This window comes from Stenella coeruleoalba (genome assembly GCF_951394435.1).
Source record: "Stenella coeruleoalba genome assembly, chromosome: 2".
NCBI lineage: Eukaryota > Metazoa > Chordata > Mammalia > Artiodactyla > Delphinidae > Stenella > Stenella coeruleoalba.
In genome coordinates this window covers 28,363,409-28,507,587 of record NC_137147.1, presented here as the reverse complement: position 1 = coordinate 28,507,587, position 144,179 = coordinate 28,363,409, and the positions used below count along the sequence as shown (strand labels likewise).

At 42.4% G+C, this 144,179-nt stretch overlaps 6 protein-coding genes across 15 annotated transcripts in view; 4 read left to right on the top strand and 2 right to left on the bottom strand.

The window, feature by feature from the left end:
- The window catches only part of NUMB (NUMB endocytic adaptor protein), a 176,915-nt gene extending 165,897 nt beyond the window's left edge, over nucleotides 1-11,018 (bottom strand). For 7 of the 8 annotated variants that reach the window (XM_079906221.1, XM_079906226.1, XM_079906224.1 and 4 more), the window contains exon 1: nucleotides 10,927-11,018. The gene's annotated coding sequence lies outside the window, so the exon portion shown is untranslated. Of the gene's footprint in view, nucleotides 1-7,295; nucleotides 7,472-10,926 lie in introns of all 8 variants that reach the window. The other variant, XM_079906222.1, reaches the window with a different exon arrangement.
- A 21,596-nt stretch (nucleotides 11,019-32,614) lies between these two features.
- Nucleotides 32,615-107,649, bottom strand: HEATR4 (HEAT repeat containing 4; the record flags this gene model as incomplete). Of its 2 annotated transcripts, none has more annotated exons than XM_079914658.1 (17): nucleotides 107,530-107,649; nucleotides 66,734-67,683; nucleotides 65,600-65,790; nucleotides 64,435-64,575; nucleotides 62,714-62,917; nucleotides 61,224-61,367; nucleotides 57,204-57,383; nucleotides 56,168-56,328; nucleotides 55,433-55,537; nucleotides 53,246-53,364; nucleotides 52,351-52,531; nucleotides 51,716-51,785; nucleotides 50,660-50,849; nucleotides 49,900-49,978; nucleotides 48,397-48,556; nucleotides 46,924-46,982; nucleotides 32,615-32,773 (listed from the first exon to the last, which is right to left on the bottom strand). In XM_079914658.1, the coding sequence occupies exons 2-17, from the start codon at nucleotides 67,612-67,614 to the stop codon at nucleotides 32,615-32,617; spliced, it is 3,024 nt and encodes a 1,007-aa protein (XP_079770784.1). In that variant the 5' UTR covers nucleotides 67,615-67,683; nucleotides 107,530-107,649. The 2 variants fall into 2 exon arrangements, with proteins under 2 accessions (XP_079770784.1, XP_079770785.1); XM_079914659.1 differs by lacking the exon at nucleotides 107,530-107,649 and adding an exon at nucleotides 76,914-76,926.
- Nucleotides 44,705-47,725, top strand: RIOX1 (ribosomal oxygenase 1). Its single transcript, XM_079914660.1, has 2 exons — nucleotides 44,705-47,207; nucleotides 47,681-47,725. The coding sequence occupies exon 1, from the start codon at nucleotides 44,832-44,834 to the stop codon at nucleotides 46,803-46,805; it is 1,974 nt and encodes a 657-aa protein (XP_079770786.1). The 5' UTR covers nucleotides 44,705-44,831; the 3' UTR covers nucleotides 46,806-47,207; nucleotides 47,681-47,725.
- On the top strand, nucleotides 75,772-88,292 carry LOC307182930 (acyl-coenzyme A thioesterase 1). The gene is made up of 3 exons (XM_079914661.1): nucleotides 75,772-78,230; nucleotides 82,861-83,063; nucleotides 85,539-88,292. The coding sequence occupies exons 1-3, from the start codon at nucleotides 77,645-77,647 to the stop codon at nucleotides 86,142-86,144; spliced, it is 1,395 nt and encodes a 464-aa protein (XP_079770787.1). The 5' UTR covers nucleotides 75,772-77,644; the 3' UTR covers nucleotides 86,145-88,292.
- On the top strand, nucleotides 107,056-111,197 carry ACOT4 (acyl-CoA thioesterase 4). The gene is made up of 3 exons (XM_079914662.1): nucleotides 107,056-108,021; nucleotides 108,885-109,087; nucleotides 109,864-111,197. The coding sequence occupies exons 1-3, from the start codon at nucleotides 107,565-107,567 to the stop codon at nucleotides 110,452-110,454; spliced, it is 1,251 nt and encodes a 416-aa protein (XP_079770788.1). The 5' UTR covers nucleotides 107,056-107,564; the 3' UTR covers nucleotides 110,455-111,197.
- A 10,788-nt stretch (nucleotides 111,198-121,985) lies between these two features.
- LOC307181043 (acyl-coenzyme A thioesterase 6-like) lies at nucleotides 121,986-133,907 on the top strand. 2 transcript variants are annotated; one of them, XM_079911814.1, is made up of 4 exons: nucleotides 121,986-125,472; nucleotides 127,437-127,639; nucleotides 129,462-130,035; nucleotides 132,522-133,907. In XM_079911814.1, exons 1-4 carry the CDS (start codon nucleotides 124,887-124,889, stop codon nucleotides 132,593-132,595), a joined length of 1,437 nt encoding a protein of 478 aa, XP_079767940.1. In that variant the 5' UTR covers nucleotides 121,986-124,886; the 3' UTR covers nucleotides 132,596-133,907. The 2 variants fall into 2 exon arrangements, with proteins under 2 accessions (XP_079767940.1, XP_079767941.1); XM_079911815.1 differs by lacking the exon at nucleotides 132,522-133,907 and having other exon boundaries at nucleotides 129,914-130,027.
- The last annotated feature ends 10,272 nt before the right edge of the window (nucleotides 133,908-144,179 follow it).

Here is a 144,179-nt window from a genome sequence, read left to right as displayed (position 1 = left end):
CAAAAATTCAAAAAGCAGCTCTACAACACACAGTCTGAAGTCTTCCTTTTGAATCATTTACTTATCAAACAAAGTTCTCACAAATATTAATCAACAGCAAATGTTTACTTAACTCCAAGAAACCATTATGAATTATCACTATGATATGGAACTTCTGAAAAATCTTAATACTTGAAATATTTTTCATTTTACTTTTAATTACAAATTAATCTCTGATCTTACAAATCAGATAAGTCTAGATCCATTATATAGTAATAAAACACACTGAACTTTCTGTTAAAGTATTTACTATCAATCTGCAAATTTGCCTTTGTAAAAGATTTTAACCAAAAAAAAAAAAAAATCAGTAAGTGCTCAACATCTTTAGTCACCTGGAAATTGCAAATTAAAACCATTCTAAGATATCACTTTACACCCATTAGAATGGCTAAAAGTCAAAAAGACTAACAACCCAAGTGGTGGCAAAGACATGGAGCAACTGGAGAACCATTCAGCAATTGCTTATAAAGTTAAACATATATCTGCCCTGTGACCCAACAATTCCACTCCTAGGTATTCGACCAAGAGAAATGAAACATATGTTTAAAAGACTTGTACAAGAATGCTTACAGCAGTCTTATTCGTAACAGGCAAAAAAAACAAAAACAAAAAAAACAGAAATAATGCAAATGTCTATCAACAGGAGAATGGAAAAACAAAGTGTATTATATTTATAAAATGGAATACTATGCCACCTAGGAAGTTATCTGGTGTTTACAAAAATGTTTTGAATTTACTATTCAGTGAAGAAGTCTTATTTTTATTTTCTTCAAATTCTCTCTCATTTTAAAATGCATTTTAAACAATCCCTAGTTGAAGATAATTTTTATTCTGAAAATAACCTTATTTTTTGTTTGTTTAGTAACTAACTTGAGTTTTCTTGCCACAATATAAACTTTTGAGAAATGTTTTAATTGGTGCTTTTAAGAGGCAAATAAATCCCAGGGTTTTATTAAATGATTCTCCCACAGAAACTCTTAAATGTATTTGCACATACATATTTTTCTTATGCATTCCTGGTGCATGTTCATCCTGAGTAGAGTGCTCTCTCCAGAAATTACCCACGTATAGAAATAAGACTGGCTTAAAATGGCTACTGTGATGGAAATGGTGTCTTAGGGAGATACAACTTGGACTTGAGGTAAATTAAATAGTTAACAAACTGTGGTTTAGAGAATGCTTTAATGGCATTTTATTTTAAAGGCCATACCATTGCTGTAATTTTCTATTGGTTATGGTTTCCTTAGTAATAAAAGTGTACAAAACAAAATGAATCTCAAAAACATGTTAAACAAAAGAAGTCAGATAAAAAGAGTACATATGGGGTTTTGGTTTGTTTTTTGGTTTTGGGGGGGTTTTTTGGCCGCACCACGCGGCATGCAGGATCTTAGTTCCCTGATCCTCGAACCATGCCCCCTGCATTGAGAGTGCAGAGTCTCAACCACTGGACCACGAGGGAAGTCCCAAGAGTACATATGGTATTACTGCAAATATATGAAATTCAAAAACAACAGTAACTTAACTTAAAGGAAATACTTAAAGGTTAAAGATCACATTTAAAATATCTGGCTAGTGATCGAATAAATTCAAATTTAAGAAATCAGTTACTATTTTCTCTTTATGTTAACATTTTAAATATTTAAAATACTTTAAAAGGTATATATCTCAATCTTATGTATCGCTAATGGGAATGTAAATTGGTCCTACCACCTTTCTGGAGAGCAACTGTGCAACGTTTTGCTCTCTTCAAAGCCCTAAGAAATGTATACCTTGACTTGATAGTTCCATTTACAGGAATCTATCTTAAAAATACAGAAATGTGGGACTTCCCTGGTGGCGCAGTGGTTAAGAAGCCGCCTGACAATGCAGGGTACACGGGTTCGAGCTCTGACCTGGGAAGATCCCACATGCCGCAGAGCAACTAAGCCTGTGAGCCACAACTACTGAGCCTGCGCTCTAGAGCCCAAGAGCCATAACTACTGAAGCGTGCGCCTAGAGCCCGTGCTCCACAACAAAGAAAAGCCAGTGCACCGCAGTGAAGAAAAGCCCCCGCTCTCCGCAACTAGAGAAAGCCCGCGGGCAGCAACGAAGACCCAACGCAACCATAAATAAATAAATTTATTTTTTAAAGAACACAGAAATGTGGACAAAGATCTGGGTTTCGCATATTCACTAAAGTTTTGTTTATAATAACTGGAAATTAACAATCTAAATGTGAACACTATGGACACTGGTTGTATAAATGATGTATCCATTATTGGAACATTCTTCAGCTCTTTTAAACTGTTTTCAAATAACTGTAATGATATTAAAATGTATGTTAATAAAATGTATGTTAATAAAAGTGTCTGGATTTTATTGTAAGAACACAAGTGATACCCCTCACTAACTAGGTCTACTGGAGGGGGAAAAAAAGACCAAAAGAGTAAGAACATTCATTAAAGAAACACACCATTAGTATTATATTATTTCAGATACAAACAGCCAACTCAGCAAATGAAGTCAAAGTCCTTCAGGGTATGCTAACAAATCTATAACAAGAAAAACTCACAGAATTCAATGCAGTGCAAATATATATCAATCATATTTAATTTGAACTGGGGAAAATAATTAGATAATTTAGTGATTTTCTACAGGACTGAGCTCAGCTCTTTTACAAAGCAACAAAAGAAGGGAAAGGCACAGCAAGAAGTCAAGCCAGCAATCTGATTTCCCAGGAAATTAGCTCTTTCTTGGCAAAGTACTGGCCTCATATTCTAAAGAAGCAGAATTCTACAGAGATGAGACACAAAAAATTCAAATACTCCGTAAAAGATGTATACTTTTGCCTTTGCTTGTAAGACCTCCAAAAGAGAATAATTAATGCCTCTTAAAATAGGAAAAAAGTTAAAAGCCCAATTTAGAGTTAAATGTTCTATAAATAATGTTTCTTTCAAAATGCTAAGTAATCTCACAAGTTGTAAAATAACTGTATTTTTATTTTTTTTTAAATGAAAGGAAAATACCATGCTATTTCTAACCTTCAACTAGGATTACAAGGAAAAGGAAACTTTGATATTATTGATATTAATTCTGGATTTTAAATTTACCAAGGTTAACAAAAATACTTATAATTTCTCTATAATGTTTTCAATCGTCACTATAAAACATTTCCTTCAATCTCCAACTTAAAATAAAAAAGCCTTAGTATTTGATCTTCCTTCAGAAAAAGACTATCTGTTAATAGTCCAAAAGAAGAGTCTTCTTAAGATAAAAAGGTAATAGGATAGGTGAGTTAAAGAAGGAAAAGGGGGGAGGGGTAGGAAAAGGGGCCATAATAGAAGCTTTTCTTCTTTTAAGCCACATGTTTAAAAATCTGACCCTGATTTCCATTAAATGGTCCAGCACTGAAGCTTCTGCAGAACTATGGGACATGGTCGCCCAGTAGGCAGAAAAATGGCAGCTGAACTTCATATAGTATTCAAGTATAAAGTAATGTAATGATGAAATTAGACAACCATATATTTAAATCAGAGGGTTCATTTATAACCCATTCTTGCAACTCTAAACTGTTTCCCTCAGCATCATGACCCCAACTGCCACACTAGACCAAAAGGCCAACAAAATGCTACTTCAAAGAATCAGTAACAAAGCAGAAAATTTTATTAAACTTTTCTAACAAGCCAATAAACAAAAAGTAATGGTCTCAACAAATGGTGCTGAGACAACTGGATAACCATATGTAAAAGAATTACGTTGGGCCCCTTCTCCATACCATACACAAAAATTAACCCAAAATAGATCAAAGAACTAAACATAAGAACTAAAATTTGTATAAACTCTTAGAAGAAAACATAGGCATAAATATTCATGACCCTGGATTAGGCGATTGTTTCTTAGATATTATACCAAAAGCACAAACATAGCGCTATATCAAAATGAAAAAGTTTTATGCTTCAAAAAAAGTTTCGTGCATCAAGAATGTGAAAATAGGGGCTTCCCTGATGGCGCAGTGGTTAAGAATCCGCCTGCCAGTGCAGGGAACACAGGTTCGAACCCTGGTCCAGGAAGATCCCACATGCCGCGGAGCAACTAAGCCCGTGCGCCACAACTACTGAGCCTGCAAGCCACGTGCCACAACTACTAAAGCCCGCACACCTAGAGCCCGTGCTCCGCAACAAGAGAAGCCACCGTAATGAGAAGCCCGCGCACAGCAACAAAGAGCAGCCCCAGCTCGCCGCAACTAGAGAAAGCCTGCATGCAGCAACGAAGACCCAACGCAGCCAAAGATAAATTAATTAATTAACTTTAAAAAAGAAAGGAAGAAAGTGGAAATACAAGCCACATACTGGGAGAAAATATTTGCAAATCATACATCTGACAAGGGACTTGTATCCAGAACATATAAAGGTTTTTCACAACTCATAACTCAATAATAAAAGATGACCCCGTTTTTAAATGAAGACCCAACGCAGCCAAAAATAAATTAATTTAAAAATAAATAAATAAAGTCAATTCCAGTTTTTCTAACTGCCACATTGCTTATAATCACAGTATCTGGGATATTAGCCCTTCCTAGAAAGAGAAGTCTAATATTGTTATAATTACTAATAAAAAAAATTAACATCATCATGTGTTGAGTGCCCACTATAAGCAAGGTACTACATAAAATGCTTTTCATTTAATTATCAGCTTAGTTAAGGAGGATAAGCTCTATTTTATAGATGACAAAACTGAGGCTACAAGAGATTTAATAAACTGCCCAATTAGTCAATTAGTAAATGACAGATCCAGGATTCAAAAACATGGTCATACAATGATAAAACTTGGATTTTCCTTCCATTCTATCATTCTTACTCAGAACACAAATGATGCTTTTTTCAATTTCATAATATGCTATTACAAATATACTTCTGTGATCATCAGGCTATTCTATGACTCCATGAGATTCTAGGTTGAAAAAAAAGTTTATCTTGATGAAATAATCCTGGGAGCTAAAATTCCTGATAACAAAGTCAGCTATATTAAAAATAACTAGGTAAATAAACCCTTATAAATTATGCAAAGCAGTACCACATGACACAATTGAAAGGTACCCATGGAGTACTTGTGCACAGCTGACCAGGACAAAAGCATCACTTTTACTTTTCTAAGGTCAAAGGAAGTCAATCTTAAAGATATAAATTTTGCTTTTTTCTGTGTTCCTGACTTCCCTGACTTTGCCTTTATTCAGGAGCCAAGCAGTGTTCTACGGCTTTAAATCCCTCTTCCTCCCCAACTAAACTGGAAAAAAACTGGATAATAATCATTTTCCTAATTAACTATATCCACCTTAATATAAACAAGTTACCACAATTAATATTTTGCTATCTAATCAGAGAACTCAAGACTTTGATCCTGAAGGTAAGGTATCAGCAAGCAAGTAGGGAGAAACAGTTTCGGTAGAGAGGGAAAGGGAAGTCACTGAACATTAATTATTAAGCAGCCCCTTGGTTAATCCATTTAAGATGACTGGGAGTCTCTTCCTACTGCCTAATCCCAGACTCCATTAGAAAGGACAACTGGGAAGACTTGGCCTAGTTACAATTGTTGGGCACCTATTCCCAAGAACTGGAGAAGCAGAGACAAGTGTCCAGCCTTCTAAATCCACATGGTCCTGCAAAGCCTCCCATCCTAGGACTAGCAATTCTCAGTGTATTCATTTGTATTCTGACACGCTTTCCTGAGAGGAACACAACAAAGAAAGAGTTCTAACAAGCACAGCGAAAAATATGTCCGTGCGAGAATGTTGCAAATAGGATCATCCTCCTTTACATATGTCACTCCAGGAAAACTGCCAAGAAAGGCTCACTCCTCTAGACATACTTCCTGCAGATCCTCCGACTCCTCCTCAAACATATCAGTATTCTCCTCATTCTCCCTTAGTCTCAATCCTTTTGCCCCAAGATTTACAAGTGCATATTTTATATTCTCAAAAATATATGGCAATAGGATAATGACATCCTATTTATCATTACCTGTGTCTCATATCTGAACAAACGTCCTAAAGCCTTATATAGAATTTCCATCTTTAATAATGAGATTTCCAATACATTATATTACTGAATATAAATTTTCTTTGCAAATAAATTTTTCTTTCTTTCCAAAAAATTGTATTTCTTTGCAAATAAAGGATTTATCATAATGTCAAGATAAAAAATAATATAGCAAAAAAAATTTAAGAAGTACAATTGTTTCCTTTCTCCCTAGCCCCACCAAGGAAACATATATCAGAGTTCAGAAACTGGCAAAATTAAAGATCCATTCCATAGAAATCAAAATTTATTAAACACAATACATGTATTTTGGCAAGTCCAAAATAAAACGTAGCTTTCGGGGCCTCCCTGGTGGCACAGTGGTTGAGAATCCGCCTGCTAATGCAGGGGACACGGGTTCGAGCCCTGGTCTGGGAGGATCCCACATGCCGTGGACCAACTGGGCCCGTGAGCCACAACTACTGAGCCTGCGGGTCTGGAGCCTGTGCTCCACAACAAGAGACCGTGACAGTGAGAGGCCCGTGCACCACGATGAAGAGTGGCCCCTGCTCGCTGCAACTGGAGAAAGCCCTTGCACAGAAACGAAGACCCAACACAGCCAAAAATAAATAAATAAATTTATTTTAAAAAAAAAAACAGTAGCTTTCCAAGTACTCTATTAAAAGACTTTTTTTAAGGTAATAAGTTTACCAAGGGACCTTTTCTGATAAAAGGAATTCTCCCAGCAAACTAAAAACCAGATGTTGGGGTTCTGTACTTTCACAGAACTAGATTTTCAGGCAGCACATTTGCATTAGGATTTATTGTATGAGTAGTTGAAGAGAAAGAAGCAGAGAAAGCAGATCAGAAGCGATGTGTAAAAGACAAAACTTTATTGAAATAGAAAATAAACTTAATGAACTAGTGTTAATTGAACTTCTACTTTTAAAAACCATTTACCTGAATAATCTTTGAAACTGGAAAATGAGCCTCACTAAATTGTACCATCAGGAGCAGTTTCTCTGGAATTTAAAAACCACCATTTTTTCAACTACAAATTAACAAATCTCACTGTAAAAACGATTGAGCAATCAGAGATATTCCTAGATAAGTATGATTAAATTATGGGTGAATAATAAGTCAACTGAATAAAGTCCATTCATTAAAAAGCAAGTAAGTAATCAAACTAGTTAATGTCCACAATTATGACGAATGAATTTTATATTTTTCCCACACTCGATTACTAAGATTTTACATTCTTACATCAGTTAGTAAAAGAACTGAATGATCGGGCTTCCCTGGTGGCGCAGTGGTTGAGAGTCCGCCTGCCGATGCAGGGGACACGGGTTCGTGCCCCAGTCCGGGAAGATCCCACATGCCGCAGAGCAGCTAGGCCTGTGAGCCATGGCCGCTGAGCCTGCGCGTCTGGAGCCTGTGCTCTGCAACGGGAGAGGCCACAACAGTGAGAGGCCCACGTACCGCAAAAAAAAAAAAAAAAAAAGAACTGAATGATCTATACAAAACTGCCCATCAATTGTACAATGACTTAACCATTTTGGTGGTAGGGATACTACATTTAACTCAAAGCAAGTAATTCAAAAGCTTTAATCCTTGGAACCTCTGTCACAAAAAATTAGTAAATTTGTTTTATGAAAAGACTGCTTATGTTTTTCAACTCAAAAATGAAATAATTACATGTTTCATAGTCTTCCAAACAAAAATTAAAATTTTGTAAAAATATAATAAAAACATGAAATAGAACTAAAAATTATTTTTGAGAGAAAAAAATCTAAAAATCCTGATGCAAAGCTACTCCAAAAGTTTCTTCACAATTTCATAAAACATTAATGAAAGGGTTATAAATCCCCTAGATTAAAGATTTTAAAGAGAGCTATAAGAATCTCTTTCAGTTTTCAATACTGTTTTCTCTGTCCTTACATCCATTAAAACAAACATGAATCAACTCTTTCTAAATATAAACCATCTAGTCTTACAGAAGAAAAATCAAACGAAGAACAGCACAAAACATACATATATATTCTTAATATAGCTTAAAATAAGTATATAGATTACATTTGGGTCCCTCAAACAAGTTAAATTTACAACTCTATGCCAGATCCAGATCATTCTGAAGGGAGAAAACCATCAAAACAAAAGCTCCTGCTTAATAAACTATTTACTTTGTAGTTAAAACTCTATCCCAGGTGCATCTGAGCATTATTACTATGTCTTCTCTCTTCAAAAACCTAGAAATCTAAAATACACAAGTATATCTGGTTCCCTTAAAAATGCTTTTATATTATATATTTTGTATTAAGGCCATGAAAACTTCAGAATTCCTTACTCTCTAAAAAGGAAACACCCTTTTGCTTTTCTCTTTTGAAATGTGTCTTATTTGGTTTTTGCTTACTTTCTATACAGGAACTGATCTCAAACCAGTCTATTTGTGTTGGTTGTTTACTGTCAACACGTCTGTGTATACTTAGGTTTTATACAGACAGTGCTTTACAGTACACTGGCAAAAAAGAAAAGGTAAACAAGAGGGCATGAGTGAAACAAAAGTGGACCACATCTGAGAAACACCACTCAATTTCACCTCTCTACCTCAAATTCCCTTTAGTCCTCCTGTTAAAGATTCTCAGTATTTAAAAAGAAGCGCAACACAATGTATGATAAGGCAAACACAGGAGAAACCAATTCAGAAACTGAAGAAATTTAATAGAATGTATCACCACCTGATAAAATTACCACAAAAAGAAAAATAAATAAGCAATAAACCCAGTCGCTGGATGTCCCTACTGAAGGGCTGCTTTTGCTGCACTGCATGGCTCAAAACAGTTTTACAAACTCTTTTTAATGCAAGAAATACATTTTACATTGTGACCTAGTACACACATGTATGAGCAAAATTTCCCAAAACAATATTTTTCCTTGCCACGTGCAATGGTAGTCAATTCTGTTCTATTCTATTTTTAATCAATTTAACCCACTAAATTGATTTTATAAATTACTAATAAATCATGATCCACAGTTTGAAAAACACAGGCTTAAAATACGGCATCCCTTATACATTATTAGGATCTTTGTTTTGCAATTTGCTTCTACCTGTCTCTAGCAGGGTAGACAAGTATTTTAAGGTTGCTACATTATTACTGTTTTCAATAAAGCAAGTGGTTCCCCTGACCAACATAAGCCATCACCTGAGATAAATGCAAACTCTCAGGCCCCATCCCAGACCTACTGAATCAGAAACTCTGGGTGGAGCCAGCAGCCTACGTTTTATCAAGCCGTCCAGGTGATTCTGGTTTAAGTTAAAGTTTGAGAACAACGCATTAAAGAATTCAGGACTTTCTTTATCCTCTACACATTTAATAATCCAGTACAGTGCTTACTTTGTGCCAGTCACTATTCTAAAAGTTCCACAGATATTAACTCATGTGAAAAAGCAACCCTAAGAAGTAGGAAGTATTGTTATCCTTATTACACAGATGAAACTTCCAAACAGAGAGAGGTTAAGTTGTCAAAGCTAAGTGGTAGAACTAGAATTCAAATTTATTTCTAATTTGGCGAAAGTTAAGCCTGTTCTCTTCATGCCTCTCTTCTTTCTAAGTTCCCGGTCGCACTCCTTTAGTTCAGCTATCCCCTTTTCCCCTTTTAAATTCCCCATATTGTCAATGTCCTTATTTTCTAACATTATTGCTCGCGTCCTAAAACAAATTTCTTTTCTAAAGCATTGGAATGTAAGTCACAACTCTGCTTTTAGAACCCTTTCTCTGGTCCTAGATGGCATCTTAGTATTATGAAGCTGAAGGTTCTACTATTTCTGAAGTCCTTAGAACCTATTAAGGGTCCCATGTTAATTTCTCATATCTACTGTTCCGGCCAGTTTCCACAAGACCTCTAGTCTCTTCCCGAGCAACTTTCTCGCTCCCTCCTACTACACCCTACCTCCCACTCCCTTCCTACAAGGAAACAACTTCTCCCGCCCACCGCCGTGTCATTTTGCTTGACTTATCCCCAACTGAGAGAACTTCCATTCCTCAGCCAAACCCCTCACCACAGTCTCAAACCCGAGCTACCCCTCCAAAACTTTTTTCAAAACCCTGGTTTCCTGGGGACCCTCAGACCTAGGGGTTCCCAGGCCAGTCTTGAATTTCCCATCCCAGACCAGCGGTGGGGGGCAGGGCGCTCCCGTTCCTCCCCAAGCTATTCAAGGTCTCCACGGGTCCGACACTCCAAAGCTCCCCAAGAACCCCAGGAGCGCTCCTCTCTCGGATGGCCGCCTTTCTCAGGAGGATCCTCAGGTGCCTTCCCTGCCTTTCCTCGACGCCCTCGCTGAGACCCCGGCCGCCCTCGGCCTCCCTTCTCCCTCGGACCCGGGCCACTCCCAGTCTCCCGGCCCCCCAGCTTTCTCCTCTCGGGCCGCTCCCAGGCTTCCCGGGTTCCCCTTCCTCCTCGCACCCAAGCTGTCCTGTCCGAGTCACCTGGCCCGCGGACCAGGTCGTAACCGGTCACCCCGGGTCACCCCTTTCTCTGGGACCCCAGACACCCCCGTCTCCCCAAGGACCTACCCCTCACACACCGGACGCCGGGCAGTGCCCCAGACCCGCGCAGCTAAGCGTCCCAAGGGACCTCCCGGCCTGACCCGCTTGGGTCTGGCCCCAGCCTACCTTGCCACCACGAACTCCGCCGCCAGGAGCCGGGCTGCTCTCCCACCAGCCCAGTCAGCGCGAACTCGCCGCCGCCGCCGCCGCCCCCGCCCCGGCCCCGACCGGGGCCCGACCCGGCCCGCAGTCCAGGCCCCCTTCCGCTGGCTTCCGCCTCAGGAGCGCCGAGCTGGAGTTTCCGCCCCGCGACTGCCCCCAGACCTCAGGTCCGCGTTACCAGTACTCACCTGCCGCTGCCCGCGGTCAACTCCAGTGCCACTGCCTCTACCTCGGGCGCCAGTAGCCACCTAGCGCCACCACCTCCCCCATGACAACAGGCCCACCCCGCTTCACACTTCCTATCTCTCCATTGGGTAGTGGGGTGGCAGCTCTCTGCTCTTATTGGTTTAGTTTACCCGTCCGTCAAAGCTTCCTTCCCACCCCTTTTCCTGACCCGGTATTACCCCCCCCTCCCGGACCTGGAGCGTCCTAGACCAAGCTTTAGTTGTAATTGGTTGATGGTTGGGCAGTTCAAAGTTCTGATAGGCTGACGAAAGTGTCTGTTAAGTCAATTGGCAAAGTATGTGACGGCCATGGTTGGTTCTAGCTTGGGCACAGTTTGGTTGCGCAGTAGAAAGCAAGGGGCAGACGCTCACGTTCGAGGGGAAGGGTTAACTCTTTGTGGTACAGTGGACTCTGGAAACTCGTCCCTTTCTCCAACTTCCTCCCTATAAGGAGAAGCTTATCACTAATAGCTTACCCAGAGGGTAGTACTTACAAAACAGCAACATCAGAGGTTGTGTTTAAAAATCATTTACAACCCCTTGAGAGAAAAGCAGTATACAGATTAAAATTTCCCCTTCTTGAGGTCCTAAGATGCCCAGTTTCCTTGACGTTCTTTCCAGAAGTCTCCATGCTAAAGGGCAAAGCACAACCGTTTATTTTGCAGAGGTCAGTCCACTTTGGTTGCAGTTAATAAATTGAAGTGGCGTGTTGAGGGTTCTCCAGCTTCCAGACTCACCCCTGGCTGGCTTCTGCGAAGTGACCAGGCAACCAACAGCAAGTTTGGACTAAATGGGCCATATTTTACCCTTGTGATGCTCTGGACAAGAGAATTCGGCTCCCGCAACTTGATTTTTATGCTCAGCAGTTCTTAAATAGCCCTACTAGTTGTGTGTCAGATACTTAAAAACTTGTCTTTTTTTCTAAACCTCTCCTCTTCCTAAGCAGTCTAAATTAGGACCATTGAAAGACTGCAGTTCCTTTCGCATATTGGCACAATGCACGAGAATAAATGATTGCATTTTTACTCATTTGGGTACAAATCACAGTAGACACTTTTGAGAAATTTGGTGTTGCTATAAAAACTCTTGCGCTCCTAGAAATATATCCATCATTAGTTTTTTGCATTTCTTTTTCATTTCCACCCCTTTTCCTGCTCCTAAATAGCAAAATGCTGGCCTAATTATTCTTTCAATTTCTGAATCAGATTTAAATGTACCTTCCTCACAACTCCACCTAGCATACACAAACCTGTGGGTCATGAAACATACACTCAGGAATGGACTGGGACAGGTCAAGGGTAATTCCCTCTTAAGCATCCCTTTAGTGGTTGGGGACTTTCTGTGGCACCAAGAATCTGGACTTTGCCCCTTTCTTATTCCCACTAACTCTTTGTTCCATATCTCTTCTATTTACCCTTATATCCTGTTCCAGCAAGCTACAAGGAGTTTAAAACTGCATGGTTCATTATCCAAAAAAACATTGTCTATTTTCTAACATATATTTTTAGTCAGGTTTAAATAAACTACATACCTCTATCACCAAACTAAGCGGAAATTATTCCTCCAGCAACTCTACATAACAATAAGGTGTCTTTTCCCAGTTATTTTCCGGAACTTTCCTCCCCCTTCTCTCATTCTCACCTTCCAATTTAGAAATAACCTCCCCTTCAATTCAATGACTCATAAAAAGCCTGTAAAAGGAAAGTGGAAAAGCCAAAATAACTTCAGAGTTGTCTGAATCATTCAATTGAAGGAAAGATCAGACATTGACCATGATAAGACGGAATCCAAGACAAAAGGCAAGGCTGAACTAACATCCCATAACAAAAGAAGTAACGTGTAAATGTGAAGACGCTCCAATGAGAAGGAGGTAGCAGTAAGTCCTTTACCCAGCTTTTTAGTATATTACCAGCAGCTCTCTTCTCTCTAGTCTTGGCAGTGTGTCCTACCTACCAATTTTAGAGCAAGTTAGAAGGCAATTAATGTCCTGGAAGATAGGAAACAATAACGTCATAGGAGGACATGTCCATTATTATGGTACTTTGGGTAATAATGGCTCTTGCACAGTCATAGTCACTATGTGCCATAGAGAACATAGAATTAGGCCAGCCTCACTAAGAGGACTTGTCATCTAAGTTCAGGAACTGAACAGAATTACTATCACAAAACCAGGAAAATTGCCACAAAGGTCAGCTATTCCTTCTATTTCGTTTTATTTATTTATTCATTTTATTTTTTGGCCACACCACACGGCACGTGGGATCTTAGTTCCCTGACCAGGGATCGAACCTGTGCCCCCTGCAGTAGAAGAGCAGAGTCTTTTCTTTTTTTTTAATGTTTTATTTATTGCTGTAATACAAGTGCCTAGAACAAGTGCCTGGCATAGAGAAGATGCCATTAATGGCTTTGGGGATTTCTGTTCTCTCCTTTTCTTGGGGACTTAAGTAGTGGGTGAGGGGTGCATAGTCCCTGGTACCGTCTGCTCACACTGACACCCACAGCGATGGCAGTCACTTGGACTGGGCTTTGAACATCAGCCAGGCAGGGTGCTGCAGAGGTGTCCCTAGATCCCAGCTGTATGACTCCTTCAGGTATGGAGGGCCCCTCTGTGACTTCCCCGCTACTCTCGGGGACACAGAAGTCATTTGGTTGCTCCCATGCATGACAGGGTACAGCAACTCTTCAAGGCTGTCCATCTGCCCAGGTGCTTGCTGAGACTCTCCTTACTGGGCTCATTTTTTTTTTTTTAACATCTTTATTGGAGTATAATTGCTTTACAATGGTGTGTTAGTTTCTGCTTTATAACAAAGTGAACCAACTATACATATACATATAACCCTATATCTCCTCCCTCTTGTGTCTCCCTCCCACCCTCCCTATCCCACGCCTCTAGGTGGTCACAAAGCACCGAGCTGGTCTCCCTGTGCTATGCGGCTGCTTCCCACTAGCCAACTATTTTACATTTGGTAGTGTATATATGTCCATGCCACTCTCCCACTTCGTCCCAACTTACCCTTCCCACTCCCCATGTCCTCAAGTCCATTCTCTATGTCTGCGTCTTTATTTCTGTCCTGCCCCTAGGTTCTTCAGAACCTTTTTTTTTTTTAGATTCCAAATATATGTGTTAGCATACAGTATTTGTTTTTCTCTTTCTGACTTACTTCACTCTGTATGACAGACTCTAGGTCCATCCACCTCACTACAAATAACTCAATTTCATTTCTTTTTTTGGCTGAGTAATATTCCATTGTATGTACGTGCCACATCTGGAAGAGCAGAGTCTTAACCAGTGGACCGCCAGGGAAGTCCCCCTCCTATTTCATACACTAAAAGAAAAAAAGCATTTATAAATATTTTTGCTCACACATACATATACACTCCTACCCTCCCATTCCTTGTGAAAATCAGTTAAGAAGAAAAATGGGGACTTCCCTGGTGGTGCAGTGGTTAAGAGTCCGTCTAGTCCGTCTGCCAATGCAGGGGACACGGGTTCCGACCTTGGTCTGGGAAGATCCCACATGCCGTGGAGCAACTAAACCCGTGCACCACAACTACTGAGCCTGCGCTCTAGAGCCCGTGAGCCACAACTGCTGAGCCCGCGTGCCACAACTACTGAAGGCTGCACGCCTAGAGCCTGTGCTCTGCAACAAGAGAAGCCACCACCATGAGAAGCCCACGCACCGCAACAAAGGGTACGCCACAACTAGAGAGAGCCCATGCGCAGCAGTGACGACCCAACACAGCCAAGAATAAATAAATTTTCAAAAAGAAAAGAAAAATGTAATATAAACACGTGCAATGCAGTAAGAAGAGAGAAAACCTTAAAGAAGGAAGGTTTTAAGGAACATTCTTTGATCCCACAGAAGGCTATTGTGTTATCGAAGCCCATGCAGTACTGGAAAAGTTAATGCTTGAACCCTACATTTTAATTTTGTTTTGATTTTGTGTGCACAAAGTAACCTTGTAAAGTAATTACTCCATCCATCTTCTCTTTTCTTTCCTGTGTTATGTGCTTCTCCATCACTCTCAAGGGCCCCTCTTAAAAAGCAAGAGCCCTGGGGTCAGGGAGTCTGCAGCTTTGCGTCGCACGGCTGGCTGTGGAGGTGGTGCAGATGGTATCTGTGCAAAACCACTTGAGCAAGACCAGGACGACAGGTATATTACAGGCAAAAATAACCTTTATAAATCCTGATGAAGTGGAAAATGATGGACTCAGAGTGATGCCCCAATATCTGAGTGGTATGGTTTGCCTTGGGCTCTAGTGTGTGCTGGTGCTTTTTGCTCTCTTTTCTTTGCTACTCCTCTCTTTTCATCATATCACTTTTCAAGGGAGCAGAATCTAAGTCTCTTTTCATTTCTGTTTTAGTCCAGGGGTCAGTCTCACTATGGAAAAGCTCCTTTTGGGGGTTTTTGTTTGTTCGGTTTTGGATTTTTTTCTCCGTGATTTCTACACACAATTCCAAATGGATTAGAGAAACAAACAACTGGTGGAGAAGAAAATCACTCAGATAAGCGGACAAGGGCCAGAGCTGCCTGCTGCTAGAAGTTAGGGGCAAAGCCATGATATTTGATAAGCGATGGTTCCCTGAGTTTGGGACCCCTGAAGGTGGAGGTTGACAGGGATGAAGGCATCGGAGAGAAGGGAGGAAAGAGAGAGAAAGAGAGACAGAGACAGAGGAAATGAGAACTGAGAAAGAGAAAGAAAAAGAGAGAGAGGGCCCATAGAGAAGAGGGTAATGAAATCGAGAAAGAGTCAAGAGGCCACAATCAGAGTGCTGAGCCAGCTTAGAGTCCTACCCCCACCTCCGCAGCTATGGACTTTACACCAGGTTGCACAATTGCACCAACCAAGCGCAGCCTCTGCCACTGGTTGAAAGGAGAATGGGGCCAGAAGGCTACCCTATGGGATCATCGTTCTCCTGCCACCTGGAAATCGCCAGGTGCTGCTTCAGCACCAGGGCAAAGCTGACAAGGAAGGATAGATCCCTGCAGCCAGCCATCAAGTGCATCTTCATTTGATTTCATAAAGGTGACCAGTGGCATGAAGCTCTGGATAAACAAAGGGAAATTTTCTGGAAGAAGATGTTTTTGCCATCCCAAACTGGGGAGCTTCCAACAAAAGGACGTGCCAAGCTGCTTTCCATGCTCGAACAAAGCACTGTGGTTTCAAAGTTCAAGGCTCTGTTCCATGGAGGGAAGAAGAAAAAAAAAAAAAGTCAGTGGAAGAGGGTGTTCCCTCAGGCAGAACCATTTGCTTTCCAATTCCAGGGCTCATGTGATTTTTAAATAGCACACCATACCTTCTCATAACTCAATGCATGAATTTTCATCCTCAAGAAAAGTGTGTGTACCCCTCTACCCACCTTGCATAGCATAGGTAAGATGGCTTGAGTGCTTGTAAAATGGATGGGCTGCAGCTCTTAGCTCTGCCATTGTGCTATTGAATGGAACCCCTGGTTACTATCACCAGATCTATGGGTGGACCAGCCATTCTTCTGCAGCAGGGAGTGGGCCGCTCAAAGAACTTTTAAACTTTTGTCCATCCCAGTTTTACACACACACAAAGAGTTTCCTGGAAACATGGCTACACTCCAAGGATTTCAGAGAGTAGAATACCTTCTAGAGCTCCAGTTTCCTAATCACTTGGAATCTCATAAGAAAGTAGACTTGACCTCAGACTCTTGAACCTAAACGTGTTCAGATCCTGGCTCTGCCATTCGTAGCTGTGTGACTTTGGGAAAGTTGATTCATCTACCTAAATTTCAGTTCCTTCATCCACAAAATGGGATATGTATTAGTTATCTCTTGCTGCACAACAAATTACGCAAAAACTTAGTAGCTTAAAACTGCAATTATTATCTCTGTTTCTGTGGTTCAGAAATCCTGATGCAGCTTAACTGGGTTCTCTGGCTCTGGGGGTCTCACAAGGCTGCAGTCATCTCAAGGCTCAATTGGGGGACTTCCCTTGTGGTCCAGTGGTTAAGACTCCAGGCTCTGAATGCAGGAGGCCCAGGTTCAATCCCTGGTCTGGGAACTAGATCCCTCACGCCGCAACTAAAGATCCTGCATGTCACAACGAAGATCCCCCACGCGGCAACGAAGATCCTGAGTGCTGCAACTAAGACCCGGCACAGCCAAATATATAAATTAATTTTTTTAAAAAAAAGGCTCAATTAGGATGAATCTGCATCCTAGCTCAGTCATATCATTGTTGGCAGGGTTCCTTAGCTCACAGGCTTTAGGCTAAGGCCTTAGGTCCTCATGAGCTGTTAGCTCAGGACTTCCCTCAGTGCCTTGCCTTGTGGATCTCTCCATAGAGCACCTCAAAACATGGCAGCTTACTTCATCAGAGCAAGCCAGCAAGAGGGCAAGAGAGAGGGCCAGTAAGAATGAGACTGCTAAAGAGACGCAAGTCATAGTCTTTTGTAATCTAATCACAGAAGTGACATCCCAAAATTCTTGCCACATTCTATTAGTTAAAAGCAAGTCATTAGGTCCAGCCCACACTCAAGGAAAGGGGATTACACAAGGATGTACATACCAGAAGAGGGATCATTGGAGTCACTTTAGAAGCAGACTACCTTAGTATAATAATAATAATAATAATAATACCTACTTGTAGGTTTTGTTTAAACATTAAGGGAGAGAATATGTTCAATTCAGGGCCTGGCATATATTATGTACCTGGTGTATACAATAACTATTATTACTATTAATGTTATTATTGAGTATATAATGATTGGTTTTCTCTCCCTTCTAGCTACTAGGAGGAAACTTTTATGAGCAATAAATGAGATAATCTACATAATTCAGGAAGGACCTGACGCATAGTAAGCGCTCAGTAACCATTAATTATTATTAATGTTATATGAGTGTATGCTATCTGGTTGCCCCTCCAAGCTACTGGAAAGATATGCTATGATTACGGTAACTTCCAGAGTGGTCTAATTTTCAAATGTTTTGCCTCATTTATCCATGTGTACCCTATACTTGCCAGAACACAATTCTAGATTTGGGGCTCATAAAATATGACCAACAAAGCCATGATCCCGTCTAATTTCCTGCCTGCGCTATACTAAGAAAGGCATGCTCAAAACAAGCAAGGTGGGCTAAGCATGGCAGCGCCTTCCAGTATGCAGAAATCTGAGCCTGGATCCATTAAAGTTCCAGAGAGAGGGGAGTGTGCCCAGAATGAGCAAGGACTTGGCTGTGTGACTTTTGTCCCTTTCAAAAGAAGCTGGTCACTGTGTAGTCTGCTGTCAGTCGTTAACTGAGGATGAGAGAAAGGGGGATTCTACCCAGGCTCCGTGGATGGAGTAAGGACACCCAAGAGGTGGATTGCACACCTGGATTGGGAGAAGTCAGAATCAAGAGACTGAAGAAAGAGAAATTTTGCAATTAGAAAGTTGGAAGAAGAGAGTCCAGTTTGCAACATGAACGAAAGATCACTACAAGGTTAGAGTGACCCAGCAGGGCTGCGTTGAGTGGATTCCTTGTAAGGGAGGAGGATATTGAGGTCTGGCTAGTGGCCAGAGAAAATGAGGAACTATAATCAAGGAAACCCCGTTATTTTGGCTTTGAGTCATTTCTCAGGGCTCACCCATGATTATTATATAGAAAAATGGCAGAGAAATACCCCTAAAGTATAAATGATTTTTAAACCGAAAACACTGTAGAAGAACAAAGGTCCAAGTGCATAGCTCACCTCATCTTATCTTTTCAGGCTAGGAGTAGGTACTCAAATATTCTCTCCCTCCCTCCCTCCCTCCCTCTCTTTATATTTGTACATGTTCTTTCCTTTTGTCTGTGTTCCAGGCAGAAGAAGAAACTATCCTCACAAGGAAATGCCCTAGGATCTTTTCAACTGGAGCTGTTTCCTGATCCAGAGCCTCCGTCTCCAACAGTTTCTTCTGTGGTGCTAGACCATTAGAGCTCAATAAATAACAGGTAATAACAGTTACACCTCTGCCTCCAAATCAAGTCACCTGTGCAGCTGTGATTTAAACAGGCCCCTTGATTTTCTGAGATGCACCAGCTCTGGTCCCTTCTCCTCTGGGCGTGTTCCCAGGTGTTTCCAGGTTTGTGCACAGAAAGGCTCAAAGCAGAAGTTGCTGGGAAAGTTCCGTGAGGTTAAAGGAGAGGTGTATAGCAACATCAAGTTCCTCTTCCTGTTACTCTTGTCTCTTCTTCTTCTAACTCTATGTTTCCTCTGTGTTTGAGAAAGGGGAGAATAATAAATAAGGCTCAGTACCACTCAGCAGCCAGAGAAGATCTCTGTCTGCTTTTTTGCAGGATGGCCAGTTTTAGAAGGGAAAGGGGCTGAGGAGATGAGGACTTGCCCCCAGGAAGTCTGCCTACACAATAGAGATGGTGTGTTTATTTATTCAGCCTTTTCCTACAGGCAGCCAGAGCAACAGCCATTTCATTTTGTCCTCAGGAAGTGTATTTAGTGGTAGGCTTTCTTTCTTTTCCTGTTAGTTTCCTGCAAAAGGACACCAGTGTCTTCTCAGAGCAGCAGCTGATAAGAAGGATTTTGTTGCTCAAGTGAAGGCAGACAAACATATTTCCTGAGGCAGACCCAGCACATCCCAAGGGCACGGAGAACTGAGCCTGGGTGTGGAAATAGAAGAACCTGATTTTCACACCTATTTCCCTCGTGCCATCTTCCTCCCTAAAATAGTCTCTCTAGTGGGATACAATAATTACATCTTCCACTTGTGTAGAATTTCACACTTCCCCAAGGTCTCGTCACACTGTACAGAAGCAGACTCCAAGGCACTGTATTTGAAGGAGCCTGGGAGTTACTTTGGAGGGTTGATATAAGGAGGCAGCTTTGGGTTTAACTCTATGTTCTGGGGAAATTATACCAATAGTATAGGGTTACCCTAAGTTAGATTCCATTTACTAGCTGCTTCTCATCTTACAGATCTCACCTTCAAAGTCACTACTACAGTGGGGCCTGCTGACACCTCCTCTCCCAGCCACCACTGGGTTGGATGCCCCTCTTATACACACTGCACTTCCGTGTGGAATACACACACCCCATGTGTAAACTTGCGTAGTGCCTATCTCCCCTGCAGCATTGTGATACCAGGAAACTCATCCATCCTGCTCACAGCTCCTAGCACAAGGCCTGACCCAAACTAGCTCACTAAATGTTTAGTGAATGAATGAGTCAGGAGTTGTCTCTAGGGGCAGCCTTCCCACTCTACACCATCATTTATTTTGGGGTGGTGCTATGGGAGTTATGAAAAAGGCATGTGCTAATTATCATATAATGATCACTAGTGGTTACATTAATTAGTTGGTAAAAGCACAGTGGGGGGATATGACTAAATAAAGCCTTCTACCAGTGTGCATAGGGCCTTCCCTGCATTATGAATTGGAAATCTCATTGCCTGTCTCTGTTGGACTCCCATAGAGAGACAGGGTCATTCCTTCAGTCGCCAAAAGTGGGGAGAGGGAGAACTCGGTTTCCTCCGACTCAGTGAAACTGTTCTGGTCTGAAAATTAAATTAAAATGCTGGGCTGGTGGTGGCCCTCTGCTACTTCCCTCTCAGGCTCTGGGATGGATTTCCCCATCAAGGGTCTGCACTGAGTCATTCCTGCTCCAGATAAGAAACAAAAAAATTCAACTCCCTCAGGATGAGTGATGCAAGCAAAGACTCAACCTGCTAATCCTCCCGTTGGGGGTCATTGTTCATGGCCTTGGCCTCCTCCTTGGGAACAAGAGGATAAACTGAGAGAAAAGACAAAACTCTTCCTTCCCATTCCTTCCTAGCTCAAAAGCTCTTGGTCTGTGGTTTCCTCTTCTTCTGCAGAGGGGAAGTGAGGATGGACATAGAGAAGAAGGAAGGATACACCACAGGACACAGCACTCTGATGGCCCTGAGATGGTGGGGGAGTTGTGAATTGGGATGAAGGATGACAAGACATGAAGAATCCCTAGGGATCCTTCAACAGGATCCTTCAAACAACCAAGGCACAGCCCACTTGCCAGGACACAGGGAATCAGAAATGCAGTCAGTGGGAAGTGATGACAGCAAAGAAGCAGGCAGATCTGACACACAGGCCCTACTAAGAACTATGCCCCATGGGAGCACAAATTGCTGCAGATTGGGTGGTAAAGAGAGGGAGTGAGCGTTGAGTGTGAGGTCTTGGATCAGGAGGCCCACACTCTATTTCCTGCTCAGCCATCAGTTGATGGAAGGACCCCATGCAAAAGATGATTGTCAGAGATGTGGCTTAATCAGCTACCCAAGGAATGGGCAGATGTTTGTGAAATGCTTTGAAATCTCTAGATGAAAAGACATGCCAGGAAAAGTTGTTATTATTTTGATTGTTGATTCATAAAGGACCCGGAGCATCTTTGAGCTCCTGTATTGGAATCAGAGGCCACAGTATTTTCATCTTGGGTGGACCAGTCCCTGGAGATCTGTTTTCTAATAACCTCAGTTGAGAACATGTTCATTGCCGATGTCTGTAAGGAATACAACCAAAAATCCCCATCATTGGAGTATTACAAATTTCCAACCAAGCACCAGTAAGTTTTCTGTGCAACAGATCCTGGCCAGGCCTAATTTGTGTGGAGGGATGTATAGGCTGTGACCTGGTAACACTTCTCCCTCTCTCTCTCCCTCCTAAGCCCTCCCTCCTATCCTCTTTTTTACATGTGTGTAAGGCTACTTAGGAACTTTGACTTATCAAAGGATATTTGGAGACTCCAAAATGATCACCCCAATTGTGGCTCTCCATCTCCCACCACTTAGCCCTTTTATTTTTAAGGAAGTGGTTAAACCAGACCCTTTTTCATTCTATTTGGCAGGTATGTGACCCTGGTATTCTACTTCTCTATTCACTCCCTTGTATACTTTGTTATAAATGCTCCTGCCCCACTACCCCTCCTGGTCTCTGTTCCACAGACCAACCAGATTGTCATTCCAAAGTGATATGTTAGTCATTGAGTTCTTAAGTGAAAGTACATTCCCCTTCTTGGCGTCTCCAAAGCTAACAGGCTGACTAGACTCATAACAGGACTTTAACCTGAGCCTGTAACAAGTACTTACCTGTCCTGAATGACCTAAGCAGTAACAATCTCAGGTCACAATCATCACAGGAACAGATATTATTTTTCTGCTGTTGCACAAAGTGGACAAAGGTTGTCGAACTGATGCAGAATGGATCACCTAATAAAGCCAGAGCTGCTTGTAAACCAAGAAAAAGCTCAAGAATGGGCACGTGACTGCTAGGCATGCTTTAGGGGGAGAGCGGAGCTAACTCTATAGTATCACAAACAGCATGGGGAAGATCAGCAGGAACTCTGCTCTCAAATCCCCGAATCCTAGGATTATAACATCATTGACAAACTTCCAGTAGAGTTAAGATGAGGACTGGTAAAAAAAAAAAGAATACTTTAAGGTGTAGGTAATAAATGCATGGAGCTCATTATCCAGGGAGGGAATATAGTCAGAATACAGAAATGATTAGAGCAAATTTATGAACTGCAGAGTCATACACAAATGAACCAGTCATTTTTCAACCCCAGTCCTACTGCAGAGTCCCAGATCCCTTTCCTAGTTCCAGGGGTTCCACTTCATTAGGTTGGAGTAGGGTCCAGAGATCTGTACTTCATTTTTGCAAAGCTCCACCAAGTGATTCTGATTCATAACCAGGTTTAAGAACCACTACTTGAATAACCTTTCGTCCAAGGTAAGAGAATATTAAATGGACTATAGGTCTGTCTCAACCTGGTAATCCTTATGGTCCTAACTGTCAAACTGCTTGGTTAGTGAATGCCAACTCAGAGACATAACAGCTGGTATCTTTGTGATACGGACCAAACTCCAGAGTAGCCATTAGACCCTGGATCCAGTGATCAAATGTAGTAATATAATTCTCCGGCCCCTGGCTCATTTAGAACCTTCTGCAAGATCTGTGAGACTTTCCCACCTCAGGGATGAATCAACTGGAGCTTTTTAGAACAACCTTTGGAAGGAAATATTCAAATCTGCTTACCAGAATACAGTGCAGACTTCTTTAAACATTTCCCTTGTGACTCTTCATGTGCAGTGCTTAGAATACTAGGCATTCACTCATTCAGTAAATATCCATTGACTAAAAATTAGACACATACTCTATGCTAATAGTTTGCTGCTGAGGGTGTAAATAAGCAAATAAGACAGTGGTAAAACAGATGTGGTCCCTAGCCTCATAAGTAACTAATAGGCTCTCAAATTCTTTTTGTTTTTTTATAATGGCTGGGTACCGTGGAACTGCCATCCCAGGAAATTCTATGAGGGCCATTCTACCCTCTTAGGGACATAGCATTTGAGTTCTAGATGTAGCTCGCCTGAGGCCAAGAACAACTGTAAAATGAGATGCCCCCCCCTTTTTTTCCCCCAAATGTACCTACAAGTAAAGGATAAAATGAGCTTCCAGAGGATAAGAACTATACTTTGTTCACCTTTGGATCCGCAATTCCATGTAGAGTACCTTGTGCATAGTAAGGTTCAGTGTTTTTGAATGAGTGAATGAATGAATGAGGCTTGAATCTAAGTTCTGCTGCTTACTGTGCATCCTGTACAAGTCACGGAATCTTTCTGACCCTCTGCTTCCTCACGATAGAGGCAATAACTATCTTGCCTACTTGTCATACGATTAGAAATCACATGGTCACTAGCACTATAGCTGGCATAAGGCAGGCAGGTACTCAACAAATGGTTGTAGGGATGGTACATGGTTGTTACTGTGAGAACAGGTAAACAGAAGCTTCCAGGAACCAACTTGCATGGTCAGACTGACACCTGGTGGTGCAATCTTAGAACCTATGCCAAAAGTATAGTCAATTGCTGGATTGAAATTTAAGTTAGGGAGTAACCAGGAACTAGTAAGATGGGCTTTACCCAAGTAACAATTTTTTTTTTTTACACAAGTAATATTATTTAATCCTCACCAGTGATTTTCAATCCTGACTGTATATTAGAATAATCTACAGAGCTTTTATAATCTACTGCTATCTGGATCTCACCCTCAGAGATTTTGACTTAATTTGTAGAACAGGCTGCCACATTTTTTTTTAATTAAAAAAATTTATTTTGATGTGGACCATTTTAAAAATCTTTATTGAATTTGTTTCTCTCTCTCTTTTTTTTTTTTTTTTGGCTGTGTTAGGTCTTCGTTGCTGTGCGTGGGCTTTCTCTAGTTGTGGTGCGCGGGTTTCTCATTGTCGTGGCTTCTCTTGTTGTGGAGCACGGGCTCTGGGCGTGCAGGCTTCAGTAGTTGTGGCATGTGGGTTCAGTAGCTGTGGCTTGTGGGCTCTAGAGCTCAGGCTCAGTAGTTGTGGTGCACGGGCTTAGTTGCTCCATGGCATGTGGAATCTTCCCAGACCAGGGCTCGAACCCATGTCCCCTGCATTGGCAGGTGGATTCTTAACCACTGCGCCACCAGAGAAGCCCACTTCTGTCTTATGTTTTGGGGTTTTTTTTGGCTGTGAGGCATGTGAGATCTTAGATCCCCAACCATGGATCAAACCTGCACCCTCTGCATTGGAAGGTGAAATCTCAACCACTGGACCACCAGGGAAGTCCCAGGCTGCCACATTTTTAAAAGCAATGTCAATGTGCAACCAGGTTGAGAACCACTGCAAAAGACCCGTGAGATAATTATCATTCTTCCCATTTTACAAATGATGAAAGTAAAACTCAGAATGATAAAGTACTTTTCACAGAGTCACATAGTTATTCGTAGCAGAAGGGAGTTCGAACACGACTCTACCATTCTTCTCTATATCACATTTTCTTTTTTTTTTTTAACATCTTTATTGGAGTATAATTGCTTTACAATGGTGTGTAGCTTCTGCTTTAAAACAAAGTGAATCAACTATACATATACATATATCCCCATATCCCCTCCCTCTTGCGTCTCCCTCCCACCCTCCCTATCCCACCCCTCTAGGTGGTCACAAAGCAGCAAGCTGATCTCCCTGTGCTATGTGGCTGCTTCCCACTAGCTATCTATTTTACATTTGGTAGTGTATATATGTCCGTGCCACTCTCCCACTTTGTCCCAGCTTACCCTTCCCCCTCCCCGTGTCCTCAAGTCTATTCTCTAGTAGGTCTGCGTCTTTATTCCCGACTTGCCCCTAGGTTCTTCATGACCATTTTTTTGTTTTGTTTTTTAGATTCCATGTATATGTGTCAGCATACAGTATTTGTTTTTCTCTTTCTGACTTACTTCACTGTGCGTGACAGACTCTAGGTCCATCCACCTCACTACAGATAACTCAATTTCGTTTCTTTTTATGGCTGAGTAATATTCCATTGTACATATGTTCCACATCTTCTTTATCCATTCATCTGTTGATGGACACTTAGGTTGCTTCCATGTCCTGGCCATTGTAAATAGAGCTGCAGTGAACATTGTGGTACATGACTCTTTTTGAATTATGGTTTTCTCAGGGTATATGCCCAGTAGTGCGATTGCTGGGTCATATGGTAGTTCTATTTTTAGTTTTTTAAGGAACGTCCATACTGTTCTCCATAGTGGCTGTATCAATTTACATTCCCACCAACAGTGCAAGAGGGTTCCCTTTTCTCCACACCCTCTCCAGCATTTATTGTTTCTAGATTTTTTGATGATGGCCATTCTGACCGGTGTGAGATGATATCGCATTGTAGTTTTGATTTGCATTTCTCTAATGATGAATGATGTTGAGCATTCTTTCATGTGTTTGTTGGCAATCTGTATATCTTCTTTGGAGAAATGTCTATTTAGGTCTTCTGCCCATTTTTGGATTGGGTTGTTTGTTTTTTTGTTATTGAGCTGCATGAGCTGCTTGTAAATTTTGGAGATAATTCCTTTGTCAGTTGCTTCATTTGCAAATATTTTTTCCCATTCTGAGGGTTGTCTTTTCGTCTTGTTTATGGTTTCCTTTGCTATGCAAAAGCTTTGAAGTTTCATTAGGTCCCATTTGTTTATTTTTGTTTTTATTTCCATTTCTCTAGGAGGTGGGTCAAAAAGGATCTTGCTGTGATTTATGTCATAGCATGTTCTGCCTATGTTTTCCTCTAAGAGTTTTATAGTGCCCGGTCTTACATTTAGATCTCGAATCCATTTTGAGTTTATTCTTGTGTGTGGTGTCAGGGAGTGTTCTAATTTCATTCTTTTACATGTAGCAGTCCAGTTTTCCCAGCACCACTTATTGACGAGGCTGTCTTTTCTCCACTGTATATTCTTGCCCCCTTTATCAAAGGTATGGTACCACGCTGTCTTGGTAGAGGCTTTTGGAAGTCTGATGTGCTCCACTTAGCTTCTGCCTGTGAAAGTCTCAAACTCAGAGGCACTGGAAAATTCCATGACCCTATGGGGTGAAGTACCCCAAACAGCATTTTGGTGTTGAGAGGGTAAAATGGCCTAATGAAGGCACTGACTTCCTGAATTCTCTCTATAGAATCCCTCTTCCCAGAGCTTTAAACTCTACTGCTCTGTTGATGGACAAATGAGCAATTTAAATTTGTTTGACTCTGAATTGAATAGTTACAAGATATATTTAGAGCTTTTTTTTTTTCTTTTCTGAGATCTGGGATATGTTAGAGAACTAAAACAGATTAATTATCCATTACTGAGTTCCAGGAAACAGCCTCCCATACAACTAGTGCGCACTTATATGTTTGTCCAAAAACAGTTGAGGTGACAGGTATCAGCAGATAAAGAAGAATGAAAGGGCTAAATCCTAACATCTGAGACTGTGTCCTAAACTGGCCTCCCAAAGAGATTCTCAGAGGACAGATGATCTTGAAAGGTATGGGAAGCACAAGCGCCTTCCAAACCTACCCTGTAGGAAGTGCCAGCTCAGCCCAGGCATGGAAAATGAATGGGGCCTCACTGGGTCACTGAGGAAGCCTGCAGCATCTTATACAGATGGGTGAGATCCAGGCCACTGCCTAGCTCAATTACTTGCTAGGACGATTCCTCTGAATTTTTGAGGAATTTTTCTTTGGTTGGTGCTGGGCAGCACATGGGAACAGGCTGAGGGTGCTGAGGTTCAGCCAGGTGAGCAATAGCCTAGAAACTCACCCTCTGAAAAGCCTACATCAGGGGTCACAAACTCTCAGCCCAAGGGCAAAATCTGGCTCCCAGATGTGTTTTGCACAGTGTTAGTTTTCAGTGTTTTTAATATTTTTAAAGTAATTGCCAATGTTTTACAGTGGACAAGTTTCATGTAAAAATCTAGATTTTTTTGCATGAGTTATAATGTAGAAAACCTTGACTATCCTGGTCACTGCTATATCCCAGAACCTAGAACAGTTCCTGGAATGTAATAACTCTTTAATAAATATTTTTTGAATCAATGTTTTTTTAAAAAAAACAAAACCCAGTCCTATGAAGTAGGAATTATTGTCACCATTTTACAGTGAATGAAAGAAATCTCAGGGCTTCCCTGGTGGCAGAGTGGTTAATAATCCGCCTGCCAATTCAGGGGACAAGGGTTCGAGCCCTGGTCCAGGAAGATCCCACATGCCGTGGAGTAACTAAGCCCGTGTGCCACAACTACTGAGCCTGCACTCTAGAGCCTGCAAGCCACAACTACTGAGCCCATGTGCTACAACTACTGAAGCCCGTGCACCTAGAGCCCGTGCTCCACAACAAGAGAAGATACTACAATGAGAAGCCCACGCACCACAACGAAGAGTAGCCCTCACTTGCTGCAACTAGAGAAAGCCAGCATGCAACAACGAATACCCAATGCAGCCAAAAATAAATTAAAAAAATAAATTTATTTTAAAAAATAATAAATCTCAGAGAATTTAAGTCACTCACCAAAGGTCACATAATTAATAAGCAGCAAAATATTTGGACTCAGGCATGTTGACTTCCAAAGCCAGTGTTCTGTTCACTACTCCACATTGCACAGCATCCTACACTTGTGGGCCTTTCACAGTCACAAAAGCCTTTCGATTTAGATTTTTTAAAAACAGCCGAATTGAGGTACAATTAACATACTATACAATTCACCCATTTAAAGTGTATGATGCAATGTTTTTTCATTTTATTCACAAGGTTGAACAATCATCACCACAGTCTAATTTTAGAACATATCTGTTCCCCCAAAAGAAACCCCATTAACAGTCAATTCCTATTCCCCTCTCCAACTCTCCCTCCCCCATTCCCACCTCTCCCAGCCCTAAGCAATCACTAATCTACTTTCTGTTTATATAAATTTGATATTCTGTAATCTTCTGCAAAGGAGGCAAGAATATACAAGGAGAAAAGAGAGTCTCTTTAGCAAATGGTGTTGGAAAAGCTGGACAGCTACATGTAAAAGAATGAAATTAGAACACTCCCTCACACCATATACAAAAATAAAATGGTTAAAATACCTAAATATAAGACATAACACCATAAACTCCTAGAAGAGAACATAGGCAAAACATTCTTTGACCTAAATCGTAGCAATATTTTTTTGGACCTGTCTCTTAAGGCAAAGGAAACAAAAGCAAAAATAAACAAATGGGACCTAATCAAACTTATAAGCTTTTGCATAGCAAAGGAAACTATCAACAAAATTAAAAGACAACCTATGGACTGGGAGAAAATATTTGCACATGATGCAATTGACAAGAGGTTAATATCCAAAATGTACAAACAGCTTATGCAACTCAATATCAAAAAAAAAAAAACCCAACCCAGTCAAAAAATGGGCAGAAGACCTAAACAGACATTTCTCCAAAGAAGACATTCAGATGGCCACAGGCACATGAAAAAATGCTCCACACCACTAATTATTAGAGAAATGCAAATCAAAACCACAATTGGGCACTACCTCATACCGATCAGAATGGCTATCGTCCAAAAGTCTATATAAAGATGTTAAAAAAAGAAAAAAGTCTATAAAAAAATGCTGGAGAGGCTGTGGAGAAAAGGAACCCTCCTACACTATTGATGGGAGTGTAAATTGGTGAAGCCACTATGGAGAACAGTATGCAGGTTCCTCAAAAAACTAAAAATAGAGCTACCATATATCCAGCAATTCCACTCCTGGGCATATATCTGGAAAAGTTGAAAACTCCAATTTGAAAAGACACATGCACTCCAATGTTCATAGCAGCACTATTTACAATAGCCGAGACATGAAAATAACCCAAGTGCGCATCAACAGACGATTGGTTTAAGAAGGAATAGACAAATTAAAAAATTTGTCCAGTCTGGAAATTTCATATAAATGAAATCATACAATATGTGATCTTTGGTAACTGGCTTCCTTCACTTAGCATAGTGTTTACAAGGTTCAGCCACGCTGTAGCATTTATCAGTACTTCAGTATATTGATTTATAATGTGTTAGTTTCATGTATACAGCAAAGTGATTCAGTTATACATTCTTTTTCAGATTCTTTTCCATTATAGGTTATTACAAGATATTGAATATAGTTCCCTGTGCTATACAGTAGGTCTTTGTTGTTTATCTATTTTGTATATGGTAGTGTGTATCTGCTAATCCCAAACTCCTAATTTATTCCTCCCTACCCCTTTTCCCCTTTGGTTACCATAAGTTTGTTTTCAATGTCTGTGAGTCTCTTTCTATTTTGTAAATAAGTTCATTTGTATCATTTTTTTAGATTCCACATATAAGTGATATCATATAATATTTGTCTTTCTCTGTCTGACTTACTTCACTTAGTATGATAATCTCTAGGTCCACCCATGTTGCTGCAAATGGCATTATTTCATTCTTTTTTATGGCTGAGTAGTATTTCCATTGTATATGTGGGTATACATTTATATGTGTGTATATGTATATATATATATATATATATATATAAAATCACATTTTCTTTATCCTTTCATCTGTCGATGGACTAGTACTTCATTACTTTTTATTGACAAATAATATTTTATTGTATGGATACACCAAAGTTTATTTATCCATCCATCAGTTGATGGACTTTGGGTTGTTTCCACTTCTTGGCTATTATGAATAATATTGCTATGAACATTCATGTTAATTTAGATTTTTGACATTGTTTCCAAAGTTAGTCATTGTAATTTTTTGTGTTAAAAGCAATAATTTAAGTGGATACATTAAAAACCTACTGTATTTTTAGAAATTTCATTTTGGCACTTCATTTTTAAAAATATAGCTGAAGTCTCAAAAAAGTCAGAGTATCCAGCTCACTCTTGACCTCTGAGAGGCACTGATGCTGCTGCCTCCAACAAATGAGCCCCTTTTATCCAGTAAGAAAACAAACTCCTCAGAGTCAGAAAAACTGTCTTACACTTCCTGGCACAGCCATGATGCCTAAGTATAATACATGCATTTGGTAACTATTTGTTGACAGTATAGCTCTTCCAGAAAGGATACGATGGAGTGGGAGGATTAAGTGATAACCAATGGGAGGTTGTGGGATGGGAGAGAACAAATTCTAAAGAACAAACTCTAACGCAGGTGTTTTCCTTCGACCCACCGCCCTCCCTTTGCTGTTAGTCTGGTCCGGAAGATTTCTGTTGATGTAGTTCACTAAGGGATGCTAACTTAGATGGAATATGTAAACTAATAAGGACATGAATCTTAGCTGAAAAATGGAAAATTTCTCTAGATCTCGACAAAGAGAAGGTCAGCATAGTGTTTCTCCCACAAATTGGGCCAAACAGAAGCTTCCTTTTAAAGTAGGATAGGCAGCAATCCCTTGTCTAATCAACCTGTGGAGTTAGCGAATGTCTGTGGCAGAAGAAAGGAGACAAAAAATGGAAAGAGCAATGGAAAGGAGACAGCCAAAACATTCTGTGTGGGAAAACTCTCCTACAACTGCCTCAGTCTGGAAGGACAGGCAAGGATCTCTGGAATATTTTGTCATTATAACAGTTTATTAATATGAATAGATACAGCTAGAAAGCACAAGGGCAAGGAGAATGGATGACCTGCTTCTTTATTGTGAAGCAACAAGTGAACCGATTTGGAAACACAAGAGGAAAATGGAGATGTCGTGGAGCCCTGCCGAGTTCCATCCTCCAGCTTTTCTCGTGTCCTTCCCCCCACCTGGAAGATCTTCCCTCCTCCCCTCACTCTATCTAAGGCTCGTGCTATCCCTGAGACCCATGACTACTCCAGCGCCCTTCTCCCCTGGACTCCTACAACACATCTTCTGTGTACCCCACAATTCCTACTAGATTAAGCATACTGTCTTTCAAAGGTTCTTATATGTGTGTTTTATAGAACCCTTTGTACACTCCTCAAAGACAAGGGCCATTTCTGCTGCTTCTGCTACATCTCCCAGAGTACCGAAGGCCTAATAGACCCTCTGTTTGGCCTTGCTGACTGACTGAAGGGTTCCGTTCAGGCTTCTTGTTCCTGCCAGTGATGCAGAGAGCACAATAAAGTCCTTTCATTATGAAATGACAAAGTCAAAGATAGAAGGGCTGAGAAAGTACTCACACAGAATTATTTATTGTCTCAAATGTCTCATGGCAGCCAGATCTCAGAATCTTCAGACTTGATAGATGTGGAAATAATTTTGATGTATGTGATGGTGCTTTTTGGATTAGTATTTAACTTGAAGTGTGTAAATTAATAAATAAAAACATGGGTTACATGAGTCAGGAAAAGGGAAGATTTTCTTTTACATACTTAACTGATATCCCCCCAAAGTTCTTTTTTCCCCCATGTTCAATAGCTGCTAGGTGTTCATAGTGGAAATTATTGCTTTTTATATTTCTGATCGTAACAGTGCAACCAGAAGAGAGGATCTGATTAGGGGGAGAAAAATGGAGAGAGAAATTAATATTGGCTTTATTTTAATCACTGAATGTCCCAAAGCTATTTAGGGTGTAAACAGCAATCAATATTTAGGAAAGAAAGCTGGATGAGTTCTGCTACTATGAGTTCTGAATCTTTCCTCTTCCATGGCAATTTTTTGGATATTGTGTGCTCTTACGGGATCCCAGCTTAGGATACAGATACCGTTTGTAACTCTCCCATGATGCCTTAATCTTTTAAGCATCAAGTACATTAAGGAGGCTCATGAGAATTGCTAATCAGCCTTGTGAAACTGCAGCAATGCTTCCTAGGGATCTAAAAGTGTTCACACCCACCCACACAGTACAAGGTGGAAAATATTGTACTAGCTCTGTTTTCTTGTAACAGTCCAGTGACATGGCTTCCTTATTGCCTTCTGGGCTGCAATTAAAGAACTTGCTCTAAAACAAGACTAGACTTGTAGATAGAAAACATCACTTAAGATTTTCTTTCCTAGATTAATGGGATTCTAGTTTGGGTTTCAAAGGGCTCTTTGTATAGCTTACAAAAGATTCTGGGTCTTTGAATATTTCTATTCTAGTAAAATTTGGAGTTCTGACCTATATTTAATATAGGACTTTTCTGGGTTATGGAAAAATATGGACTGTCACCTAATGTGTTGTCAATTTTCTTTAACCCTCTGTAAATGGTGCACATTAAAGAGCCAGGTTTACTGTTAAACAGATTTTTCTTTATAAACATAATGACAAAGAGATACACAACATCAGTTAAAGAGAAGAATGTGACTAGGTCCACTGCTGCCTGTGTCTTGGAGAAAGAGAAGGGCTCATCCCAGAAATAATTACCTTTCCTTCTAGGGGAAGAGGACACGACCCTGGAAAAAACTTGAGTTTTTACTTAGCTAGAGATCTTGGTTGTCAGATCCAAATGGTCCCATCGCAATTCTTTTTTCCCGGGCAGTGCGTAGATCTTTGACAAGTGATGAATGACCTCTGCTTCTTGTGCTTAGGCCCGGGACTGGACTCTGTGACCAGGGATTTGGTGTGCGGGGCCTCACAGGCTGCAGAGAGATATTAACATGTGAGCGCATGTGCAAAATGTGGTCTCATGTGACAGATCCAAAGAGAAAGCCTCTTCAGCCATGGTTTTATCAGAATAGCTCTGTGAACTACCATAATAAATGAAAGAATAGAATCTATGAGTCCAAGACCTGCCTGTTTTGATTGCAGTCAGCAGCCTAATGTGGAGAATATGCCTGAATTTCCCACCCAAGGCTTGGACCTCCACACGGTGATCTTTGGGGTTAGCCTGTGTTTTCTATGTCTTTATTAATATGTAGTCGTAGCAGCAGCTATGGGAACTGTAGTAGCAATGACTAAAGAGCTTTATTCTTCATGTGTGCTAAGGTGGATTCACTCAGGGTGAACAGCCCCTGGGGACACAGCGCTGCTCTATTTTCACCTTATAAACCAAAGTAGTGATGGCCGTAGTTGAGTTTGTACCTAGGTTAAAGCATTCCCAGGAATCTAGGCTGTTCTAATGTTAATCTAGGTTTCTGTATTACTCTATGAAATAGTAAGAGAGTTATCTATCTCATTCCCAAATGTATTCTTAGCTTAGGGCCAAAGTACAAATGGAATTCCATTTACTAAACGTCTAAATATTTAAATGTTATAAATCAAGCTAGTAGGGATTTCCCTGGTGGTCCAGTGGCTAAGACTCCCACCCACTGCAGGGCTCCCGGTTTGATCCCTGGTCAGGGAACTAGATCCCGCATGCTGCAACTAAAAGATCCCGCGTGCCGCAGGATCTTCTAAGACTGGGCGCGGCCAAATAAATAAATAAATATTTTTTAAAAATCAAGCTAACAAACGGTTTTGTTTTGTTTTTTTTTGTGGTACGCGGGCCTCTCACTGTCGTGGCCTCTCCCGTTGCGGAGCATAGGCTCCGGACTCGCAGGCCCAGCGGCCATGGCTCACGGGCCTAGCCGCTCCGCGGCATGTGGGATCTTCCCGGACCAAGGCACTGAACCCGTGTCCCCTGCATCGCAGGCGGACTCTCAACCACTGCACCACCAGGGAAGCCCCAAACTTTTTAAAAATATATATATATATTTATTGACTTGGCCGCACCGCGTCTTAGTTGTGGCATGCGGGATCTATTTCCCTGACCAGGGATCGAACCCGGGCTTCCTGCATTGGGAGCACGGAGTCGTAACCACTGGACCACCAGGGAAGTCCCCAAACTGTCAACTAAAATACATACTATCACCTACATTGACAAAAAGACCAGGTTTGAATTTGGAATTTTTGCAGTCTTTGGAGCTCCTTACCAGAATGTGGTGGTGCAGGAAAACTGCATTATAAATAAATGCACCATGTTTTTCTTTTGTGATAGGATCAAGTAAAATAGAATACATCAGAATTGTGTATTTGCAGGGAGCAAACCTCTAGTGGTACTACAAATGGTGAATTTTTTTAAATTTTAATTTAATTAATTTATTTTTTGGCCATGCTGTGAAGCATGCAGGATCTTAGTTCCCCAACAAGCGATGAAACCTGTGCCTCCTGCAGTGGAAGCATGGAGTCTTAACCCCTGGACCGCCAGGGAAGTCCCTTGTGTATGTATATATCTTCCTCCTTCATTAAATAAATAGGAAAAATTTTATTATGATGTCTAATGAATTTAATGGGATTATTTCTGATTTTTTATATTGGGTCGGCCAAAAAGTTCATTCGGGTTTTTCCCATAAGATGGTACAAAAACCCGAACGAACTTTTTGGCCAACCCATACTTGACTATTCTTTAATTAATCTCAAAAGCCTAACCCCAAAGTTTGATATATGCCCACTTACATATATGCAGAGAGAACACCATGCCTTGTATAATATTTCTTATTTCACAAATAACTTACAATTTTAGCTACATATTATATTGTATTTTTGCTATTTAAGGAAAAAGAACCAACACATTATTTATTATCTTGTTTTTCATTACTTAAAAAATTGAATAAATCAATTGTGACGGGTCATATCATTTTAACTTTTAATTTGTAAGTCTCACCTGCACATGAATGTTTGTAGCAACTTTATTCATAATCATTAAAAACCAGAATCAACCTTCAGTAGGTGAAATGAAAAACAAAGTGTGGTATATCCATACAATGAAATATTGTTCACAGACAAGAAATAAGCTCTCAAGCCACAAGACTTGGGTGAACCTCCTTGAACATGTATCGCTAAGTGAAACAAGTTAGCCTGAAAAGGCTACATATGTATGATTTTAATTATATGACATTCTAGAAAAGGCAGAACTACAGAGATAATAAGAAGATCACTGATTGTCAGTTGTTTGCGGGGAGGAAGAGAGGATGGAAAAGAGGAAGCACAGAAGATTTATAGTGTGGTTAAACTATTCTGCATGATACTGAAATGGTGGATACATGGCATTATGCATTTGTGAAAACCCGTAGAACTATACAGCACAAGAATGAAACTTAATGAATACAAATTAAAAAGAAAATCATTTAGGAGGTCAGGGAATCCCAGGAAAAACCCAGACTATGACAAGAGAATATAACCGTAACCTCAATTTAAATACATATTTTTGTTACAGACAGTGTTATGATGATGAAAAATATTTTCAAGCATAAACATATAGTATATTAGAATAAAATTCTGTCTGGAAGTTATTTCAAAATGGAAATGTAAGCTTAAAAAAAGACATTAAATTTTCAACTTCAAAGAAGAGCTTGTTTATTTTATAATTTTTTTAAATGGATGATGGTAGGTATCGAACTGTTATAGATTTAGTTGGATGTTTAAAGTGATGTAACGGTTTTTTGTGGGTTTTTTTTGCGGTATGCGGGCCTCTCACTGCTGTGGCTTCTCCCGTCGCGGAGCACAGGCTCCGGACGCGCAGGCTCAGCGGCCATGGCTCATGGGTCCAGCCGCTCTGCGGCATGTGGGATCTTCCCGGACCGGGGCACGAACCCGTGTCCCCTGCATCGGCAGGCGGACTCTCAACCACTGCGCCACAAGGGAAGCCTGATGTAACAGTTTTAATTTAAAATATCAATATATATAAATGCTGGACTATGTAGATGTTAGAAATTAGATGCTTTGTGTCTATTTAAACTTAAAAAAAATGTTTGATGCCAATGAAAAAAGGTGAAGAGGTGACGTAGCTTTTCACAATTCTTTTAGAGGGTCCACGAGCAAAAGAGTTGGAAGTTCAACATCCTAGACAGCATCTTACATGATGTTCTGCAGGACTTGGCAGACTTCTGTGAAGGGCCAAATATTAATAGTATATATTTTAGGCTTTGTGGGCCTGATGGCCTGTGTCAAAACTGCTCAGCTCTGCTATTGTAGTATGAGAGTAGCCACAGACAGTTTGTAATGAATGAGTGTGGTTGTATTCCAATAAAATTTATCTGTGGGCACTGAAATTTGAGTTTTGTACACATTTTATTTCAGAAAATATTATTCTTCTTTTGATTTTTTTCAACCATTTAAAAATATGAAAATCATTCTTAGTCCACAGGGTGTGTAAAAACAGAAGTCAGGCCAGATTTGACCTGAGAGTTATAATTTGTTGATCCCTAATTTACAGTAATTTGGTAAAATAGTTTTACAAATTAGTGAGTCAGTAGTCTCAAAGTTAGACTGTAATCTGTCTCACATTTGCCAAAGCAAAGTCCTATATCCTTGAGGTCTTAAGCAAAATTATTCACAAATGTATAAAGTTAAACATGAAAGTTCTTCTATTGCCAATAATGCCATTCCCCAGAGGCAACCTCTGACTTCAAATATTCAACTGTGCAGTCACACACACAAATACAACATATGTGGTTTTAAAGAAACTATATATAAATGTATATGGATTTTTTAAAAAAGGGACAACATATATGTTGTGCTGCAATTTGATTTTTCAGTTTACAATATATTTTCAACATCTTTCCTAGTCATTATTTTTAACAAGAATTCTTGAAACTTAGTCGACATTTGAGTCATTTCCAATTTTGAAATGATAAGCAATGAGCATCTGTATATATCTCTGTCTCTATCTCTATATCTATATATGTTTGTACACATGGATGAATATTTCTGTAGGATAGATTCCTAGAAGCAGTATTACTGGATCAAAGATATCCACATTTTTATGTTGATGGGGTCATCCAAAAGTTTATCCTAGGGTTTCTCAACCTTGGTACATTTAGGGCCGGATAATTCTTTGTTGTGGGGCTGTACTGCACATTGCAGGATGTTTAGCAGCATCTCTGGCCTCTACGCATTAGATGCCAGTAGCATCTCCCCTGTTGTGACAATCAAAACTGTCTCTCGATATTGCCAAATGTCCCCTGGAAGGGAGGGGGTGCAAAATCATCTTGGGCTGAGAACCACTACCCTGGACACTTGTTTTTCTTTTTTCTTTAATTTCTTTTTCTCCCTATCCCCCTTTCAACAACTTATCATGTTATCCTTCCTTTAAAAAGGAAAAGTGCTTAAAGGAATTTGTGACTTAGTGTATATCACCCCTCTGTTATGGGATAAATTGTGTCTCCCAAAATTCATGTGTTGAAGTTCTAACCCCCAGTACCTCAGAATGTGACTGTATTTGAAGATAGGGTCTTTAAAGAGGTTATTAAGTTAAAATGAGATTGTAAAAATGGACCCTAATCTAATATGACTGATGTTCTTATAAAAAGGAGAAATTTTAACACAGAATTGTACAGAGGGAAGACCATATAAAGATTGGGAGAAGGCAGTCATCCACAAGCTAAGGAGAGAGGCCCCAGAAAACAGCCCTGCCAACACCTTGATCTTGGACTTCTAGCCTCCAGAAATTGTTTTCTGAAAATAAACTTCTGTTGTTAAAGTCAGCCAGTCTGTGGTACTTTGTTATGGCAGCCCTGGCAAATTATTACACCTTCCCAGTGTATTTGAATTTTAAATAAAGAATGAATGAAAAAGGCAATGACTTATCCAAAGGTATAACTATCTAACAATGGGATTTGGTGGGGGAGATAACTTTTCTGAGAGGATTCAGATCATTCTATGTAGATTTAAACATGGGATTGGCTCTATTCAACCTCTTTTCTACAGCAGCTTCTCTGATGAACAATTAGTAACTTCTGTAATCTCAATGTCAAATTTCTTTCATTAAACAAAGATAATATCAATTCAAAAAAATAAGAGCAAGGCAAGCAATGATTAGAGATCAGAAGAAATGAAATGAATTAGGGAGAGTGAAGTTTGTTGTTTAAAAAAACACTATATATGTTTTTCTTTTTTTTTTTTTTGGCCGTGCCCCACAGCTTGCGGGTTCTGAGTTCCCCAACCAGGGATGGAACCCTTGCCCCTGCAGTGGAAGCACAGAGTCCTAACCACTGGACTGCTAGGGAATTCCAAAAAAAACACTATATTTTTAATTGCACAAATGATATGTACAATGGAGAAAACCCAGACCAGGCAAATATGCAAAGAAGAAGAAAATAAAAATCACCTGGAATCCCACCATCCAAAGACGATCACTGTTAAATATTGTGGCATAAAGACTCCCAAACTTTTTTCAGTAGTACGTATATATGGATGGATGTATAGATAGATAGAAATACACATACATATCGACACACACATATATATCTCCCAAATGGGATCCTACCATAATACTTATTTTGTCTGCTTTTTTTCTTATTCAATGATATATTGAGAACATTATTCCATGTCAGTAAATATATTTCTTTTTCTTTTTCTTTCTTTTTTTTTGGCTGTGTTGGGTCTTCGTTGCTGTGCACGGGCTTTCTCTAGTTGCAGTGAGGAGCAGGGGCTACTCTTCGATGCAGTGCGCAGGCTTCTCCTTGTGGTGGCTTCTCTTGTGGAGCACGGGCTCTAGGTGCGCAGGCTCAGTAGTTGTGGCTTGCGGGCTCTAGAGCGCTGGCTCAGTAGTTGTGGCGCTCGGGCTTAGTTGCCCTGTGGCATGTGGGATCTTCCTGGATAAGGGATCGAACCTGTGTCCCCTGCATTGGCAGGCGGATTCTTAACCACTGCGCCGCCAGGGAAGTCCCAGTAAATATATTTCTGAAAATGGTTATTAATAGCTGCTTTTGTTGAACTAAGTAGAGCCACAGGAAAATGATGAAATTAAAAGTAAGTCAGTCTCCAAAAGGTGTCTCCCAGTCACAAGGGAAACTAGAAGACAGATAGCAACAACATTCTTTACTTGAGGAAATCACAAAATGTTGAAGAAAGAAAAGGATGAGGTCACAGGAAAGACTAAGAGGAGGAGATATTGTACAGGATGTGGAAAAGACAAATTTACAGCTCTCGTCTAGCTAAGCCCAGTGTTTCCCAGCTTTGCCAGCAGAGAAGCATAGCTCATCCCCCCAGTTCACTACAGGATGTGTCCACTGTCTATTGAAAACCGCTCCCTTTGAAAAAGCAATGAAACCTCCCAGTGCCATCCTTGACCTGCCCTCTGCAATATTTCCCTGGGGAATCTGATATCAGGGTCTGGCCAGCACACACAGCCTGTATGTCAATTAGGAAGAGGGCTCCCCCTCTGCTGGCCCTTCCTCCAGACACTGCAGCCCTAGAGTAGGGCACAGGACTTTCGAGGATAACATCGGTTGGTTTCACACCCTACTCTGGCCCTTGGCCAGGTAACTTTGCGCAGAGCGATACCTCACACGATGGCCTTGTCTGAAACGGTCCCACTCACCCATTTAAACTTCCACAGGGCACAGGCAAAAATAGTCTTAATCTTCCCATCCCATGCTGTCATCCTGGCCAATTCAAGAACTTCTCTGACTCCCCCACTCCTAGTTTCTCTGAACTAGGCCAGAGGCACAAAAGCCATCATACAGGTCCTTGCTCCATAATAATAAATTATAGCTACAATTTTTTAAGTGTTTAGATCTGTACCAGATCCTGTGCTAAATGCCTTGCATGCATTATTTTATGCTCACAATAAAACATTATTTTCTCCATACATCTATGAAGAAGTATGTTCAATGACTACTCCTACTTTACAGATGAGATTACCGAGATCTGAGAGAGTAACTTGACTGAGCTAATGCCACAGATAATGAGTAGCAGGGACTCAATTCTGGTTGGTCTGCTTCCCACAAACATTTCCTGTGCATCTTCTCTGTGAAGAGCAGTGTGCTAAAAGCAAGAGAAAGAGGCATAAGGAAGTCCTTTGCTCGAAGGAGTTTACAGTTTAGGAAGTTTAAGAAGGAATCTGATATATGATACACCAATACATGCACAATGTGCTAAAGCAATGTGAAAGGGCCAAAGTTCTCCTGTGACTAGGGAGATGGGAGAGCCTTTGGGGAGGAGATGGAATGTGAAATGGGCTTTAATAAGGGTACTTATTTTTATTTAAGATTTTTTTGATGTGGACCTTTTTTTTTTTTTTTTCCTCCGTACGCGGGCCTCTCACTGTTGTGGCCTCTCCCGTTGCAGAGCACAGGCTCTGGACGCACAGGCTCAGCGGCCATGGCTCATGGGCCCAGCCGCTCTGCGGCATGTGGGATCTTCCCGGACTGGGGCACGAACCCGTGTCCCCTGCATCGGCAGGCGGACTCTCAAGCACTGCGCCACCAGGGAAGCCCCATTTTTTTTTTTTAATCACAAACATTTATTACTTTCCCCAAAGCAGTTTGAAAAACATTTGGGAGGCAATGTAGAAGGCCCACTAGGTAGAATTAAAAGGCTTCTTTCTTTCCTTTTTTTTTTGAAATATAGTTGATTTAAAACGTTGTGCTAGTTTCTGGCGTACAGCAAAGTGATTCTGATATATACATATTCTTTTTCAGATTCTTTTCCATTATAGGTTATCACAGGTATTGAATATAATTCCCTGTGCTAAACAGTAGCACTTTGGTGTTTATCTATTTTATATACAGTAATGTGTATATTAATCTTTTTTTTTTTTTTTTGCAGTATGCAGGCCTCTCACCGTTGTAGCCTCTCCCGTTGCGGAGCACAGGCTCCAGACGCCCAGGCTCAGCGGCCATGGCTCACGGGCCCAGCCGCTCCACGGCATGTGGGATCCTCCCAGACCGGGGCATGAACCCACGTCCCCCGCACCGGCAGGCAGACCCCCAACCACTATGCCACCAGGGAAGCCCCTGTATATTAATCTTAATCTTAATCTCAAGATCCTAATTTATCCCTCTTCTCCCCTTTCCCCTTTGGTAACCATGTTTGTTTTCTATGTCTGTGAGTCTATTTCTGTTTTGTAAATAAGTTCCTTTGTATCATTTTTTTTAGATTCCACATAAAAGTGATATATGATCTTTGTCTGACTTACTTCACTTAGTATGATAATCTCTAGGTCCATCCATGTTGCTCCAAATGGCATAATTTCATTCTTTTTTATGGTATATATATATATATATATATACACCACATATTCTTTATCCATTCGTTTTTGGACACTTAGGTTGCTTCCATGTCTTGGCTATTGTAAATAGTGCTGCTATGAACATTGGGGTGAATGTGTCTTTTCGAAATAGAGTTTTTGTCTTTTCTGGATATATGCCCAGGAGTGGGATTCCTGGATCATATGGTAGCTCTATTTTTAGTTTTTTAAGGACCCTCCATACTGTTCTCCATAGTGGCTGCACCAACTTATAGTCCCTCCTACAGTGTAGGAGGGTTCCCTTTTCTCCACACCCTCTCCAGCATTTATTATTCGTAGACTTTTTGATGATGGCCATTCTGACTGGTGTGAGGTGATACCTCATTGCAGTTTTGATTTGCATTTCTCTAATAATTAGAGATGTTGAACACCTGTTCATGTGCCTTTTGGCCATCTGTATGTCTTCTTTGGAGAAATATCTATTTAGGTATTCTGCCCATTTTTTTTTAAAGATTTATTTATTTTTATTTATTTATTTTGGCTGCGCTGGGTCTTAGCTGCAGCACACGGGATCTTCGTTGCAGCATGTAGGATCTTTTAGTTGCAGCATGTGGACTTCTTAGTTGTGGCATGCATGTGGGATCTAGTTCCCCGACCAGCGATCGAACCCAGGCCCCCTGCATTGGAGTGCTGAGTCTTACCCACTGGATGACTAAGGAAGTCCCTCTGCCCATTTTTTGATTGGGTTTTTTGTTTTTCTAATATTTAGCTGTATGAGCTGTTTGTATATTTTGGAAATTAAGCCCTTGTTGGTCACATTACAAATATTTTCTCTCATTACGTAGGTTGTCTTTTTGTTTTGTTTATGGTCTCCTTTGCTGTGCAAAAGCTTGTACGTTTGATGAGGTCAAAAGGCTTCTTTCTTGAACTGAAGTTTCTCTCCTATTCTTGATCAAGTCTCTTGTTCTGAGTTCCAGAGAATATGGCAGGGGAAACCAGCAACATTGTTTCTCATCAAGGCCCAGTATAAACCCACATGTTGAGCTGCCTGTAGAGTTTGCAATTTCTTTTTTTTTTTTCTCTTAATCATTATTAGAGTATAGTTGCTTTACAGTGTTGTGTTAGTTTTTACTGCACAGCAAAGTGAATCACCTATATGTATACATATATCCCCTCTTTTTTGGATTTCCTTCCACTTTAGGTCACCACAGAGCATTGAGTAGAGTTCCCTGTGCTATACAGTAGGTTCTCATTAGTTACCTAATTTATACATAGTATCAATAGTGTATATATGTCAATCCCAATCTCCCAGTTCATCCCAACCCCCCCCATTGCCCCCTTGGTATCCATAGGTTTGTTCTCTATGCCTGTGTCTCTATTTCTGCTTTGTAAACAAGATCGTCTATACCAATTTTTTCAGATTCCACATATATGTGTTAATATACGATATTTGAGTGTTCCCTGGGAAGGCAAAATTGCCCCCACTTGAGGACCACTGTAATAGACCATGTGAGAAATTAAAAGTGTAGATGTGACACCTGGGTAGGGGTAAAATCGAAATGCTTTCTCAAGGGTTTGGATAGGAATGTGAGGAAGAAGATTGAGAGATCAAACAGAAACACAGAAAAGGCCCTAGAGGCCATGTAGTCTAACCTGCTCATAATTGCTTGCAAGGTTGTAAACTCTTTGGGAGGAAGTTTGGTAAAACCTATAATAATCACAAAAATTATCTTGCCCTATAATAATCACAAAAATTAAATTGACCCAGCAATTCCATTCCTGGTAATCTATCATAAATGTTTCAAATGAAGACAAGTAATCTTTATGTATAAAGCAACAATAGTTACATGGGGACAGTGACCATGTTCTCAACAATTGCACCCTCATGCCTACCACAGTGCCTGTTAATGAGAGGCCCAGATTTAAGAAGTCGATTTAAGGTTCAGAGGAGGTGAGTTTGAAGATTCTGGAGAGAGAAGTTGTAGCTAATAAAACAAAATCCCAGAGTGGGTGTGAAGGGCAGTTATCAAGAATACAGAATGGCCCCGGGGGCTTACCTGGTGGCGCAGTGGTTGAGAGTCCGCCTGCTGTTGCAGGGGACACGGGTTCGTGCCCCTGTCCAGGAGGATCCCACATTCCGCGGAGTGGCTGGGCCCGTGAGCCATGGCCGCTGAGCCTGCGCGTCCGGAGCCTGTGCTCCGCAACGGAAGGGGCCACAACAGTGAGAGGCCCTCTTACCGCAAAAAAAAAAAAAAAAAAAAAAAAAGAATGGCCCCGATTCCCCTGAGGAGGCGCAGGTCGGCCCCCTCCCCACCCCTGCCGCCCGAGTGAACTGGATTGACGAGGGACCAAAGTTCCCCTGGACCAAGACGCTGCGCGCAGCTCTTCCTAAACAGCATGGGCAGCTTGGAGAGAACACGTGGGACTCAGAGTTGGTCTCCCGCAGCAGCTCGGGGACACAGGAAATTTTTTGGATGGACGCTCAACAGCCACCAAAAACAGTGAGGATATCGCTCACCTCTGCATCTCCGGTGTCTAGAAGAGCGCCTGGCATATGGTCACCTCTCAAGACCTTCTGAAGTAGGATAACACTAGACGTGGACTCTAATCGTAGGCAGCCTGTATATATAGTGACGCTCCTCTGAGTCACTTTGACTGGAGAAACTTGGGTCACTTGGTTAAGCACAAGCCAATCATTGTGGCCAGGCCTTCCACAGTGTGGGAGCATTCACTGTGTTCTGCAGCACTTCTGGAGACCAAGTGAAGTCCCAGCACAGGATGAGGCAGTTCTTCAAAGGAAATTCAGTGTCTTTCGTCGCGGGGGCGGGGGTGGATGGCCGGGATGCATGCTGGGCAGGTAGAGTGAGCATATGTTCACTGAATATGGAATTATTAAGTCAGAAAATATTCCTTTCCAGTTTAATTAAGAAGTAGCCTTGGAGATGAACTTCAAGTTTGAGCTGGATTAAACTAGCAAAGATGAAGGGAAGAAAAAGGAAAGTGTGCATTTCCTTGCAGGTTGATCGTGTCCTCTGAAACGTGTCCCATGAAGGCAGGTGATAGTCTGTTTCGTTGTCTTGTCTATGATTGTTACTCCGATGCCATCGCAATGTCTGTCACTTACTAGTCAGTAAACATTTGTTAAATTAAAAAAATAAAATAAAAAAAGAATAAAAGTAGAAAAGTCTGTAGCTTCATTTTCAGAGAGAGAGCAATGACTGAAAATTTGTAATGGAGAGGGGAGGAAGGGAAGTTAGGCGGAGGAATTTAGGGCTTCAATCAGTCTGTAAAGAGACCCAGGTGGATCGAAATTTGAACCTAGAACTTTGCCTGAGGGCATTCCTTGAAACCAAGAATTGTCCGCTTTCTCATGCAAAGCTGCTGGGGAACGTGTTTTTCAGAAACGGGGACCTCCCGAGGAACACTGCAATTTGCAGACACTAGAAGGAAAAAGTTCAGTAGCTAACTTTCTTTCTCCTGGAGTCCTTGGCAACTTGATTTGTAAACTGCCCCCTAAATATGGAATTCGTGTTAATTTGGCAGGGACTCCGCCGCTCTAGCGGGAAGCCATGCATTGAATTAACAGTTTCTAAAGGGGCCAGCCGGAGGCGCTGGCGGAAGAATGGTGGGCGGGGACAACCCAGAGGCGGCTGGAGGCCCACCCCTTTCCCAGAGTACACTGCGAAAGCCGACTGCCTGAGCCGGTTTCTCGCCATCTCCCGCTGGGCTCGGGAGAGGGTAGGACCATGGACGGGCTCCGGGCTAGCGCTGGGCTGCCGAGGCGCGGGCGGTTGAGGCGCCGGCGCCAGCCACAGCCACATAGCGGGTCGGTCCTGGCCCTGCCCCTGAGGCCCAGGAAGATCCGAAGGCAGCTGAGGAGAAGTGTCGCCTCCCGGATGGCCGCGCTGAGGGCCCAGGCGCTGCCGAGCGAGGACTCGGAGGACTCGAGGGTGGAGTCGATGGTCGACGATCGCAGGGACCCGCTGGCTGGAGGGGCGGCGGCCCTCTCGGATGTGACCCGGCGGGAGCCGTACGGCCACCTCGGGCCCGCGGAGCTGTTAGAGGCCTCGCCCGCGTCCCGATCCCTGCAGACTCCCCGCGCCCTGGTGGAGGCGCAGACCCCATCGGCGCGCTTGGTGGAGGCGCAGACCCCGCCGGCGCGCCTGGTGGAGGCATCCGCCCTGCCGGCACGCCTGGTGCAGGCCTCGGGCCCCCCGCCGCGCTTGGTGGAGACCTCGGCCGTGCTGTGCTCTGCCCAGCACTTGGCGGCCGCCCCGCCGTCCGTGGCTCCAGCGACGCTGTCGGGGCCGCAGGGGGAAAGCGCGGGTGGGGAGCTGCCCTGGGACTCCCCGCTGCAGCGCGTCTTGGCTGAGCTGAACCGCATCCCCAGCAGCCGGCGGCGGGCGGCGCGCCTCTTCGAGTGGCTCATCGCGCCCATGCCGCCCGACCATTTCTACCGGCGCCTATGGGAGCGCGAGGCTGTGCTGGTGCGGCGGCAGGACCACACCTACTACCAGGGTCTTTTCTCTACCGCCGATCTGGACTCAATGCTGCGCGACGAGGAGGTGCAGTTTGGGCAGCACCTGGACGCCGCGCGCTACATCAGTGGGCGGCGCGAGACCCTGAACCCACCCGGCCGCGCCCTGCCCGCCGCCGCGTGGTCCCTGTACAGGGCCGGCTGCTCCCTGCGCCTCCTCTGTCCGCAGGCTTTCTCCACCACCGTGTGGCAGTTTTTGGCTGTGCTCCAGGAGCAGTTTGGAAGCATGGCAGGCTCCAACGTTTACCTCACGCCCCCCAACTCGCAGGGCTTTGCCCCCCACTACGACGATATCGAGGCTTTTGTGCTGCAGCTGGAAGGTAGGAAACTCTGGCGGGTCTACCGACCGCGGGTTCCGACCGAGGAACTAGCCCTGACATCCAGCCCCAACTTCAGTCAGGACGACCTAGGAGAGCCGGTGCTGCAGACGGTGCTGGAACCTGGAGATTTGCTCTATTTTCCCAGAGGCTTCATTCACCAAGCCGAATGCCAGGATGGAGTGCACTCTCTGCACCTGACCTTGTCCACATACCAGCGCAATACCTGGGGCGACTTCCTGGAGGCCGTACTGCCTCTGGCAGTGCAGGCTGCAATGGAGGAAAATGTGGAGTTTCGTAGGGGACTGCCCCGAGACTTTATGGATTACATGGGGGCCCAGCATTCGGAGTCTAAGGATCCGCGAAGAACTGCTTTCATGGAGAAAGTGCGGGTCTTGGTTGCCCGCTTGGGACACTTTGCCCCTGTCGATGCTGTGGCTGACCAGAGAGCCAAAGACTTCATCCACGATTCTCTGCCCCCAGTGTTGACTGAGAGGGAGAGGGCACTAAGCGTTTATGGGCTCCCAATTCGGTGGGAGGCTGGGGAACCCGTAAACGTGGGGGCCCAATTGACAACAGAAACAGAAGTGCACATGCTTCAGGATGGTATAGCTCGGCTGGTGGGTGAGGGAGGCCATTTGTTTCTCTATTATACAGTGGAAAACTCCCGAGTTTATCATCTGGAAGAGCCCAAGTGCTTGGAGATATACCCCCAGCAAGCTGATGCCATGGAACTCCTGCTCCGCTCCTACCCAGAGTTTGTGAGGGTAGCGGACTTGCCGTGCGACAGTGTGGAGGACCAGCTTTCCCTGGCGACCATGTTATATGACAAGGGGCTGCTGCTCACCAAGATGCCTCTAACCTGAACTAGTTACTCCTTGATTGCCAGAAACAAGACAGTAGTGATTCTCTCCTACCACCACCACTTTTTTTGGGAGGAAAATTCGTTCTTACCTTAATAACCATGACTGTGCTTACATTTACCTTTATGACTGCTTCAATGTCACACAACTCAGACGGTCTTCTAGGAAACACCACCTCATCTAGGCACAAAAGTAAAAGCAGAAGTTGGAGGTGGAAGAAGGAGCTTGTTCTGAAGTAACCCTGATTCCTGATCGTTTGAGAGTACCAACTTCATCATCACCCTCAGGCTTCCGTGTACTGTGTGGCATTTGCTGTGTTACTCTGCTTGAGACATTAGAAGTTTTTATTTGGAATTTGCATCCTTCGTTTGAGTTCTCTTTCATCAGTTTGGGGGGAGGGTTGGGGTCAGTATCCTGTTTGTTACTGTGAGTCTGTGTGAAAGTTAGAAAAGTTATTAAAATGCCAGAGAATGTTTTCCTTTTTCTAGGGCTAGATTCTTATGTGGCATGGTCTGAAGAAACGTGGGAGGAGGGAGGTCGATAGGGAAAATCAACAGCTGAGGTGAAAGGTAACTTGGGACGGCTGTAGGATTGGGGCCAATTCTGCAACTTTGGGGGTAATTGATTCATTTTAATCATGTTACTCGAACCCCAAACAGCACAATCCTATTAGAAAAGTTTTGAGTATATTATGTTTTTAGAAGTGTATTAGGGTTTTGCTCAGTGCTTGCTTGCATCAGTGGCTGGCACTGCTCCCAAAGAGACAGAATGTCACCTAGTTGTGCTGTCATAGGCCTCAGTCAGCCAACTTGTAGCAAGCTGGCCATGAGGGAAGGCTGGTGTTCAAGTTACTTTCCACTCTCATTTTTTTCTGGCAGTTGGAAGAAACTTCCCCAAATCTGGCAAGTGAATATTCTCATGGTTGGTGGAAAAGAGCCTGGTGTACCAGAGAGAGCACTGGACTTGGAAGCAGAAGACCTGGGTTTGGGGTGGTGGCTGGTGGGCAGCTGGCTGAATGACCTGAGGCTGCTGCTGCGCCTGGGCACACTGATTTTGTAAGTATGTTTTGGTACAGCTTGATGTCTACACCTCATCATTTAGGTTGTATCTGGAACTTTTAAGATCCTTTCACCGTAACTGATAGGTTGAGTTATGTAAAGCTGAGAACTTTATGAAATCGTTTTTTTTTTAAAGTTGGCAAAAGCGTAGATGTACGTATAATCTCACTTTCCAGAGGTAATATTACTATTCAAGGTTAAGCTTCAAGGATTTTTCTGAGTGCTTAACCAGACGTACACACGGCAGTTTTTTGTTTTGTTTTTCTAAGGCGTCCGTTTTTTGACCTAACTTTCAAATTGGTTCAGATAGAATTACATCATTCTTTTTTTAAGGGGCAGATAGCAAATCAGAGCCTGGGGGAGGGGGACAAGGAAACGATAACAGAAGGACTGAGAGGATGGTGGCCAAGAAGAAAAGAAAGTGTCCTTTCCTGGCTCTCATCCTACAGGGCTCACAACTAAGTCCCCAAACATCCAGTCATGAAAAAGGCTTGTTAAAGGAGTCAAGGCATAGGACTCACCCCTAGAAAACTTACCCTGAAAAGTTTCTTGGAGAAAAGTATGGAATTTCAGTGGTTTTTGCCCTTGTTTGGGTTGCATGTAAACACGTTTTGCTTCCTCCTTCACTTTTCCTATGACTGTCTCAATCTTGAATATTTTCTGTATCAACAGTTCCTTTTGGCTTAGTGTTTGAATCTGAATCAGAACAAATGTTGAAAAAAACAACTATACTAGGCTGTAAATCATCAAAAAGCGTTAATAAAGTAGCATTGCATCATGCTTATTAGTATTAGGTGGTATGTAAATGCCTGAGAACATTGTTCTCTGGTGATATTGGTTGGACATTTTTCACATCTGTTATTGAAAAATTTACTTTAGCTTTTTGGACATGATGAAAGGAATCTGCTAAGAAATGCTTGCTTGACGTGAAATTGGTTTTGTGAATCATATGAAGAATCTTTTGCCTTTCTTTTTTTTTTTTTTTTTTTTTTTTTGCGGTACGCGGGCCTCTCACCACCGTGGCCCCTCCCGCTGCAGAGCAACAGGCTCCGGACGTGCAGGCTCAGCGGCCATGGCGCACGGGCGCAGCCGCTCCGCGGCATGTGGGACCCCCCCCAGACCGGGGCACGAACCCGTGTCCCCTGCATCGGCAGGCGGACCCCCAACTACTGCGCCACCAGGGAAGCCCTCTTTTGCCTTTTTAAAGTCCTTTTCCCTCGATTTTTCATCTCCTCTAACAGCTTTGAAAAATTAGAACCACCTGTTCAGCTAGAGTTCCTTTGGTGAAAGAGCCCAGATTAGAAATTAAGGAAAGTTTAGAAGGAAAAAGAAAATCTAGGGACCTCCCTGGTGGCGCAGTGGTTAAGAATCCACCTGCCAATGCAGGGGACATGGGTTTGAGACCTGGTCCGGGAAGATCCCACATGCCACGGAGCAACTAAGCCCGTGCGCCACAACTACTGAGCCTGTGCTCTAGAGCCGGCGAGCCACAACTACGGAAGCCCGTGTGCCTAGAGCCCATGCTCCTCAACAAGAGAAGCCACCGCAGTGAGAAGCCCGTGCGCCGCAACGAAGAGTAGCCCCCACTTGCAGCAACTACAGAAAGCCTTGCGCAGCAACGAAGAACTAACACAGCCCCAAAAAATTAATTAATTTAAAAAAAAAATCTAGGGGGCCTATTCCAGTCCCTCATTCCTTCTTTATGCCTATCTGCAAAAAAGAAAGAACTTGAGTTTAGAGGATGGTGGGGGAAAAAAGGGAAGGAAAGGAAACAATATTTCAGAAACAGCTGATTTTGAGGGCTACTTGACAGGCCTAAGGGGATTTTTGCTTTGTTTTACTTTTTACTAGTAGGATTTTATAATCCTATCTTGCACAGATGTATTTTGTATCTTCAAGTGAGATATTGTATCTGGGGCTGTAGAAAGTATTTCTGTGTTGGGGAAGAGGGTACGTACATGCTTAGGGGGAAAAAGGGGTCTGAGGAACCCTTGAGAGCCCTGAATTTTTTCTTGAAAACATAGCTTGTACTTATCTACCCTGTTCTTGATCTTCTGAAGCATTTCTTGGTTTCCTTCATTTTCTAAGTTGAGTATCTTCATTGCATGGTGAATTTCTCTGAAAGGTAAGAAGGACTTCTTAGGCTGTTCTTCCTATCCTTAAAGCATGGAGGTGGAAAATACAGGACTTGGAATCAGACAAGAATCCTAAGTTCCAATCCTAACTGCAGTTTTGCTGAGCTTTATTTGCAAAAATTGTATGATGCTTAGCTTGTAGGGGTGTTCTGTAGTTTTTGAGATGATATACTTGAAGGTACTAGTAGATATTATTTATTGAACACCTTTATGACAGGTACTAACATGTTATCTCATTACTCATCACCACAGACCCATAAGGCAGAGTGCCGTCTGCGTTTGATACATGAAAAAATGGGCTCAGAGAATTTAAGTAACTTACCCAGACTCACAGAGCTAGCACATGTCTGAGCTGGGGTTCAAATCCTGGTCTTTTTGACGCTAAAGCCTATCGTCACTAAGTAGGCACTTGATAAATGTTAGTTGAATAAAAAAACCCACCTGGGATGATGAACAAGTATGTAAACTACATGAGCTTGACTTTTAATCTAATTCAGGCCAGTTTTTCTGTTACCCACTTGCTCAGTAGATGAATGGCCCAGGTGAGCCTGTGCTTTTTACAGCCATTAAGCAGCCTGGAAAGGCAGGCACATACTCTGTTAACAAGGTTGGGAGAGTTGGCAGTAAAAGAGGTCACGGCAGGAACCAGAGGGTTAGTGCTTACTTTAGAACAGCATCATGGTTCTCTAGGAGCAGCATGTCTAGGAAGGTGTCCCTGACTCGGTCTCCTTGAAGTTTGAGGGCTAGGATGCTACGGCAAGCCTCTAGTCGTACACCTGGTGATTCTTCATAGTGTATAGCCCAGAGCAGGGAGTCTATCAGTTGGGGATTCACGTGGCCAATTTGTCCCAAAGCTGCAGAGATTAGAGGGCAGCGTGTTCCACTGTCACTTAAGATTGAGCTTGCTATATCCTAGCATCCAGAAATGGCCTTATTAATAAATAATAATAATAAGGTATAGGCAACCACTTGCAATTATTTAATTTGCAATTAAATATTGCAAATACTAAACTAAGTATTTTGTCTTTACCTTCCCTTTTAGATGACAATTACCATTAGAATTTTAGGAATGGGTTAGAATAGGACATTATCCCCAGAGAATTCCCAGAAAGGGGGGGGGGTATTCCACGCCATCCTTGTCCATTAGGATGTGAGAATATACTAATTTACCTATTTATCTAGGAATGAGATATGGGATAGATAACTCAGAAGACCAACCTAGTCAAGGCAGGGTAATGGGGAAAGAAGGCACAATTACTTCACAGCTTAACCCAGGGCAGATTCTTAAAGGGACCTGCCAGACTGTCAGAGAGAAACAATGCCAAAAATCCCTAAAAAGAAACTCTAGGAAATTTGAGGGCAGGATTTTAGGTTTGTAGCAGTCTTGAATCTGGTCTGACTTTTACAGAGTCCTATGGTTGAAACCTCCAGAGAAAGCAAGTATATCCAACAGTGGATACCTACTTGGAACTCATACCTAACTCTGTTGGCAGGGATTGTCCTTTCAGCCCTTTGCCTTAAAGCGTTTGACATAGACCTAGACGCCTTAACTAAAAATTAAAAAGAACAAGAAAATAATCTTTAATTTCTCAGGCAAGGAACTTCTGAGAAGCTGTGATTATCCCCTCCCTTACGCTCTACTCTCTTCCTAAAGAGGTTCTGGGGATCATCTATACTAAAATACGGGAAGGTTGAGGAGCTGGGGCCACTCCTGTAATACCTCGAATGGCAAAGGCCTTGATTTTCCAGCAGGGATCTCTCTGTGTGAGATTCAGAAGGCATTCAAGGACCTGGGATGGATAAAAGGCAGTGCTGAGTGGAGAGAATCAGAGCAAGAATGAACCAGAGACAGGGACCCCTCTTGTCTAAATGTGCTTTAACTGGAAAAGTGGCCCTCTATCAAATCTAGTGAAAAAATGAGCTGGAGCCAGAAGTACTGGCTTAGGCGCAGAGTGCTCTTATCTCCTGTCTGTAGATTGATTTTCCCAGCTCACAGATCTATGGCCATATAGGCTTCTTTTGAATACCTCCATCAGGTTTTCCACTAATAACTAGGGATTATAACTCGATTCACTGGAGTCGATCCCTAAGCCTATCAGCACCCATGTAATGAGAAGCTAGTTAACTGAGGTGAGAACAGGATTCAGGGGTGTGCTCTAAAGTGAAGTCTAGGCTGGCTTGGAGCTAAGTGTGGTCCAAACTGTTGGTGTGGCCTATATATCTCCTCACCTTCCTGGTTCTGATCTCTCATTCTGTGTCCCCACAGAATGGTGAGTATGCTATGTACGAATGAAGCACAGGGTAATGCCCTCTTGGGTTGATCAGGTAAGATGGGTACATGCCTCCTTGACTCACCATATTATCGTGGATCTGCAGGGCACCAGCAGCCAAACAAGCTGCCTGCCGAACTGCCGTGAAGTCATCAGAGAAGCAGTTCAGAAAGCTTGGGAGAAGCTTGGCGGTCATGAGCTTGAGCCCACGAATCAGGGAGAGGGCTTCCACACGCTCCTGGGAGTTTCCTTGGCCCAGCTTGACTCTGTAAGGCACAGGTGCTTTTATTTTCCCTCCTTAAACTTTTGGTCCCTCTCCCTACGCCCACCCCCAGTGCCCTCAGGATAAAATCCAACTTCTGTAGGCTCTCCATTATCCATTCCCACCCTTTCCTACTTAGCCTTATGCACATTAATTTAAGTTTCACCAGGTAGAGAGACCTCAACTGTTTTATTTACTTGAATCCCTATTACCTAGAGTATGCTAGGCGCTAAACTATGTTGAATGACTGAATAAAGGAAACTTTAAACATGGATCTCTTGCTACAGTCAAGTTCTCTTCCCCACTGCCCTCACATGTGCCATGTTCATTTCTGTATTTGGCTCCCAGTGTGGAAGGTCTTACCTTCTCTCTGCCTACGTAGTCTTACCCATCCTTCATGAAACTTGACTTTGCTAGGCATTTGTGTATCTTGCCTGTATAATCAGAATCATGGCATACATCTGAACTCTCAAACATCTAAAACAGTGCCTAACACCTAGTGGGCATTCAGTTAATGATTCTTCCCTTAGCTACATTGTTAGTGTCTGTAGGGGCTGTTAATGTTTTATTTTATTAAAAACAAAAAAATTCTGCAATGGGATCTATACAGTGCTGAGCAGACAGAGCAGCTTAACAAATGCTGGCTGGCTGGAGCCCAGGCTCCCTGGACACTTTTAAGAATAAAAAAGCTTCTTTCTCCATGTTGACAAGGTCTTACCTGATTGTGTCATGCACCTCTTTCCCAAGGCTCATTTGCCCCAGAGCTTGGGCAGCTGCTTGTCTCACTTTCTTATTCCAGTCACCCAACATCAGCTGGATCAACTTATGTTTCACATCCTACACAGAGGTGTAATAATTAGCTACCATTTATTACCAAGTCAATTTTGTACTTGGCACTGTGCTAATAAGTATTTCTACCTGTCGCGTAATCCTCCCAAACAATCCCATAAGGCAGATATTACCATTTATAGGTGACAGAATGGAGGCTTAGATTTCTTGCCCAAGGTTAACCTGCTGAGCGCTGGAGCCAGGACTCAGACCCAGGCCTGTTTTTGAAGCTTATGCTTTATTTATTCATAAATTTATTTTATTTATTTATTTGTTTATTTATGGCTGTGCTGGGTCTTCGTAGCTGCATGCGGGCTTCAGTAGTTGTGGCTCATGGGCTCTAGAGTGCAGGCTCAGTAGTTGTGGTGCACAGGCTTAGTTGCTCCGCAGCATGTGCGATATTCCCAGACCAGGAACTCGAACCCATGTCCCCTGCATTGGCAGGTGGATTCTTACCCACTGCGCCACCAGGGAAGCCCGAAGCTCACGCTTTAAACTACTGTATTATATCTGTATTTGAGACTCTTAAAATTTGAAAGTGATACATCAGTAGGGTGACCAACTCATTCCAATTTGCCTGGGACTTTTCCTGGGTTTAGTACTGAAAGTCCTATGTACTGGACAAGCTAGGACAGTTGGCCACCCTATGTGTTAGTACATCTCTCAAAGGGAAAGGGACGAAGATTACTAGTTGGTGATTATGTAATGTGCCCAAAGCTATTCTCCCTGCCTGAAACATCTCGCTTTTCCACCCCTATCTGATACCTGATGTTTTCCTGTTCTTTTAGGATTGAACTCAAAAAGCATCTCCTCAGTGAACTCTCCTCTGCCTTCTGTAAGCAATAGGAAATCCCCATAATACTTTACAGCTACTTCTGTTATCTTTGCATCCCCAGTGGTAGCATGCTGCCCAGCATGTAGGATGTGGTCAGAAACTGCTTGCTTACTGAATGAGTGAAAGGACTGATGGACATATTGCTTAACCCCAGCAGTCTGATGTGAAGTTCTCATCTTTACCCCGTCCCCTGCTTGCTCTGCATGGCTTTTTACTTTCAGTTGGCCATCCTGAGTAACAAGTGCTGAGGAGGTGAATGTGCAAATTAATCAGATGTTGTTAAAATGGTGTTGTTAAATTCAGGTTCTGATTGAATTGACCAGAGGTGAGATTTTTCACTTCCAGCAAACTCCCGGGTGATACCTATGCTGCTGGTCCAAGACTTTAGCAGCAGGGTACTACTATGGCAGTCGAGGCAGAATTAACCCAGACTAGAATTATACTGATTACACTGAATTGGCCAGGTTTTGTGCTTCCCACATCAAAATGTGAGGGTCAAGATGGAGGGTGCTCTCTTCTCGTGGGAATGGCAGTGTTCTGGGCCATTTTGGAGTTACTTAGTGTTATAAGGAAAAGATAGTGGCACATAGGAAGAAGGGAAAAATCCCATTTGGACAGCTGAAGTTGATTTTAAAATAATGGCAAGAAGGAGGTCAGGTGAAAGCCTAAATGATGGTCAGGGTTTCCCGTGCCTGGAAGTCTTTTTTTCAGTTCTGTCCCAAGTCTTGCTCAGCTGACCCACACTCCTTCCTTCACAGAACTTTAACTGACAGGTTCAGCCCACACTAATCTCTCTCTGAAAAGTTTTGAGTACATTACATTTATCACTTGTTCTTGAATCATTTGTGTATGTTAGTCTTGTTACTCTAACTCTAATGTCAGGTTTTTGAAAGTAGGGACAGTATTGACTGATACTTATAAAAGTACCTTGATGTGGAGGCAATGTCAAATTACTATAAAAGTTTCTAAACTTTTCACTTTTTTTTTTCTTGCTTACTTCATTGTAGGTAGGTTACAAACAGTTTGTGGACTGCCACCAGGCTGAGAAGCAGTGTCTTAAGTAATAGAACGATATGCTGGCATTTGAAGAGAATTCTGGGTTAGGAGTAAGAGGTAGCAGTATGGGAACAGAGATCTGTGTGGCAAGAATGGGATACTAGATAGCAGCAAAAAGTGGAAGAGCTCCCTAGCTCAGTTTTGCTTAGACTTTCTGTCCTGGAAACACAGGAAGAGAAGGCTTACCACATTGACATTTCCACCAATCTGGGAGAGAGCTCGGCAGGCTACAATCCGGTCTTCCCATTGATGGCTATTCAGCTCCACGGCAAGCATGGTATGTATCAGGGTCTGAGGAAATGGAAGACGTGTATGGATATCCAAGATCACTTTTAGAGATGATGGGGCCTTGAAGAAGTTATATCCTAACCTGGCATCCAGCATAGTTAATGTCACAAACACATGAGATGCCCGTTGCTAGCAAAGGAGAGTGGGTTTACAATGGGGCACTCTTCCATCCAAGCCAACTGATTTCTGGGGAACAATATACAGATTTAGTAATCTGAACAGAAAATTCCTAGGACCTTCTCTTCTTAATTTAACTATCTTTCCCCCTAAAATGATTTGTATATGCCTCAATCTGTGAGTTTCACATTTCTACTGGAAGTAAACAGAATTGTAGGTCTGTGTAGTTTTCAGTGGTAAACTTCTAGCAGAAGCAAATTCTGCATATCACAACTTTCCTTGCCTACACAGTTAGAAGCCATCTGCAGCCTACTTTTCTCACCTTTCTCAGCTAGCTGTTGTCACTCTTCCTTGTATACACGCCGGTTCACCCACACTTAGTCCGGTTTTACCTGTGCTTGAGATGATCCCTATCCAACCACCTGCATTTTCAGTTCCTTACATGCACCGACCTCAAAGACCCAATTGTTCCCCCCAAACTCGGTTTCTTTCTCTGACCCCGTAATGGACACATACTGTCTTTGCACTTAGATGGCTCAAGAGCATACAAGACTGTTGCTCAGTGTCCTCATTCTTCTTGTTAAACAGCTGATGGAGGATCCTCGTAATCACGGGGTAAGTGGCAGCACCTTCCAGAGCCAGGCACTGAGCTGCAGCCCAGCTGTCCACGCTATTACCTGCCACAGTGGGGTGAAAAAGGAGTCCAGAATGGCGATCTCTTCTCCCCATAGAGAGAGCAGCCTTTGGGTTGGTACACAAGGCTGCTACCTGCCTGATATCTCACTTCCCTCTGCCCCCTGTCTCAAAATTCAATCCCTTATTTAAATCATATTTAAATGGATTGTATCAAGGTTCTAAATATAGACTGAAAATCTTAACCTGCAAAGTCAAATCCTAATATGTTTTTGTTAGGTAACAGCAGGAAGGCACTTCCGGCCTGGGTGAGAGATACAGTTGTCCCTCTCACTAGAGATTGGGAAGTCTGGAGTGGAGGCTTTCTTAAGACAGATGAATTAAATCGTTGAGTATCTCCGTGCCGAAGGCCAAACTGGTCAGCCAGTTGTCCTCCACCCCTGCCGCCACGCAAGGAGCAGGTACATCTTTCAGACAGAGCATTTGGGCACCTTGGGCCTATCATCTGACAGAACCTTTCTGCTTGTATTACTCCAGCAATGCTTGTGGACAATGCCTGTAAGTTCAAGATGCCTGGAAGCAAGATGTGTTCAAGTAGTGATTTAAAAAATTTTTAGAACGTATTCTTTAATATTACATTATCTTTTCAATTGAAAATCTGGTTTATGAAAGGGGACATGGTTTCTGTTCAAATGCACTTATGAAACGTTTAGCCCAGGTACCACTAGGTGGCAGTGTACCTATTTTGTAAAGTACCTGGGAAGAACAAATCTCTGAGTATCTAAATGGAAGCCCAGACCCAATACAGTAGACATCATAGAGCATGATGGTGGAGAGGAAAGGATTAGGAAAAGCTGATGGTGAGGTGTCCTCTCTTTACCCCATATTTCCAGGTCAAAAGTAACAAGGAGTTACTCACCCTTCAAAAGGGCAGTCTGCATGATTTCCCGGGCAAGAAGATTATCTGACTGCATGGCATATTGGCATACTGCTGCTGCCATCCGCACACTGGCGTTCTTGTCACAAAGAGCAGCCTTTAGGGGGGCCTGTAGAACCTCTGGCAAGTCCTGGATAGGTGGAGCTTTGACGGTTTCCTTGTCTGTAATCAAAAGAAAGCCAGTAAGAGGGTGCTAGCTAGCCCCTTTGCTTTCCTCTGAAACAGAACTTTTTCCTGTAGTCACATGGTGGCCAACCTCAGTCTCAGTTGCACATGCTTACTGCTTCTTAATATAATTAGAGTTTAGCTGAGCCCCTACAATGGGCAGGATTTTAAGGCTGACTTTTGTGCTGGGTATTCCTCTTCCGAATCCTTTATCATCTGGCCTCTAAAGAGCTATATTCAAGCCAAAGGAGAATGTTTCCAGCTAGGCTATGGTGACCATCACCATTAGTTTTAGTGATGAAAATCAACCTATTTAAATATTTTTGTATTTTTAATAATAATAGCAAATATATTTAGGTAGTGCTTTGCTGCTTATATGGTGTTTCATATTCATTATCTCATTCAGTCTTCTAACCCTCATTGAAGTAGGCAAGGCAGGTATGACTGCAGAGCTCACCTGAAATATGTGTATTGCAGGAGTCCTTTCAGGTTTAACTACACAGTCTCACAAGACTATCATAGGCCACGCATGGCACTAATCTTTGGAAGGAAATAGGATGGAAGCATAGTTTGCCAACAGGACAGCATCAGGCGTTCCTTTTGGCAAGAGTTCTTGAGGTGGTTTGTCTAGCATTCCATGGAGCCTTCTGGGGACAGTTCAGGAGCATGGAATCGATCCCCAGGTATGTGTCTTATGTTCCACCAGAGTTATTATCTCTTTTATAGAACAACTCCATAGATATAATTCCAAGGTCCTCAAAGGGCATGCTTTGACAAGTTACAGCATTCATGGGAGCCCAAAGGATGGTGCCTCCTTCAGGCGTGTATATTTCACTTACAGTTCTTCCCAGTCCAGATGTAATTTATCAGTCAGGGTTCATTTTTATCATAAGCAATGTTGCCTGCAAAGATAGTTCCTATCCTTATCAGGTTATCGGGACAACAGGTAGGCATTTAACTAAAGCTCATTTCTCAAGTAAGAGGGGAAAGTGTTTTGTTAACCTTTTGTCCACAACTAGTTTCATTTTATAGATAAGGAATTTGAAGTTCAGAGAGGTTAACTGCCCTCCCAAGATGTGGCAGAGCTACTTCTATAGCTAAGGTTTTAGAATTTCTGATCTGTCCTTTTTGCTACTACTGTGGGCCACTGTGCCATCTGTTAAGAATGGGCTAGGTGGAAATATGTGCATTTCAGGGGAACAGACAGAAGTCAATTATTTCAAGAAATAATGAGTAAGATAATTTTCTTTGGGAAGTTGTGGGGAGGAAACAAGACAAATCAAAATCTAGACACCCAGGAAAGGGATCACATGAAAGGGAAAGACAAAGGTATTCTCTAATGTATGTGGAAGATTTGGGGATAAGATAATATCTCTTGCCACCTATTGAAGGTTTTCTCTATGTGCCAGGCACTAACGTACATCATCCCATTTAATACCCAAGGAAATAAGCGTTTAAAATAAAGGATGTGTACATGTGGAAGCATATTAGCAGGGACATCAAACCAAGTCTGGGTGGTGGGGCAGGGAAGACTCCTCAGAGGAAGTGATACCTTAGCTGAAAATTGAAGGGCATGTATAGAAGTTAATCAGGTAAAGAGGGAGAGGTAGAGTTTCCCAGCAGAGGGAGCAGCAAATTTGAAAACCTGGAGTTAAAATGCCCATATCTGGAACTCAGAAGACAGGAAATAAGTGAAATGAAACTTTAAAAACCTGACAACTTTGTAGAGATAAAATTAGTTCCCACCTCTAAGAAGTTCCTTGTTTGGTAGAGATGGCAGAAAAGTAAACAGACAATTATGACAGAATGATAAATGTTAGGGCAGAATAATATCAGGATGCTACCAGACTTCCCTGGTGGCGCAGTGGTTAAGAATCTGCCTGCCAGTGCAGGAGACACAGGTTCAATCCCTTGTTCGGGAAGATCCCACATGCCATGGAGCAACTAAGCCCCTGTGCCACAACTACTGAGCCCACGTGCTGCAACTACTGAAGCCTGTGTGCTGCAACTACTGAAGCCCATGTGTCTAGAGCCCATGCTCCACAAGAGGAGCCACCGCAATGAGAAGCCTGCACACCGCAACAAAGAGTAGCCCCCGCTTGCTGCATCTAGAGAAAGACCTCACGCAGCAACGAAGACCCAGCGCAGCCAAAAATTAAAAATAAATAAAAAATTTAAAAAGATGCTACCATCAGCAGAGAAGGAAGAAGTATCAGCCCAGGCTTCTCACAAAAGGTGGTATCTGAGAGGGTACTTGGGGGTTAGTAAGTCAGTTGGTTTTATGTCCTTTCAGCAGCATTTTATAGTTTCTGTCATCTGGGTCCTGTGTCTTGTTAAGCCAGCTCCTTGGTAGATTACAGTTCTGGCTCTTGTAGATGGGAAATTTTCCTTTTAAACTGCTTATTGCTAGCAAAGAAAAAACTATTGACATTTCTTTTTCAAAAGATTACAGACCATTGGGGAAAATGGCCAAGTCCTTAATTCATTTTAAAAGGCTAGTAAAAACTAAAACTTGATAAAGATAGTATAAATAAACACAAAACTACCGATTTCACTTATAAATGTAGTAAAATATTCTAAAATATTAACAAATCAAACCCAGTGGAGTGAAAGAAAGATCCATTAGGATTTTTTCCAAGAGTTTAACAACAGAATTCATTATATCCACAAATTAAAGGAGAAGAAACTAGAAAATGGCTGGTAAAATTCAACACTCATTTTTGTAATAAATAGAAAAGCTCACATGTATGTTGGCATATGTTTGTAAAAGCATAGGGAAAATGGTGGAATGCCAAACTAAACATTGGTTACCCTGGGGAATGGCATGGGGGTGGGATTGGGACTGGGAAGTGAGTTGGGGGAAGGTAATCACCTCTTTTTTTAAAAATTTTTTTGTCTGCACTGGGTCTTTGCTGCGTGCGGGCTTTCTCTAGTTGTGGTGAGCGGGGGCTACTCTTTGTTGCAGTGCGCGGGCTTCTCACTGCGGTGGCTTCTCTTGTTGTGGAGCAGGGGCTCTAGGCACACGGGCTTCCGTAGTTGCGTGGGCTCGGTAATTGTGGCTTGTGGACTCTAGCGCGCAGGCTCAGTATTTTTGGTGCAGGGGCTTAGTTCCTCTGTGGCATGTGGGATCTTCCTGGACCACGGATCTAACCCGTGTCTCCTGCATTGGCAGGCAGATTCTTAACCACTGAGCCACCAGGGAAGTCCCACCTCTTTTTATACTCCTCTGTGTTGACTGATAATGACACTTTATATTGCTTTCATAATAAAAAAAATGTTTAGGAAGCAGAATCTGTAGAATTTATTGGTCGATCGGTTGTGGGAAGAGGAAAGATTTTATCCAGGATGACTCCCAGGGTCCTAGCTCAGAAACTGCATGGATTGTGGGGATGCCGATTGCGATGTGGAATGTGGGGAGGGGTCTGTGGAGAGGGTGATGAGTTCAGTATGGGACATGTTGAGTTTGAGATGTGCTGTCAAAAGAAGCGCTAAAGTGGAGTCGGGAGAAAAGTGTGTGCATTCACACACACATACACATACTTTTTGGGTATTATGAATGGGATCTCTCAAGGTAGAACAATGTGAACTTACTTGTAAGCTACTGATCATCAAAGGGTGATGAAATTCATGCAAAAAGCACTAGACTAGGAGTCAGGAATTTTAAATTCATCTCTATTGCTGATAAGAGATGGGTCTTGGTTTTTCAGGCCAGTCTCTGGGTCTTGGTTTCCATTTTGTGAAATGATCTCAGATAAGCTTCAGGGTCTCCGCCAGTTCAAAATTTCTATGGCTCTGCGAATTGCTTATATTCTCAAGCAGTCCAGTTCTGGCTCTCACCTGAGTCCCCCTGGCTGATGGCAGTACGGGGCCGTTCTAAAGCAGCTGTGGCACAAGTGATGATGGCTTGGATGCGGACGTCATCATGGATGTCCACCAAGCTCTGCAGCAGGCCCTCTATTGTCTTATGGTGCCACTCGATGACTACCATGAGGAGGAAAATTAGAAGAGAACCACCTGGTTAGGGCTAGATATTGTGCTGCAGGCAGGTGACAAGAAGTCCCCTTCCCCTAGGACAATTCAAGCAAAACAGTTCAGAAGAATAAAGGGCTCCAGAGATGGAGTCCTGTCCTGAGGGAAGTTATTTCTCTGATGATCCATGTACCCTCTTAGGTAGTTCCCAAACAAAACTCCTAATCCCATCCTATATTCTTTTTTTTTTTTTTGGCTTAAATAACTCTTTATTGTTATCACCTGGTAAATAGTTAGGTACAATAAAACATAGAGGTTAAGGAGACTTAGTCATCAGACATACCTGGTTTGGAATCGCAATTACTAGCTATGTGACCTTGGACAAATTACTTAACCTCACTGGGCTTGAGATTTCTCATTTGTAAGATGAGAATAATGCTGGAACCCATTGTATTGAGTTACGTTGAGTGTTAAATGAGTTAACTGGACAAAGTGTTTAGCAAAATGCCTGCAAGATAATAAGGGCTCACATGTTAATGGTTGTGGTTATCATTAGGTTTCCTTGACTTCTAGGGCTCTTCCATCTGGCTTTCAAGGGCTTCTTCCTTTTATTGCTAACTGCTCTCTTTATAGCTTTGGAGCTTTTATTTCAGTGCTCCCACCACCTGTAGGTGCTCCCCACTGGTAGCTTTTACTCAGAATCTCTTTTTCAACTCTTTTTTTGTTTACCTGAACCAGTTTATGTGATGAATCACCTCTCTTTTTCCTGCACTAACTAAACTAGTTTTTCATGTTCTGAAAGCCAGCAGCCCTTGAGTCCTCAAATCTTGCAGCTTTCAACACTCCTTGCTGGGCCCTTCCTCTGTCCCAGGCACTCAGCGTTCTATTCCCATATCACTGAAGGCAAAGTAAATATATGATAATCCCAAATTTACAAATGAATTTTGGAAAAGGGTTGTATATACCACGGCCAACTGAAGTTTCTTTTGATCACTGCATTTCCATTGCTTGGGCAGCACATTTCACCCTTTCTTTCACGCATCACTTATTGAGTGTAAAGTTTCAGAGGTCAGTAAGATAGGGTCTCGGCCTGTGAAGAGTTCTCAGCATAGTGAGTTTCCACAAATTACTGATGTAAAACCTGCCCGTGCAAAAAGTATCTAGATAAATGCAGCTGTCATTGTGTGAAAAGCTCTTTTCTAGTCTAACCTTGATGAGGCAACCAGATTTTTATGTCTCACAAGAGAGGGATGGATTTTCAAAGACTGAGAAACACTAGTCCAAGGTGAGAACCTCCTCCTTCACAAATAACATGCTGATATGTCAGGACCCCCGCCCGCCCCACCCCCTTCACTCACTTAGAGCCCAGGCCATCTTCCATTCCTGCAGCATCCTCCGCAGGACCACCAGTTCCCAAGTCACATTCTCCTTCAGTGACTCTGCCTGCTTCTTCAGTCTCCTGGTCTTCGTGGGCATGTCCTCCTCACCCACCTGCAGCAGCAGATCCTTGGCCGGTATGGGCAGAGCTGTCCAGCGCCTGGCTCCTTTCACAGGCCTGCAAGCTGTGCGGGGCAGCAGTATGAGGTATTCTGCCCACTGCCCTAAGCGTGTGTTCCCAGCCAGCATCACATTCCTATTCCTGGCTAGCACTAAGGCAAAACAAAACTGTCAAGAGCCAACTTTCCTGTGATTATGTAGGAAACTGAGTACAAGTCCCATAGGGAGTTATGACAAGTCCTGACTACAAACATGATAAAGCCATGATGATGGAGCAGAGAAATTTGGGGAAGAAAAGTTGAGATACATATAAGCCTTTTTATAAGTTTAATAAATCTTTAGGAATATAAATATGTTTATATGTAACAACGTTTGCTCATAAAATTCAATACTCGATATATTGCCATTTAAAGTAGAATGTAATTGGCCATTAATTCCTAATTTATTGTTTTCTTTTTAATGTTTTTAATTTGGGAGGAGGAATGGTGCTATAAGCTGCTAAGTGTTTACGAGTGCCTTGCTATAGGAATGATTAGTGTCTCAGTTTTAATGAGGCAGCTGAAGCCCTGGGAGGTGACTTGCTAAGACCCAACCCAAGGCTTTGCTACATGCTTTCTTCACTGCTTTATAATCGTAGCCCTCAACAAAGGAGGAGGCTGTGTGAGTTTGGTGGAAGCTGCCCACATCTGCCATCATTAGCACCTCCTCTGCTCTAGTGGCTATTGCCTCTAGAGCCAGGCAGCACTAGAGACAGGTTTGGGGCTGGTAGGAAAAAGAATGGTTCACTACTGCTGCTAGTTTCTGCACACCAGTGGGCCCATCTGAACGGTGACACTGCAAAAAAAAGAGTCATGGGGAATGGAGACGTAGTCTCTGGAGGATGGGCACTTTTTTTTTTTTGCGGTACGCGGGCCTCTCACTGTTGTGGCCTCTCCTGTTGCAGAGCACAGGCTCCGGACGCGCAGGCTCAGCGGCCATGGCTCACGGGCCCAGCCGCTCCGCAGCATGTGGGATCTTCCCGGACCGGGGCACGAACCCGTGTCCTCTGCATCGGCAGGCGGACTCTCAACCACTGTGCCACCAGGGAAGCCCGAGGATGGGCACTTTTTGTTTCATAAGTTTATTTCTTGGTTAACTCCTTTCCCTCTACCTTACCTAACTTACAGAATGAAGGATGATGTACTCATGAAACAGAAATTTGAAACACAGGTTGATTCTAGGGCCTGAAGCAGGTATGGGCCTGAGAATGGAGTGGGAGGGTAGAGCCAGCCCAAGGAAAAAGGGCAGAGTGCTAGATCAGGGGTTTGATGTACTTCATTTGGAAGCATTAAGGTGAGATCTGTCTTATTAGGAATTACTGGCCCTAAACCACTTGGTTACAACTAAGTTCCATCTCATTTCAGCTGTATGGGCCACAAAGGCTTTTCCTGTTACAATTAGTATTTTATAATTTTATGAGATGATTTTTAGTTAGTAGGAAGGGACTCACCTAGATGCTGGTGGTGTCCCAGCCTATGAAACAGGGACCTTAAAGAACTAACCCTACATCCACCTTTACCCCCATTATCAGCTTCATGCTTACATGATTCAGGAACTGGCTGGGAAGTCCACCTTTCTGGGGTTTCAGGGAAGACCTTAGATAGCTGCTTGCTGTATCGATTGAGGTTTTCCAGGAAAATTTGGTCTCTCTTTGCACCAATCTGGTGGATGATCTGGACTTTATCTGTGAACAGATAAATAATGAGTCCCTAGAACCCGCCTCCTTCCTCTCTTCCTGGGTTTTTGGTCACCAGGATCAACCGAGTTTCCTTTTGCCCTACTCTAAGCCTCTAGGACTCATGACTACCATGCTCTGGGGGCATCCCTTGAAGGTGACTGTTGCTTGGAAGTATGACCTGGTGGCCTCATAAAAGCCTGGAAGCCAAGTCAGAACCTAACTTACAGGCATTGTCCGCTATGAAAAGCTAGATACTAATGAAGGGTTACCTAATTCATCTCTTATCAGTCATAAATACCTTTGTCTGAATAATTTTGTTAAACATTTTAAGAAGACTTTCAGTTGAAAGCAGTTTCGGAACAAGATGAGGGTAGGGAAGAATAAACAGCTTGGAACGTGCAATCCTAGATTGTGTATCCTGGAAGCCCAGGCATCTAAAGGGTAGCAGGATGGAAGGGGAAGGTAGTAGACATTCATGGGTATTGGGCAAGAAGCACTATATTTCTTGTCTACTTAAAGTGCATTTTTGTTAATATTGTTTTACAAATAAGGTATGTAAGGCTTGGACAGCTTATATAATTTGCTGAAGGTTAGTAGGAAGGGGCTAAGCCAGGATTTAAGCTCAGATCTCCAGAGCCTGTGGTTGTTTTTTCCAACATAGCACCTCATTGGGGGAATTATCTCAGTGAGAGAAGGGAGAACAGAGAAGAGGTAGGTTGTTCCCAAAGCTGAATCTTGCTTACTTTGCAATCCTACCTCCACTACCTCTTTAGTAAACATAAAGGGATAGAGAGAGGGGAAAGAGGAAGAAGAGTTTCCTTCCTATCAGATACCTACCCCCTGTCCCCGGCCTCCACCCCACAAACCCAAAAAAAACCTCATGTGCTAGTAACCAGGAAGTGTCAACATGAACACTTGGTTCATCCAGGGCCTCTCATCCACACCCATGACTGTGTTATCCCCCAGCTACCTTCCACCTCCCTGCTCCATGTCCCCCTAGGCCCCCACTACAGGGCCCAAGCTCCATTACCAAAGTAAATCTCCTGTTCAAAGGTGTTGTCTGTGGAGTAAGCAAACTTTCCAGCTCGGGGATTCACCTGTCGGAAGTGGCTCTGCCTTGGGGGCTGGTAGATGCTCCCCTTTCCATCGATGTCCTCAGCAGTCTTACTGATGCCAGGTGTGATTTCAACTGTCTGCACTTGCGGCAAGTAATTGGGCAATCTTGGAATGAGTGACATGGGGAGAAAAGGGGGGACGGGTAGCTTTAAAACTGGTGCCCTTAGAGGGTGCATGGACTTGGGGAAGGGAACCCACCTCCTACATTACCTCACTTCACCTATTATGTGTGTGGTTGTTTAGTGGACAGACTGTAAGCTCTTTAAAGGATAGGTCCGTGTCGGTTTCATTTACATTGTATTCCCAGCACTTTGCAGAGTGCCTGGAAAGTGGTGGCAATGCAATTTATATTTGTCCAATAGATGAATAAATAAATGTTTCCACTTATCTTTAGTTCACTTTTAGGAATCAGGGATGTTATAGCTCCAGTCTTCCTTAGAGTTATAAATGAAAAGGAAGCAATGTGAGAAACGTGCAGTTATCCTCTTCTCTAAGCTTGTTTAGTTCTCCATCCTGCGCCAGTCAGTTTTCGAGTCAGTTGACACACTGGCTCCTTATTCAGACTGAGGCAGGACCAAACCTCATGAGGTCTCTGCCTTCCTCACTCCCACCATGGATTCGTTTCTAGGAGCACCTGGATAGTACCTGGAACAGCAGAATGGCTCAGTCTGCTGGGAAAGGCTGAGAACCCATTCCTTTAAAGGCAGTGGTTCTCAGCTGGGAGCAGCTTTGTCCCTCAAAGGGACATGCGTCAGTGTCTGGAGACATCTTTGGTTGTCACACCTGGAGAGTGCTACTGGCATGCAGTAGGCTGCTGCTAAACATCCTGCAGTGCACAGGACCAGCCCCACAACAAAGAATTATCCAACCTCAGGAGTGCCGAGGTTGCGAAACCTTACTTTGTGGAAATCTTAGCAGGTTGGTGGTGGAAAACACAAGAGGTTAATGTGACAGTGTGTTCTGAAATAAGGAGTGTGAGGCCACCCAGGAGTCCTTGAAGGGGACCCAGGGATTCTCAAAGGCGCGCCCGAGGCCCCAGCCAGTCTACCTATAATAGACAGGAAGCAGCAGCTCTGGCTTCTTTTCCTCCTGGGTGGGCAGAACGACACTTCGATCCTCAAATTCTGCTGTCTCTTCTTCCTCCAGCTGTTTCAAGAGCTCCAGGTCGCTGGAGGAAGTGAGCTCATCCCGGATGTGGCTCCAGTCGTACTGCTGGTGCAAGAAGCTCTGCCACTTACTGGGGGACACCCCAGGCCTCAGAGGACTCTTGTTCTGGATCCATCGGGCAGTGCGCTTGTTAAGCTTTTCCAGCACGACAGCCTGCCATGCTCTGGCCTCCTTCTCAGAAGGGGGAAGCCAGGTTTCCCTCTCCTCCAGGTAGACATCTGGAGAAAGTGACAGATCCAGCACGTCTAGCTCCCTGCTTGGATGAAGATGGAGAGGACCAGATGCTTCCTGGACTGCGCTTGCTGGCTTTGATTTCTTCAGCTTCTTAAGATTGGCAGAGCTTTCCGTCTTCATAGCCTGGGAGGTGACCCTTGTTGAGGGACCTGAAAAATCCAGGAACTTGAAGCTGACGGGCTTCTCAGCTCGGGGCTTCCTGACTTGGGGAGGCTGGATGATGCCGTCTGCATCGTAGAGATGGTCAAAGCTGTTTTGGCTGTAAGGAATGCTGGCCAGCCCTCGCTGCTGCACCACCTCCCGAGAAAAGGTGAGGTTTGCAGCTGCCTGTTTCAAATATTGGTTCTTGAGGTTTGCACAGTGCTGCGGGCTGGAGTGGAAGACTGGAGGCACACTGGAAACGGAGGCGCACTCCTCCTTGTTTCTTGGTTTTAAGTAGGAGAAAATCATGCCCCATCCCAGCCGTGGGGGGAGTGACTGACGGAAATGCTGGGAGAGAAAGGTCTTTCCCTTCTCGGTCTTAGTCATTGTTTCCCAGCAAATGCTTCCTTCCACACTGCCTGGTCCAGAGGAGGACCTGGAGGCATGACCAGGCACCTGTTAAGGGGATGGGAAGAACTGGTGAGAGCTCTAGGTCAGTAGAAATTGGTAGCCCATAGCAGTCAGTAAGAAAAGAACTTGGAGAACAGGTAGGGGAGGGGGGAAGCCATGGGAATTAGAAAGACAAAAGAAAGAAATGCTGCAACATTTGAAATGGTCCTTGTTCAGACCTTTGCTTCCAGTTCTCACGTTTGTCCCAAAGCTCAGACCCTCATCTCCTTATGAGGGATTACTGCTTTTCAGCAGTATCCCAGGTTTCCAGTTTTTCCCCAAAAGTTGCTTCCTCCCTGTTCAAAGAACTTACAGCGTAAAGTTCAGACAACTCAGCCTGGCATTCAGGGTTCTCCCTGAGTATGACCCCAGTTTATGACCTTGTCCTGACATGTAACCTCTCCTCTCGACTCTCCTAGCTCTTCTCCGAGTGTTCTTCCCTCCACAAGTAGCTCTTCCTTCTGTGCCATGTGAAGCCTTTCTTCCATACTTGACACAAATTCTGTCCATTCTTCCAGGCCCAGCTCAATTCCTGCCTACTCCGTAACTCTTTCTTGACCTATCCAGGCCTCCCTGTCATACACAGATTTACAAATCACTCCTAGTCCATTCCAGTTATTTTAACTTTTAACCCTGTGACACCTCACATCGTTAAATATTTGGCTCCTTAACTGCACCGTAAGGACCACGTCTCCAGTCTGTTGTCCTTCAGAGTCACCCAGTACTTTTCCATATTGTTACATAGTCTTCATTGTTAAAATGTTTTACAGCTACAGAATATTTTATCAAATAGGTAAATCACCTTAGCTCTTAATTATCAGGCAAGTTGTTTCCAGGTTTTAGCTAGCATGGAAAACACTGTAGAGAACAATTGCCCAGAGTTAGTGCTTTTTAAAAATTTTTCCTTCTGAAGCACTTCCTTGGCCTAATAATAATAATTGACAATTATGGGTTCTTTGCTAAGGGCTTTACACTGGGGTGATATTATGGTCTTTATTGCCTGTGGGAAGAAGCTGAGGCTCAGAGAGGTAGGTAAATTACTTCAGATCACATAGGCCATAAGTAGCAGAGTCAGGCTTCAAAGTCAGCTGCCAGATTCCACCCCAGAGCACTTAACTTCTGTGCCACACCGGCTTTGGCTCCATACCACTCATTTTGTTGGCCTTGCCATTCCCAGGGGCAGGTGACACTGCCCCCCAACCTCTGCCCCAAGCATGAAGGTGAGACCATTATTCTGTTATGCTTAGTGCCAACTCCTGCCTTTCCTGCCCTGTGCACAGGGTACCCCTTAGCCTGGATCTGACTCTTCTCTCTCTCTTTCACAACACCCAGCACAGTACCTTCTCTTTTTAGGGCTTGATTTATTCCATTGTCTTCTGTGTATTAAATCTGTCCTCTTGGTGTGTCTTTTTGTTAAGGGTCAGCTTTTACCTAGATGTCACTAGGCCAGAATTAATGACCTAACTCACATTAAGTCACACATGATTAATGTGATGTCCCTCCAGGAATTTTTGCACATAAGGTTAAATTTAGTCGTTCCATCTCTTCACAGTCACGAAGGCAACATGGCCACCGGGCACTGAGTATTTTAAAAGTCAGCCTAAAAAAATTAGGGCAAGGCTAGAGGGTGGTCACAAGGTGCTGTTTTTCTTTAAACAGTGTCTACTCTCACTGGTTGAAAATGAACTGCGAGATGAACACAATATTAGTGTTCTCCTGCCTTGTGTATTGCCTAATAGAACATCTTATTCTTAACATATCAGTGTGTCAGTATCTTGCTCCTAAGTCAGGGGGCATTTTGAGCCTAAACACTTGAAAAACAGAATGAGGACTGGTTTCACCCTAAGATGACTACCTATATGGAATGATTTGGGATGTCCCCAGATATATGCCCTTTAGCCTGTGACATACAGAATCTTTGGTTACAATGCTGTCATCACAGAAAGAATACCATGTTATCATTATCAGTTATTATAAATTCTCAAGGAATAGTTATCATCATCTAAGATAATGGCTTGTTGAAAAAGGATGAACACATGATAGATATGTTTTTGTAAAGGAATTGGGACAGGACAAAATGTTCTAAGGTTTGGTCAAAAGAGGTCTGTCCTGGACGGACTTAGAGTCAGAAGACAAGTGTCAGGCCAGGTTCTGCACTTCCCAGCCATGTTTAAACGATTTAATATCCCTGGTTTGCCTTAGTTTGCCAATCTGAAAATAGAGTCTGATACCTGTTCTAATTTAGTGTTGATATGAAGCTCAAAATTAGGGAACATGTATGAAAGTTCTCTGCAAGCTGCAAAGTATTACATAACTGTGAGGAATTGTTATTGATTTAGAGCCTGGAGTATTGTCCTTAGAAGGCAAGTCTCTGGGGCCCCACAGGTAGATGCACTGGGCACTTAGGGGAAAGTTTAGGAATACTGGGGCCCTAGGCAATTAAGAGAGGGAAGAAAAGACCTACAAACAGAGTTTGGAAGCTCCATATTATCCAAACTTAAGTATTACTTGGACTAACATCGAGGCAGGGTTCCCTCCCAACAAATAGCCCTTAAGAACCAAAAGCAGAGTGGCAGGTTCCGGGTGCTTTTGTGCACTGACAGCATAAGAAATTGAATAAATTGCATCCTACAGTTATTCAAAGCTGGCATAACTGCAGATCAGGCCCTGTAATCTGGTAAGCAGCAACCACCAGATTATCTCTTGCATTTCTAGGAACTTGGCTAGACAGGCAGGAGTGGGGCTCGAAGGTTTATGCCACATGTGTCCAGTTAACACCTGATATAAAAATCCAGACTCAAAATGGATGCTATCTCAGAGGTTCCAAATTTAGTTCCACTCTTCTGTTCACTTCCCAGTCCCCGACCCTCACCCCCTGGTCTGTTGCCTTTATTCTGCAGAAATAGTTGAAGTGGGCTAAATAATGCATGCTGAAAGGAGAAATATCTTGTTTCTTTCCTTCTGTTACTAAAGCAGTGGAAACTGCCACAGAAGGAAAGGCTATAAACCTTAGCACAGTATCTTGAGAGGTGGTTTTTTTAAAAAAAAATTATTTATTTATTTAATTTATTTGGGCTGCGCCGGGTCTTAGTTGCGCCACGCAGGGTCTTCATCACAGCATGTGGGATCTTCTTAGTTGCAGCACTCGGGGTTTTAGTTGCGGCACATGGACTTCTTAGTTGCGGCATGCGGGATCTAGTTCCCTGACCAGGGATGGAACCCGGGCCCCCTGCATTGGGAGTGTGGAGTCTTATCCATTGGACCACCAGGGAAGTCCCATCTTCTGAGAGTTTTAGACAAGTAATACACTCTGATCTACACCCACAGATTCTGAAGTTCTGAGGAAGGGCCCAAGAGGGGACAGTCAGCTTCTGTGACAGTGCTTGTTAGATACAGTTAAAGGACCTTCTGCATCAAGATCACCTGAGCAGTTTGTTAAAATGCAGATTCTTGTGTCCCACACTCTAGAATATTGATTCAGTGGGCTGCAAGTGAAGCCTAGAGATCTGCATTTTAACAAGCTCTCAGAGGTTTTTATACACATTAAATTTAGAGAAACCATAGCTCCAAAATGTATCTGTCAGATTTGTGAAGGAAGTTTGGTTAGTGGGGAGAGTGGGATCAGGGAACATAGCCTTTTAACCTGGCTTATTTCAAATACCCTCTCTCTGCTGCCTTTTTTTTTTAAGTTAAGTATTTTTAAAATTAATTAATTTATTTTTTGGCTGTGTTGGGTCTTCGTTGCTGCCCATGGGCTTTCTCTAGTTGCGGCAAGCAGGGGCTACTCTTTGTTGCGGTGTACAGGCTTCTCGTTGCGGTGGCTTCTCTTGTTGCGGAGCATGAGCTCTAGGTGCGCAGTCTTCAGTAGTTGTGGCATGTGGGCTTCAGTAGTTGTAGTGCGCAGGCTCAGTATTTGTGACTCATGGGCTCTAGAGCGCAGGCTCAGAGGCTACTTCAGTAGTTGTGGTGCGTGGGCTTAGTTGCTCTGCGGCATGTGGGATCCTCCCAGACCAGGGCTCGAACCCATGTGCCCTGCATTGGCAGGTGGATTCTTAACCAGTGTGCCACCAGGGAGGTCCCTGCTCCTCTTTCTTTTTTTTTTTTTTTTAACATCTTTATTGGGGTATAATTGCTTTACAATGGTGTGTTAGTTTCTGCTTTATAACAAAGTGAATCAGTTATACATATACATATGTTCCCGTATGTCTTCCCTCTTGCGTCTCCCTCCCTCCCATCCTCCCTATCCCACCCCTCCAGGCTGTCACAAAGCACCGAGCCAATATCCCTGTGCCATGAGGCTGCTTCCCACTAGCTATCTACCTTACGTTTGTTAGTGTGTATATGCCCATGACTCTCTCTCGCCCTGTCACAGCTCACCCTTCCCCCTCCCCATATCCTCAAGTCCGTTCTCCAGTAGGTCTGCGTCTTTATTCCTGTCTTACCCCTAGGTTCTTCATGACATTTTTTTTCCTTAAATTTCATATATATGTGTTAGCATACAGTATTTGTCTTTGTCTTTCTGACTTACTTCACTCTGTATGACAGACTCTAGGTCTATCCACCTCATTACAAATAGCTCAATTTCATTTCTTTTTATGGCTGAGTAATATTCCATTGTATATATGTGCCACATCTTCTTTATCCATTCCCTGCTGCCTCTTTCTTAACAGAAAGTTCCCTTCATTTTTTCCCCCTCTACTTTCTTTTTTCTTTCTTTCTTTCTTTTTTTTTTTTTTGGCATGCCGAGTGGCTTGGGGGATTTTAGTTCCCCTACCAGGGACTGAACCTGGGCCAGAGCAGTGAAAGTCCTAACCACTGGACTGCCAGGGAATTCCCTCCCCTCTACTTTCTAATTCCCATTATTTGCCATGCACTCATACAGGTACACTGCTGTCTCATGAGATTACTCTGGAAATGCTGCCATAAAGATAATCTGTTAAAACTCTTTTATATTAGGTTTCAAAACCAAGGTCTGGAGAGCAGACGTGACTAAGATCACAGTACTGCTTAGTACCTGAAGCAACACACTGATACTTTGACACTTAATCCAAAATATTTTCAACTACTTCTGTCTGTCTCTTATCATTCATCTGATGCTAATAAGCTCCTTTCACATACTGATGAAGCAGCAGTGTTTTGAAATTACCTTCAAAGTGGCTTCCCACACACAGTCTTCAAAGGGAAGCAAGTTTCTTCCATCTTAAACCTTCCTTAGTTTTAGGTTCCAAAGTTGCTTATATTGGTTACTAGGCAACCACCTCTTTAGAATTCCATGAGTCTACTCACAGAACCTATGGGTTCAATCAGGGGTATCTTCAGCTATTTATTAAATTTCCTTCTTTGTAAATTGAACTTTGGGAAGTTGCATTGTATTTACTGATTGGTGGCAAAATGGATTTCTTGGTCATCCTTTGAAAAATAAACCTCTAGGTCTATGCAGCTCAATGTCCCCGCCCCACCATTTGTTCATAAGTCCTACTGAGAAAGAGACAGAGCAAGGGAACACATGAACACCCAGCTCTGGCATGCTTCAGACCACCAGGTTGATAGAACAAACGGTAAAGCAGAATGAGTGTCTTTGGGACCTTTCCCATTCCCCTTTCATCTCTGCCCCTGCTTAATCTCCTTCCTTCACACAGTTCAGTTCCATCTCCCCTGCTTCCCAAATTCTGGCTAGGTTGTCAGCCAATAACACTATTTTTTTCACAAGGGGACTCTTCAAGTCCTATATTTTTAATAATAAAATTCCAGGCCTACAGAATACTGGTCTTCAGGCTTCCCCTTGTGAAGAGAACTAATTTGTCCTGACAGTAAAGAAGATCTCTGGCCATAATGTTCTGTCTGTCTCGTTGATCTGGGGCTGTGCTATTCAGGTGGTTACCATCTCTTGCTGACCAACCTGAACACTAACTTTAGTACCAGGGCTCAGTTTGTGCTCAGACTCTGGGTCCCTCACAAAAGAGTGAAAGGACATGTTCTCTGAAATGAAATGAATGAAAGAATTAAAAAATTAAATATTAAAACACTGGTTAAGGGCTTCCCTGGTGGCGCAGTGGTTGGGAGTCCGCCTGCCGATGCAGGGGACAGGGGTTCGTGCCCCGGTACGGGAGGATCCCACATGCCGCGGAGCGGCTGGGCCGGTGAGCCATGGCCGCTGAGCCTGCGCGTCCGGAGCCTGTGCTCCGCAATGGGAGAGGCCACAGCAGCGAGAGGCCCGCGTAACGCAAAAAAAACAAAAAAAAAAAACACTGGTTAAGGTTCCTCAAGAAATTAAAATTAACATGTGATCCAGCAATTCCATTTCTGGGTATATACCCAAAGAATTGAAAGCAGAGGCTCATACAGATGTTTGTACGCCCATGCTCATAGCATATTCACAACAGCCAAAAGGTGGAAGCAACCTAAATGTCCATCGATGGATGAATGGATAAACAGAATGTGGTATATACATACAATAGAATATTATTCAGCTTTAAAAAGGAATAAAATGCCGGTACATGCTACATATATGGGTGAACCTGGAAGATATTATGCAAAGTGAAATAAGCCAGACGCAAAAGGACAAATACTGTATGATTCCACTGATCTAAGGTACTTAGAATAGTCAAATAATAGCTACAGAAAGTGGAATTATGATGTCCAAGGGGCTGTGGTGGAGAGGGAGGAATGAGGAGTTGTTTAATAGGTACAGAATTTCAGTTTGGGTGATGAAAAAGGAGATAGGGTTAAAGGTTGCACAACAATGTGAATGTACTTAAGTAACTATGCATTTTAAAATGGTAAATTTTATCTTTGTATATTACCACAGTTTAAAAAAACCAACCCTGTTTAATTATAAAAGCCATGTGTTTTTTGGTGATAGAAATTCTGCACAAAGAAGAAAATTAAAACTACTCATGATACCCCAAAGCCTAAGAGACAACAGTTTAGGGTAGCTTTCTACTAGTCTTTTTTTTTTTTTAATGTTTATATATATATATATATATATACACATATATATATATAAAGTTCTACAAACTGTTCTCTACCTGCTTTCAGTGTCATGAAAATTTCCTCATCATATTCTGCTATATCATTTTTAATGGCTACATCTCTTCTGTTGTATTACTGCATTACAATCAAATTGACTAAACCAAATTTATCTTGCTAGTTTCTTTTTCCTCTGTTAAAACAACGATATGGTAAACATTGTTATAGCCAAATATTTACACACATTTATGAATGTTTATTTAGGCAAAGTTTCTAGAGTGGAATTGTGAGTCAAAGAGAATGCATCTTTTAAATATTTTTAACCAGGTTGCTCTGAAAAGCTCATACCAGTGTGTACATCCACCAACAGTATATGAATGTCTGTTTCCCAAATCTTCTCAACTAGGACATCATCATGTGAGAAACAAAGCATAATGGTTCAGAGCACAGGCTCTGGAATTGGATTGCAAAGGTATAAATCCCAGCATTTCCACTTTCTAGCTGTGTGATCTTCTGCAAATCAATTCACCTCTCTGGGCCTTAATTTTCTCATAAGGTTCTTGTAAGGATTAAGAGTTAGCTATTATTATTTACCATCTTTAGTTTGAGTCTCATGCACAAAATACACTGTGAAGTATCCCACAGCACCAGTACAAAAGTAATTAGAGCTAAAGGGAGTTGCATGATTAATGACCAGCAGGACAGGAGAACATTTGAAACTAGGTAAAAAGTCTTGTCTGGGAAGCTCATGGGGGTGGCCTTATTAGGAGCAGAGGCAAACACAGGTTTTGTGGGTTTGAAGCTTATACAATTTGCAGGTTTCTCTAATAGAAAGGATATGAATTCATGAATGTAAAATCAAGTACAAGGCCTTGGAAGGGGCCTGCAGTTAAGTTTGATGAAAAATTCACCACTGGATGGAACCCATAGCTTATGAAATAGTGGGAAAAGGTGAGCAGTCCAGGGCGAGAGAGAGATAACGTTTGCCTAAATGGAGCAATATAAGAGTCCAGATAACAAAATAACAACTTTTACCTCATTTGGCTGTTTTTACACCCATAAGGAATGAAAGTGAGGTCACACAGCTAGTAAGACGCCAGGCCCCTTAGTTGTGGAATGGTGTGGAAAAATAATAATAATAGACAAATAACATACAAGCAAAACACCATGGTGCACATTTTATTTTTATTTTCTTTTTTTTTTTGGCCGTGCCGCACAGCATGGAGAACTTCCCCTAACAGGGATCGAACTCATGCTCCCTGTATTGGAAGGGCAGTGTCTTAGCCACTGGACCGCCAGGGAGGTCTTTCTTTTTTTTTTTTTTTTTTATGGTGCACATTTTAAAAGAAAAGACATGATTATTAGCTGGTGTGAATTACTCAACAAAGTGACAAAACTCAATTCCAGTCCACTCCTCTGGCAATTAATGTTACCGAACATAAGTCCATGTGCCTGACGCACAGTGAGGCCAAACAATACCAAAACGTTAGAGTTTGGAACAGAGAAAGGTTTATTGCAGGGCCATGCAAAGAGATTGGTGGCTCATGCCTTAAAAACCCCAAACTCCCCTAAAGCTTTCAGCAAAGCCCTTTTATAGGAAAGGTGGAGGGGGCGTGGTTAGTTGTTGCAAACTTCTTGATGTTAGATCCTTTTTTAAAAAAAAAAATTATGTATTTATTTAGTCGGCACCAGGTCCTGGTTGCAGCATGCTTGCAGGATCTAGTTCCCCGACCCCCTGCATTGGGAGCGGGGAGTCTTACCCACTGGACCACCAGGGATGTCCCAGATCCTTTGTTCTTGAGGTCAGGTCAGGTCAAGGTCAGGTAACGATGTTCTCATAAATCTCCACCAAACAAATGTTATTCTCTGTTCCGGCCTGAAAGGGCAAGGTCCCAAGGCACAACTTTCACCCTCAGGGCCGGGTCCCCACACCCTGCCCAGCCGTCATCACTGAGAGAGCAAGGCGTCCAGAACCCAACTGGCCCTCAGGCTCTTCAGGCCGCCCAAAAGGCGGAGGTCAGGTCCCACAGACTGCGACCCAGGCAGACTACCGCTGCCATTAGGTCGCAGAGACGGGCATGGGGGAGAGGTTCACCACTTTCTCAAGGCCTGGGCCCCGCCAGTGGGCAGCCTTGGCAAGGGCTCTGAAGTCCTACAGGACACAGCCCCCAGCATGTCCTGGGGCTCCCCAGCGCACCTGCTGGCAGGAGGCTGCGGAGGGCCTGGAGGGCCCCAGGGAGAAGGCCGTGGTCTGATCCACCTCTTACCTCACTCTCCGCTGGAGGACCACCGCCGGTCGGACAGTTGGCGGAGAAGGACCGCTAATCGCCTCTCTAACCTTCCCGCTTTCGGGTTCTCACGGTAACCGGTCGCCCAGAGTAACTGCGTGCAGCAAATGCTGCGCGCCAAGGGCTGCTCGCTGCCCCGCTCCACCACAGGATCTCGGGCAGGCTCAGGGGCTCGGTCCCGCCGAGGGGCCGGCGCTGCCTCAGCTGCCGTCGGCCTTATCAGCTGCGCTGGGGGCGGGGCCAGAGACCGGGGTCGCCCCGGTCGGCCCGGGGCCCGCGTCGGAGCCAATCGGGCGGATGGCTGCAGGAGGCAGCGGCGGCCGCACGCTCCTACATCATAGAGGCCCGGGGTCCGGCCGGCGCGCCCTACCCTATTACATTAATTTTGGAGACCGGACACTTTGTTAAGTGCCAGGTTCCTTCAGGGGCAGCCCGGTCCAGCCCACGCTGCACGAACCAAAGAACTTCTGAGAGGCAAAACTAGGAAAATTCTTCCCAACATAAAGTTCCTGTGTGTCTGCTTTCGCTCTTGCTTTTAAAGGTCGGCCACTGATCGGCAGGACTTCGCGGCCCTCCAAAGAGTTATAGCAGGCTGCTCGGCCCCATGAGGCCTTAGGCTGCAGGTAGGCAGCCTGTCGCTAGAGGGACTCTAGTTTCTAACCTTCTTCACAGCCCTCTGAAGTTGACCTGAGATCTGAAAAAGGCGCAAAATGGTGGTCTCATTTCCGGCTCTCCTGCGACCCTTCCGACTCTGTCGATGGGACCCGACACCCTGGGCGCGGTTGGCAGGGCCTACAAAGCTCAGGACCGGTGACCCAAACTCTTGGGCCCCTGCCAGGATGGCGGTGACAGTGACGCTGGAGCCCGCGGGCCGCTGCCGCTGGGACGAGCCCGTGCGCATCGCTGTGCGCGGCCTGGCCCCGGGACAGCCGGTCACGCTGCGCGCGTCCCTGCGCGACGAGAAGGACGAGCTCTTCCGAGCCCACGCGCGCTACTGCGCCGACGCCCACGGCCAGCTGGACCTCGAGCGCGCGCCCGCGCTGGGCGGCAGCTTCACGGGCCTCGAGCCCATGGGGCTCCTCTGGGCTCTGGAGCCCGAGAAGCCCTTGCTGCGGCTGGTGAAGCGGGACGTACAGACGCCCTTCGCCGTGGAGCTGGAGGTGCTCGATGGCCACGACCCGGAGGCCGGAGGGCTCCTGGGCCGGGCGGTGCACGAGCGCGACTTCCTGGCGCCGGGGGTGCGGCGCGAGCCCGTGCGCTCGGGCCGGGTGCGCGCCACGCTCTTCTTGCCGCCGGGTAAGCCCCCTGCTTCCCTAACTGTTTATCTTGTCTGTGAGAGAGAAAGGTAGTAAGTAGGTAGCTCCCAACATTCCGAAGGTCTGTGGGGCCTGAAAATTTCGAGTAGACAAGAATGGAACGTAAGGCTGGCTGGGGAGGTGGCTCTGCTGCTCCAAGACAGAGGTCAGAACGAAGACATCGCAAGGAAAGGGTAAAGACAGTTGTAATTAAAAAAAAAAAAAGTATAAGGAGTTTGCAGTTTTTAAAGTTTTCTTTCTAAAGTTTCTCAGTTTTACAACTTTGCTTCTAACTCCCAGAGTATATTAAGATTTAAGAAAATTACCATGAAGGAAGAAGGCCTCTTGCTATCCACTGGAAATCTTCTGAATTATTGGTTAATTTTACCATTACATAAAAAGCAACAGGCCAATGAAAAAGTTAAAAGATGCTTGTCCTGATTAGGATCAGGGAAATGCAAAGTAAAACTAAACACTACACTCAACACCCTCAAAATTTAGAAGTCTAACATTACCAGTTTTTGACCAGTATGTGGAGGAAAAGGAACTCCCATACACTGCTAAAAGGAACACAGAATCTTCCTGCCAATTCAGGGGACACGGGTTCAAGCCCTGGTCCGGGAAGATCCCACATGCCGCAGAGCAACTAACCCAGTGCACCACAACTACTGAGCCTGCGCTCTAGAGCCCGTGAGCCACAACTACTGAAGCCCGCGCTCCACAACAAGAGAAGCCACCACATTGAGAAGCCCACTGCGAAGAGTAGCCCCTGCTCACCGCAACTAGAGAAAGCCTGCCAGCAGCAACAAAGACCCAACGCAGCCAAAAATAAAATAAATAATTGTTTTTAAAAAAGGAACACAATTATTCATCTACTCTGGAAAAAATTGCTTTTACTTAGAAAGTTGACTGTCATTCTACTCCTGGTGCACCAATAGGTATTTATGTTTGTAAGAGCAAAAACAACTGGAAACAGCCTAAATGTCCATCAGCAATAAAACTGATGAATAAATTGAGGTATATTTATAGCACAAAAGTGATTGAAATATAGTCACAAGAATCAAGGGACTTCCCTGATGGTCCAGTGGTCAAGAATCCACCTTCCAATGCAGGGGACACGGGTTCGATCCCTGGTGAGGGAACTAAGATCCCACATGCCGCAGGGCAACTAAGCCCGCGTGCCACAGCAACTAAGACCCCACACAGCCCAAAATAAATATTTTTTAAAAACCAAGAATCAAAATGGATGAACCTCAAAAACAGTGTTGATGGAAACATCAAGTCCCCAAAGAACACATTCAGTATCATTACATTCAGATAAAATTCAAAAATTAGGCGAAATAAACAAAATGCCATTTAAGGAATACTTACAAGTAGTAAGACTGTAAAGAAAATCAAGAGATTGATAAAATTCAGAATAGTGGAAAGTGAGGGAAGGGGAACAGGTACTGACAGGGCTTTGATGGTTAGTAATGAATTATTAAAGTTCTGAGTATAAAGTACTTGCCTTATAAATTGTCCTTAAAATTTGCACATTAAATACAAACTTCTAATGTAAATAGTGAAAATGTGACATAACTAGACTTATACACAGTAGGTAGCTTTTTTTTTTTTTTTTTTTTTTTTGCGGTACACGGGCCTCTCACTGTTGTGGCCTCTCCTGTTGCGGAGCACAGGCTCCGGACGCACAGGCTCAGCGGCCATGGCTCACAGGCCAAGCCGCTCCGCGGCATGTGGGATCCTCCCGGACCGGGGCACGAACCCATGTCCCCTGCATCGGCAGGCGGACTCTCAACCACTGCGCCACTAGGGAAGCCCATAGGTAGCTGTCTGAGTCTAGCATAATGTATTTGAGATTCATTCCTGTTGCTCCATATATTGGTAGTTCCTTCTTTTTGTGTCTTAGAAGTTTCCCATTAGATGGATGCTGCACAGTTTGTTTATTCTTTCTCCAGTTGGAGGACATTTGGGTTTCAAGTCTTTGGAGATTAAGAATAAAGTCACTGGAAACGCTTGCATCCAAGTTTTTGTGTGAACACAAGTTTTCATTTTTCTTGGGTAAATACCAGGGAGTGAGATTGCTGGGTCATAACCTAAGTGTATGTTTAACTTTATAAGAAATTGTAAGCTGTTTTCCAAAGTGATTGTATCATTTTGCACCCCCACTGTTGCCCTTAAATATAAAAGTTAGTTACTTGACTAACAAAAATGGGTTAATTTGGGAATAGCAGAGAATTGCAAATTGGAACAAGCAAGCTACGGCTAAAACCATAGGTAAGTGCAACAAAGCAAGGAGAAGAACGCTATTTTATAGAGAAAAAGGAGGAAGCTGGGAGGAGTTGTTTTGAACAAAAGTCCATCAGAAAAAAGAGAGTTTGGGATAATGGTGATTTTTTTACTGTTGAGTTGTTGGGGTAGTCAGTTTCTTGGAGGGGAGGCCATTTACATCTTTTGCTGTTGGGGCCTGTAGTTGATGATTCTTTCCTGTTGATGTAATTGACAATTCTTCCTATAATTGACATGGAGTGGTACTGCAGCAAAGCTCCCCAATTCTGTCCTCCTTACTCCGTTGTAGTGAGGTTTCCCTTTATTAGTTTTCACATTTCTCCCTTTTAATCACGATCTTTCTCCAAAACCATCGATGATCAGGAGTCAGTGGAGTGGCTTTTTGTCCTTCTGTGTCAGGAAGGACCTTTCCTGGGTGTCATGTCCCTTGTTAGAGGGAAACTGCACAGAGTGGAAACCTAGTGAGGTCACATTTGAGTAACAAGGAGGGGTAGGAGGGAGAACTTTCAGGAACTTTCCATCTATAGTCCATATTTCTCAAGACCCTAAGAACTAGAGATCATCTCTTTTGGTATATATCATTTTTACAGAGGTTTGACAGGAAACAAGTATAGAATCAAAAGTAACATGACAATTCCAAATTGTATGATGATTCTAAACCAGGATCCTAGGCCTGAAGATAGCCAACTGAACAAATATTTATTGGCACTTACTCTGATTTCGGGGAGAAAAGTTCTCCCTACTGAGGTGAACCCAGAGCCATGGATGCCTCCTGGAAGTCCCCGTTTAAAGCAGCCAGGAGAGCAAAATAGACTAGCAAATACAAGGGCATCGTCAATCTAAAACAGTTAACCAAGTGCATTCAGGAAGGTACAGTGCAGGCATAAATAAACATGAGGCAACAGCTAATGAACTCTTCATGAAGATAGCAAAACTTCGAAGACATTTTAAAACAGTATTCTTACCTTAAAAGAACTGTTTGTAACCAAATGTGTTATTACTGGCATAGCATGTGAGGTTGCAAGTTCAGTTACCCTGAATCTGGATAAGAATCCAGAGTCAGTTAACAGTCCAGATGAAAAGACGAATGTGAATCCTGAACTTTCTAACAGTACTGGCCCTGATGTCTTAGCAAAGCTGTCTGGTCAGATGTCGTGCGCTTCAATTCTGGGAAATCTTTACTTTCAGGTCATCCTATGATGTGAGGTCCAGTGAGGGTCTGGTGCTTTTTTTCAGATGTGTCATGTAAGTGAAGAGTCTGTTCCCTGGAGTTTGGCAGCACAAGGGTTGTTTAGCAGTAATTGAAAGTAATTGAAAGGGGCCTTCCCAGTGGGGTTAAAAAAAGTCTTTCTGGAGGTGTCTTTTTCAAGAGGAAATCTCCAGGATACAAGGTATGATGCTTAAGGTCTTCATCTCCTGGGATTGCTCTGTGACAATATTGCTCTACCAAAGCATGATTATTTTTAATGGAAGCAACTAGGTCTTTACAGTATGAAATATACCTCCTTCTATCAGCTGTGAATCAAAAGAGGCAGGGGCCAGGTGCATTAGATGTCTTGTGACTATCTCAAAGGGTGAGAGTTTATGAGTTCCAGAGGGGGTGGATCTGAGATTTAGAAGGACCAACGGCAATGCTTTTGGCCAAGGTATTTGGAGGGTTTGTATGAATTTTGCCAATTTAGTCTTTTTTTTTAAAAAAAATTATTTATTTATTGGCTGTGTCGGATCTTAGTTGCGGCACTTGGGATCTTTGTTGCGGCATGCAGACTTCTTAGTTGCAGCATGTGGACTGTTAGCTGCGGCATGCATTCGGGATCTAGTTCCCTGACCAGGGATTGAATCCCGGCCCCCTGCATTGGGAACACAGAGTCTTACCCACTGGGCCACCAGGGAAGTCCTGCCAATTGAGTCTTTGTTGTTGTTGTTTTGGCTGCACTGGGTGTTCATTGCAGGCTCTAGGGCACAGGCTCAGTAGTTGTGGTGCACGGGCTTAGTTGCTCTGCGGCACGTGGGATCTTCCTGGACCAGGGCTTGAACCCATGTCCCCTGCATTGGCAGGTAGATTCTTAACCACTGCGCCACCAGGGAAGTCCCTTTAAATTATTTTTAACCACAAAAATAGTACATGTTCTTTGTAAAAATCTGTGGGGCTTTGAGGCCCCAGGTATAGCAGGGAATGTGGGTTTAGCCTATGCCACAGTCTGGATCTTTGAAGACCAGAGCCGTTCAGCATTTCTGATTGTCAACAGAAAACTCTGACATCACCAAATAGGTAAAAATGGCTTTTGACGCCACTGCAAAGAGTTTCAAGTATAGTTTAGTCTTGTGTTTTGTTTCTTCCCAAGGACCTGCACCCTTTCCTGGGATTGTGGACATTTCTGGAACTGGACGTGGCCTTCCGGAATATCGAGCTAGTCTGCTGGCTGGGAAGGGTTTTGCTGTGATGGCTCTGGCTTATTATAACTATGAAGACCTCCCCAAGAGCATAGAGAACCTCCACCTGGAGTACTTCGAAGAAGCTATGAACTACCTGCTTAATCACCCTCAGGTTGGAACTTCCTCTAATTTTTATGTTCTGCCTATCAGTTCTCCTTCTCTTAAATGCTCTTGGTTTTCACAGAACTTGACAAATTCATGACAGCCCTTTCCTGCCCCCAACACACACTACCTTTCATAGTCGCTTTTCCCAGACAGTTTCCATGCAATTAGATGTAGCCGTAATAGATTTCCTGCTAGTAAAGATGTCCTAGTTGGAATTATGGAATTTTAAATTCCAGTATTTTATACTATTTCATTACAAGCCCAAACACATTGAGAACCCTGGGTTTGACACAGGAAGTAGAGGAAAAGGGGAACAAGATCAGTGTCTCTAGTTTAAATGTTTGTGTTTAATAAACCTCTCCTCCATGTGTCCCTCTGAGAGTAGAGGATTCAGTTTTAAAGAAGAACCTGGTGACAAAGAACCTAGGTAGTACGGAGCGTTTGGAGGGCTCAGGATATCAGAGGATTAGAAGATAGACCTTGCTTATTTTATAATTCAATCAGAGCTCAAGGGGGATGGAAGTGCTGGAGCTCTTAGAAAATGTGATGGGGTGTAGTGGAACCGGCACAATATGTTTGATAGAGAAAAGTTAAATTTGAGGTTTGATTTTGCCACTTAACTAGCTTCATGACCTTGAGGCCTCTGTTTCTTCCTCTAAAAAGTTGGGATGACAGTAATATCCCATTCCGAGTATCTTTATGAGAAATAAGTGGCTGAAAACAGTTAAGGGTGCTCTTGTAGAAACCATAACAACAACAACAACAACAAAAAGTGCTGTTGAGAGGTCAATAAAAAGGCATTTGTAACAGAAGAGTTTGGTAATTGACTAGCAGAGTCCTTATGGAATAGGGCAAACCCAAATTACCCTGGAGGGGATTGAGTAGAAAATGAAGAAAGAAAATAACTACAAAGTTTCCCACAAGTTTTGCTGTGAAAGGGAGTAGAAAACTGGGGCAGAGTGGATTTAAGCTCAAAGGATTGTTATTAAAATGTAAGAGGTACTAGAGCTTGGGGTACACTGATGGGGATGAGCCAGTAGAGAGGAAAGTTATGAAGGAGAGAAGGAGGAAGTAATTGCAGGAGCAAAGTCCCTGAGGATGAGAATAGATGGGATCCCAAGCACAAGCAGAGGGTGGCCTTGAATTAGAGATACTTTGGAAACAGGAAGGAAGGAGGAGAGCTTGATTCATGTAGAACTACATAGACTTGGAAGGGAAAATTGAGGACAAGTTCCTACCTGATAGCTTCTATTTTTAGTGAAGGGGAATAGGGGTTAAAGGGGCTTACAGAGGTAGGAGACAAGGTGGAATGGCCTTTTGGAGAAGTGGAAAGCAAACATCAGGGAAGCAGGATTGAAGGGCAATATGGACGCTTATTTGAAATTTGTGGTCATGACATGAAAGTAAGATCTGTCCGCACGAGCATATATATATATTTTAAATTAATTAATTTAGTTTTGGCTGCGTTGGGTCTTTGTTGCTGCGTGCAGGCTTTCTCTAGTTGTGGCAAGTGGGGCTACTCCGTTGCGGTGCGCAGGCTTCTCATTGCGGTGGCTTCTCTTGTTGAGGTGCGTGGGCTCTAGGCACACAGGCTCAGTAGTTGTGGCTCGCGGGCTCTAGAGCACAGGTTCAGTAGTTGTGGCGCACGGGCTTAGCTGCTCTGCGGCATGTGGGATCTTCCTGGACCAGGGCTCGAACCCGTGCCCCCTGCATTGGCAGGTGAATTCTTAACCACTACACCACCAGGGAAGCCCAACAAGCATGCATTTTTTCCTCCAGCAGTGTTCATTTGCACAAATGCAGGCCAGGAGGAAGTGAATAACAGGTGCTAACTGAGGTGAGCACTTTTCTAGGCGAGTAGGACCAAAGGGAGAGCGGTATTAAGGGAGTTAGGAGTGTTTGCAGGGGAGCGATAATAACGATGAAGCTTGAAATCTAAGCTTGAAATCTAAGCCGGATGAGGTGAGAAGTGAGAAAATGAGAGGTACTGATAGGGAAAAAATGGTAGTCAGGGTCTCAAAGAGGTGGGAGTGGGCAGTACTAGAATTGCTAAACTGGAGGTAAATAAGTTGGTGATTAGACAGTAGAATGCTTGAAGCTGATGTTTTGGAGATGATGTACTTATTGATGACTTGACTTAGGTTATGACAATGGGAGTGTGTGTCTGAGGTCGGGGAGAGAAAAAGATAATGGGAGGTTTGGAGGTCAAGGAACTGAGAGGCCAAAGTATTTAGTTGTCGTCTGAGAGGCCAAAGTATTTAGTTGTCGTCCACATGGTTGAAGACACCAGGAATGGTGATGGAGAAATTGTGGAAAGCAAGGTAGAGAGGAAGGCTAAGTCAGTATCCCAAGGCTGCAAACCCTCATAAGTGGGAGAGCCCAGATCCACGCTCAGTTCTAACCGACTCTCAAGTCCAGGCGCTACTCGCCACACTGCACTGTTCACGGACTCATTCTCCTTTTCCCTTTGGCCTTTTCTCAGGTAAAGGGCCCAGGGGTAGGGCTGCTTGGGATTTCCAAAGGAGGCGAACTCTGCCTCTCCATGGCCTCGTTCCTGAAGGGCATCACCGCGGCTGTCATCATCAATGGCTCTGTGGCCAGTGTCGGCGGAACCTTACACTACAAGGGTGAGACACTGCCGCCTGTGGGGGTCAGCCGAAGTCGATTCAAGGTGACCAAAGATGGCCTAACAGACATTTTGGATGTCCTGAACAGCCCTTTGGAAGGACCTGATCAGAAGAGCTTCATTCCTGTGGAAAGGGCTGAGTGTGCCTTCCTGTTCCTTGTGGGTCAGGATGACCACAACTGGAAGAGTGAATTCTATGCTAATGAGGCCTCTAAACGCTTGCAGGCCCATAGTAAGGCGAAGCCCCAGATCATCTGTTACCCAGGGGCGGGACACTACATTGAGCCTCCTTACTTCCCCATGTGCCGGGCTTCCCTGCACACCTTGGTGGGCAGTCCTGTCCTCTGGGGAGGGGAGCCCAGGGCTCATGCCAGGGCCCAGGTGGATGCTTGGCAGCAGCTCCAGACTTTCTTCCACAAACACTTGGGTGGGGAAAAGGGACCAATCCCAGGAATGCTGTAATCGTTTATCCCGGGGACAGCTGCCACAATTAGGTTTTTTGTAGGTTTTTTTTTTGTAGTTTTTTTTTGTAGTTTTTTTGTAGGTTTTTTTTGTAGTTTTTTTGTAGTTTTTTTTTGTAGTTTTTTTCTTTTTAATAATTACTTCAGTGTTAAAGTGAATGTACCAAGAAATTTTCAAGATATTTATAAATTACATACTTTTTCAGTTGTTTGGGAGGAGAGTGATTCTACAGAGAACACAACAGGTGGAGAAAGCATGCCCTTTAGTGTCTAACAACACATAACTGACAAGACTTTAGCTCTGAAAGGAAAAGAGTAATACCTGGTACACAATTGGTGCTTAGTTATTATTTGAATAATTTACTATTGATTTTGTTTAATAATTAATTTATAAATAAATGATTACCTACTGTGGAAGAAAAGCATACAAAATATCAAAAATATTATCAGATCTGAGTTTCTAATTTAAGAATGGAAGTGAACATCTTAGCTGTAAGTTACTATACTAGTTATAGAACTACTTAGATGAAAAAAATTACTAAAAATTTTCAAAGCAAGTATGGTTTTAGTTCTTTGATATCTTCTCCTTGAATGAGTAAGCATTCTCCTCATGCAAGTGTATTTTAAGTTATTTTTGTATCTTCACATACGGACCTTTGTGATCTAGTTATTTTGAAAGCTGGTAAAACATTTAGATGAATTTCATAAGTGACTTTAATAATGATTAGCGTGCAAATAAATTATTCAGTTTTGTACCACTTGATATAAATAGTTCCATATTAAACTTACTGAACTTTTCTAAAGCTTAATGTGTTTAAAATAAAAAACACCTTAATTTGTGATATGGTACTCCAGTTCCTCAGCTTTCTTTTTCAGTAAAGCAATTCCTGACAGGTGTTTTTTCTCAAAATTCAAAAACAGTACAGAACTCTTTTTGTTTTGCCAGCTGTTTTTTTCTTCTATACCATTGTGAGGCAGGTGTCGTCTTCATTTTACAGATGAGGAAACTGAGACTCAGTACCTGCGTGGTACCTCTAGAGCTGGGGCCCCGGCTCCCCACATCAAGTTTCTTCTCTCTTGAGCCCGTCCATGCCCTGTGCAGGGCAGCAGCCCCAGTCACAGGCAAAGGAAGTGGCTCGTCTTTCTCCTGCCTAAGTTCTCAGGGGAGTTCCTGGACTTGCAGTGGGGGGGGGGTAGGGGTATTTCAGGGCACTGACGTTGAAAGAGTAGATCTGGAACCGTGTTTAAACCCTTGACATAGTAGTATGGTTTTGCGGGAGCTGACAGGCAACTCAAAATGCCTACACTCCTTCCCTTGATTGTTAACAATGTGTATGTGATTTGCCCTCCTCTTCCTCTTTCCTCTCTTTGTATCTCTCTTTCTGCTACTTTCTGTAAACAGCGTCTTCCATGACACTTGAAGGAATCGCGCCATCTATCAAGCTGGAGTGTCAGTCTTCTCTAGATGCTGATCATGAGTGATAAAAGGCAGAAGCAGCAGAAATTTGGGGGCCAATTAATGACGAAGTTAAATTGTAGACCATGTATTTCAAAAGACACAAAGATGATTTCCTCTTTAAATTCTCTTGAGTAGGAGGATCTAAGAAAAGGGGAAATAGAGACACCATAGGCACGTGTTCTGGAGGGGAGAGTGAAACTACATACTATGATGTGAAGATTAGAAAAGAATTCAGAGTGATAGTGGCTTTTGATATGGGTCTTAACTGATAGGATCTCTTTTTCTCGAATCTAGAGTAATAAAAATTCATAGAAAACTTGGAAAATAGAGAAAATTATTCACTAGAAAAGGAGTTGCATATAATCCATTCACTAGAAACTAGCACACTTAACATTTTAGAATATTTCCATTTTCCTCTAGGCTGCTTGTTGTGTGTATTGAGTTTTTACTCAATTAAGTGTACATCCATTTTACCTCAGTATTGTATGATGTTTTTCTTACCACGTTATTGTATTCTTCAAATACATGACTTTTTAAAAACAGTGATATGTATTCCATTGATCGGTGCTACAACTCTTCATTTAATCCATCCCCTATTGTTAGCCCTTGACATTGTTGATAGTTTTTCTTTATAAAGTCCGTTCCTATGGTGAAGGGACATGTACATGTATAAGTCTTTGTGTATCACTGATTATTTCTTTAAGAGAGATTCTTTGAAAGGAAATTACTGGGTCAAACTTCTGAACAGTATTATGATCCTTTACTATGCATACCAGAAACAATCAAGTACACCATCAAAGACACTGTATGAGACAGCCATGTTGTCAATACTGGTATAATGTGTGTGTATAGGTGTGCGTGTGTCTAATTTTTATAATTTTATAAATTTTATAGGTTGAAAAGAGAATCTCATATTGTTGTGCTTTTTTGTTGTTGTTGTTAGTGAGGTTGAATATTTCCTCACTTATTGGGAAAATATTTGTATTCCTTTTAATCTACATTTCCCATTCCTTTAGAATGTTCACCTGTTTCTTCATGACCTAGAGCAGCATTTCATTATGTGTTTCAGAAGTAGATAATGCTAATATATGTTGGCAACATTATATTACCTTGTTATTTGCCATTTAAACTATGTGTATGTGTGTGAATATATGTGTGTCAGGTTTTGCAAGATGGACTTGATGACGGAAGGTGGAAATGATAAGAAATATGTGTACTGGTCTCTGCCTGTACCTTTCTCCCAACTTCCAGCACAGAGCTCCTAAACCCTTGTAAATTCCTAACTGATAAAAGCACTAGTAGCATCTTTTGTTCTATCGAGGCAACTCTGGGTGGGCTCCTGGATGGCTCCTGGATGGGGACTGGTAACCAGAAAGACCAATCCATGATTAGAAGCTTGGAATTTTCAGCCGTCTTGCCCCATTCTCCAGAGGAGAGCAGGGCCAGAAACTGAGTTAATAATTGATCATGCCTAATGTGAGGAAGCCGTCAGAAAATCCCAATAGTATGGGGTTTGGAGAGCTTCCAGGTTGGCAAACACTACCACACAGGCAGGGTGATGCACCCCAACTCCACAGGGACAGAAGTTCCTGTAGTCGGGACCCTCTCAGACCTCGCCCCACGCATCTCTTCATCTGGCTGTTCCTCTATATCCTTTGTGATTTCCTTTAATAAGGTAGTTGATGTAAGGGTTTCCCTGAGTTCTGCGAGCTGCTCTAGCAAATTAGTTGAACCTGAGGAGGGGGTTGTGGAAACCTCGGATTTATTGCCAAATCACACAGAAGTTGTGGATACCCTGGGGACCTATCACCTGCAGTTGGCAGCTGAGGAGGGGTGAGAGCAGTTTTGTGGGACTGAGCCTTTAACCTCAGGGAACTGACACAGTCTCCGGGTAGACAGTGTTAGGACTGAATTAAATTGTAGGACATCCAGATGGTTGTCTCAGAGATTTGCCTGGTGTGGAGATAAAAACCTCCACACATGTGGTAACCAGCAGTGTCAGAAGTGCAGTGTTCTGTGTGAGTAGTAAAGGAGACACATAGAAAAGAAAGACACAGGAGGAGAACTGTAGGTTTTTCCTTATATACAGAAGACATTTTAGGAAGTCAAAATAACAGGCTCAGTGGTGGAAAACTCAAGTGTGTTCAAGTATAGTTGTCCATGTTAGAGCATAGGGTACACATAAAATAGCAGTGTGTAAACACTACAAAAGGAGGAGAATGCTGTGTGATAGACAGTCTTAACTGTGTTTAATTGTACAGGCAAAGGGAGACCTTAAAGACTGGTAAGAAAGAGGGTGATATAGTTGCCATTGTACTTTAGAAAAAGAATATGGTGTGAAGTACCCACATGGGCACTATTGCAATAGTGAAGGATTCTACTGCAATGCCTTATGGGAAGAGTGGGCCCTTTCTCTCTTACACACTTTATAGGATCTCAAAATTTCTTGATACTTTCTAGTTAAACCTAGAAGCTGTAGGGAGGGAGGAGGACTGTTCCTTTTCCTAAAAGAGGTTTCATTCTGAACAGTACTTGGACACCAATTCTGCATGGACATCAGTTTGGATCTGGAGAAGCCCCAGGGGTAGGAACTAATCAAACCTCATTTTAGGAGAGGACAGTGCTCTTCAGGCTTCTTCATCCAGCCACTGACTGGACCACGTCTAGCTAATCAGACCCCCTTGACATCATCTGTTACCTCAACAGTATCCCTTTGTTTGTGCTCTATTTCAATACCTGTTACTCTCTGAATATCAACAAAATTTCTACTAGGAATGCATGTGGTTTTACCTTATCTCACCTGTGTAGGGGAGGAAAATTTTTTACCTATACTCTTTTGGAGTTTCTGAGTAGGCTTGAGAATAAAATTGATGTAAGACAGATTAATAAGAGAAAAGAATACTAAGTTGTTTTTTTTTTACATGAACATCAAGGTCTCAACAAGGAAATGAGGACCCGAAGAAGTGGAAGAACCGAAGTATTTATACAGTAGTTTGAAGAGAGTGCAAACTGTGGAAAAGTAAAATATACTGGGAAACTAAAGGAAGAGAAATTATCGTGACAGTCATGTGCAGAATTCTCTCAGCCTTGACTCCTATTTCTGGTGATAAGACTGAACTTTCCTCCCGTATAGGGAGGCACCGCTCACAAGGGAGTCTCCTCTTCTGCTTTCAAGGAAAAAACGGGGGATAAGTGCCCTTCTTGTGCCTGCTGTTTTTCAAGTGCCTTTAGCTCTAGTCAGTATGCCAAAGTGACATATTTTGGGGTGGCATCTGCTGAACCCTTCACCTGAATTGTTTCCACAGTGTCTCTCATCCCCACTTGACTTTGAGAACTGAAGATAAACTGAGGGAGAATTTTCATCTTGCTGTGAAATACTGTGTGCTTAATTTCTTCATGTTTCCTAACATGTTTTTTTCTAATGGCAAATTCTGAGTTCAAATCTAAAACACAAGAATATTCTAAAAGTTAACCTCTAAATTCCTTAACTGGTCCCACTAATAGTCATAATTCTTCTTCTTATTTATTTATTATTTAAATAATATATTTATATATTATTATTTATTATTAGTCCCATATTATTATTATTAGTTATTTATTATTTATATATTATTATTATTATTATTAGTCCCATATTTTCCTTCTGTAAATTTTAAAAAATTCCTTTCTTGTTCTAACTTCTAGAAAGCCACCAATACCGTAATGGGTCTCCTCCACTGCTCTCAGGGATGTTGTCAAGTGCTTACCCAGCAAACATTACCCCTTCTCCTGGTATAAGACTTCCGGATTTTCATTCAGGAATTGGCCATCCTCTGCAGCTATGGGCATCAGGGAAAGCTAACTCCACCCTGATGGCAAGGGCAATGATGGTCATCCCTGTTGGGTTTAAGTCAATCTCAACATTCCATCCAGGGGAAAGTATGTAACTTAGGTGACATACTTGGAATTCTGGATTTTCTCCCTCCCATTAAACATGAACGAAGATGCAGGAAGCCCCAGTTATTCCACCAGTCACCATGTGACACTGTGATTGTCAGAGTGGACAGAAGGAAATCGTTCTTGGTGTCATCATTGAGCTATCGGATCAATCAAATATGAAGCCAGACCTATTCCTGACTTTCTATCAAATAAATTTCCTTATATTTTTAAAGCCTTTTTTTTTTGAGCATATTTAGGTTCACACTAAATTGAGAAGAAGGACAGAAATTTCCCATAGATCCCCTTCCCCCACATATGCACAACCTCCCTCACCATCAACATCCCACACCAGAACGCTACATTTATTACAATTGATGATGCTACATTGACCCGTTATTATTACCCAAAGTCCCTAGTTTACATTAGGTTTACCTCTTGGTGGTGTACATTCTATGGGTTTGGACAAATGTATCGTAACATGAATCTACCCTTATTGCACCATACAAAATTGTTTCACTGCCCTAAAACTCCTCTGTGCTTCACCTATTCAACCCTCCCTCCCTCCAACCTCTGGCAACCACTGATCTTTTTACTGTCTCCATGTTTTACCTTTTCCAGGGTGTCACAGAGTTGGAATCATACAGAATGCAGCCTTTTTAGATATAACTTAGTTATATGCATTTAAGGGTCCTCCATGTCTTTTCATAGCTTGATAGCTCATTTTCTTTTTATTCCTGAATAATATTCCACTGTCTGGAAGTACCGAAGCTTGTTTATCCATTCACCTACTGAAGGACACCTTGGTTGCACCCAAATTTTGTCCCTCTCCTCACATTTTGAAGCAAGTTAGGCACCAGTCTTCACTAGCTCTTATTTAAGCCTTGACTTATGGATCCAGGCTTTTTTCTATAATGTAGCTTTGCCAACTGGAACATCTGCAGTGGCTTCCAAAATTAGCATGGAAAGGAAAGAATATAGGGAATCATGTTTTATGACCAGCCCAGGGGGTATCATTTTTGCCCTCACCCCACTGGTAGAACTTAGTCATCTAAACCTACCGAACTACAGAGGAGGCTGGGAAATATTATCCTGTTTTCCAGGAAAGAGAAATAAACTGGTAGTGTTAAGTAATTTAAAAGTGTATGCAGGGGCTTCGCTGGTGGCGCAGTGGTTGAGAGTCCACCTGCCGATGCAGGGGACTCGGGTTCGTGCCCTGGTCTGGGAAGATCCCACATGCCGCGGAGCGGCTGGGCGCGTGAGCCATGGCCGCTGAGCCTGCGCGTCCAGAGGCTGTGCTCTGTGGCGGGAGAGGCCACAACGGTGAGAGGCCCGCCAACCGCAAAAAAAAAAAAAAAAAAAAGTGTATGCAGGATGGTTGTGGCATTGGGAACCAGTCAGACTCTTCTGCAAACACATCCTAACTGAGCTACAGGCCCCTGGGACACTTAGCCCCAGGTAATACTTGAGACCACACTCAATAAAATGTGAAGAATCTGGTTAGGGAAGCTTTCTACTGGTAAGTATATAGGCTTAAAATCTCCACAACAGACAGGGGATGGAGGTGGGGGAGGTGGACAGGAGAAAAGGCAGCTCTGACCAGGGAGGGGACTATACTAAATAAATATCTCCAGTTTCAGGAGAAAGGAGTAAAGTCCTCCTTTTTTAATAGGACAGGGAGGTTGTCCCCAGTGAGTCAGCATGTTCAGTGACCTGAAATTAAGCCTGATAGTGACATTCACATACCCCACACATTTATATAGAACCTACAGTTACTTCCCATTCAGGAGAAGGCTGCTGGGGCAAAAAACTTCTACAACTGCAGAAGAAACATGCAAGCTACGTAAATCAGTGAGTCTAATCCTTCACTTGTGAATATAAATGGACCATGAGGAAAAACCAACAGCATGAACCATAAGGGCCACATTGAGCAAACAGAACCACTGACCCAAGAATAAACACAGATTATTCAGGGAACCATATACAACTTAGAAAAAACTCTCACTGACATCCTCAGATATGATATTTGAGAATATTTTATCAGAAAACAAGAAAAAGTTACAAGTTTTAAAAATCAGAGAAAAAGAATTTATTGGAAATTACAAATATGATTGCTGAGATACACAATTCAGTAGATGAGCTGAAAAACAAAAGGGACACGACTAATAGCCAAATTAGGGATTCGGAAGGAAGACTTAAAATCTCTCACAATTTGCTGAAGCAAGAGGTGGGAAATGTGTGAGAAAAAATTAAGGCATAGAAGATTGTAACACATACTCTGCTCTACTAGCAGCAATGGTCTCGGTTTTGGATTAACAAATTTACAAAACAGAATAGGCTTCACCCAGCACCAAGTTTACTTAGATTTAAGAATTCAGAAAAAGAGAAGACACAGCCACAGTATAAAGTCATTATGCACTCAGGAGGCATGTGGTCACACAGATGAGGCTGAGTACATGTAGACAACTTCTGGCTTCAGATTAAAAGGCTCTACGCAAAAATGAAGAGAAAGCCGTTAAAAATGTCCAATTGTGGGGGGTTTCCCTGGTGGCACAGTGGTTGAGAGTCCGCCTGCCGATGCAGGGGATACGGGTTCGCGCCCCGGTCCGGGAAGATCCCACATGCCGCGGAGCGGCTGGGCCCGTGAGCCATGGCCGCTGAAACTGCGCGTCTGGAGCCTGTGCTCCGCAATGGGAGAGGCCACAACAGTGAGAGGCCCGCGTACCGCAAAAAAAAAAAAAAAAAAAAAAAAAAAGTCCAATTGTGTATTGAAGAATTAACACTACCAAACAAGAGGGCTGGTCATTACCCTTGGCTACTAGAAGGTGATCTCTAGGCTTCTGGAATGCCTGAAAGCAGTATCTTTGCTCGGGGGCCTTGGGTCACACTGGATGATTTAGGGTGGGGGCTGCCCACACCTTAGGGTAGGGACTGGCCACACCAGAAAGACCAATAGTGTGATTTAGACTGGAGGCTTTGGGTGTCAGTCCACCTGCAGACTGAAGACTGAGATCAACCATGTGGACAATCAATCAATCATGTCTACGTAATGGAGCCCCAATACAACTGAACAGTGGGGTTCAGGTGAACCTCCTGGTTGTGCAAATTACTGCACATCAAGGCCAGGAGAGTAACATGTCTTGACCTCACAAGAGAAAACAACATAAGCTCCATGTTAGGGACATGCCTGGACTCTGCCCTGTACACATCTTCCCTTGGCTGACTTTCATATGTATCTTTTCTTGTAGTAAGTCATAACCAGGGATATGGTAGCTTTCATTGTGTTCTGGGAGTCCTTCTAGGAAAATTATTGAAACTGTGGGTAGTTTTGGGAACCCTTGCCTCACCCAAACTTACTATTGGTGTCAAAAGTGAGGGTGATCTTTTCAAAGAACTGTTCCCTCTAACTCTGTAGTTCACCCCAAACTCCTTGCACCAATCATAATGAAGTGGATAATTTATCTTTTCTTTGGCTGCCTAGCATCTGAACCCCCTTTCTAAGTTAGTCCAGTTTCCTTAGTCTTATGAGACTTGCTGGGATACAGAGCCCAACTATCACAACAGAATTTAGGAACAGCATTAAGGCTAGAGATGGTTGGTAGTGACAGAAAATCCCCCCAAAAGTGGGTTAAACAAGATAGAATTAATTTCTCCTTCACAAAAATTGCAGGTAAGGGGCACAGGGCAAGGATTATTTTCTACAGTGTCAGGCACCCAAGCTCTGCTGTCCTTACTAAGTAGCTTCCACATCATGGTATAAGGAAAGCTAGCTGTTCCAGCTATCATGTACGATTCCAGCCAGCAGGAAGAAGAAAGGGGCAGGGGAAGGGCACACTATCTCCCTTGAGAATACTTTCCCAAACTTTCACATTCCACTTCTGCCCCTATGCTATTGGTCAGAACTTTGTTACATGACCACATCAAGCTGCAAGGGAGGTAGGGAAATAGAGTCTTTATTCCTGGTAGTCACGTACTCATAAAATATGCAATCCAGCAAGACGTCAGAATAGTCACAGACATTTATATATCTAACAATATAGTTTTAAATACATAAAGCAAACACTTTAGAAATACGATAAGAAACTTAAAGTTCTACAATAATCATATACGTATTTAAACTCTCAGAAACTGACAGATGTAAGGTAAGCAATAAGTAAATCTCTATAATATGAACTACATAAATAATAAATTTGATTAGATAAGATAGAGCAAGAAAGAGAGTAGGAAACTTTGCTCACAACAGACAGATGATACATATTCTTTTCAAATACTATTGGAATATTTATAGAAGTGGACAATGTATAAAACATTAAAAAATTCAACAAAGTCTCAATAGTAGAAATGATGCAGACTTTATTCTCTAAATACTACACAAGGAAATCGAAACAAACAAAAAGTTACAATCCACTTGGAGCATTAACACCTTTCTGGGAGAGATGAAAAGTGGAAGTTTAAACACTTGGGAAAACACAGGGGTTGCTAATACCTCTATCTTCTAAAGTCACAGATTTAATTGAAAGGTGATGAAACAAGAAAAAAAGACTTAAATATATTATTTAAAATTATAAATGAAACCAAAAGAAAAGCCCAAAATACTAATACATTTATCAAAAACTGGGAGGAAGAAAACAGAGTAAGTAGAATGTTCATGAGACAGTGAACAATTCTAAAATGCAAAAATTAAGAAATAGAGAAAGAGGGCTTCCCTGGTGGCACAGTGGTTAAGAACCCGCCTGCCAATGCAAGGAACACAGGTTTGAGCCCTGGTCCAGGAAGATCGCACATGCCGCAGAGCAACTAAGCCCGTGCGCCACAACTACTGGGCCTGCGCTCTAGAGCCCACAAGCCACAACTAGTGAGCCCGCGTGCCACAATACTGAAACCCGCGCACCTAGAGCCCATGCTCCACAACAAGAGAAGCCACCCAATGAGAAGCTTGCACACCGCAACGAAGAGTAGCCCCCGCTCTCCACAACCAGAGAAAGCCCGTGCACAGCAACAAAGACCCAATGCAACCATAAATGAATGAATGAATGAAATAGAGAAAGAGGCATAGTGTCTAATATAATGGAGGTAACCATAAAAAGAAGTGAAAACAGAGATAGTTAAAAGAGGTTGCTCAAAGAACATGAGATTTTGTGACAGAGGAGGGGAGGAAAAGAAGACTTCTGATTTGCATTTTAAGTTCTTTCCTATGCTTATACTTATTACAATGTGGAAATTACTTCAGAAAAAGTTAAGAATTTCAATTTATACAAAAGCTGCTTCTAAATAACTTGGATTAAAAAGGAGCTAAAGGAAGCTGAAAACTATCTTTAAATTATGATGAAACAATAATGAAAATACAGTTAACCCTTGAATATCAAGAGTTTGAACTGCATGGGTCCATTTATACGTGGCATTTTTCAATAAACCCACTCTTGGTTGAATCTGTGGATGCAGAACCACAGACAAAGATGGAAAGCCATAAAGTTATACTCAGATTTTTGACTGCATGGGGGGTTGGTAGCTCTAAACCCTGAGGTGTTCAAGGGTCAATAGTACTGCATATAAAACCGTCACACATGTAGCCATATTGGTGTTCAGAGGAAATGTATAGCCCTAAATAAACTTATTAGTATATAGCAAAAACAAAACAGAAGAACTAATCATTCAACTCAATAAATTTTTTAAAATGTAACCTTATCAATGAAAGAAAGAAGGCACTAATAAAAAATAAAAGCAGACACTAAAGACATAGAAACAGGAAGCAACAATAATATGAAAAATGAAAAGGTGATCAGAGTTAAAGTACAATCAGCCCTCCAAATACATGAGTTCTGCATCTGTGGATTCAACCAACTGCAGATCAAAACTATTCGGGGAAAAAAAATTCCAGAAAGTTCCCAAAAGTTAAACTTGAATTTGCCATGTGCAGGCAACTATTTACATAGCTTTCACATTGTATTTACAACTATTTGTATTATATTAAGTATTATAAATAATCTAGAGATGATTTAAACTATATGGGAGAGAATATTCATAGGTTATATGCAAATACTATTCCATTTTATGTAAGGGCTTGAGCATCTGCAGATTTGGGTATCCTTGGGGGTCCTGAAACCAACTGGATACTGAGGGACAAGTGTATTCTATGGTCTTTGTCATATTTGAGAGAAAGATAAAGATACTAACTGTCCACTCTGTTAACATTTCAACAGTAGTCATTAAAATAACAGTTACCTTTTCAAAAATTCAAAAGTAACTACTAAGAGAAAAGAATGTTTAATTTACAAATGAAGAGAAGAGAACCCAATAAAAAAAAAAGAAAACCTCATCAAATCCAAAAGAGGGCAAGAAAGAAATACAAAAGAAGCATAGAGAAAGTACACAATAAAATGGTAGAAATATCTGAATATATCAGTAATCACAATAATTATCTATGGATCAAACTTCCCTGTTAACATAAGTGGATTGTGAGACTGGATTTTTAAAAAAATTAGCTGTGGCCATGACTTGGAGATGTACCAACTACTTAAAAATATTTTTTAAAAAATTAAAAAGGGAAAACAGAAAAGGCACATCAGGCAAATACTAACAAAAAATCAAATTTGTGTTGCTGTATTAACATCAGTCCAAATGAGCTCAAAGCAAACAAGTATTATTACAGGTAAAGGAGACCATGATGATTTTTTAAAAGTTCAATTCACCAAAAAGATATAGCAACTCTAAACTTGTTGCACTTAATAAGATCACTTCAAAATATAAAGGATAAAAGTATTTGAAGAAAATACAGGCAATTTATCTTCTAAATCTGAGAGCATATATGTTTGGGTTTTCTCAAAAGCAGATCCTAAAACTACAAAACATTGCTGAATAAAAATAATGAAGACCTAAGAAATGGAAAGACATCCCATCTCATGGATCAAAAGACTTAATATTAAGTCTGAGTTAACTTAGTCTATGTTAAGATGGCAGTACTCCCTATTATGGGCTGAACTGTGGCTCCCCAAAATTGATATGTTGAAGTTCAAATCCCTAGTACCACAGAATGTGACTGTATTTGAAAATAAGCCCTTTAAAGAGGTAATTAAGGTAAATGAGGTCATATGTGTGGGCCATAGTCCAATATGACTGGTGTCCTTATAATAAGAGGAGATGAGGATACAAATATGTATGAGAAAACACCATGTGCAGATACAAGGAGAAGATGGCCATCCACAAGCCAAGGAGAGTCCTGCAACGGACTCTTCCCTCATGGCCCCCAGGAAAAAAGAAACTGCTGACACCTCCACCTTGATTTCTAGCCTCCAAAATTGTGAGAAAATAAATTTCTGTTGTTACAGCCACCCTATCTGTGGCTGGCAGACCTGGCAAACTAACATGCTCTGCAAATTGATCTACAGATTCAATGCAATCTCCATCAAAATTCCAGGTGGCTTCTTTGCATAAACTGATAAGTTGATCTTAAAATTCCTATGGAAACTCAAGAAACCCATAATCTTGACAAAAAAGAATAAAACTGGAAGACTCACAATTCCCAATTTTAAAACTTACTAGAAAGCAACAGTGATTAAAACAATGTGATACATACATAAGGACAGACAAAAAGATCAATGGAATAGAAATGAGATTCCAAAAATAAATCCTTACATTTACAGTCAGTTGATTTTTTTTTTTTCTGCGGTACGCGGGCCTCTCACTGCTGTGGCCCCTCCCGCTGCGGAGCACAGGCTCCAGACACGCAGGCCCAGCGGCTCCGCGGCACGTGGGATCCTCCTGGATCGGGGGCACGAACCCGTGCCCCCTGCATTGGCAGGCGGACTCTCAACCACCACGCCACCAGGGAAGCCCCAGTCAGTTGATTTTTGACAAGAAAATTCAAGGAAGAAAGAATGGTCTTTTCAACAAATTGTGTTGACACAACAGGATATCCATATGTAAAGAATGAATTTCAATCCTACCTCACAGCAAACACAAAAATTAACTCAAAATGGATCAAAGACATAAATTTAAGAGCTAAAACTACAGAATTCTTAGAAGAAAATATAGAAGTAAATCTCTGTAACCTTGGATTAGATAATGGTTTGACATCAAAGTATAAGCAACAAAAGAAAAAATAAATGAATTGGACATCAAAATTGAAAACCTTTATGCATCAAAGGATACCATTAAAAATTGAAAAGACAGCTCACAGAATGGTAAGAAATATTTCCAAATCACATATATGTTAGTGACTTGTATCTAGAATATATAAAGAACTTTTAAAATTCAGTACTAAAAAGCAGCAAGGGAAAAGCAACTAGTAACATACAAGAGAACTCTCATAAAAATGTCAGCTGACCTTTCAGCAGAAATATGCAGACCAGAAGGGAGCAGCATGATATATTTAAAATGATGAAAGGAAAAAAACTACAATCAAGAACAACCAGCAAGGCCATCACTCAGATTTGAAGGAGAGATAAAGAGTTTTAAAGACAAGAAAAAACTATAAAAGTTCAGGACCACTAAACTACTTTAGAAAATAATGTTAAAAAAAACTTCTCTAAGTAGAAAAGAATGGGCCACAACTAGAAATGTTAAAAGTATTAAAGAAAAAATGTCATTTGTAAAGGCACAGTAAAGATACAAGTTCAACCACTAATAAAGCAAGGTTAAAAGACAAAGTAGTCAAATCACCTAATATAGCCACAATAAGTAGTTAAGATACACACAAAACAAAAGGATATAAAATATGACGTCACAAACAGTGAACAGTGGGGTGAGGTGGGGAGAGTAAAAATGCAGAGTGGTTAAAATGAGTCTGAAATTAAGAGATCAGAAACTTAAAATAATCACATATATATGTAGATTTCTATAAATAAACCTCCTGGCCCACACAAACAAAATTCTATAAGAGATACACACACACACAAAAGAAAGGAATCTAAACATAACACTAAATATAGTCATCAAATCACAAGGGAAGAGAGAAAGAAGAAACAAAAAACAACTACAAAAACAACCAGAATACAATTAACAAAATGGCAGTTAAGTACACACCTATCAATAATTACTTTAAAGGTAAATGGACTAAATGCTCCAATCAGAATACACAGAGTGGCTGAATGGGTAAAAAACAAGGATACAAAGGATCATACAAGATAACTATAATTATATGCCAATAAAATGGGCAACCTATAAGAACTGGATATATTCCTAGGAAATACAATCTCCCAAGGCTGAATCAGGAAGAAATAGAATATATAAACAGACTGATTACCAATAATGAAATAGAGTCAGTAATAAAAATTTTACCAAATAGTAAACAAAAGTTAATACCTATCATTCTCAAACTATTCCAAAAAATTGAAAAATTCAAAGTAAAGGTTTCCAAACACAGTCTACAGGCCAGTATCACCCTGTTAAAACCAGACAAAGACACCACCAAAAAAAGAAAATGACAAGCCACTATGGCTGATGAACATAGATGTAAATATCCCAAACAAAATATTAGCAGGCTGAAGTCAATGACACATTAAAAAGATCATACACCACAATCAAGTGGGATTTATCCTAGGGATGCAAGGACAGGTCGGTATCAACAAATCAATCAATGTGATATCCCACATTAATAAATTGAAATAAAAATGACATGATCATCTCAATATATGCAGGAAAACCTTTTCTCTCAACATCCATTTATGATAAAAACTCTCAACAATGTAGGTATAGAGGGAACATACCTCAGCATAACAAAAACCATATATGACAAGCTGCAGCTAATGCTGCATCATACTCATGTATGATGCAACATCATACTCATGTATAATGTAACATCATACTCAATGTTCAAAAGCTGAAAGCTTTTCTTCTAAGATCAGGAAACAAAACAAGGATGCCCACTCTTTCCACTTTTATTCAACACAGTATTGGAATTCCTAGTTAAAGCAATCAGACAAGAAAAAGAAATAAAAGGCATCCAAACCAGAAAGAAAGAAGTAAAACTCACTGTTTGCAGATGACATGATACTATATACAGAAAACTGTAAAGACACCACCAAAAAAACTATTAGAACTTATAATTAAATTCAGTAAAAAAAAGTTTCAGGATACGAAATAATTTGGGGATTGACATGAACACACTGCTGTATTTAAAACAGATAACCAGGACTTCCGTGGTGGCACAGTGGTTAAGAATCCACCTGCCAATGCAGGGGACACGGGTTTAAGCCCTGGTCAAGGAAGATCCCACATGCCACAGAGCAACTAAGCCCGTGCTCCACAATTACTGAGCCTGTGCTCTACAGCCCATGAGCCACAACTACTGAGCCCACGTGCCACAACTACTGAAGCCCGTGGCTAGTGTCTGTGCTCTGAAACAAGAGAAGCCACTGCAAGGAGAAGCCCGTGCACCGCAACAAAGAGCAGCCCCTGCTCACCGCAACTAGAGAAAGCCCACGTGCAGCAACGAAGACCCAATGCAGCTAGAAATAAATAAATAAATAGATAGATAGATAGATAACCAACAAGGACCTACTGTATAGCACAGGGAACTCTGCTCAATATTCTTTAACAACCTAAATGGGAAAACAATTTGAAAAAGAATAGATATATGTATACGTATAACTGAATCACTTTGCTGTACACCTGAAACTAACACAACATTGTTGATCAACTATACTCCAATATAAAATAAAAATTAAAAAATTAATATACAGAGATCTGTTGCTGGGCTTCCCTGGTGGCGCAGTGGTTAAGAATCCGCCTGCCAATGCAGGGGACACGCGTTCGATCCCTGGTCTGGGAAGACCCCACATGCCGTGGAGCAACTAGGCCCGTGCACCACAACTACTGAGCCCGCGTGCCACACGCTGCAACAAAGAGTAGCTCCCGCTCGCCGCAACTAGAGAAAGCCTGTGTGCAGCAATGAAGACCCAACACAGCTAAAAATAAATAAATTAAAAAAAAAAAAGAAATCTGTTGCTTTTCTATACACTAACAACAAACAGAAAGAGAAATGTAAAAACAATCCCAGTTACAACTGCATCAAAAAGAATAAAATACATGGTAATAAATTTAATCAAAGACATGAAAGACCTATACTCTGAAAACCATAGGACATTGAGGAAATAAACTAAAAATGATAAAAATAAATACAAATACATACAGTGCTCATGGATTGGAAGAATTAATATCTTTATTTTTTAAAATTTTTATTGGAGTACAGTTGATTTACAATGTTGTGTTAGTTTCAGGTAATTTTTAAAATAATTAATATCCTTAAAATGTCCATACTACCCAAAACAATCTACAGATTCACTGCAATCTATCAAAATATCAATGGCATTTTTCACAAAACTAGAACAAATAATCCTAAACTTTTTATGGAAATACAAAAGACCCTAAATAGCCAAAGCAATGTTGAACAAGTAGAACAAAGGTGGAGGTATCATGCTCCCTGATTTTAAATTAAACTACAAAGCTACAGTCATCAAAACAGCATGGTACTGGCATAAAAATACACACATAGAATGAAACAGAAGAGAAAGCCCAGGAATAAACTCATGCTTATGTGGTCAATTTACCTATGACAGAGGATGCAAGAATATACAGTGGGAAAAGACAATCTATTCAATAAATGATATTGGAAAAACTGGTCAGCTACCTGCAGAAGAATCAAACTGGACTACTTTCTCACACCATATACAATAATAAACTCAAAATGGATTAAAGACTTAAACATAAGACCTGAAACCATAATACTCCTGGAAGAAAACATAGACAGTATGCTCTTTGTCATTGCCTTTGTCATCAACAAAATGAAAAGGCACCCTATTGAATGGGAGAAGACGTTTGCACACAATATATCTCATAAGGGGTTAACAGCCAAAATAGACAAAGAACTCATACAATGCAACATGACAAAAACAAACAGCCTGATTAAAAAAAAAATGGGCAGAGGACTTGCATAGACATTTTTCCAAAGAAGACAGATACCACCAGGCACATAAAAAAGATTCTCAACATCACTAGCCATCAGGGAAATGAAAATCAAACCCACAATGAGATATCACCTCACACTTGCAGAATGGCTATTATCAAAAAGACAACAAATAACAAGTGCTGGCTTGAATGTAGAGAAAGTGAATCCTCATGTACCATTGGTGGGAATATAAGTTAGTGCAGCTGCTCTGGAAAACAGTATGAAGGTTCCTCAAAAATAAAAACAGAACACCGATGTGATCCAGCAATTCCACTTCTGGGTGTTTTTTCCAAAGAAAACAAAAACACTAATTCAAAAAGATATATGCACCCCGATATTCATTGTAGCAGGATTTATAATAAACAAGATATGGAAGCATCCTAAGTGCCCATGAATAGATGAATGGATAAAGAAGATGTGATATATGCATGTATATATGTATATGTGTATATATGTATATATATATACACACACACACACACGCACACACACACACACACACATATTACTGAGCCATAAAAAAAACTGAAATCTTGCTACTTACAACACATGGATGGACCTAGAGGGTATTTTACTAAGTGAAATATATCAGACAGAGAAAGAGAAATACCCTATGATTTCACTTATATGTGGAATCTAAAAAACGAAACAAGACAGAAACAGACTCACAGACACAGAGAAGAAACAGGTGGTTGCCAAGGGGGAGGGGGTAGGTGGTTCAGTGAAAGAGGCGAGGGACATTAAGGTACACACTTCCATTACAAAATACTTGAGTCACAGGGATGAAATGTACAGCATGGGGAATATAGTCAATAATATTGTAATAACTCTGTATGGTGAGAGATGATAACTAGACCTATGGACATTTTGTAACGTACAGAAATACTGAGTGCCTACGTTGTGCACCTGGCACTAACATAATGTTGCAGTCAATTATTCTTCAATGTTTAAAAAATAGGCAAAAGATATGGATACCTCACCAAAGAAGATATACGGATGAGAAGCATATGAAAAGATGCTCAACATCATATGTCATTACATTGCAAAGTAAAATTAACAATGAGATACGACTACATACCTATTAAAATGATTGAACTCTAAAATACTGACAAAATTAAATGCTGGAGAGAATATGGAGCAAGAGGAACTCTCATTTGTTGCTGGTGAAAATGCAAAATGGTACAGCCACTTTGGAAGACAGTTACCTATTTCTAACAAAGCTAAACATAGCCTCAGCATATGATCCAACAATCACTCTATTGTATAATACATCCATACAATAGAATGTTACTCAGCAATAAACAGAAATGACATATCAGGCTTCAGAAAAACATGGAAGAGGCTTAGGTGCATATTGCTAAGTGAAAGAAGCTAATATGAAAATGCTACATACTGTATAACTCCAACTATATGATGTTCTGGCAAAATAAATATCTAAAAATATCAGTGGTCGCCTGGGGATGGGAGGAGGGGACGAACAGGTGAAACACACAGAATTTTTAGGTCAATGAAATTATTCTGTATGATACTGTAGTGATGGATACATGACATTATGCATTTGTCAATTTTTACAGGCATACCTCCGAGATATTGCAGGTTTGGTTTCAGACCACTACAATAAAGCAAATCACACAAATTTTTAGGCTTCCCAGTGCATATAAAAGCTATGTCTATACTGTACTGTAGTCTATTAAATGTGCAATAGCATTATGTCTTAAAAAAACAATGTATACACCTTAATTAAAAAATAATGCTTAGCAGTAAGACGGGAGTAAAGACACAGACCTACTAGAGCGTGGACTTGAGGATATGGCGAGGGGGAAGGGTAAGCTGGGACAAAGTGAGAGAGTGGCATGGACATATATACACTACACCAAATGTAAAATAGATAGCTAGTGGGAAGCAGCCACATAGCACAGGGAGATCAGCTCCGTGCTTTGTGACCACCTAGAGGGGTGGGATAGGGAGGGTGGGAGGGAGGGAGATGCAAGAGGGAAGAGATATGGGAACATATGTATATGTATAACTGATTCACTTTGTTATGAAGCAGAAACTAACACACCATTGTAAAGCAATTATACTCCAATAAAGATGTTAAAAAAATATAATAACGCTGTTGAGAAAATAACATTGATAGACTTGCTGGATGCAGGGTTGCCACAATCCTTCAATTTGTAAAATACTCAATATCTGCAAAGAGCAATAAAAGGAGGTATGCCTATATAACCTAACTCAGACTTCGGTTAATAATAATGTATCAATATTGCTCCATCCACTGTAACAAATATGCCACACTAACACAAAATATTAATAATAGGGAAAATTGTGTGGGAAGGGAAACTGGGGATATGGGAATTTTCTACACTTTCTGTTGAATTTTACTGTAAAGTTAAAACTTTTTCAAAAATAATGCCTATTAGTATTTTAAAAATCAAAACTTATCTTAAACAAGTGGTTGAAGTGGGAAAATAGTACAAAGTATATAACTTTTTTATTTAAAAAAGCAAACAAACAACAACAAAAAGAACAGTACCGTAGCATGTTCACACTCCCATATATGTACGTACTTTAAACATTCAGAATCAAAATCTAGTTGGATGCACTCATCTTTGGGGGAAAGCAGCAAATGAACAGAGAAGACTCTATCATTCACACTGTAAACGTTTCAGTATTGCTTACATATGCTTTGGAAAATATGTCTTTTCCTTTAAAAAGAATTTAAAAAGCAGGATGCAAACCTATGGCAAATATCTCATGAGAAACAAAACACTGCATAGGCTCAATCTCTGCCTCTACGAAATCAAACATGACATTTTGCTTCCCAATATTCTTCTAAGACTTTCACATACACTATCACCTTTTATCTCCATATAGGAGACTTTCATCACATTACACACAAGAACTCTTAAACCCCAAAAGATATAAACTTACTTAAGACTTCAGAACTAGTCAGTGCTGAACTCAGAGGTAGAATTCTAATATATGTCACTGCAATGCTGCCGCTCACTGTTGAGTTCCACGTTTGGAGTTAAGTCATGGTTCTGACAGTTATTAGAGGCTAATCCTCAGCATCTTAACATTTTCCAAGCCTCAGTTTCCTCCTTTCCAATATTTGAAAAATATTCCCAGTGTTTTATAAACTTGTTAAATTTTGTATGTATAACAGGTGGGACATTGCTAAAGAGTAGCCATTACTATACTACATATAAAATGCTGGGCATCCCTGAACATTATACCTATATTGCTTCTAACGTGACATTCAAAAGCTTGACATTTAGTATCTACTAAGGCCGAACATTATTATTCTCTATAATACAGCAATTCCACTCCTAGGTATTCACTCCACTGAAACGCACATACATGTCCATCAAAATGGACACATGTTCACTGAATGCTCAGAGCACTATTCCTAAGAGTCCTAAACTGAGAACTACCAAATGTCCATAGGCAATAAAATCGTCAAATACATTTATGATCACAAAATGAAATAGTATTTGGCAGTGATAATGAACAATCTACAACTACGCCCAACAAAACGATGAATCTCACAAACGTAATGAATGTTGAGCGAAAGCAGACACTAAAAAAGGCACACTGAAGGATTCATCACCATAAAATGCAGAGTTGGGAAAAACTAGCCCGTTTTGTTGGACTCGGATAGAGCACCTTGGGGAAGGGAAAGTGACTGGAGCAGAAATGAGGGTGGCTTCTGGAGAAGTAATGATGTTTCTGGATCCTTGTGCTTGGTTACCCCAAGTATGTTTGGGTTGTGAAATTCACTAAAATACACACTTAGAATTTATGCACTTTTTTTGTGTGTGTATAACTCATTAAAAGTTAGAAAAAGAAAAGGTTGTCCTTTTCCATGGAGAGGCTGGAATTCTTGGTATTCTACCTAAAGTCATTCAGCTCTGGTCTCACCACGAATCCATACCCAACAAGTTTCACTCCCACGAGGGAGAGGTTTGAGAAGAGGCGTATACGCGGGCGGGTTGGGTGCCACAGCCAGACAACAGGACATCCCGGTACGCCCCGCCCCGGGCCTAGAGCACAACCTAGCGCTTTTACCTCAGACGAGTCGGGACCGCGGCATTGCGCCGGGGATGGCGGTGACAGTGACGCTGGAGCCCGCGGGCCGCTGCCGCTGGGACGAGCCGGTGCGCATCGCCGTGTGCGGCCTGGCCCCGGGACAGCCGATCACGCTGCGCGCGTCCCTGCGCGACGAGAAGGACGCGCTCTTCCGAGCCCACGCGCGCTACTGCGCCGACGCCCACGGCCAGCTGGACCTCGAGCGCGCGCCCGCGCTGGGCGGCAGCTTCGCGGGGCTCGAGCCCATGGGGCTCCTCTGGGCTCTGGAGCCCGAGAAGCCTTTTTGGCGGTTTCTGAAGCGGGACGTGCAGACGCCCTTCGCCGTGGAGCTGGAGGTGCTCGATGGCCACGACCCTGACGCCCAGCGGCTCCTGGGCCGCGCGGTGCACGAGCGCGACTTCCTGGCGCCCGGGGTGCGGCGTGAGCCAGTGCGCGCGGGCCGGGTGCGCGCCACGCTCTTCCTGCCGCCGGGTAAGGCTGGGGTGCTGGGACTTCGACAGCATGTTCCCTGGGCTGCCTTGGTTTCTGATACCGCCTCCCAGGGAGTTTGGCTTGGGAGCACGGTCAGAAGAAGCGGATGTTGACTAAATCAGAGACCTGACGGCCACATTGGAGGCTTTTGCTATGTTCCACACTATGCTACGAGTTTTGCTTGCATTATCTCATTTAATCTCTATATTGTCCCAATGAGGTGGATACTGTTATTATGCAGATAAAAAAAAAAAGACTGGATGGGATCGGTAGGTTCACTATGCTATTAATAACTACGCTACAGATCTCTACAGGCATCAGCTGATCGCTTTTAACTAAATGATGATGGTCAAGGAATCTATTGCCATGTCTCCTTTCTGTAGTGTCCTGGGTACACTGGGCCCCTTACCCACTTTTTCATGTTCCTCTCTACCACAGAGCACTTTTGAGACTTCACTGCCTTCCTCACCTGAAGCCTCGCCTGGTATTTCTTTTTCTTTCCTCTAAGTTGACATCTGAACCAAAAATAACGCCAAGGGTTGGTGCAACACAGTATAAAGCTTTGTTTTGATTCTTAACTCTGTGTCCAATCCTGTAACAGAACACTGCAATTCAACACTGTCTAAAAGGTGAAATTCCTCCTTCAATGATGCAGTCATTAGACTTTGTTACCCTCCCTTACAACTAAAGATTCTTAGAACCTTGGAGATAACTTGGAACTTGTATCCCTTGTCAATAATGACTCAGGAAGCCGTTTTCTTTGATTCACGGGAACCCACTAAATACTTTAGAAAGCTCTCTAAAAGGAAAGCAATTTCTTTAAATTATATAATACCTTCTCTCTATAATATTACCTTCTCTAGGACCAGGACCTTTCCCAGGGATCATTGACATCTTTGGTGTTGGAGGAGCCCTGTTGGAATATCGGGCCAGCCTTCTGGCTGGCCATGGCTTTGCCACATTGGCTCTAGCTTATTGTGACTTTGAAGATCTTCCCAAGAAATTCGACACCATACACCTGGACTACTTTGAAGAAGCCCTGTGCTACATGCTTCAACACACCCAGGTTCTCCTAATGTCCTTTATCATTGTCTCTAGAACTACCTCCAGAGAGGGTGTCACTTTGCACTCACCTGTGCCAGGTGCATTGATGCTGCTCTATTCTTCTTTCACAGAGATTTCTTCTACTCCACTTTCTTTGTCAGATGGATTAATATTGCAGAATTCACTGTAAAATTCATGTGATATTTTATTTTAGGGAATTATGTAGTAATATTAAAATTTCTTTTGCAAGTGGAGTTTCTAAATTTTTAGCTTTGCATGCTTTTTAATCTTTATTCTGATAGCAGAGTATGTTCTCAGATTTTAATCAAAACTTGTCCACCCATTTCATAAGCTTAGAACCACTCAGTTGGACTCTGAAGTTGTACTTTGTTTCTATAAAGTTAATCATTTGTCAATATATATTTAGATGGGGTCTGATGAAAGACTCACTTCTTGGAACAGAATTTGGTTCCACACAGATGCCCAGGAACATTGATGCTTTAATTCAACCTGAATGAAGCTCTGAAATTGACAGGCTCCAATGACTCAGCATTCTCTAGTGGATGACTCTCTGGAAGTTTGCAACCAATTCCCAAATTTGCCAGTGAGTTTAAGATTTGTTTGCCGTGTGTCCAGCACGATAGTCTCTACATGGGAAGAAACTCTGTCAGCTGAGGTTGAGTCTCTTGTGGCCAATTCACAAATTAAAGCTAGCAGCATCTCTAGTCACATTTAGAAAAACATTTTTCTGTTGGGTAGGTTCTTGACTTTTGACTCTTGTCCCTTCTTTTCTTACAGGTAAAGGGCCCTGGCATTGGACTTCTGGGCATTTCTTTAGGGGCTGATATTTGTCTCTCCATGGCCTCATTTTTGAAGAACATCTCAGCTACAGTTTCCATCAATGGATCTGGCTTCAATGGAAACAAAGCCATATACTACAAGGAGAATAGCATTCCACCACTGGGCCATGACCTAAGGAGAATGAAGGTAGCTTTTTCAGGCCTCCTGGACATTGTGGATATAAGGAATGATATTGTAGGGGGATGTGAGAACCCCTGCATGATTCCAATAGAGAAGGCCCAGGGGCCCATCCTCTTCATTGTTGGTCAGGATGACCATAACTGGAGGAGTGAGTTATACGCCCAGATAGCCTCTGAACGGTTACAGGCCCATGGAAAGGAAAAACCCCAGATCATCTCTTACCCTGGGACTGGGCATTACATTGAGCCTCCTTACTTTCCCATGTGCCCAGCTTCCCTACACAAATTATTGGACAAACCTGTGATCTGGGGTGGGGAGCCCAGGGCTCATTCTAAGGCCCAGGTAGATGCTTGGAAGCAAATTCTAACCTTCTTCACCAAACACCTTGGAGCTTGCCCCAAATTGTAATGCCCCAAATTGTAATTGGTCTGTTATTGATAGGAGAGATTCAAGGTCAGATTTTAGTGTTTAATAATCTTATGTGAATCACTTGTCCCCTGGATAACATTAAATTCATGTCATTGGTATTAATGCTATATTTTAGGTTACTTTTTTGAGATTAATTTTGTCATTAATTTTTCTAATGTAACAAATGCCTATTGTAGAAGATCCAATTAGAAGTATACAATACTAAATAGTAAAAAGTATCAACGCTATTAAAATTTGTGTTTTCATCTAGATTTTTTTACTTAACACTTTGAGGCACAGATGAAATTTAAAGCTGAACAAATACTGGGCTACTTTTTCCATCACTGGGAGAGAATGGCCATTCAGTGTTTGCTACTGGTTCCACTACTGGTAGCAGGGTAGAATTTTTATTGGCTAAAATATACAGAGAGGTGTTGATAGAGGGAAAGCCAGACTGACCTTTTTCTCACGGAGATTAGAGAAGAATCCTCCGAGAGGAGTTACGGTAAGAAGGGGATCATCTGGCTCTGGATGGTCAAGTCAAAACTCTGTTCCAAAGGTGATTGACTATGAGCTATTTTCCTTTTTGCTTCCTGGCTCTAAGAACAGACTTTGGTAAATCATACTGTGACATTCTTAGAGGCATCATCATCACTTTCTCTGACATCAAGGCTACAAAGTATTGTGTAAGTGTATTTGAAGAGATAATGGCTGAGAATTTTCTAAAGCTGACAAAGACATCAGCCACATATTCCAACAGCACTATGTCTTAGTCAGCTCAGGCTTCTGTAACAAAATACCATAGATGGGGTGGCTTAAACAACAGACATTTATTTCTCACAGTTCTGGAGGCTGGGAAGTCCAAGATCAACGTTCTGGCAGATTCAGTTCCTGGTGGCGCCTCTTCCTGGCTTACAGACGGCTGCCTTCTTCCTGTGTCCTTACCTGGCAGGGAGGGAGAGGGAGCTCCAGTTTCTCTTCCTCATTTCATAAGGACACTAATCCCATCATGGGGGCTTCACTCTCATGACCTCATTTAAACCTAACAACCTCCCAAAGGTTCTACCTTCAAATACCATCACATTGGGGTTTCGGATTTCAACATATGAGTTTTGAGGGGACACATTCAGTTCATAACAACCATAAACCTCAAGCAAGTTAACCATATTTAACACATCACAGAAAAGTTGTTTGTGGCAGTTTTATAACATAGAATTTATAACATAAATTCTTTGACATTTCTGCCACCAAGAGGTGGGAGATCTATGTCCCCTCCCCTCAAATCTGGATGGGTTTCTGACTGCCTCAGTAGAGTACAGCAGAACTGATGCTTTATGATTTCAGAAGGTAGGTCGTAAAGGCCATGAAGGTGATCCCACCTTGCTTGCTGGGAACAACTGCTCTTGGAGCCCTGAGCCACCCTAAGAAGTTTTACAACTTTGAGGCTGTGATGCTGTGAGGAAGCCCCAAAGACACGGAGAGGCCAACTGTAAGCTCTTCCTATAATAGTCCCAAATGAGCTCAACCTTTGAGGCATCTCAGCCCAAGTACAGGGATGTGACTGAAAAAACCTCAAGATGATTCTAGCCCCCAGCCATTTGAATCTTCCCAGTGAAGGCTTTAGATATCCTGAAGCAGAGAAGAGTTGTCCCAGTCAAGCACTGTCCAAATTGTGGATCTGTGAACAAAATATTGTTTTATGTGACTGTGTTTTGGGGGGCGTTTCAGTTATCTATTGCTTTGTAACAAACCACCCCAAAACACAGTGGCTTAAAACATTAACCATTCTCGGATTTCCCTGGTGGCACAGTGGTTAAGAATCCGCCTGCCAATGCTGGGGACACGGGTTCAAGCCCTGGTCCGGGAAGATCCCACATGCTGCGGAGCAACTAAGCCCGTGCGCCACAACTACTGTGCCTGCACACCACAACTACTGAAACCTGCGCCTAGAGCCCGTGCTCCACAAGAGAAGCCACCACAATGAGAAGCCTGCGCAGCACAACAAAGAGTAGCCCCCGCTGTCTGCAACTAGAGAAAAGCTCACGCACAGCAAAGATGCAGCCAAAAATAAATAAATAAATATATTTATTTAAAAAAAAATTAACCATTAATTTTTCTCACTCACATGGCAGGCAAGTTGGTATAGGCTGTCAGCTAAGATCTCAGGCAGGGCTATGGTTCAGAGGTCTCAGTTCTCTCCTTGTGGGCCTTTACAATGGCTAACTGGGCTGGGTTCCAAGAGTGAGCATCCCAACGTAGCAAAGCTGAATTGTATGGCATGTTTTTGACCTAGTCTTGGAAGCTACATAGCATCACTCTTGCTGTACACTACTGGTCAAGGCAATCACAAAGACCCACCAAGTTCAAGGAGAACATAGAGTTCACCTCTCAAAACGAGAGTGGAAAGATTCTAGAAGAGCAGGTGGAATGGGAAACATTGTGACCACCTTTTGGAAAATCTGCCTTCTAGCCACAATGGCTCACATTCCTCCCCCCTGTAAAATATGGTCATCTCTCCTTTAAAGCCCGCCCCCGCCCAAAGTTTCATTCCATTATAGCATCATGCTCAGGCTCAAAGTCTAAGATTGTATCATTTATATCAGGTCCAGGTGCAGATGAAGTTCCCCAGGTATAATTCCTTGGGTATAGCTCCTTGAGTATCTTTCTTCTCAATCTGAAGATCTGTGAACTAAAGAGACAAGTTAGCTGTCCACATACAGAGACATCCAGAATACGATGGTAGGCAGGTATAAGATAATTCTTACAGATATTCCTGTTCAATAATGGGGAATATGGGAGGCGCACGACACTCACTGGCCCCTAGCCATTCTGAAATCCAGCTGAGAACATGTTGCCAATTCTTCCATTGGTGCTCAGTTTACTCTCTGTGAGTTGTTCTCTGTAGCTCTTGGTTCCACCCTCTGAGTTGAAACCTGTATTTCCATAAGAAAATTAAATTAGCAAAAAAAGCCTCCTGGATCTGCTTCCTGGATGAAAAAGATGAGGCATCCAAAGATCTCTTTTTATTTTGCACTGTTTCTATCTCTTTTAGTTCAAACTCATTGTGCTTCCCCCAGAACCATTGTCTTAAGAATTATGTAGGTTTTCTAAAAAATATCAGTGCGGGGGCTTCCCTGGTGGCACAGTGGTTGAGAGTCTGCCTGCCGATGCAGGGGATACGGGTTCGTGCCCCAGTCCGGGAAGATCCCACATGCCGCGGAGCGGCTGAGCTGGTGAGCCATGGCCGCTGAGCCTGCGCGTCTGGAGCCTGTGCTCCGCAACGGGAGAGGCCACAACAGTGAGAGGCCCGCGTACCGCAAAAAAATTTTTTAAAAATTTAAAAAATTAAAAAAAAATCTTAATAAACATAAAAAAGGTATTAGATCATGTATAGTATTGATTTCTCGTCAGAAAATTAAAAATAGACACCTTAACCTCAAGTGGCAGCAGGGACCATACCATGCAGGATATAAAGTAAAAGTATAAGATAAAAGAATTATTATATTTAAACACTGTTCTAAGATTTTATCATGGATAAATAATAAAATCCAATCTCATTGAAAATTAGTCAGTTTAACCAATCTGTTTAAGCTCTGTATCTCCTACGTATATTCAAAATTGATTTATATTAGGTATTAATAATATAGCATTCACTTTGTCAAGGTGAAACAAATTTGCTGAGTACCTTGTTGAAAAGAACTCCAAGGTAAGAGAAAGCTTTTATTCTCTATTTCCTTTCCTGGTGTTGCCTTCAGCCATCCAACTTCATTCAAATATTTATTGAAAGCCTACTATGTGGCAGGCAGAGGTCTAAGCTCATGGTAAAGATGAACAAAGATAACAAAGTCTTTGCTGTCAGGAGTATTTATCCTGGTTTGGCAGTCAGAAAATAAAATGATAAATGCTATGAAGAATAAAAAGCAGAAAAAGAATACAGCATGATGAGGGAGGTAATATTTTAAATAAACCAGTCAGGGAAGGCATATATGAATAGGTCATCTTTGAGCAGAAACCTGATTGAGGATGAGAGAGTCGAGCTTCAGGCTGAGGTAATGGTGGAGACAAAGACCACAGTGGAAGCATGTGCTTGGTCTTAAGCCAAGTGGGTGAGGGAAGGAGGAGTAGAAAAATGAGGTCAGAGAAGTAGCCAGGGGATCCCTCTGATTATGGGAAAACACTGGGGAATTGAAAATAGGGAATTGGCAAGATCTAAATTAACCTTTAAAAATACCATTCTGGCTTCTCTATGGAGAAACTGTAGGCAGTGTTAGCACTGAAGTAGCGAGGCCAATTGGGAGGCTACTGTAGTCATCCAGACGAGAGAGAATCATTTTAGAGTAGGGTGCTAGCAGTGCAAGTGATGAAAAGTGGTCAGATGCAGGATACATTCTAAAGTACAGCAGCAGAGTTTGCTGAAGGGTGGAATATGGGATGGAAAAAGGAAGGCAAGAATGACTCCAAGTTTTTGTTTTTGTTAATTCCTTAAACTAATGGATGAATAGTGATGCCATTTACTGAAACAGAGAACCCTGGGGAAAGAGCAGTCTGGGGAGAAAAAGGTCAAGATTTCTATTTCTGTCATGTTAAATTTTCCTATTGGACACCCAAGTGAAGAGGCCAAATAGGAAGTTAGACCTACAAGTCTGAATCTCAAAGGAGACATGAGAGCTGGAAATATAAATGTGGGAATCAACAATCAGGAAACTGGAAGATGAGTGATAACAAAAATCTGGGATGTAAGAGGATCAATGTTGATTTTACATTAAAATCCACCATGAATTCTGGCTAACAAAAATACATTAAAAACTGACATATAGAAATGTATGGGCTTTTTTTTTTTTCCATGTGAGGTACCTGAATCAATTCTCCCACTGTAAACAACTAATACTCCTGGATAAAATCTCTTCTAAAAGCATTTGTCAACCTGCCAAGAAAGAAAAGTTCTCAGATCAGGGACTGAGTAAAGATGGGAATGCTGATGTAAGCAGAGCAAGGCAACTTGTTTCCTGAGAGCATTTGCTGAATCCCAAATTGATGTATTAATACATTTCATTATACAATATCAAAAAAAATCACATTAGTGATTACACACTACTGATCTCATTTTTTTAAAAAGTCTAAGTATCAGGAAGCTATCAAGCTCACAGTGGTTGATAGGCAGGTTTTCCTAAATTCTCATTTTCTCTCAAAAAGTCAAATTTCATCATTAATGACAAAGTTGTTTTCTTTGAAGCAGCAGGCTAAGTTCACTTTTGGAAAAAGGTCTGCCAAATACCCAAGCCTTACTGACAATAGTCAGTCAATCGTTCTTTCAAGTAAGTTGGTGTTCTGTGAAAAAAGTGGCTAGTTCAGCTCACAACTCAATCACATAGGTGCTTTTACTTAAGATGACTGTCATATTCCTGTTGCAGCAGAAGTGCTTTATGTGTACCTCTCAATTTGTCAAACAATATTTTAAAAACATGTATTCAAGGTAAAGATTTAATAAAACTTTATTAAAAGATTTAAAACTTTATTAAAGATTTATTTAAAAGATTTAATAAATTTTACAGTTTCATCAAGGAATTCCTAATTGTAACTGGCTTTTTTCTTTTCTTTTTCTTGCTAGTGCATGGTGGTGAGGAATGCATGACTACTGGTACTGTTTGTTATACTGCCTTTATTAATGCTAAAGCAGCAGCAATTTTACCTGTCATTGCTTTTGCAACATCAGTACAAATGTTAACACAGTGAAAAAGGCACATGTCATCTTAGTATTATTATAAAATAGTTTTGATCCGTACGCTGAGGTCTGTAAACCAACTTTGAGAATATTTATCCTAGGGAAACTCTTTGTTTATGTACCAGAGAACAAAAAGAATATTCCTAGCAGTACTGTTTGTACTAGCAAAAAAAACCCTGTAAACTATCAAAATGTCTATTAACAATAGAATGGACAAATAAACGGACTATTCATAAGATGTAATATGATGAAGCAGTGAAAATTAATGAACCGCAGTGACCCAACACATAAAATAGATGCGTCTCAGGAAAAATATTTCATAAAAAAAGCAAATCGCAGAAAAATAAATGTTTTTTTTTAAAACTATGACACCAAAAGCACAAGCAAAACACTAAATAAGTTCGGTACCTTTAAGATAAAAACCGTTTGCACTTCAAAGGACACTGTCAGCAAAGTGAAAGATAACTCACAAAATGGCAAAAATATTTGTAAATTCTATATCTGATAAGGGACTTGTATCTAAAATATACAAAGAGGGACTTCCCTGGTGGTCCAGTGGCTAAGACTCCACAGTCCCAATGCAGGAGGCTTGGGTTCAATCCCTGGTCAGGGAACTAGATCCCACATGCTGCAACTAAGAGTTTGCATGCCGCAACTAAAGATCCAGCATGCCACAACTAAGAACTGGCACAGCCAAATAAATAAATATTTTAAAAATAAATAAATAAAAAAAATATACAAAGAACTCTTACAACTCAATAATAAAAAGACACATAACCTAATAGGCAATGTTTCTTTTTTTTTTTTAACACCTTAATTGGAGTATAATTGCTTTACAATAGCATGTTAGTTTCTGCTTTATAACAAAGTGAATCAGCTATACATATACATATATCCCCATATCTCTTCCCTCTTGCATCTCCCTCCCTCCCACCCTCCCTATCCCGCCCCTCTAGGTGGTCACAAAGCACCGAGCTGATCTCCCTGTGCTACGTGGCTGCTTCCCACTAGCTATCGATTTTACATTTGGTAGTGTATATATGTCCATGCCACTCTCTCACTTTGTCCCAGCTTACCCTTCCCCCTCCCCATGTCCTCAAGTCCATTCTCTAGTAGGTCTGCGTCTTTACTCCTGTCCTACCCCTAGGTTCTTCAGAACCATTTTTTTTTTCTAGATTCCATATATATGTTAGCATACGGTATTTGTTTTTCTCTTTCTGACTTACTTCACTCTGCATGACAGACTGTAGGTCCATCCAACTCACTACAGATAACTCAATTTCGTTTCTTTTTATGGCTGAGTAATATTCCATTGTATATATGTGCCACATCTTCTTTATCCATTCATCTGTCGATGGACACTTAGATTGCTTCCATGTCCTGGCTGTTGTAAATAGAGCTGCAGTGAACATTGTGGTACATGACTCTTTTTGAATTATGGTTTTCTCAGGGTATATGCCCAGTAGTGGGATTGCCGGGTCATATGGTAGTTCTATTTTTAGTTTTTTAAGGAACGTCCATACTGTTCTCCATAGTGGCTCTATCAATTTACATTCACACCAACAGTGCAAGAGGGTTCCCTTTTCTGTAGGCAATGTTTCTGAATAGACATTTCCCCAGAGAAGATATACAAATGGCCAATAAGCATATGAAAAGATGAACAATATCATTAGGCTTCAGGAAAATGCAAATGTAGCCACAGTGAGATACCACTTTATACTCACTAGAATGGCTACAGTAAAAAAAAAGAAGAAAAAGTGCTGGTGAGGGGGTGATGAAATTGGAACCCTCATACACTGCTGGTGGGATTGTAAAATGGCATAGCCACTTTGGAAGCCTTGCTTTGCCTCAAAAATTAAACACAGAATTGCAGTATGACCCAGCAATCCCGTTCCTAGTTATGTATCCAAAACAAATGAGAACTGCAAAACACACAAAAACTTAAATACAGCACTGTTCACAGATACAGTATTCCTAGTAGCCAAGAAGTGGATACAACTCAAATGTCCATCAGTCGATGAATGGATAATGAAATTTGGCATATCAATTTAATGGACTATTTAGCAATAAAGAGGGAAGGAGGTACTGATACATGCTATGACATGGATGAAACTTGACAGCATTACATGGAAAAGAAGCTAGTCACAAAAGACCACATATTTATGACTTCCTTTATTAGAACTACCCAGAATAAACAAATCTACAGAGACAGAAAGTAGATTAGTGATTACCCAGGACTGGAAATAAAGACGGTTGTGGGGAAATGGAGATGACTACTAATGGGTACTGGGATTCTTTGGGGGATGATGAAGATGTTCTGGAATTAAGTAGTGGTGATGGTTGTACAACCTTGTGAATATACTAAAAACACTGAACTGTGCACTTTAAGTAAATGAGTTTTATGGAATATAAATCATACCACATAAAGATGTTATTTTTTTAAGTAGAATGCACTCATAAGATTTGCATACAGCTAAATAAAAATTAACTTTGACCAAGTGAAAATAATGTTTTCATTTACGTAAGACTCAAAAGTTGGCAAAACAAAAAAACATTGTTTAAAGATACAAATGTGAGTCGGAGCAGTCCAAGATGCCATAGGAAAACTCTGAAATCACTTCCTCCCATGGACATACCAAATTTACAGCTCCAGTTGGAATACTTTTCCTCTGAAAAGGACCTGAGAACATGCACTTCCAAAACAGAAGACAAAGTTACATCAAAAATCGTAGAAGAGGCACAGACGTGGCCTTACCTGGGACCTCACCCTACATGCTGTGACCCCACAATAAGGAGGGATCCCATAAATACAGAATTCTCCCTCAAGGTGTGAATGGATTGTGCCCCACATCGGGCACCCCGACCCTGGGGGCCAGCACTGGAAAGACGACCCCCACACCTGAAAAAAATCTGATTTTGAAACTCAGTTGGTACTAAGACCAGGAGAATCATAGAACCATAGGGAACAGAGATCCCACTCTCAGAGGACTCTCATACAAACCCACTGGCCCTGAGATCCAGCACAAAAGCAACAGATTGAAAAGCGCCTAGACCATAAGTGAGGTGGACCCATTTACTAACTTTAAAGTGGCTGACAGCAAGACAAGAACCTGTAGCGTCTTTATCTGGGGACGGAAGCACTAGTGGACACCATTTTTGCAAGCTCAATCTAAGTTGCTGGTGACAAGCCTACAGGAGCCATTTTTGGTGCCCTTCCTCTAGCCTGCTAGCACGGGAGGGCATGCTCTGCCCACCTTGCACTACAACCAGGCTGGGCGAGCATCCCACCCTGTGCAGAACCCCAGGTGCAACGCAACCTGGCAATCGTCCTGCCCTCCCCACGCAGCAGCCGAGCCACAATTGGCCTGGGAGGCACCCTGCCCTGAGCCCCACCCAACCCGCACAGAGACGGAGCTGCAACCCTCTCTGCAGAGTAGCTGAGCCAAAACTGGACCAGGCAGAACCCCGAGCCCGGCTCACCCCAGGCAGCAGACAAGTCACAACTGGGCCAGCAAGTGTCCACCTTCCCCTGACAGCAGCTGAGCTGTCAGCAGCCTGGACAGGCACCCCAAGTTCCATCCACCGCACGCTGCAGCTCAGCCGCAATTGAATTGGGCAAGTGACTTGAACCCTGCTCTCCCCGCACAGTGGCTGAGCCACAGTTGGCTAGGTGAGAGCTCCCAGCCCCGCCCTATGCAACGCTGTCACAGCCATCAGACTCAAGCAGCCCACACAGGTGATGCCCATAGAGTGCCTGGCTCTGGTGGTCAGGGGAGACTGTGCTTCTGGACCACACAGAACAGCTCCTACCCAGGACCACTCTTTCGAGAGTGAGGGCGCTAGCCATTTCGCCTAATTACATGTAACACTGAGAGGCAAAATGAGGAGACAGGAATTTGTTCCAAACCAAAGACCAAGGCAAATACCCAGAAAAAGACCTTTATGAAGTTGAGATTAAAAACACTGACCTGATAGTTTAAAATAATGGCCATAGGCAGAGGCACAACACCCCTTTATTTTCAGGTGCAAACATCACCAGCCATCAGAACTGGCACTGAGAACAGGAGCGAGGCCGAGTCGCGGCAGCTCCACCGCGAGGGCAGCACCGTGTATGTCCGTGCAGCGCGTTTCCACGGGGCACGGCCCGGTCCCGGGCTCGCACTCCCGCCGTGGGTCGCCAGCCCACCCCACTCCAGTGAGCCCCGGCCTGGCCAGGGGCAGTTAAGAATCTGCCTGCCAATGCAGGGGACACAGGTTCAATCCTTGGTCTGGGAAGATTCCACATGCTGCAGAGCAACTAAGCCCATGTGCCATGACTACTGAGCCTGTGCTCTAGAGCCCGTGTGCCACAACTACTGAGCCCATGGGCCACAAATACTGAATCCAGGTGCTGCAACTACTGAAGCCCGGGTACCTAGAGCCCATGCTCCACAACAAGAGAAGCCACTGCAAAGAGAAGCCTGCGCACTGCAATGAAGAGTAGCCCCAGCTCGCTGCAACTAGAGAGCCCACGCACAGCAATTAAGACCCAATGCAGTCAAAAATTAAATAAATAAATGAAAATAAATAAAAGCAAAAATAATGGTCATAAAGATGCTCACCAATCTCAGGAGAATAGATGAACACAGGAGAACTTTAACAAAGAGAGAGAGAAAATATAAAAAGTACTAAAGGTTATAACTGAAAAATACACAAGAGGTTCAACAGCAGAATGGATGAAATAGGAGCACGAATCAATGAGATGGAAGACAAAGCAATGGAAAACATTCAGAGCAGAAAAATGAGAAAAAGAATTAAAAGAAGCAGGGATACCATAAGGCATCTCTGGGACAACATCAAGCAGAAAAACATTTGCATTATAGGGGTCCCAGATGGAGAGGAGAGAGAAAAAGGGCCAGAAAAAATATTTGATGAAATAATGGAAAACTTCCCTTCCCAGATGAGGAAGAAAACTTCCTCATCTGGGAAGGAAAGAGACATCCAGGTCCAGGAAGCCTAGAGAATTCCAAGTAAGATGTCCCCAAAGAGAATCACACCAAGATACATTATCATTAAAATGGTAACAGTTAAAGAGAGAGAATCTTAAAAGCAGCAAGAGAAAAGCAACCTATTATGTACAAAGGAAACACCATAGGTCTATGAACAGACTTTTCAGCAGAAACTTTATAGGCCAGAAGAGAGTAGCATGATATACTCAAAGGGCTGAAAGGAAAAAACTGCCAACTGAAAATTCTCTACCCAGCAAGGTTATCATTCAGAATTGAAGGACACATTAAGAGTATTCCAGGTAAGCAAAAGTAGAGGAGTTCATCACCACTAAACTGGCCTCTCAGCAAATGCAGCAAATGTTAAAGGAACTCCCCTAAGCTAAAAAGAAGAGGCACTAACGAATAAAAAGAAAACATATATAAGTAAAAATCTCACTGGAATATGTAAATAAATAATAAAGGTAGTAGATCAATCACTTATAAAGGGCAAAAGACAAAAGTATTAAAATTAATGAAAATACCATAGTTAAGGGATACATTAAAAGATGTAAAATGTGTCATCAAAAAAATAAAGCACAGGGGGGAGTAAAAATATAAAGCTTTGGAATGTGTTCAAAATTAAGTTACTATCAACTTAAATAAAGACTTATATACATAAGGTGTTATATGTGAACTTCATGGTAACCACAAAGAGAAAACTTATAGTAAATATATAAAGGAAAATGAGAAAGGAATCTAAACATAACACTAAGAAAACAGTCAAACCACAAGGGAAGAGAGAAAAGGAACAGAGAGGAGCTACAAAAAGAATGAGAAGACAGTTAACAAAATGGCAAAAAGTGTATAACTACCAATAATTACTTTAAATGTAATGTATATTTGCCAATCAAAAGATATAAGGTGGCTGAATAAAAAACAAGACCCTTCTATATGCTGCCTACAAGTGACTCACTTGAAACACAAAGACACTTACAGACTGATAGTGAAGGGATGTAAAAAGATGCAATGGAAAGGAAAAGAAAGCTGGGGTGGCAATAATTATATCACACAAAAGAGACTTTAAAACAAAGACTGTAACAAAACAAAGAACAGCCTATGATAATAAAAGTGTCAATCCAGAAAGAGGACATAACATCTGTAAACATTTATGTACCCATAATAGGAGCACGTTATATATTGGGTTAGCCAAAAAGTTTGTTCGTTTTTTCCCATAAGATGACTCTAGTAGTGCTTAGTCGTCTTTAACTTCATTCGAAACAATTCTGTTAGATTGTATTATGACAGCTGACATATCAGCGTGCATGAAAAAAAAACTTACCAAAACTGGCGAATTTTTGTGTAGCCATTTTAATATTGAAGATGGAAGAAAAACAACATTTTTAGCATATTATGCTTTATTATTTCAAGAAAGGTAAAAACGCAACTGAAACACACAAAAAAGATTTGTGCAGCGTATGGAGAAGGTGCTATGGCTGACTGAACATGTCAAAAATGGTTTGTCGAGTTTCGTGCTGGAGATTTCTTGCTGGATGATGCTCCACGGTCGGGTAGACCAGTTGAAGTTGATAGCAATCACGTGGAGGCATTAACTGAGAACAATCGACGTTATATTACGAGGGAGATAGCCAACATACTCAAAATACCCAAATCAAGCGCTGAAAATCATTTGCTCCAGCTTGGTTATGTGAATCGCTTTGATGTTTGGGGTCCACATAAATTAAGCGAAAAAACCCTTCTTGACCGTATTTCCACATGCAATTCTCTATTTAAACGTAACAAAAACATTCCGTTTTTAAAACAAATTGTGACGGGTGATGAAAAGTGGATACTGTATGAGAATGTGGAATGGAAGAGATGGTGGGGCAAGTGAAATGAACCACCACCAACCACACCAAAAGCCGGTCTTCATCCAAAGAAGGTGATGTGTATACGGTGCGATTGGAAGAGAGTCCTCTATTATGAGCTCCTTCTGGAAAACCAAACGATTAATTCCAACAAGTACTGCTCTCAATTAGACGAAATGAAAGCAGCACTTGATGAAAAGTGTCCGGAATTAGTCAACAGAATCCGCATAATCCTCCATCAGGATAACACAAGATCACATGTTTCTTTGATGACCAGGCAAAAACTTACAACCTGGCTGGGAAGTTCTGTTTGTTTGTTTTTTGCGGTACGCGAGCCTCTCACTGCTGCGGCCTCTCCCATTGAGGAGCACAAGCTCCGGACGCTCAGGCTCAGCGGCCACGGCTCACGACTGACGACTCACGGGCCCAGCCGCTCCGCAGCACGTAGGATCCTCCCGGACCGGGGCACGAACCCGCGTCCCCTGCATCAGCAGGCAGACTCCCAACCACTGCGCCACCAGGGAAGCCCTGGCTGGGAAGTTCTGATTCATCCGCTGTATTCACCAGACATTGCACCTTCGGAATTCCATTTATTTCAGTCTTTACCAAATTCTTTTAATGGAAAAAATTTCAATTCCCTGGAAAACTGTAAAAGGCACCTGCAACAGTTCTTTGCTCAAAAGGATAAAAAGTTTTGGGAAGATGGAATCATGAAGTTGCCTGAAAAATGGCAGAAGGTAGTGGAAAAAAAGGGTGAATATGTTGTTCAAAAAGTTTTTGGTGAAAATAAAAAATGTGTCTTTTATTTTTACTTAAAAACCGAAGGCACGGGATTTTGGATACAGGATCAGACATAATGCAAATTCCTGGAAACTTCAATCAAATGGGAAAGACTATGTGTTCAAGGATATGGAAGAGCAAGGATCTGACTGAGGTGAGCAGGTTTTACTACCCCTACAAGTTGGACACAGAGGACCAAAGGAATCCTCTAGGGTGGTTTTATCACTCCCTGGTATTTTAACTTTTTATTTGGCAATAATTTTAGAGTTACAAAAACGTTGCAAAAATAGCCCAGTTATACTCTTCATCTTGATTTCCCTTAATGTTAACTTCTTACATAACCATAGTACAAAATTTCAAAATCAGGAAGGTAACATTGATACAACACTATTAACCATGAGATGATTATTGAAATTAAGGTATTGCAATCTTGGAGAAAGAACATACTCAAATGGATAGATACTGGCTGCTAAAAACAGAAACGTGGAGCTCTCTTGGCCTACCAAATGGTAATAGGAAATAGTACCAGGCCCAGGATCATCAGTGAAACCACACCTAGGATACTGGAATAACTGGGAGTCTGTTCCCACCTCCTGCCTCTTTCCCCTTTAACTCTCACTTGGGGTTATCGGAAAAGCAGATGGATCTGGGTGTTGACTGAGAATTACAGAAAACAATGAATTTTGTGTTAACTATGGCTGACATTGTTTCTCTATAGGAAGAGCTTTCTAAATCACCCCTGACTGAAATCCTGTTATTGATTTTACAAGCATTGTTTTCAATCCCAATACGTTTTAAATATCAACAGCAGTTTGCTCTCACTCGGCAGCCAGCGATTTACCTTTACAGTCTTGCCTTCTGAGAGGCAAAACTAGGAAAATTCTTCCCAACATAAAGTTCCTGTGTGTCTGCTTTCGCTCTTGCTTTTAAAGGTCGGCCACTGATCGGCAGGACTTCGCGGCCCTCCAAAGAGTTAGAGCAGGCTGCTCGGCCCCATGAGGCCTTAGGCTGCAGGTAGGCAGCCTGTCGCTAGAGGGACTCTAGTTTCTAACCTTCACAGCCCTCTGAAGTTGACCTGAGATCTGAAAAAGGCGCAAAATGGTGGTCTCATTTCCGGCTCTCCTGCGACCCTTCCGACTCTGTCGATGGGACCCGACACCCTGGGCGCGGTTGGCAGGGCCTACAAAGCTCAGGACCGGTGACCCAAACTCTTGGACCCCTGCCAGGATGGCGGTGACAGTGACGCTGGAGCCCGCGGGCCGCTGCCGCTGGGACGAGCCCGTGCGCATCGCTGTGCGCGGCCTGGCCCCGGGACAGCCGGTCACGCTGCGCGCGTCCCTGCGCGACGAGAAGGACGCGCTCTTCCGAGCCCACGCGCGCTACTGCGCCGACGCCCACGGCCAGCTGGACCTCGAGCGCGCGCCCGCGCTGGGCGGCAGCTTCACGGGCCTCGAGCCCATGGGGCTCCTCTGGGCTTTAGAGCCCGAGAAGCCCTTGCTGCGGCTGGTGAAGCGGGACGTACAGACGCCCTTCGCCGTGGAGCTGGAGGTGCTCGATGGCCACGACCCGGAGGCCGGAGGGCTCCTGGACCGGGCGGTGCACGAGCGCGACTTCCTGGCGCCGGGGGTGCGGCGCGAGCCCGTGCGCGTGGGCCGGGTGCGCGCCACGCTCTTCCTGCCGCCAGGTGAGCAGCCCACTTTCCAGGCTGTTGTGGAAAGCCAGGTAGAGTCCTGAGACCCTGGGCGGCCCCTTGCCTGTCTAGGGAACCCCGTGGTTGTGGAACTTCCCTAAATTCGTCCCCAAGCTCCAAAGTCTATCATGAATTCTGGGTGGAAGTTTCTCCTCTAAATTTCAGGACACTTCCTGGAGGTACTGCCATTCCCTCAGCTATATGCTAAAAGTTCATTCAGAGTACTCAAAAAGTGTATTTATGCTGCTATGTGCCAGCCATGCAGCTGTGTCTCAGATACTAATATTAGGCAGTGACTTCTGCTGGTGTGCAGGAGTGATTTGGGCTTTCTTTCACATCAAACTTCAAAGGAAACTGAAACCCAGAGATAGAGGCAGTGCCCCATAATACTAAAAAACAAACAAAAAAACTCCCTGAAGGTCCCCTCCCCCATAATAAACAGTCTGTCAGTGTTTCTCAACCTGGAATGATTCTCTTCCACTCCAGGGGCAATTGGTAATATCTGGAGACATTTTGATTGTCACGATTGGAGAGGGTGCTATTGGCATCTAGTGGGTAGGTGCTAAACATCTACAATCCACGGGACAGCCCCACCACAAAGAAATATCTTACTCCAAATGTCTATAGTGCTCAGGTTGAGAAACCCTAGTCTAAGTAAAAACAAGGTGCTTGGTAGGTAAAAGTGGCCTGTAAACAAGACAACTGACCCACCCCTTCCAACCACATTCCTGACTGAAACCCCTGCTACATAGAAATGCTGGAGTTGCCACTGCTCACAGAATTCCTAAACTGAATTCTGTGATTATTCTCCAAAACAGGAGGCCCTGCTTTATTCTTACAGCTCTTCAGCAATTCACAGCCTTAACTAGCCCTGCCCACTCAACTGTGAACTCCTGGGTCTGGAATTGGGACTTATACATCTCCATATCTTTGTATGCCTAGAGGCTTACACAGGGATATAATAAGAGCTCAATAAATCATACTGACTGATTTAATAAGAATCTCCTAAAGACTTTAATTTTTTAAAAAATATTTCAAAAAAAAAAATCTTTCACTGCCCAGCTGCAATATTTCAATCAAGTCAGTTGTTAACTATTTTAGTATCTACTCTGTGGCCCATTTAAAATTTATTGCTTTCAGACTCAAAGGCTTTTTGTAAATAATGCAGAAAAGTTCAATTATTTAACAAATATGTGTTAAATCAAGGACTATGCTACATACAGTAGCTAGCAAATTCAGACATGGGCCTCACTGTACCTACCGCCTAATAGAGGATACCGGCAGCTATACTTGGATCTGTAAGTGTGGTAAGTGCTATGATAGGGGAGGTACAGGCCCAGGGTGCTGGTGGGAACATATAAAAGGCTATGTAATTCAACTCAGCCTTGGAGGGCATCTGGGAAGTCTTCCAGGAAGGGAGCTCTAAACTTAGATTTGAAGACTGATGAGTCAGCCAGTTCAGAAATGGTGGAGAGGGGAGGAGAATAGTGTACACCATTTTCAGGGCCAAAGAGAGCATAGCACATTTAGGAATGGCGTTCTTTAAGGCTGGAGCAGAGGGTGTAAAGGAGGTGGGGAGTATATTCTAATAATCCCCTGTATATGTAGAGCGCTTTACAGCTGTCAAAGCATTCTCAGTTTTGGGGGGTTTTTTTGAGGAAAATTTGGTGGAAAATGTACATTTCATCTTACGTTATTTCTAATTTGGTTTATATTATCATTGTTGTTTTTTGCAAATATATGAAAAATTACGGAGAAAATAAGGCACTTTTCCCCCCTCCCTTCTCCCCAAAGTTTATTAAAAAAAGAAAGACAAAGTAAAAAGAGTCCTTTTCCACCAAACTCCCACCCACAACTTTACTTGCTTTAAAAACTTCTCTTTGCTGACTGCCAAAATCTGAAACCCAAGAATGTCTTTTGAGTGTCTAAAACTCCTTATGATTTGTGGTGCTCTCCAGGCACAGGACCATTCCCTGGAATCCTCGATCTTTTTGGAAGTGGTGGTGGCCTTTGTGAATACAGGGCCAGCCTCCTGGCTGGACATGGTTTTGCTGTGCTTGCTCTGGCTTATTTCAGATTTGAAGACCTCCCTAAATATTTGAATAACGTGTGCCTGGAGTACTTTGAAGAAGCTGTGGACTTCATGCTGCAACATCCAAAGGTGGGGTTCTGGTGCTCACCTGAATGCAGAGGAGAGGGGGTAGAGCAGACACAGGGCTGGATCCAAAAGCTCTACCAGGACACCCAGGGCTGGAAATATGCCATGAGACACAAAGGCTCCTTCAAAAGTTGTTAGGATTATTATTTTCATTTCTGCCCATCTCTCTCCAATCCCTTAAGACTCAACTGTTTAGTTCCCTTTAGTTCTTGACCAGAATTCAAAGAGCTAGACTAAAAAGTTACTAACCTTAAGTTCTGGTTCTGTGTCTACCACCAAGTGGCATTATAATCCTGAATAAGGCAGTTTCCCTTTCTGGAATTCAGTTTTTCTCATTTGTAAGAGTAAGGTAGGGACTTCCCCAGTAGTCCAGTGGTTAAGACTCCGCGCTTCTGCTGCAGGGGATGGGGGTTTGATCCCTGGTTGGGGAACTAAGATCCCGCATGCTGTGCAGCACGGCCCCCCCCCCAAAAAAAAGATTAAACGTAAAGAGAAAAAAGTGACTGTAAAGAGATTTTTGAGACAACTGGTGACATTTGAATAGGGGTGTGTATTCGATGATATTAAGGAACCATTAATTTTGTTAAGTGTGTTAATGGTATTGTGGTTTTGTAAAGAAAGTTCTTATATGAGACTGGAAAAATTAATTAAAACATTTTGGTATGATTATCAATGGAATACATAGTCTTTGCTACTATCTAGACTTAAAGAAACCCAAACATTCTAATGTTAAGGAGTAAGATGTACTGCAAGGTCTAACTCTGTTAGAATTCAGGGACTGGTCTCAATAGAGCTGCTAAAACCTAGATGATCATGAACTGTGATGACTGGTTTATTTATGGGATAAAAGGCCCCAGGAACAAGAAGAGACCAATATATACCATCAGTTCTGCCCTTAGAGCTGGGCAAGAGGGGCTTCTGCTCTGGACCTTTTGTTTTAAATGACCACTCTCTGGCCTTCCTTTGGCTGCATCCCTGACCACAGGGTGCGGAGTTTGAGGGGCCAAGGGAATGCGTCTACCTGGAACCCATGTGCCCCTCACACCATGCCCTTTGGATCTGGAACCCCACAACTATCTTCCAACCAGCTCTGATCCTGCTTCCAAGCCCTATGCCTCTTCTCTGGGTCCATTAATGTGAACACACCTAGGCCTTAAACATATAGGCTAGGGTGTCCAAACGCATGTGTGAGAGGGCCCTTATGGTACATGATGGAGCCAGGCAGGGATGGGAAGAGAAAGAGAGTTGGCCAAGGACCAGGGACTAGGGCCAGGGGCTGGCACTCCCCCCATGCCATGTTCTAGTACAGAACTCCAGGAAGTTCTAAGATATGAAATTTGAACCTGACCTTATAAGTTGTTATGGAGGTATATTTATCAAGGTAGCAGAAAAGAATATATTTTATTTAATTTTCAAATATTTATAACTCTTAAGTATTTAGGTATAGGGTATATGGGCCTCTGTGTGTACTCTTGACCTAGTCACCATAAATGTTAGTGGAGGGCCTGTGAACCAGGAAATTAATTGATTTGTTTGGGACTTCCATGTTAGTCCAGTGGTAAAGATTCCGTGCTCCCAATGGAGGGGACACGGGTTCAATCCCTGGTCAGGGAACTAAGATCCTGCATGCCGTGCCAGCGCAGACAAAAAAAAAAATTGATTTGCTTATTAGAAGATACGTTTGAACTTTGTGGATTGTTGCATAAGAAAGGAAAGCAAATGACATTTGAGAAAGCTGCCTAGACAATGTAAAATCACAGTTTAAGTTCTCCCTTTATGAATTCTAGACTTGTTCTCTCTCTCTTTCTTTCTCTCTTTTCATCAGGTGAAAGGCCCTAGTGTTGGGCTTCTTGGCTTCTCCAAAGGAGGTGACCTGTGTCTCTCAATGGCCTCTTTCTTGAAGGGCATCACAGCTACTGCAGTTATTAATGCCTGTGTGGCCAACACAATAGCTCCTCTGCATTACAAGGATATGATTATTCCTAATCTCAGCAGTGACCCAGGAAAATATAAAATCACTGAGTCAGGCCTTTTGAATTTGGAGGATATTTGGAATGACCCACTGGAGAAACCCAACCACCGAAGTCTTATTCCATTGGAAAAGGCCCAGGGACCCTTCCTGTTTATCGTTGGCATGGATGATCATAACTGGAAGAGTGAATTCTATGCTCAGATAGCCTCTGAACGGTTACAAGCCCATGGGAAAGACAGACCCCAGATAATCTACTACCCAGGAACTGGCCATTGTATTGATCCGCCTTATTTTCCTCTTTGTAGAGCCTCTGTGCATGCAGTTTTGGACCAACCAGTATTCTATGGAGGTGAGCCAAAGGCTCACTCAAGGGCACAGGTAGATGCCTGGCAGCAAATCCAAACTTTCTTCCATGAACACCTCAATGGTAAAAAATCTGTCAAGACCAGCAAATTGTAACATTGTAATCATAGACCATATACTGTTAATAAAAATCCTAGTCATACAACATGTATTAGGTTTTCCAGAGAACCTAGGAACCTTTTTGTAACAAAGCAACCATCTCAGCTTCATTGTCAGGTCCTACTGGATTCTGAGCCTTAGCAACACTACTCTCTTCACTGCTGGGTCCATCCCTTTCTCCCCTGAACTTTTCCCAGTGTATAGGCTTAACTCTGATCTTATCTGTAGGACCAATCTTAACCTTAAGCAGGAAAAATGTTAAGAAGTGCCTGCCCAAGTCTCAACTGCTGGCCTAGATTTGGCCTTCTGTTCTGGTTCTGAGGACTGAGCTTTTGTACTGCTAAGAGTCCCATATACTCTTTGGGTCCTAACTGACCATGTCTGAACCTTGGGAACCTGCGCACTTGAGCCCCTTAAGGAATGGACTCTGCTTCGTTCTTGTTTCTGAACCCCACTTTGAAGATTGGGGGCATTGACATACTTAGTATCCTAAGCTTTGCTTTTATTTTATGAATGAGGCCCTAGACTTCGATTTCTTCCTTACTGATAAAGTATCCTTTACAAATTTTGAATTTAAAATTCAAAGGATACTTTACAAAGTAAAATTGAATCCTTTACCAAAAAAAATTGCTGTAAGCAAAACAGTTTATTGATATATACTTTTGATATACTTCCTCTGTATTTACCGTCTGAATTCTCAAACTCAGTGCTTGGCTACCTAGAGAAATGCCTCGATGCCAATAGATTTTCAGGACTTAATCTTTGGATGTCAGGTTATACCTGACAAATTAGACTTCTTCCTGGTACCATCGGTTCCTATTACATTCCTACTGGGAAGGACTGGGATCAGTCTATCTCAATCCATTGCCTTATACTGGGCACTATCTAGAGTCATGAGACCAGAGCAGAGGGTCTTCCCTGAGTGCAAGAATATTTTTCTGAGACACATCACTTGGCTTGCTGGGCACATACTGTCTTTCACCAATTTGAGTCTATTCAAGCAAATGCCCATTAGATCTTAATCTAATGAAAAGGGTTCCTTACTTAATTTTGACAAATTGTTAAAAATATATGTTGAGTGTATTTATTCACTATGAGTATAATTTTCTGTGATTTGAATCCTTAGAGCCTGTGCTGTAACTCACTCTGAGGTGGTCCTGCTACTCTAGAGATGCCTTTGGGATGGGGTATCATAGGAAGAAGTTATAAGGAAAATGGCTGGGAGGGTGAGAGAAGTGAGGGGCGGAAAGGTAACACCAGAAGCTTAAACATGAGGGTGATGACTAAACATATCTGTGTACTAAAGCACTAGGTGTAGGGATGGCCCTACATCCTAATTTCTTCCTTACTAATAAAGTAGCCTTGGAATGCCGTATACTGACTAAGATATTTGGTCACTTTCCCCTCAGAGTTGATCATATATGGCCCCCTGTCTCTAAGATTTGAAAAAGAATTTCAGGTTGTTACAAAGCTACCTAAAATGTGGTAAATGTGAATTAAAAGGGAGAAACAGAAAAGGTATCCATAAAATGGAGCCAGAAATGAGGTCAACAGAATAGTGCTTATTATGAGGCCTATATACTTGCCTTGATTGGGCCACTCGTTCAGTCATTTGTTTTCTAGTGGTTTATGCAGAGAAGGAAACCTAATCAGTTACACAAAATTTACAGCCTTCATAAAATAAAATCAAAGCTTAGAAATCAGTTTCTCCCAAAGGCTGTCTTACTAAGAAACATTAAATGATGTAAAGGGTAGTACCCTCAAGGTTGCCTCTACAGTAGATATAAATCCCAGGCTCCATCGCTTACTGTGTGACCTTGGGTAAGTTATTAACCTCTCTAAGCCTCGATTTCCTCATCTATAAAGTGGGGATAATTATAGTGATAAGAATAGAAACTACTTCATTGGGCTGTTGTGATTAAATTAGGTCATCCAAGTAAAGCACGTAACATATCTAAACTCTCAAATATTAGCTCTTATTATTTCAGATGAGGAAATTGAGACCCAGGAGGGTTAAGAAATATATCTGGTTGATGAGAGAACTGGGCCAGTCCAACTCCAAAGTCCATGGCCTTCATTAACCATTTGGCTCTACAGCCTTCCAACCTGAGGAGATAAGCTCAAATAGTGCAGAGCTGACTGGTGAGGATTACTTAGCTGGAAAGTCAAGGATAAGTTAGGGTCCCCTAATGGAGGCTCCATAAGCCAAATTGGAGAGTTCAGATTTATGTATTTATTTTGGAAACCACCATTTTATTGAGCTCTCCTCACCGCAGAGACCTATTCCAGCAGTCTTTTTGCCACAGGCATCACAGACACAGGGGTGTGACCAGCGCGCCCCCCACTGCCCACTATTTGACCCACCCATGAGAGGGAGATGGAGAGTTTAGACTCAAAATAAGAAATAAGGAACCGTTTTTTAACATACTGATTTTTGTTTTTCAATGACAGTCAGTAATTTTTCCTTGATGCTTAGTGGCTCAAAGAAGTTGAAGCCTAAAAGAAACTTAGTTGGAGACACTTAAAAACAACAACAGCAACAAAAAACAAATCAAGGGCTTCCCTGGTGGCGCAGTGGTTGAGAATCTGCCTGCCAATGCAGGGGACACGGGTTCGAGCCCTGGTCTGGGAAGATCCCACATGCCGCGCAGCAACTAGGCCCGTGCGCCACAACTACTGAGCCTGCGTGTCTGGAGCTTGTGCTCCGCAACAGAGGCCGCGACAGTGAGATGCCCGCGCACCGCGATGAAGAGTGGCCCCCGCTCGCCGCAACTAAAGAAAGCCCACGCACAGAAATAAAGACCCAGCACAGCCAAAAAAAAAAAAAAAGTTGGATCATATATTCAAAAACAAAAATCAGAAAATATAACCAGATTCAGCCCATTGTTCTGCTTTTGTTTGTACGCCTAATGCCCTTGAATGTACTTCCATCAGGATGAGAAAGGCCAATGAACCATTTTGAAAGCAAATATTGATACATGTTTTTGTCAACCACTGATCCTTTAAGAAATATTTGTATAAACCTGTTACAATTTTCAGCAAACTGAAAACCACAAACACTTCTTAATTCTTTCAGAGTATCATGGTTAAGCCATTGTGTACATTCATTTTAAATGGTCTTTGCACACTGGAAAGATAAAAGCTTGTGGGAAGCATTCTGTTTTTTCAGGTGGTACATGCAGAGATGCACAACATCCAATATTTATGGCCACTATAATGATGGATGTGGGCGGCAGAAGTCAAAATTCTTTGAGTTAGGGACTTCCCTGGTGGCGCAGTGGTTAAGAATCCGCCTGCCAGTGCAGGAGACACAGGTTCAAGCCCTGGTCCGGGAACATCCCACATGCCACGGAGCAACTAAGCCCGTGAGCCACAACTACTGAGCCCACATGCTGCAACTACTGAAGCCCGCGTGCCTAGAGCCTGTGCTCCGCAACAAGAGAAGCCACTGCGATGAGAAGCCCACACACCGCAACGAAGAGTAGCCCCGGCTCGCCGCAACTAGAGAAAGTGCTCGTGAACAACGAAGACCCAACGCAGCCATAAATAATAAATTTATTTTTTTAAAAAAATTACTTGAGTTGTTTTCTAAAACTGGGAGTCAGCCATGTATTCTCCAAGGACAGAGAGACTTTAAACAAGTACTTTTCAAAAAGACAGGGTTGTTGGTCCAGTAACCATGTGCTTTCAGTGGCAAATATTTTCCATCCATAAATCAGAATACATGATAATTACAATCTTATTTATGGGGTAAGAGGGATAAGATATATATATCAAAATGAGATTGTTCCAAAGGGAATTCAGGATTACATATCCACACATCTTACTTGACATAGCAGTTTAATAGAATGGTTTTACCTGGGTTAATTAACCTCATTTTACATGTACATTTTAAGATAGAATTCTATACTGGAAAACAAATTTTAAATTACATATATAAGTACATTCTTCATTGTAAAAGATTCAAGTAATACAGATAAAATTTAAAAACCTCTTAACTCATTGCTCAATCGCAGTCTTCTCCCAGAGGTATTTACTGTTACCAACTTGAAGTGTAGCCTTCCAGAACCATTTTGTATACATGGACAGTTTTATTTTGTGAGTTCTATGCCTTTTTCTTTTAAACAACAAACAAACCATAAATGTCATATAATGTAAGTTTTTTTCCCTTCATGTAAAAATATACATTTTTAATAATTATGTCAGGCCACAGGACAATATAGATTATTTCCACAGTGTATATACATCTGTACTCTGCCTCATCTGAAACGTTTAAACTTTAATCTCGACAGTCTTTTTTTCTTTTTTAACAGTCTTTATTCATCCAGGCAAAAATAACCTCAAGCAAGAAAAGGGATTTGGCGGGAGCCTAGTACATGGAGCCTCCAACTAAGTTTAGGGAACAGTGTCCCCTGATGGCCAGAGAGGGATTTTAGAGAAGGCGACCGGAGGCATTTTGTCAGAAATCATTAATTTCTCATTCTCGACACGTCGAAGGGTAGGCTAGGTATAAGCTCCTGCCTCTTCCGGACGGTCCCACTTCGGGATCTCCAAAAGCACAACCGACCCCGGGCCCTCCTAAGTCGCGCCTTTTTGCAGCTCTTTACTGAGTGACGCCCCAGGAACCAGTCCAGGTCCTCTTGAGACCCGGCCTGCTTTTTTCCCGCCGGGCCACGCCACGCCCCTCCGGGCCCAGCCCCTCCTGCTGCACTCCGGCCGGCCCCGCCCCTGCTCCCGGCCCCGCCCCGCCTATTGAGCCCAGTTCCCTTTGCGCCAAAGCCACGTCTGTGTGCCTGCGCTCAAAGCCGCACCGCAAAGATTCCCGCACCCAGTGACTGGCGGCTCAGGCCGTGCTCCGAACTCCCGGGACTCCCGTCCAGCTTCGGAAGTCTGTCTCCACATCATCCCTTTCCTCCCAAAAGGCCGCGACCCTGGCCGTCAAGCGCAAGACTGGACTAACCAATAAGCTCCTGGGTATTAAAGTGGAAGGCTTAGGCCCCAGGGAGCGGGGCCCTTTGGGGTTCAGTGATCGAGGCCGCCTCTTCCTCTCGCCTGCCGGCAATGAGGCGGACGGCAGTGGGGCGGGAGGTGTTGGACCCGGCCAGGGACCGATCTCCGAGCTCTGGGCGGCGACTTCAGGGGCGTGGAGCCCATGGTGCTCCTGGGGAGCCTAACGCCGGCGGGCTCGGAGGATGCCTCCTCTGCAGGATGTCGAGGGGAGTGATGAAAACCCCCTCAAAGTGGATGTGACCGTCTACCATGCGCCGTGTCGGCTGGCGGTGCAGCTGAGCCCGGCGCCCGCCTCCGCCCAGGTGCAGCACAGTTCTCTCCGCGCCGAGCTCGGCAGCGAGCTGGCCGCCTGCGCGCCTTCCTACTGCCCCCTGGTGCGTGAGGCCTTTAATGCAGAGAGCCTTACAGTGGATTTAGGGACTGGACTTAAACTGGCTTGCTTTGCTAGTTAATTTGTCGTCTGAGAATAACGCGAGTGTCTTTTTTTTTTAAACACATGATATCGTTTATTCTGGAAGCATTTCCCCCTAAAAAGACAGTATTTTAAAGAAAATTAGCTTTTCATAGGCACTTGTATTTCAATAATCTGGTGAAGTTTTGCACGGTTTTCCATCACATGAGAGTTATTTCTCTGAAGTGCCAATTATGTTATTCAATAAGATACTATTTTTAAAAATTTTATTTATTTTTTTATACAGCAAGTTCTTATTAGTTATCCATTTTATACATATTACTATATATATGTCAGCCCCAATCTCCCAATTCATCACACCACCCCCCCACGCCCACCCCATGCCTCTTTCCCCCTTTGGTGTCATATGTTTGTTCTCTACATCTGTGTCTCAGTTTCTGCCCTGCAAACCGGTTCATCTATACCATTTTTCTAGGTTCCACATATATGCGTTAATATACGATATTTGTTTTTCTCTTTCTGACTTACTTCACTCTGTATGACAGTCTATAGATTCATCCACGTCTCTACAAATGACCCAATTTCGTTCCTTTTTATGGCTGAGTAATATTCCATTGTATATATATACCACATCTTCTTTAGCCATTTGTCTGTCGATGGGCATTTAGGTTGCTTCTATGATCTGGCTATTGTAAATAGTGCTGCAATGAACATTGGGGTGCATGTGTCTTTTTGAATTATGGCTTTCTCTGGCTATATGCCCAGTAGTGGGATTGCCGGGTCATAAGGTAATTCTATTTTTAGTTTTTTAAGGAACCTCCATACTGTTCTCCATAGTGGCTCTATCAATTTACATTCACACCAACAGTGCAAGAGGGTTCCCTTTTCTGTAGGCAATGGTTCTGAATAGACATTTCCCCAGAGAAGATATACAAATGGCCAATAAGCATATGAAAAGATGAACAATATCATTAGGCTTCAGGAAAATGCAAATTTAGCCACAGTGAGATACCACTTTATACTCACTAGAATGGCTACAATAAAAAAAAAGAAGAAAAAGTGCTGGTGAGGGGGTGATGAAATTGGAACCCTCATACACTGCTGGTGGGATTGTAAAATGGCATAGCCACTTTGGAAGCCTTGCTTTGCCTCAAAAATTAAACACAGAATTGCAGTATGACCCAGCAATCCCGTTCCTAGTTATGTATCCAAAACAAATGAGAACTGCAAAACACACAAAAACTTAAATACAGCACTGTTCACAGATACAGTATTCCTAGTAGCCAAGAAGTGGATACAACTCAAATGTCCATCAGTCGATGAATGGATAATGAAATTTGGCATATCAATTTAATGGACTATTTAGCAATAAAGAGGGAAGGAGGTACTGATACATGCTATGACATGGATGAAACTTGACAGCATTACATGGAAAAGAAGCTAGTCACAAAAGACCACATATTTATGACTTCCTTTATTAGAACTACCCAGAATAAACAAATCTACAGAGACAGAAAGTAGATTAGTGATTACCCAGGACTGGAAATAAAGACGGTTGTGGGGAAATGGAGATGACTACTAATGGGTACTGGGATTCTTTGGGGGATGATGAAAATGTTCTGGAATTAAGTAGTGGTGATGGTTGTACAACCTTGTGAATATACTAAAAACACTGAACTGTACACTTGAAGTAAATGAGTTTTATGGAATATAAATCATACCACATAAAGATGTTATTTTTTTAAGTAGAATGCACTCATAAGATTTGCATACAGCTAAATAAAAATTAACTTTGACCAAGTGAAAATAATGTTTTCATTTACGTAAGACTCAAAAGTTGGCAAAACAAAAAAACACTGTTTAACGATACAAATGTGAGTCGGAGCAGTCCAAGACGCCATAGGAAAACTCTGACATCACTTCCTCCCATGGACATACCAAATTTACAGCTCCAGTTGGAATACTTTTCCTCTGAAAAGGACCTGAGAACATGCACCTCCAAAACAGAAGACAAAGTTACATCAAAAATCGTAGAAGAGGCACAGACGTGGCCTTACCTGGGACCCCACCCTAGATGCTGTGACCCCACAATAAGGAGGGATCCCATAAATACAGAATTCTCCCTCAAGGTGTGAATGGATTGTGCCCCACATCAGGCACCCCGACCCAGGGGGCCAGCACTGGAAAGACGACCCCCACACCTGAAAAAAATCTGATTTTGAAACTCAATTGGTACTAAGACCAGGAGAATCATAGAACCATAGGGAACAGAGATCCCACTCTCAGAGGACTCTCATACAAACCCACTGGCCCTGAGATCCAGCACAAAAGCAACAGATTGAAAAGCGCCTAGACCATAAGTGAGGTAGACGCATTTACTAACTTTAAAGTGGCTGACAGCAAGACAAGAACCTGTAGCGTCTTTATCTGGGGACGGAAGCACTAGTGGACACCATTTTTGCAAGCTCAATCTAAGTTGCTGGTGACAAGCCTACAGGAGCCATTTTTGGTGCCCTTCCTCTAGCCTGCTAGCACGGGAGGGCATGCTCTGCCCACCTTGCACTACAACCAGGCTGGGCGAGCATCCCACCCTGTGCAGAACCCCAGGTGCAACGCAACCTGGCAATCGTCCTGCCCTCCCCACACAGCAGCCGAGCCACAATTGGCCTGGGAGGCACCCTGCCCTGAGCCCCACCCAACCCGCACAGAGACGGAGCTGCAACCCTCTCTGCAGAGTAGCTGAGCCAAAACTGGACCAGGCAGAACCCCGAGCCCGGCTCACCCCAGGCAGCAGACAAGTCACAACTGGGCCAGCAAGTGTCCACCTTCCCCTGACAGCAGCTGAGCTGTCAGCAGCCTGGACAGGCACCCCAAGTTCCATCCACCGCACGCTGCAGCTCAGCCGCAATTGAATTGGGCAAGTGACTTGAACCCTGCTCTCCCCGCACAGTGGCTGAGCCACAGTTGGCTAGGTGAGAGCTCCCAGCCCCGCCCTATGCAACGCTGTCACAGCCATCAGACTCAAGCAGCCCACACAGGTGATGCCCATAGAGTGCCTGGCTCTGGTGGTCAGGGGAGACTGTGCTTCTGGACCACACAGAACAGCTCCTACCCAGGACCACTCTTTCGAGAGTGAGGGCGCTAGCCATTTCGCCTAATTACATGTAACACTGAGAGGCAAAATGAGGAGACAGGAATTTGTTGCAAACCAAAGACCAAGGCAAATACCCAGAAAAAGACCTTTATGAAGTTGAGATTAAAAACACTGACCTGATAGTTTAAAATAATGGCCATAGGCGGAGGCACAACACCCCTTTATTTTCAGGTGCAAACATCACCAGCCATCAGAACTGGCACTGAGAACAGGAGCGAGGCCGAGTCGCGGCAGCTCCACCGCGAGGGCAGCACCGTGTATGTCCGTGCAGCACGTTTCCACGGGGCACGGCCCGGTCCCGGGCTCGCACTCCCGCCGTGGGTCGCCAGCCCACCCCACTCCAGTGAGCCCCGGCCTGGCCAGGGGCAGTTAAGAATCTGCCTGCCAATGCAGGGGACACAGGTTCAATCCTTGGTCTGGGAAGATTCCACATGCTGCAGAGCAACTAAGCCCATGTGCCACGACTACTGAGCCTGTGCTCTAGAGCCCGTGTGCCACAACTACTGAGCCCACGGGCCGCAAAATACTGAATCCAGGTGCTGCAACTACTGAAGCCCGGGTACCTAGAGCCCATGCTCCACAACAAGAGAAGCCACTGCAATGAGAAGCCTGCACACTGCAATGAAGAGTAGCCCCAGCTCGCTGCAACTGGAGAGAGCCCACACGCAGCAATTAAGACCCAATGCAGTCAAAAATTAAATAAATAAATGAAAATAAGTAAAAGCAAAAATAATGGTCATAAAGATGCTCACCAATCTCAGGAGAATAGATGAACACAGGAGAACTTTAACAAAGAGAGAGAGAAAATATAAAAAGTACTAAAGGTTATAACTGAAAAATACACGAGAGGTTCAACAGCAGAATGGATGAAACAGCACGAATCAATGACATGTAAGACAAAGCAATGGAAAACACTCAGAGCAGAAAAATGAGAAAAAGAATTAAAAGAAGCAGGGATACTATAAGGCATCTCTGGGACAACATCAAGCAGAAAAACATTTGCATTATAGGGGTCCCAGATGGAGAGGAGAGAGAGAAAGGGCCAGAAAAAGTATTTGAAGAAATAATGGCTGAAAACTTCCTCATCTGGGAAGGAAAGAGACATCCAGGTCCAGGAAGCCTAGAGAATTCCAAGTAAGATGTCCCCAAAGAGAATCACACCAAGATACATCATAATTAAAATGGTAACAGTTAAAGAGAGAGAATCTTAAAAGCAGCAAGAGAAAAGCAACCTATTATGTACAAAGGAAACACCATAGGTCTATGAACAGACTTTTCAGCAGAAACTTTATAGGCCAGAAGAGAGTAGCATGATATACTCAAAGGGCTGAAAGGAAAAAACTGCCAACTGAAAATTCTCTACCCAGCAAGGTTATCATTCAGAATTGAAGGACACATTAAGAGTATTCCAGGTAAGCAAAAGTAGAGGAGTTCATCACCACTAAACTGGCCTCTCAGCAAATGCAGCAAATGTTAAAGGAACTCCCCTAAGCTAAAAAGAAGAGGCACTAACGAATAAAAAGAAAACATATATAAGTAAAAATCTCACTGGAATATGTAAATAAATAATAAAGGTAGTAGATCAATCACTTATTAAGGGCAAAAGACAAAAGTATTAAAATTAATGAAAATACCATAGTTAAGGGATACATTAAAAGATGTAAAATGTGTCATCAAAAATATGAAGCACAGGGGGGAGTAAAAATATAAAGCTTTGGAATGTGTTCAAAATTAAGTTACTATCAACTTAAATAAAGACTGTTATATACATAAGGTGTTATATGTGAACTTCATGGTAACCACAAAGAGAAAACTTATAGTAAATATATAAAGGAAAATGAGAAAGGAATCTAAACATAACACTAAGAAAACAGTCAAACCACAAGGGAAGAGAGAAAAGGAACAAAAGAATGAGAAGACAGTTAACAAAATGGCAAAAAGTGTATAACTACCAATAATTACTTTAATGTATATTTGCCAATCAAAAGATATAAGGTGGCTGAATAAAAAACAAGACCCTTCTATATGCTGCCTACAAGTGACTCACTTGAAACACAAAGACACTTACAGACTGATAGTGAAGGGATGTAAAAAGATGCAATGGAAAGGAAAAGAAAGCTGGGGTGGCAATAATTATATCACACAAAAGAGACTTTAAAACAAAGACTGTAACAAAACAAAGAACAGCCTATGATAATAAAAGTGTCAATCCAGAAAGAGGACATAACATCTGTTAACATTTATGTACCCATAATAGGAGCACGTTATATATTGGGTTAGCCAAAAAGTTTGTTCGTTTTTTCCCATAAGATGACTCTAGTAGTGCTTAGTCGTCTTTAACTTCATTCGAAACAATTCTTTTAGATTGTATTATGACAGCTGACATATCAGCGTGCATTAAAAAAAGACTTATCAAAACTGGTGAATTTTTGTGTAGCCATTTTAATATTGAAGATGGAAGAAAAACAACATTTTTAGCATATTATGCTTTATTATTTCAAGAAAGGTAAAAACGCAACTGAAACACACAAAAAAGATTTGTGCAGTGTATGGAGAAGGTGCTATGGCTGACTGAACATGTCAAAAATGGTTTGTCAAGTTTTGTGCTGGAGATTTCTTGCTGGATGATGCTCCACGGTCGGGTAGACCAGTTGAAGTTGATAGCGATCACGTGGAGGCATTAATTGAGAACAATCGACGTTATATTACGAGGGAGATAGCCAACATACTCAAAATACCCAAATCAAGCGCTGAAAATCATTTGCTCCAGCTTGGTTATGTGAATCGCTTTGATGTTTGGGGTCCACATAAATTAAGCGAAAAAACCATTCTTGACCGTATTTCCACATGCAATTCTCTATTTAAACGTAATTAAAAACATTCCGTTTTTAAAACAAATTGTGACGGGTGATGAAAAGTGGATACTGTATGAGAATGTGGAACGGAAGAGATGGTGGGGCAAGTGAAATAAACCACCACCAACCACACCAAAAGCCGGTCTTCATCCAAAGAAGGTGATGTTGTGTATACGGTGCGATTGGAAGAGAGTCCTCTATTATGAGCTCCTTCTGGAAAACCAAACGATTAATTCCAACAAGTACTGCTCTCAATTAGACCAAATGAAAGCAGCACTTGATGTAAAGTGTCCGGAATTAGTCAACAGAATCCGCATAATCCTCCATCAGGATAACACAAGATCACATGTTTCTTTGATGACCAGGCAAAAACTTACAACCTGGCTGGGAAGTTCTGTTTGTTTGTTTTTTGCGGTACGCGAGCCTCTCACTGCTGTGGCCTCTCCCATTGCGGAGCACAGGCTCCGGACCTCTCACTGCTGCGGCCTCTCCCATTGCGGAGCACAGGCTCCGGACGCGCAGGCTCCGCGGCCACGGCTCACGGGCTCAGCCGCTCCGCGGCACATAGAATCCTCCCGGACCGGGGCACGAACCCGCGTCCCCTGCATCAGCAGGTGGACTCCCAACCACTGCGCCACCAGGGAAGCCCTGGCTGGGACGTTCTGATTCATCCGCTGTGTTCACCAGACATTGCACCTTCGGAATTCCATTTATTTCAGTCTTTACAAAATTCTTCTAATGGAAAAAATTTCAATTCCCTGGAAAACTGTAAAAGGCACCTGCAACAGTTCTTTGCTCAAAAGATAAAAAGTTTTGGGAAGATGGAATCATGAAGTTGCCTGAAAAATGGCAGAAGGTAGTGGAAAAAAAGGGTGAATATGTTGTTCAAAAAGTTTTTGGTGAAAATAAAAAATGTGTCTTTTATTTTTACTTAAAAACCGAAGGCACGGGATTTTGGATACAGGATCAGACATAATGCAAATTCCTGGAAACTTCAATCAAATGGGAAAGACTATGTGTTCAAGGATATGGAAGAGCAAGGATCTGACTGAGGTGAGCAGGTTTTACTACCCCTACAAGTTGGACACGGAGGACCAAAGGAATCCTCTAGGGTGGTTTTATCACTCCCTGGTATTTTAACTTTTTATTTGGCAATAATTTTAGAGTTACAAAAACCTTGCAAAAATAGCCCAGTTATACTCTTCATCTTGATTTCCCTTAATGTTAACTTCTTACATAACCATAGTACAAAATTTCAAAATCAGGAAGTTAACATTGATACACTATTAACCATGAGATGATTATTGAAATTAAGGTATTGCAATCTTGGAGAAAGAACATACTCAAATGGATAGATACTGGCTGCTAAAAACAGAAACGTGGAGCTCTCTTGGCCTACCAAATGGTAATAGGAAATAGTACCAGGCCCAGGATCATCAGTGAAACCACACCTAGGATACTGGAATAACTGGGAGTCTGTTCCCACCTCCTGCCTCTTTCCCCTTTAACTCTCACTTGGGGTTATCGGAAAAGCAGATGGATCTGGGTGTTGACTGAGAATTACAGAAAACAATGAATTTTGTGTTAACTATGGCTGACATTGTTTCTCTATAGGAAGAGCTTTCTAAATCACCCCTGACTGAAATCCTGTTATTGATTTTACAAGCATTGTTTTCAATCCCAATACGTTTTAAATATCAACAGCCGTTTGCTCTCACTCGGCAGCCAGCGATTTACCTTTACAGTCCTGCCTCCAAGATATTTCAGTTCTCTAACATTTGTCATAATCTGTGAAGGTGGGATTTAAACAGGTGTCCTAAACCTAATTCAGATAGTAAAATTACTCATTATTAAAATTACTGCAAAAAAGAAAAGAAATCCTTTACAGATAAGGAAACTGGATTCAGAAGCTTAATTATGTAACTTGCTAAGAATCACCACGCTATTAAGGAGCAGGATCAGACTGGAACCCAGGAAGTTCTCTCTCCAGAAACATCTCCCTGCTCTGGAAGCCATTGTAGGTATCCTTAGCTCTAGGAAAAAGGCTCAGTAAAGGATTGAGGGTTAAGGGTAGGATTAGGACTATGTTTCCAGTGATCCCTTTAATTACAATCACCTGGGATGCTTTTTAATACTGATAAATCAAATATTTATAAATCGAATGGAATATATATATATATATATATATTTGTGTGTGTGTGTGTGTGTGTGTGTGTGTGGTACGCGGGCCTCTCACTGTTGTGGCCTCTCCCGTTGTGGAGCACAGGCTGCGGACGCGCAGGCTCAGCGGCCACGGCTCACTGGCCCAGCCGCTCCGCCGCTTCGCGGCACGTGGGATCTTCCCGGACCGGGGTACGTACTCGTGTCCCCTGCATTGGCAGGCAGACTCTCAACCACTGCGCCACCAGGGAAGCCCTGGAATATTTATAAATGGAATATTTCCTGCCATATCAATAAACAAAGGATGTCACAGTCATCAACGATTGCAACCCTCCAACGTGAGCCGGTGAGCCCTGAGGAAACTCAAGGCTGAAAAGAATACCTGCCATCTAGCAGCCATCAGACTGCAGCCACTTCCTGCAATGAGCCCTGAGGAAACTGAGGATGTGAAAATACAGGGTACTGGCCCCAGATAGCTGAGGCGCATAGCAAAGGAATGATTTCAGTGAGCCCAGACT

Coding starts and splice junctions, on each gene's coding strand:
- RIOX1 (XM_079914660.1), top strand. CDS start 44,832: ATGGACGGGCTCCGGGCTAGCGCTGGGCTGCCGAGGCGCGGGCGGTTG.
- LOC307182930 (XM_079914661.1), top strand. CDS start 77,645: ATGGTGGTCTCATTTCCGGCTCTCCTGCGACCCTTCCGACTCTGTCGA. Junction 78,231..82,860: donor CACGCTCTTCTTGCCGCCGG/GTAAGCCCCCTG, acceptor TTTCTTCCCAAG/GACCTGCACCCTTTCCTGGG. Junction 83,064..85,538: donor ACCTGCTTAATCACCCTCAG/GTTGGAACTTCC, acceptor GCCTTTTCTCAG/GTAAAGGGCCCAGGGGTAGG.
- ACOT4 (XM_079914662.1), top strand. CDS start 107,565: ATGGCGGTGACAGTGACGCTGGAGCCCGCGGGCCGCTGCCGCTGGGAC. Junction 108,022..108,884: donor CACGCTCTTCCTGCCGCCGG/GTAAGGCTGGGG, acceptor TACCTTCTCTAG/GACCAGGACCTTTCCCAGGG. Junction 109,088..109,863: donor ACATGCTTCAACACACCCAG/GTTCTCCTAATG, acceptor CTTTTCTTACAG/GTAAAGGGCCCTGGCATTGG.
- LOC307181043 (XM_079911814.1), top strand. CDS start 124,887: ATGGTGGTCTCATTTCCGGCTCTCCTGCGACCCTTCCGACTCTGTCGA. Junction 127,640..129,461: donor TCATGCTGCAACATCCAAAG/GTGGGGTTCTGG, acceptor TCTTTTCATCAG/GTGAAAGGCCCTAGTGTTGG. Junction 130,036..132,521: donor CTTCCATGAACACCTCAATG/GTAAAAAATCTG, acceptor TTTCAATGACAG/TCAGTAATTTTTCCTTGATG.